The sequence below is a fragment of the Polypterus senegalus genome, chromosome 10, assembly GCF_016835505.1.
Source record: "Polypterus senegalus isolate Bchr_013 chromosome 10, ASM1683550v1, whole genome shotgun sequence".
Taxonomy (NCBI): Eukaryota; Metazoa; Chordata; class Cladistia; order Polypteriformes; family Polypteridae; genus Polypterus; species Polypterus senegalus.
The window spans coordinates 133280512-133381949 of record NC_053163.1 but is presented as its reverse complement, the minus strand read 5'-3'; the positions used below and the strand labels follow the sequence as shown (position 1 = coordinate 133381949).

At 39.8% G+C, this 101438-nt stretch overlaps 1 protein-coding gene across 2 annotated transcripts; it reads left to right on the top strand.

Moving 5' to 3' along the window:
* The first annotated feature begins 11930 nt into the window (after positions 1 to 11930).
* tjp3 (tight junction protein 3) lies at positions 11931 to 84124 on the top strand. 2 transcript variants are annotated; one of them, XM_039766712.1, is made up of 21 exons: positions 11931 to 12227; positions 40511 to 40567; positions 41219 to 41343; positions 42653 to 42755; positions 57362 to 57836; positions 57917 to 58020; positions 60034 to 60196; positions 66216 to 66315; positions 66416 to 66468; positions 73093 to 73180; positions 73304 to 73460; positions 73650 to 73758; positions 73837 to 74056; positions 74131 to 74327; positions 74746 to 74841; positions 74931 to 75007; positions 82162 to 82372; positions 82565 to 82665; positions 82810 to 83007; positions 83532 to 83590; positions 83707 to 84124. In XM_039766712.1, the coding sequence occupies exons 2-21, from the start codon at positions 40520 to 40522 to the stop codon at positions 83819 to 83821; spliced, it is 2799 nt and encodes a 932-aa protein (XP_039622646.1). In that variant the 5' UTR covers positions 11931 to 12227; positions 40511 to 40519; the 3' UTR covers positions 83822 to 84124. The 2 variants fall into 2 exon arrangements, with proteins under 2 accessions (XP_039622646.1, XP_039622645.1); XM_039766711.1 differs by lacking the exon at positions 11931 to 12227 and adding an exon at positions 36221 to 36419.
* Positions 84125 to 101438: the final 17314 nt, after the last annotated feature.

Genomic DNA, 101438 nt, shown 5'->3' with positions numbered 1-101438 from the left:
TAGTTTTTCTCACATCATTTGGTGGTCTGTCATTTGCACACTTTTTCCTGGTGCATCCCTATGAATCATTCCACAGTTGTCTTCCATCATACTTACATCCCAGCATCCCTGCTACCTAATTTCAATGTCCTTGATATCCTGAAGGAAACTTTCAACCTGATCTTCACTCATCGCTCCAAGACTTTCAGGAAAAAATTCTAAATGCAACCCAATTTTGGGTCTTGTATTGTAACCCAATTCCTTTAACTTAAATACTATATTTTTCACAATTTCTTTATGATTTGGATCTTTACTGTTACCTAAAAACTTAGAAATGAATGATAGCCAGTCCTCTCTCTCCAAATCTTTCATTGCACCACCAAATTCTGCATCAGAAGTCAATTTTCTAACATCAGGCCTGGCAAAAATGTCCTCTTTCAATTTAGCCTCAGACAAACCTGGAAACTTAAAACAGGCTCCATCCAGGGCTTTGATAATGTGTTTTATTAAACCAAGCTTAATATGAAGCAGTGGTAACAGCATTATTTGGATCCGCTAAGCTAGGTCTGATGATGCTTTTGAAATCAAACTGTAGCTTTTTTTCTAGGTGGCAATTCCTTCTGAGCCCAATGTCAGTTCTTGGCTTTGCTGTCCCACAGATAATGCCTGAAAATGTTGTGTGCCTAGGGCAGAGTGGTGGCTCTACACTGAAAATCAGGAGGTTGCTGGCTCGATTCCCGTAAACACCAGAAGTGACTCAACTCCGTTGGGCCCTTAACCTGCAATTGCTTCATCCTGGGTATGATGTTAATCTGCATCCAGTCATGCAAGCAGGTCCTCCATCCTACAGGGAAACCTTGGGAAACTTACACTGTCCTAATGTGGTGCTGAGATGTTACCCGTTGCACTCAGGTCCCAATCTAGGTGGTTCATTGTGTGGTGGGTGCAGCAACACATTATTAGAGCATGCTCCCAACCTGACAGCTGTCTCACTAAGATCCACAGAACAGGTTAACACATATGAACCAACAATGCTCATTGTGGTTAGTTTTATAAAGAAAATTTTAAAAAATCTCGTAGGTTGCTTTCAAATGCATAGACAAAGCCACAGGTACTGGTGCAACACATATTAACTTCAAATCCCTGAAGCTTGTCTACAAAGTAATCAGTGAGTCAGCACCTAAGTGTATTAAGGCACTTGTGAGGTCCTATACTCCTTCTCACCCACCCAGGTCTGACATTGAACAGCATCTGATAATACCGCCTCTGCATGGTATCAAATCTCTATCCAGACTCTTTTCCTGTGCAGTTATTAGTTTGTAGAATGAGCTGCCCACCTCCATCTGTACTGCTGACTCCCTCAATGCATTCCAGAAGCAACTGAAGACCCACCTGTTCTGTGAATATCTGTCTAATAGAAAAGAGAAAAAAACAAATTTGCTCTATGATATTTTATATTGTTAGTTAATTTGTTGTTAGAGTAAGTTTAATTGCTTTATTGATTGTAATCTGTGATTGTAAATGTATTAGTTATTACATCTTTTCACTTGTGGCAATCAACTTTTGTTACCTGTTCTACTACACTTGCACAAACTGGCCCTTGATTATGTTTACCTCTTTTGTAAGTCACTTTTGACAAAACCATCTGCCAAGAAAATAAATGTAAATGTTTATCAAAAATATCATATGATCTGCTTTGGAACGACAATTGTTTTTCTGCATAGCCCCCCATTTCCAGGGGCTCAAATGTGTATGGACATTTGACTGACAAGCTGTTCCATAGCCAGGTGTGAGCAGATCCCTCATTATTTCATTAACGTTTAAGCAGGAAAAAGATCTGGCTTTGATTACAATTGTGGAATTAGGATTTGGAATCTGTCACTGTGAACTCTCAATATGAGGTCCAAAGAGCTGTCCATGCAAGTAAAAACAGGCAATCATTAGACAGAGAAAACAACATAAACCCTTCAGAGAGGCAGCAGAAACATAAGGAGTGGTCAAATCAACCATCTGGTACATTCTTAAAGAGAAGGAACACACTGATGAACTTAGCAACACCAGAAGGTCTGGACAACCACAGAAGACAACTATGCTGAATGATTGCAGAATTCTGTCCTTGGTGAAGAAGAACCCCTTCACAACATTAAGCCAAACCAAGAGCACTCTCTGGGATGTAGATCTATCATTGCCAAAGTCAAGAGAAGACTTCATGAAAGTAAAGACAGAGGGTTTACCACAAGGTGCAAACCACTGGTAAACCTCAAGCATCAGAAGGACAGATTAATTTTTGCCAGAAAGCAGTTCTTAAAAGGCTGTCCAGTCCTGGAACAATTTTCTTTGGACAAAGGAAACTAAGATCAATACATACCAGAATGCTGGAAAGAGAAGAGTATGGAGAAGAGAAGAAATGGTTCATGTTCCGATGAATACAACATCATCTGTGAAACATGGTGAAGACAGTGTTATGGCATGATCATGCATGGCTGTGAATGGAAGTATGTCACTGGTGTTTATTGATGACCAGTAAATGCACACTGCATGATAATGTGCAGTGAATTCACTTGACTTGAGCATTCCTAGTTTTTATCCTCTTTCTCTGTCTCTGTTTAGCATTCATTTGCTCAGAGGTTGATGGGCTTGCTGCTTCCTGAGCAGCTCTTCTTTCCTCCACCCTAGTGGCCTGTTTCTTCTCTTCTTTTGTTGGCATCTTCTCATGTTAAAACTGATTAAGTCAGTGTTTGTGTTGCAATTAGTGCATTTTCCTTAATTTTTCACTTAAGCTGGCACTTAAGTCTTCAATCTGCCTCAAGAATGATTTAAGATATGAATAGGTAGGGGAAGTGGTGGCGAAGGTGGCAGGGATGAGAACGGTACTTGTACACTATGTGTTGCATGGCCACCATGCTGGCTGCTGCCAAAAGTTGATCCTACAATAAAATAAAATAAAAATAAAAACAGGAATAACCTTGGAGGTCAATCATTACCCCGAAAGCGGATATTAGACATCACGTAGTATATGTGTACCAAATTTCAGGTCAATCAGTGAAACGGTTTGCGAGCTACAGGTGATTTAAAATCCTGGACAGACAAACGGACAGCCATGGTAGCATATTATATAAGAAGATATGACTGCTGGCAGAAGTAGCTGGATGAATTCTGAAGTGTACAGAGCTATACTGCCTGCTCAGATTCATACAAATGCTGCAAAACTGATAGGATGCTGCTTCACAATACAGATGGAGAACGAGCCAAAACATACTGCAAAAGCAAAGCAAGTGCTTTTCAAGGCAAATAAGTGGAATGTTCTTCAAATTCCAAGTCAATCAACTGACCTCAACTGTCAAATGGACATGCATTTCACTTGCCAAAGGCACAACTGAAGGCAGAAAGTCCAACGAAGAAGCAGCAACTGAAGGCAGCTTCAGCAAAGGGCTGGCAAAATATCACTAGGGTAGATACCCAGCACTTGGAGATGACCAGGGGCTCCAGACTTCAGACAGTCATTGACTGTAAATGATTTTCATCCAAATATTGAAAATGATTGTTGTATTTATGATGATGTTAGTTTGTCCAAATACCTTTAATCCCCTCAAAATAAGAGGACCAGGTATAGAAATGTCTGTCTTTTCTAAAACTGCTGGTGGCGTACAGAGTCAAAATTATGAAAATTGTGTCACTCTCCAAATAATTATGTACCTAACTGTATGTGTCCATGAGGATGAACTCTTAGTTCACTGCCTGATGCTCTGAAAATCAAGCATGGCATGAGGAAATAGACCAATGAAAAACAAAAGCTTTGAGACAAAAATCATAAAAAAAAAGTTATTTTTATGGAAAAGAATTGTTTGAGAGAAGTATTGATTTTTTTCATATGAAAGAAAAAGAATTGCAGTGAACTATATTGACTCATTTATATAAAAGTGCTACATAAATAGTTCTTTTAATGCTGCAGTCAGAATATGTAAACCTAACAGATAAGCTGTTTTGTCTGTTGTGGATCCACTCCATATTATAGATACATATGACAAATGCTACTTAGTCACAAAATTTAAATAGTGAAGCTGAAATAGGTGAATAGATATCTATAATTACCTGCTGTGATTTGCATCAAAAGCAAATAAATTATTTTTAGACTACCCATGCAAAGTAAAAAAGAAAGTGCGGAAGGAGGGGTACACAGCCTCTTGTATTAGCCAAAGGAGGCCAACTATGATATTGTAAGTTAGCTCAACTATGATATTTTGTAAGTTAGCTCATGAAATAAAGCAATGTGATGCAAAAAATAATAATTTGTGCGAAAGTCCAAATCACAGGTTTAGTGTCCCTTGATACATGCAAAATAAGTGGAGGTTAAAAAAGAATAAACAAAGTATCCATTGCAGTAAATGAAGAGGAGCAAAGAAGTGAAACAAAGATCTATCAATCTGTCTACTCCTTTTGCTGAACCCACTCAGTCCAGTTCAGAATTGTGTGAAGCTATACCTTAACTTGGCAGCATCAGGCACAAAACAAGAAACAACATATAAGGCCAGTTTAGTGGCACCAAGTGGCACATGTCAGAGATATGGCTAGAAAAACTGAATTCCCAGAGGAAAATATACATGCACATTGGGGGAATGTGCAAACTCCACACAGACAATGACTTGGCTGGAAATAGATAAGCACTAACCACTGCACCACCATGCCATTCTGGAACAGAAATGAAAAAGATAATAAAGGGAAGTGCAAAACTGTTGAGGTAAAAAAAACAGATAAGGGAAAATAAATAAAGAAAGGAACAGAAGAGGAACATCAAATGTAATAAAACAAATAACAGCATGGAGAGTATTCAAATATTATGGAAATAGACTAAATAAGAAGCAAATGAAATAAAAGGAAGTGAAAAAGAAACAGAAAGAGGGTCAACAAAGTGAGGAAGTGGAATGTACAGATGGAAAAGAGGAGGAGGAAAATGAAGAAAGAACAATACAAGATGGCCAGGGTGATATAAAAGAGAATGAAAGTAAGGAGGAAAGATTGGAAAGTGAAGATAAGGAGGAAGTTTAAAGGAAAGAACATACTGTATGTAGTGGTGGCAATAAGCTGGCTTTTGGAAAAGATACAGAAACAAGCGAAAACTGAGCAATTTTAAAACATTATGGTAAAAAATTAAGGAAATGCCAATAAAAATGACCTAGATTCTTGGTCACAAGTCACCAGAACAACTTCTATGGCATAAATTCTATTAATGTGTGGTGCAGAACCAAACACACTTGCACCATTCTGCCATGAGAATGACCTCATTTATTGTTCTGATGATTTTGTTAAAAAAAAGTCTTTACCAGAATCTCCGGTAACTACCGAAATGGGTGGAGATCTGGTGAATGGATGGCCATTGTACACTATATGGCTAGGACAACAGGCCACCACACCATTATGAGCTAGTTGGACATTCTGTTTCAAAATCATAGGTATCAATATGGAGTGGTTTCTCATTTGTAGCTATAACAGGTTCCATCCTTTTGGTAAAGCTTTCCACAAGAGTTTGGTGTGTGTCTGAGGAAATTTGGCCCCATTCAGCCAAAAAAGCATTTGTGAGGTCAGGTACTAATGCTGGATGAAAAGATCTGGCTCACAGTCGGCATTCCAACTCATCTGAAAGGTTTTCCTTAGGGTTAAGGTTAGGGCTCTGTGTAAGCCATTCAGATACCTCCACAGCAAACTCATTAAACTATGTCTTTGAAGTCCTGGCTTTGTGCACAAGGACACAGTCATGCTGGAAAAGGAGAGGGCCTTCCACAATCTGTGGCTACAAAGCTCGACGTGCAATTGTTTAAAATGTCTGTATGCTCTTGCATTAACAGTAACCTTTACTTGAACCAAGAGGGCCTAGCCCAGATCTTAATAAACAGTCCCAGACCATTATCTTTCCTTCACCAAACATTACAGTAAAAACTATGCAGTTCAGGAGGTAGTGCTCTCCTAGCATTTGCTAAATCAAGACTAGTCCATCAGACTGATTCATCACTCCAGAGAACACATTTGCACTGCTCCAGAGTCCAATGGTGGCATGCTTTAACACCACTCTAGCCAATGCTTAGCATTGTGCCTGGTGATCTTAGGCTTATGTGCAGCTATTCGTAGATGGAAACTCATTTCATGAAACTCCCAACACAACAGTTCTTGTGCTAAAGTTGCTTCCAGAGGCAGTTTGAAATTTTTTTGTGAGTGATGCAAAAGCAGATAGGAGATTTTTACATGCTATGCACTTTGGCCACTTGGTGGCCCCGCATTTGTGAGTTTGCATGATCTACCACTTAATTGCTGAGCTGTTGTTGCTCTTTGACACTTCCACTTCACAATAATACCACTTACAGTTTAATGGGGCAGATACAGCAGATCAGAAATTTCCTGTTCTGACTTGTGGTAAAGATGGCATCCTATGAACATGCCACATTTTAAATCTCTGAGCTTTTAAATGGGACCCATTCCACTGTCAATGTTTCTCAATTAACATTGCATGGCTATGTGCTTCATTTTATATATCTGTTAACAATGAGTGCAGCTGAAACACCTAAACTTGATAATCTGGAGGTTATCTACTTTTTTGGTATATGATGTACATTACTATTTACATCATTATCGTACTCTTTACACTTTTAATGTCCTGTGGAGGAGGTTAATTCTATCTTGGTAGATTCCAAAATCATTAAAATTCCTTCACCATATGATGAATATGATCCCTCCTAATATCTTTGGATTTTTTTGCATTTTCTCAGAGGGAGAAGGTGGATCAAATGCATACCAGGAACATGCACACTATAACTGAGCCACCAGAGCCCTTAAATGTAAGGAATAAGCTTTGGACTCAGAGCCTTCTTTATTCATACTCTCAGGAGAACAATATGACCAGACAACTGCAGGTTTCAGACACAAAGGTATAATAAGAGATTTACTCAACACCCTTTACCACAACTGGGGAGATGCATCTACTTTAGCATAATTTATATCTCTCATTTACTCTGATGTTTTCTTTATTATATTATTACTAGCTGTGTTGCCTGGATGCGGCCAGGAGATTCTGTAAGAAAATAATGGCATTGTTTAATTGGGTGTATGAGTTATATTATATATCTAGTGCTTTTGTGAACACAATTGTATATATATATATTTTTTTTTTTTGCTTTATCTAGGGTTAATGCTATTGGCAAGCAGTGTGTTATAGTGGTTGAAGATATGGACCAAGAATTTCAAACTCTGAGGTTGTGGGATCAAATCCTACTACTGACACTGTGACCCTGAGCAAGTCACTTCACCTTCTTGTGCCCTAACTGGAAAAACAAAAGAAATGTAATCAATTGTATCTCAGATGTTGTAAGTCACCTTTGATAAAGGTGTCAGCCAAATAATAAGGAAAGCTCTGGGTCCAATGGCTAAGGAAGTACTGAGTGATTTGGAAATTGTAGAGGTAGAACTGTCAATTTAGATTAAATAGGCCGAAATCTAACAAATATCCAAGACCTGACAATATTTACCCTCGAGTTCTTAAGGAGTTTGCGAGTACAGATATAAACCCTTGATGCATATTTTAAGGAAGTCACTGAGCACTGGAGAAATTCCAAAGTACTGGAAAATGGCAAATATTATTCCATTATATAAAAAGAGTGACCAACTATAGGCCAGTAAGCTTAATGTTTATTACAGGTAAATAAACGGAAGGAATTATTAAGGAAAAGATTGAGCAGCACATTGCAAGAACAAGAGTTTTAGCAAACAACCAGCATAGGTTCAGAAGAGAGAGGTCAAGTTTTACTAACGTGATGGAATTCTATGAGGAGGCAACAAACTGGTATGATCAAAGTGGAGCTTATATTATTTACCTGGACTTCCAGAAATCATTTGATAAGGTGCAGCATGAGAGGCTGTGCATCAAACTAAAAGATGTGGGAATTCAGGATGATGTTTTTGGATGGATACAGAATTGCCTTATGCAGTATGCAGGAAGCAGAGGGTGAGGGTGTGAGGAACCTTATCAGAATTGTCTGATATTAAGAGTGGTATCCAGCAGGGGTCAGTAATGGGGCTGATGCTATTGTTAATACAGTACTGTATATGTAAATGATTTGGTCAGGAGTATAAGTAACAAGCTGGTTAAGTTTGCAGATGATACCAAGATAGGTGGATTAGCAGATAATTTCAAATATGTTGAATCGTTAGAGGGATTAGATAGCATACAGGCTTGGGCAGATTTGTGGCAGATGAAAGTTAATGTCAGTAAATGTAAAGTATTACAGGTAGGAAGTAAAAATGTTAGGTTTAAATACACAGTGGGAGGTCTGAAAATTGAGAGTACACCTTATGAGAAGGATTTAGGACTCATAGTGGACTCAACACTATCAACTTCCAGACAGTGTTTATAAGCCATTATGAAGGCGAACAAAATGTCAGGTTATATAGCGCCCTGATGCGTGCAGTACAAGTCCAAGGAGGTTCTTCTCAAGCTTTAAATCACACTGGTGAGGCCTCATCTGGAGTCCTGTGTGCAGTATTCGTCTCTAGGCTACAAAAAGGACATAGCATAGAAAAGGTACAGAAAATAGTGACAAAGCTGATTCCGGGGCTACAGGGGATGAGTTGTGAGGAAAGATTAAAAGAGCTGAGCATTTTCAGTTTAAACAAAAGAAGATTAAGAGGAAATATGACTGAAGTGTTTAAAATTATGAATGGAATTAGTCCAGTGGATCAAGACTGTTATTTTAAAATGACCTCATCAGGAACATGGGGGCATAGTTGGAAACATGTTTCACACAAATATCATGATGTTTTTCTTTGCACAGAAAACCACAGACACGTAGAATAAGCTGCCAAGTAGTGCAGTGGACAGAAGGACTTTAGGAACTTTCAAAACTTGACCTGTTCTTATTTTAGAATTAAGTGGATAGGACTGTCAAGCTCTGTGGTGGGTTGGCACCCTGCCCAGGATTGGTTCCTGCCTTGTGCCCTGTGTTGGCTGGGATAGGCTCCAGCAGACCCCCGTGACCCTATTCGGATTCAGCGGGTTAGAAAATGGATGGATGGATGGATGGACTGTCAAGCTTTGTCGGGCTGAATGGCCTGTTCTTGTCCAAATTGTCCTAATGATCTAATAATACTAGGTCACTGAAGCTGCATACTATTGAACATGCTATATATAATTGTCCATAAGGAAAACGTTCCTGCATTAGATCAATTCCTGCTTTTTTCTGGTTTTCCTATAATAACTTGACTTTTGTTTATTGTCCTTGCAAAGGACAATTTTACAAGAAATAGTATTCTTTTGAAGTGAAATGGGTAGTAGAAATAAAGTTAAATTTGTGTAGGCCTATATGTCATTTTCATTATTAAATGTTTACAATGTGTTTACGCTGTTCACTCAAGTAAAAGCATTTTTTTTCGTTTTTCATCAGTTATTTGTAGGCCCCCTTTATAGTCCGCGGATGTGAATGCATATGCAAAGCAGTGCTTGATGTGGATATACATTAGTGACGATAACGTATGTGTTAACACTGATAGGAGCGAAGCAGTGGCTTCGCAATCCAGTCTCTGTAGCTTCCCATTAAAAATTCAAGCACCAGGATCTAAGACCGAGGTTTAACATTTGGAGTTTGTAGCGCCGTGAACGAAGTGTAGAGGTGGGATGGATAACTGAGATAAGAGTCGGTACGTATATCCTTTAAGCTTCGCCAACCTTGCTCTGTCCATTTCATAACGTGATCACGTTTTTTTTTTTTTTTCCTGTCCAGGACACCGTCCCCACTATTGATTAATAGTGCTATTCATGTGGCCTGTCGAGCACTTCGTCTGAGAAGGGAGCTTCGTCTCCGTCCTTCATTTGCATTAAACCTGCTCGCAAAGGGCATGTAAGTTTAATGTAAGTATAATTAGCTAACTAAAACGATTACAATAGGCAAGCTTTCGAGGCAACTCAGGCCCCTTGTTCTGCTTGATTTCTCACCACATTCATAATGGCTAACAGGGTACAAACGCCCTAGTACTGCATATATGTATTAGTAAATATTGACATATAAATAAACTGTCGGCAAATTAAAAACACGAATTTCTTTTTACCTGTAATACCACTACATTTCAATCACATCTGTAATGCTATTTTTGAATATTTTTAGTGTTTGGGAAGGTTACCACTAAATATAGATACAGATCGAACTGCCGCTTCTTTGCGGTTACCTACTGACCTTAGATGTACCATCCTGCAGAATTTCTGCTTTTCAACTAAACAGAAAATAATGGTTGAGTCAGTCGACTTTGCATTTGATATAGGCCAACCTTGCTTATATTTAAAGCAAGACTTTTTCTGTCTTGCGCCGACAGCTGCTTTTCATGAACAGATCACCGCGAGACGGTCCCGACACTTAGCATTCTCTTGTTAGGAGTAACACATGAGAGGCCTCGGCGTATTAGTCATCGAGGGCCTTATGGAAGAATTCACCTCCTCACATTTTGCTTACATTCTCACATTTGATACTGAGCTGTCTGAGTGTTCATTCACAAGGCGACTATTCAGAAATTGCAACATCTGCAGCAAGTATCGATCGGCACTTTCCTAGTGTCAAGTGCTTTCCTAGAATATTGAATGAAGTTGTTACTTACAGATGTTTAACCGAAAAAGGAATCAATAGTTTTAATGTCAAGAAGTATATGGTTATCCTTTAGGTGGCGCGGTTGTCTTACTTTAAAACATTTAATTATTTTAGACACTGCATTTAATTTAGAATCTCTTATTCTACACTCTACGACCCTCACTTGGATTCAATATTATGTACATCCCGTTCTACATATACAACAGAAATCATCCACTATTTTATAGGTAACTGAAATTTATATTTACCTATAATCTTGTGTTCAGTACATGTCGTATAACAGCGCTATATATATGAATATTTATAGATTTTTTCATAAAAAAATTAAAGATAGCTATATAATATGCGCGTGCCAAGTGTCAAAAGAGTTCATCACTGAACTTTTCTCTTTCGAAATAAAGCACTTATTTAAAGGGATGGTGAACGAAAGAGTAACCGAAAGGCACCACACTCAATTGCTTTCGTTCCTTTTTATCTCTCCTTTTCCTGAACTCGTTCGGAACTTATTTCAGCACAAGGTTTCGAAGCCTGCCCCTGCATATAGCATCAGGTCAGAAAGTCGGAACGAAACCTAAACGACGGGACAATCATCTTCTGTCACAATCACCCGCGCACATAATACACTCAATGTGATCAATTCGGTGTCGACCACCAGATAGATAGACACAATTAATCAGAAATAAATTACAGGGTCACAACAGCAGACGTAAAATGCACAAATGATCGTAATCTTAAGTATACTAATAAGGTACAAACATATCAAGACTTATCTATAAATAAATTTTAACAAGTATAGATGTTTACTATGTGAAAAATATATTCTCATGTTTAAAAAATCTCTAAATTTGAAATAGATTTGCTTTTTAATTAAGACACTCGTCGTGTTGAAAGCAAAAATTACACCCTGTAGCGTGTAGACATAGAAAGTCGGCTAACAAGTCTTTGCGCGTTACTTGTAGACTGTCGATGGGTTGGGCGCCGCTCCTTAAGTTTTAGTCCGAAAATCGGGCGTGGTTTAATGCAAAACAACGATTCCACGTGACGATTTTTAAATCCATTGATTTACTTTTAAAAACTAAATTGTACTTTACTTGTGCTTTAAATTTGTATAATAAACTTTTCTTCCCTTCTAGGTGATCTTTAAAATTTGCAGTATCTATAACATATAATAGTCGCTTTAACGTTCTTAGTTTCTTTACCTAACCATAAATATAATATGCCTTTCATTCTGAACTAAAAGAAATACTTAACTGCACTAATCACGTCCTCCTGCTTTTTATTTCGAAGTAATCAAAGTACTGGTGCGCTGTCTGTCGAAACAAACTATGGATAGTAAAAATGTTACTTGCAGATTCTGAATTAGCCTACACGCATTTCAAACTCCTTTCGTTTTTAAACGTTGGGAGGCGCGGTGGCGCGCTCAGGTGCTCGGAAACGCGCATCTGTACCTAGAAGAGCGAACGCACTCTCACATTCACGCACGCGCCGCCTTATCGGAGATACCGGTTTTTTGGTTTTTGGTTTTTTTTTTTCCCGAGTTTCTTTACGTGCCTGTCGCGTGTTTTAGTATGTCTCCACCAGTGTGAAGGAAAGCTGACCGTAGAAGAAGAGCGCCTCTGAGCAGCTGTATAGGTAAGTGTCGAGCTCGTGTTTGGATTTTCTGTCTCCTCAATATGACGCTTTGCCCATCGGCGTGTTTTACTTTTCTACTCAGTTATCGGAGTTCGACCGGTCATGTGCAGTATCGTCGAACCAGATACTGTTTAAGTAGGGCGTGAAAATCCGGTAAGTCTAAGATTGGGGCGAATGGATGCCGGTTAACCCACCAGAAAGGATCGTCTAACAGCTTTGGGATAACGCAGTTTGTTTCACCATATTCGCTGAACTGAATTTATTTTTTTTATGTGAGCCTAAAGTTTCACTGGACACTTTGTGCTAACATATGCCGTATCTGGGTGCAATTTTGCTGCTTGATAACCAGTTTGTATGTTGAGCGTGCCTTGCAGTTTGTAGACAGACGGACACCTCGTACGTCGGTTTGAGTGCATTGAAACCAACGGGCAGCATGACAGCCTTCAGGTTTTGAATTCCTGGCGACCCAATGGGGCATGCTGGCGTGTCCAAGGGGACCAGCGACCACTGTTACTCCCTATGGAAGCATAACGAAAAGTAATCATTTTTGGCAGAGGTAGAAAAGCTTGTCCTGCGGGAAGCAGGTTTTTGTTCCAGCTAACTCACCCGTCAGATGTTTACACTATACAACTGGCCTTGTTAAGTTAACTCATAGTTAAAAGAAGTCTGTTATTGAGGTCACTTTTTTGTCAGTCGATGCCTTTTGTTTAGCAGACTCAAAAGAATAAATCGTATTCATTAGTTAAGCCTTTGTTCTATTTTAACTTCTAGGGATCTGTCTGAAGCTGAGACTATGATTCAGAATAGTCATGTGATCTCGAAAGGCCAATCCAAATCTGTGCTGTTATTTTGCAGAATACTCTACTGGGTTAATCTAAATATGCAAATAACTAGTAAAAAATTACATTTATTTCCTTATCTGGTACATTTATCCAAATCGACTTACAAAAGAGTAAACGTCAGTCTGGGGTACTGCTTGGGGACAACTGTTACAGGACAAGCTTACAAAATCAATCATCACAAGTGTAGGGCTCAGAACAAAATACAAAAATACAAAACCAAAGAATTAATATTAGTCATACAAATTCACCAGTCAAGAACCTTCAAACGCTTCTTAAACACTTTGAGGGAGTCAAAATCTCAAATGGGGGTGGGGAGCTTGTTCCACCAGCCAGGAGCTACACATGAAAACAGTCTGGATTGAGATTTTCTGCCACACAGAACTGGTATCTCCAGACACTATTCATCTGCAGTGGTCGAGAAGTACCATAGGGTCTCAGTGTCTCCATTTATATAGTTGCCAACCCATTGTCTGCTCTGTAGTCCAGCATCAAGGGTTTGAACTTAATATGCGCTTCTACAGTCGGCCAATGTAGTGATCTGAAAAGAAGATTGACTTGTGCCTGTGTTTACTGATTGAACACCAGATGTGCTGCTGCATTTTGAGTCCTCTGTATTAGCCTGGTGAAACATTCTGGTACTCCTGCCCTTGGAGAGTACAAGTAGACCAGGTGTAACAAGACCAAGCCAGGACCTGGGGTTGTGCTGCATACTCCATCAGATCCGGTGTGACAGAATTATAATAAGCCAAGGTGTCAAAAGCAGTTTCAGGTAGTCTGGCTGAATGCAATACAAACCAACAACCACTATGACACCACAAGATAGCAATTTGAAATACTTGCTCCCAAATATATTTGACTGGCTACAACCAATTGGAGGACGGAACACTATATGAAGGTACTTTCGAAAAGACCATCCATCCTTTCATTTTGTAACCCATTTATCCAGTTTAGGTTTGTGGGAAGCGAGTACATTTCTGGGTAGCAATGAGCCAAGAGCGGCGTTTGGGGGTGGCAAGTGAGGCAACCGCCCCAGGCCCCAAGCGGATTTGTCAAGTTATATTCTCCAGTATATGTGTATGTATGTATGTGTATATATTTTTATATGTTTATTTTTTTATGTTTATACAGTACAGGCCAAAAGTTTGGACATACCTCCTCATTCAATGCGTTTTCTTTATTTTCATGACCATTTACATTGGTAGATTCTCGCTGAAGGCATCAAAACTATGAATGAGCGCATGTGGAGTTATGTACTTAACAAAAAAAAGGTGAAATAACTGAAAACATGTTTTATATTCTAGTTTCTTCAAAATAGCCACCCTTTGCTCGGATTACTGCTTTGCACACTCTTGGCATTCTCTCGATGAGCTTCAACAGGTAGTCACCTGAAATGGTTTTATTGTTCATTCATAGTTCTGATGTCTTCAGTGAGAATCTACCAATGTAAATGGACATGAAAATAAAGAAAACACATTGAATGAGGAGGTGTGTCCAAACTTTTGCTGGGGGGTATGACCAAAATTCTATATCACGGTATTTTTCAAAATGATACCAGTTTCACGGTATTTTTTCCCATGCATGAGTGATTAAGTACATTTTCCACTGCAATTACTGGCTAAGAATAACCTATTCCACTGTCATGAGAATTGTACATTGTACAAAAAAAATTTAATGTGCACACAAGTATTAATACGGGTTTGCATGGCCCCATAACGTGATAGTTTTCAAGGGGGTGGCACTAATGAAGAGAAAGAATCACATTGCATGACAGTTGCAGTTAAAATATAGAACCTTTTTATTGAACTCATTTTGCAAACAACTTAAAATGTAATTTTCACAACATATTGTCAACCATCCAAAGAGGCATTTAGACTTAGTAAAATATCCAGAGGTGCTTGTCAAAAGTTTTATTGTGCTGAACATGTCTTAGAAAAGGAATAAATAGTAAATATTTTTTGTAAATCAACTACACTTTCTGTTAATGTTAACATTCTCTGTCCACTGACACATTAAAGTGACTTTTTAAACAACTTTACCATCATTAAACTGCATAATATTTAAACTAATAAAAAACAAAAGTGCAACTTCCAGTAATAATACTATTACTTCAAGACTTCAAGCCCAGGTGTATTACACAGTATTCACCAAATAAAAATAAAATAAAACAAGTGCAGCTTGACGATGACATCTTTACCAACTGAACCATCATTTAGGCAAATTGCATTAATGTGGACCTTGATTTAAGCTAAGCTATATACATAAATAATAAAACTACAACTTGCATTTATAATGGTATTTGTGGTATAGCCCTACGGAATCATATTAGGGCCACGATGATAAAAAAAAAAAAAAAGCTATATGTCGAGAATAAAGTCGACATGTTGACTTTATTCTCGACATTTCGACTTCTTGATGCTTATGAACAATCTTGATGCTTATGTCGAGATTAAAGATGACATTTCCACTTTATTCTCATAGTTTATTTTATAATTAAAGTAGAATGTCATAAACTAAACTTCATCCTAAAATCAATGTTTAATTCACTACATTTTCTCAAACCCCGTCATAAGTTAATGTAGCACATTAAATGCTTTGTGTTAAGTGTTCCCTGTCCCAGCTGTTAATCACTATGCACTTCTTAAACTGACTTCCTCTACACTAAGAGGAGACACAGGCAGCGATCAACGCACAGAATACATTCACTTCATGATATTCCTGCTCTCTGAAAATTTAGAATACTAAGATGTATACTTGATATCATTTTCATGATGATATGCATTAAAGCAGGTATTAAACATGCATGGTAGTGTGGCAGTAGTGCTGCTTCCTCTAGGTAAGGGGTCCCAAGGTGTACGTTCAGTGTAGAGAACTTTACGGCAGGTGTGACGAGGCTCCAAAAAACTGGATGTATGGAAGGGTATCGCACAGGTTTAACTTAAATATTGTGTAAATGTTGGGTTCGTGATCTGGTGGTCGGAGACATGAACACAGAATTCAATGGATGTTCTTCTGGACGGGCTTTCTTTATTGCATGTGTGCTGTCTCTGTCTGACGTACCAAACCCCCGGTTCCTATACTTCCTTTTTCTTTCTCCACATAACCAATCGGCACATGATAAACGTCTTTGTGAAATTAAATCTGGTTATAAACATAGACCACCGAGTGTTCAGAACTTTAAAAAAAATCTTCATTATACATGTTTATGCCATCCATTCAGGGTTGCACCCATCCCAGCAAGCATTGTGTGCGAGGCAGGAGCAAATCCTGAACGCCAGCACATCGCAGGGTGAATACAAGAAATAGATACATTAGCAGGGTCAATATAGCATAATAAAACCCCACATCCTACATGACTTTGAAAGGAAACTGAAGCACGCCAAGTAAACCCACCAGAAAAACATGCAAATTCAAGGCAGGGTACACCCGAGACCCCCTTGCTGCGAGGCAGCAATGCAACCTCCACGAGACCGTGCCCCCACATGATTAATACATGCTTTAATGTATTTCATCATGAAAATTATATCAAGTATTTATCTTAGCATTCTAAATGTTCAGGCAGCAGTAATATCATGAAATTAATGTATTCTGTGTGCTGCCTGCGCCTCCTCTTAGTGCAAGAGGAAGTCAGTTTAAGAAGCATGTAGTGATTCACATGGTTTGGGAAACACTTAACACAAAGCATTTAATGTGCTACCTAACTTATGACGGGGTTTGAGAAAATCAAGTAAATTAAATATTCATTTTAAGATGAAGTTTAGTTTACGATGTTCTACTTTAATGACAAATTGCGAGAATAAAGTCAACATGTTATCAAACTATTACACAGTACCCAGGTACATTACACAGTATTGGAAAAAAAAAAAATTATTCACAGATTTGAACATGATGGTCCACATCCGACCTTTTAAAACCAAAGTATCTCCAGGCAACTGACGTGACTCCTTTTTTTTCGGCAAAAGTTCTTTTGTGTCATCATGTTCAACTTTATCGTCTGCTACAGCTTCAGTTTCAGAATATTCTCTGTCCATTTTCACGGTGCAATACCTCCAGTACCGCATGTACTGTACTGCGTTGCATATGTGTTTAGCGGTGTAGCAGTGAAAAAGGGCCCCCGTGCAATACCTCCACTAACGCATGTACTCCATTGCATACATGTTTAGCGGTGTAGCAGCAAAAAAGGCCCCCCCTTAAACAGTTTCCCGCTGCACCACATTCCGAACGTTGTTTAGGCAATTTAAACCGGTGTTGCGATATAAGAAAAATCCATATCGTGAGAAAAATAAACGGTATCATCCGGTATACCACCCAGCACTGAAATATATATATATATATATATATATATATATATTTGAGATGCTTCTAAAATGGAACCCTTTTAAAATCCCTCTTCAAGGTCAAATTCCGTACATGTACGTCTTTGAAAACATTCCATAGTCCATCTTCATTGCCCGAAAAGGGTCGCCAGTATAATCCTTTCCTAAAATAGGTATAGCCTATTAGCCGCTGGGTTGGCTTCTGTTTTGACTTGGGAACAACTGATGGCTTGTCACTTATGATTCATTCGTGTCCGGAGAGTCTACCATCATTTCTTAGTCGTCTTTGGTTCAGTTTGCTTCAGTAGGCCTAGTTGAAACAGTGCAGGAAGTGTTTGGTAGTGGAACGCGCAGCAACATTTTATTACTGGTTTAGCCGTATCGCTGTTGAGGCCATGAGTGGAAGAGATTATGGCACACATTTTTAATAGATAATATTGTTCTACTTTGATAAAGTCTGTGCAAAAATTTAGCTGAATATGGTTATGAGAAAATGTGGTGTATGGTAACATTATTTTTATTAAATTCACAAGCAAGTTTGTACAGTCCACACATACTGGTAACAGCATTTGATGTGACTGGCCCTGTGTGGGGTTGGTGAGCCCTAGGACCCGCACACCCCTAAGGTCACCTCTGCAAAGAACAAAATATGGGAACCAACCATGGATGAGGCCACCAGTCATTCACAGTTCACTCATTAACAGTCGTTTGCATTGTTATTCCCTAACATTTACAATTTTGGGATGAAAGTGAAAAGCTGGCATCATCAACATTGGTTTTATATCTTGTTTCCAGGATAAACTCAGGTTGGCAGTTTTACCCCAGGTTCCTCTTCACCATTGATTTCAATCCTGTGTATTGGCATCTGTAAGCTCCATTTTCTTCATACTGTATGTTTTCTAACTTCATCACTCAATTTCTTTGGCGTACCTATAGGCTTCTTAACATTGACTGATTGATCAAGACTTTGCTTCACCCAGTCGTCATCTTTTTTGCATCACTTGCACATACCACCTAAGATGGCACATCTGCAAAAGACATTTATAGGTTTAAAAGACTCCCTGCTGCATCGAATGACGATCTGTCTTTCATTGTCGTGTCACATTTCCATCTTATCACACACATCTCCGTTCTCTCTAACTTCCTCAGATGTTCGGATTTTAATTCCCAGGTCTCCCTACACGCATAAGCATAATAAATTCTCCCTTTCATTTTTAGTGAAGTCATCTTGGTCTTTAGTAATTTTAGTACTTCTCTATAAACTTTTGCCAACTGCCCCTCAGTCTGGTGGTCTCTGCTAAATCTACCCTAGCAGTACAGCCTAGCATATTGTGAAGGCAGAGAAAAACTGGCATACCTGGAGGAAATCCCATTTAGACTCGGGGTTAACTTGGAAATTCAACAGAAGCTGAAATTTGAATCCTGAACTCCTGTAGTTGTGCCTCCATGTAGCTCCTCACCAAAGGTAATGCTTGTAATTTTTCAAAATTATGAATGACATATAGTATATCTAACCCTAACCCTAATTCTAGAGAATAGTTTTTTGGGGTGTGGTGGAGGTGTAAATTTAATACCCCTTTAATCACAATGTAGTGTCTACACTAATATTTATTTATTATATTTATATAAATATAAAAAACAGGCATTGTTTTCAAGGACTTCCTCCTGCTTAGTAAACAAATAAGCCCAGTCAGTTTAATCCTTTATGAAAGGGGTTACTGTGGTGACTGCTCCCAATGGTTTAAAGACAGGTAATGAACCAGGAAAACATGTGCAGAACATCCAGGACTGGCATATGATTGGTGCTCTGTGATTTAAAGTTCGCTGTCCCGCAAATGAAAGCTAAATTATACCCTCCAGCTATTCATTATGTAAAGTAATTTATTAAAAAAATGAGTAAAAGTGGAATGCACAAAGAAGAGTGGCAGAGTGCCTGGTTGCCCTTGGCTGGTCAGTACTGGACTTGAGAGATTTATCAGATGGTTTGCCAAAGAGCTGTAAAGACTTTGTCTAGTGAGCAAAAATTAAGGCACATTATTCTGTGACCTTCCAGGACTGGAAGCAGGCAGTTGTTGCAGGGGAATTGTCTTTGAAAGTGTAAGAAAATTATAGTCCCATTTTCTGCTGTCTGTATATGTATATGTGTGTGTGTATGTATGTATATATATATGTGTATATATATATATATATATATATATATATATATATATATATATATATATATATATATATATATATATATATATATATATATATATATATATATATATATATATATATATATATATATATATATATATATATATATATATATATATATATATATATATATATATATATATATATATATATATATATATATATATATATATATAGTGTGTGTACTGTATATACAGGGTGCCCCATATTTATGTATATGATTGAAAAAGAGTTATTGTCAGGAAACTACCAATGTTTTTATTATCAAGTAACATAATGGAACATGAACATTAAGAACCTTAAATGTTTTTTCATCCCCTGTTATCCATGGTGTGGTCCACCAATGTGCTATCCAGATCGATACACGCCTGAAGACGAAGAGCAACATTGTCACGGGCGGCTTGGCACATCTGTACTGGTATCCTCTGAAATTCTTCTGTGATAGCTGCACTAGCGACAGTTCATTCGCTGCCATTCTGTATTCGAACACAGCAGGGGCTGCCCGGTCCAGCACATCGTTACTCCTATTCTCAGGCTACACAGTGATGCCATTTACGATACTTTTCGCGCAGTAGTTTACAGTAAATGCTACAGCCTGTGAAACCTCATATACTGTACATAAATATGGGACTCCCTAAATGTGTATAAAATATCAGATTATCCATATTTTTGATTTATTTATATGGTACATATGTTTTTAGAGTCTGTTTCAGACACATCTGACTAGTATTCCCGTTGACTACTCATTCAGATACGAGTTCAGGCTTTAAATTCCTTAACTGGTTGATTTTGTATTAATGATTAGCTACATTGTTAAAGACCTTCAGAAATATTAATTTAGAAATACGTAAGCCACAAAATACAAGGATATTTGAGTAGTGTAAGTCAAACCACATATAAAAGTGTACAAAAGTATGCAGTAGTGTATTTGGACCACGGGCATCATAATAGTAGATAGCAGAGTGCAACTTGCACTCATGTAAATGACTTGGTACACCCCCTGAAATGCTTTTTTTCTTTTTTTAACATTTGTGGACCTAAGAAGATTTGATTTTTATTTAAGCAGTATCTAGATAAATTTAACATAATTATTTGACTGTGTAGCAGTTTATTCTGTGAAAAATGAACAGATACTTTCTCACCACAGACAGAAATGGAGCGTAGGTCTACCCTTGGCTCTAATAGCTGGTATTGCCCCTTTTTCCTTCAGTAGCAGAAACCACCTCAAATAATCATTTCTTCTACCGTCTAGCAGCCTCTGACTTTGACTGGGGGACAGTTTCTCCCACTCCTCCATGCAGAACATTTCCAGCTGTGTGATATTTGAGTGTTGTCTTGCACACATACCCCATTTCATATTCTCCCCCCACAACATCTTGATGGGATTTAGATCCAGACTTTGACTTGGTCATTCCAGAACCCTCCACGTCTTTCATTTCAGACATTCCTTGATGGATATACTGGTGTGTTTATCGTCATTGTCAGGTTGTAAGTCCACTTTTTGCATGTCTTCTGACATGCACGTTGACATCAACACTGGTGAGAGCTACTTGTTAGTCCTGTGATTAAATGCTGGGGTTCTTAGAAGCTTCTCTCAACATCTTACATTCTGTTCTGATTCTGGATGTGCTTGAGAGGCCAGCCTGGACAAGTTGTTTAAAATCTTATCCACTTGTTGATGATCTTCCACATAGTGGAGTGGTTGATTTCCAATTATTTGGAGATCTTTTTAAATCCCTTCCAAGACTCCTTGGCATCTATAACTTTCTTTCTGAAGTCCTTGGATAGCTATTAAGGCATGGTGATAGCATACAAATCAAACTAAATGTTGGAGGTTTTAATAAGACCAGTTCCTCCAAGATCCTTTTTAAAGTTATTCAAATTATTTTCACCAGCTTTGGTGCACCTGATTCTAATTTTAGGTGTTTGAGGTAAAGATAAATGTATGGGTGGACTTTGTTTTAAAACATGCAAACTTTGCATTTCTGTTTATGTAAATTATATGGCGGACTACAAAATATAAACATTGCAAAATATTTATCACCTTTACATAGAGTTATTGTTTAAATTAAGATAGTCTCTTGATATATCTACATATGATTTTAAAGAAAAAAACATTTCATGGGGAGTATTTACTTGGGGGTTAAGTTTCTTAAGCTGCTGGTCTGAACTTTAATGTTGCAGAATAACCTGCCAGAAATGTCTTCATTATGCCAAGATTTAGTGTGTCTCTCCATCCAGCTATTTCTATAGTGATACTGCTTAATTAGGTTTTAAGTTTTGTTTTTTTTTATACTTCGTATATAAATCTTTGAGTTTGGTCAGTTTTCTCACAATGGTGATCTTCCATAGAGAAGGGTAGTTGTGTGCTTATCCACTTTACCATCCCTCAATTTAGAAGAAGCCCTCCGTCACAATTCTGTCCCATTTAGTACTGTACAATATAGAATTGCTGCTTTTTCTGATGTGTAGCATTTGGGCAAAACATTTTCCACCAGTATTGATCTTCATTCCTCTTTTTGAGCACATATATAAATTCTTGTTCCACTGAATACTTTTTTTTTTTTTACTATCAAATATTGCGCTTCAGGGTAGTAACTGCTACTACTTTATGGATCCAGTGTCCTGGTTCTGAATACTGTACCCCCTTCTCATTGTCTGTGTGGAGTTGTTGCTTGTTTTCTGTCTTTGTCTTCATAAGGTTTTCTTCTGACACTAATCTGTGTCCAACACAGCCCCAAACCCCACACACCTTTAGAGAGGTGTATCCCAGCAACAGTATGCGGGCATTGTAATGGACTTGTCTTGTCCAGTGCTGATTCCTGTCTTATGCCCGGTGAAGCTATCGTAAACTTCAGATCCCAACCTGACAAATTGGATTAAGTGGGTTTGAGAATGTTTTGTTACATGACACTCCATGTTATGCCCAATCTTTTTGACTTTGGTGGGCAAAAAATAGTAAAACGTTATGCTAAGCTTTAACTGGGTGGCCTGACTGATTCAGCATTTTGGGGTCCTTGTCCACTTGTCTGTGTCACAGTTGTGTTAGGTTAATTGATGATTCAGAATTGGCCCGTGTGTGTGTGTTCATGTGGACCCTGCAAATGACTAGCAGTCCATCTAAATCTTCCCTAGACAGAACTCCATTTAATCACATCACTATATCAATTTACACACTAACCAATTAGACACTTTTTGTGATACACCTATGTGAAGAATGAGTTGTATGCATATTTTTCCTTTGAACGGCCTGAACTCGTTGGGTGATGTGCTCATCTAGGTACTGAAAGTACAGTACAGAAATGTGGCCCAGTGGTGACATCTGTGTCCTGTCATTATGTTTGAGCTTTACTCTGAATACTTTAAATTTATCTCGTACTACAGATGCTTGATTAAGTTGAGCTCAGATGATCAGGGAGATCATTTCTTTAATTACATTATTCTGATGAAAAAGCCCATTGGTACACTGTTGCATGGAAGGGATGCTCCTGACGAACAAAAATGGGTAACACTTTAGTTTAGGTACTGCAAAAATACATCCATTACTAATTTACTCTTGTGTAGCAAGACCTTGATAAAGGCTACTTTTGGTCTTCATATCCCTTTAAAACAACATCATTTATTTATATGGCATGTCTTCATATAAATGATGTAGCTTAAAGTGCTTTACAATATTACAAATGAAAAGTTTGTAAAAAAATATAAAAATAAGATTAGTCAATGGTAAGGTCTGATTGCCAGGAGAATGGAAAACCCACAAAAAAACTCTAGATGGCTGCAGAAAAAAAAAAAAAAATCTGCAGGGGTTCCGAGGCCACATGACCACCAAGCCCCCCACTGGACATTCTGCCTAACTTAAATTATCTAAATCAGTCCTGATGGTTTTCAGGTTTCATGTGGAAAAATCAGATGATGATGGTTCATCAATGTAGGGACATCACGGTGCTTTGATCAGGTGGTGGTTTGCACAGATCACCACCACAGAAAACCGGTAAAAGAACAGCAGAGAATAGTAAGAATTAGTATGGATTTTGGAGACATAATAATTAAATACATATACAAAATATCAGGTTTGCACCAAAATGAAGCTATAAGAAAGCCATGTTTAAAATAATGGGATTTTAGCAGTTTTTTTTTAAAGTTCTCCACCATATTAGCCTGGTGAATTTCTATCAGTGAGCTATTCCAAATATAGGTGCATAACAGCCGAAGGCCGACTCCCCACTTCTTTTAAGTTTAGCTCTTGGAATTATAAGCAGACACTCATTTGAAGATCTAAAATTACAATTTGGAGTATAAGAGAGAGAGGCATTCCGAAATATAGGATGGAGCAGATTATTTAAGGCTTTGTAAACCGTTAGCAGCATTTTAAAGTCAATTCTAAATGGCACACATGGCCAATGTACTGACACCAAAACTGGAGAGATGTGCTCGGATTTTCTTTTCCAAGTTAAGATTCTAGCAGCTGCATTCTGGACTAGTTGCAATGCATTGTCTCTCTTTGGGTAGTCCTGAGAGGAGTGTGTTCCAGTAATCTAGTCAACTAAAAACTAAAGAGTGAGATAATTTCTCAGCATCTTGCAAAGTTATAAGGGATCTAACTTTTTTGTTATATTTCTTAAGTGGGAAAAATTCTATTCTGGTAACCCTGATTAATATGTGATTTAATTTTCGGATCAGAGTCAATAATTACCCCTAAATTCTTTACCTCTGACTTGACCTTTAAGCGTAATGAAGTTTATTTCTAATATCCTCACGATATCCATTTTTGCCAATCACGAAGATTACTGTTCTCTCCTTCTTTAGTTTGAGAAAATTGCTACTTATCCATTCAGTAACACAAGTAAGACATTGGGTCAGTGAACCAAGAGAGTCAGGGTCATCAGGCACTATTGATAAATACAGTTGTGTGTCATCAGCATAGCTGTGGTAGCTCATGTTATGCCTTGAGATAATTTGACCTAATGGAAGAATGTAGACCGAAAAGAGCAGTAGACCCAGGAGAGATCCTTGTGGAAGACCATATAGAAAATCATATGTCTTCAAAGTATAATTACACAACTAACTAAGATTTTTCTACTTGTCAAGTAAGACTCGATCCAATTTAAGACACTGCCAGAGAGGCACACCCACTTACTAAGGCAATTAATAAGAGTATTGTGATCAATGGTATCAAATGTGGCAGTCAGATCTATTACGATGAGAACGGATAATCAGCCTTTATCTGCATTAACCAACAAGTCATTTACAACTTTTAACAAGTGCAGTTTCTGTATTGTGATTTGTTCTAAAACCTGACTGAAACTTGTCAAGAATAGACTGTTTATTCAAGTGATCATTTAGCTGCGTAATGACTGCCTTTTCTAGGATTTTACTTAAGGTAGGCAGGTTAGAAATGAGTCTAAAATTGTCAAGATTATTTTTCTTGAGCAGGGGTTTAACAACAGCAGTCTTAAGACCAGTCTGGTAAGACCCCCGTATCTAATGATGTATTTACTATATCAAGCACACTATCTATTAGTACGCCGGAAAATTCTTTGAAAAAACTAGTTGGTACTGGGTAAAGGATGCAGGTGGAGGGTTTCAATTGATAAATTATTCTGTATAGATTGGGTAATTCTATCCTGGTGAAAGAATTTAATTCACTCAATATAGAATACTGGGATTTAATAGGCTTCGTATTAGGGGATGTGCTATATTATTTATAATATCATTAATTTTGTGGTTAGAAAATATAGTAAAAGCCTCAAGTTTCACTAGAAGTTTTTCGGAGGCATTCCATAGAGTTACCCAGGTTTAGTAAATAATCAAAGGCAGAGAATAAAACTCTTGAATTACTGGCTTTGTTATTTATAATTTTAGAGAAGTAGCACTGCCTCTCAATATGGACTAGGTCGTTTCTTTATCTCTGTGCAGTGTGGCGTATTGATATGCCAGTAAGATTACTTGTTGAGAAGGATTCACAGGCCTTATTGTAAACCTGTAATTTCAAGAGAAATGTTAGTTAAGCCAATTCAAATCTCTCCAAGGTGAAGTGCTGTTAGTAGGTCACATTGCAGAAGAGAGTAAAGACTTGACTGTTGCTTTGTGGTATGAAGACCCAAAGAAGTGTATGTTAAGGTCTTGTTGCATAATAGTAAATGAGTAACAGATGTGGTTTAAATAAGGTTTACCCAAAAATGTTAAGATATTAGTCAAATGTTGGTCTAGTCACATTAGCAAGGCATCAAATGCCACCCCTTATTATTATGACTCCACAATCAGCTGGGTTTGTTGACACCCGCCAGGGTAGATCCATAGACTAATGGGTTCAATGTCTGCTTTCCCATCCGCATGAAATATCAGACTAGGCAGTGTTTATTCAGTCCACCTGTATGTAGTGGTTTGTTTTTTTTAAATAGCAGTGTAACAGTACTGCCTTCTTTTTTCTTTTTTTTATGATGACAACAATGAAGTAATTTGGGTCACTGGCTGACATGATTCCATGAGCTGTCCATTTTTAGATGTGTTTCAACATCACTGTTGTCCTTGGTGCTTTATTGAATTAGTTTTGCTCTGTTATTCTGCACTAGTCATGTTAGCCTCTATCTGTCCCTTTGATCAGCAGTCTGTTTCTGACCACAAGACCATCTTTGGCTAGATGTTTACATCGAGAAAGTGTTGCAGTGCTATAGTTACAATGCTGATTTGGGTGTGAAGTCCCCAGCAGCATTGTTGTTTCTGATACACCCCTACTGATATGTCTGGTACCCATTGCCATTAATGTTAAGCCTTGGCCGTTCTTCCTCCTAAGTTAACATTCTACTGGTGTCTACCTTTTCACTTTAAGTAGTGTCATCTACACATATTATGCTAATTTATGAAAAGAGCAAGTATAGCTCACAATTGTCCATTTAGTATTTATATAAGCCTCAATCCATTAACATTGGGGCCCATTTAATCTGGTTATAGGATTATAGTGGCCAAAGCCTATCATGGCCACTTTAGATGTAAGCTATGAAACAATTCTGAAGTAAACCCCAAGTCCCATCCATGTATACCCTCACCATTGCTCTCATCAGGCAAATCTGGAGTGTCCAATTAACCTAAAAAGAACTACCTCAGGATTTGGGAGGAAGACCAGAGCAGCCACAGACAAACAGAGAATGCAGAAACTCCAAAAGGGTCATGACTAATAGTCCTAATCTCTGTACCACACACAGTTATGTTATATATAATGGGAAGGCAGTTTGTTTATTCCTTATGCATCATTAAACAACTCCAGTACTGGGAGAGCTGCGCAAATCATCCAGCAAATTGATATGATCTGAATCACTGGTACTTGGATGGAGGTAAATAGTGACTTTTTTTTTTTTTTTTACTTAAAATTGGGGTATGATTTAAATTTCGGCTACCAACATGTGGCTTGAGAATACAAGCTTATAAACCTGCATTTCCTATCATGCTAATCTTCATATGCGGTATAGCCAAACATGAACTGAGCAGCGCTATATAAAAGTATAACGGCTACACTGGTCTGCCGTTTGCTGAATCTGTGAAGAATAAATTTGAAAAAATGACAGGCCTATATTATAAATAGGATTATTGGATAAAAATGTAAAAAGGCCACTCGTCTAGATTAATGAATATAAATTGAGCTCAAGAGTCAATATGGAAAAAAAAATGTCTATGTACCCCAATCTTTGTTCCATTTAAAACATAGATGGGGGGAATTCAGTCACTAATATGAACATGTTTAACTGCCTATAATTTGCAACACACAGTTATTGTAAAAGGTTTCTGTACACCTGTATAATAGACATTTATGTCATTGCAGTTTTGGGTGTCGGTGATTTGTACAACTGTTCTTTTTCTGTGATTGTATAACATATGTCATTTATTACAAAAATTTAGAAATTTACTGCACAAGTTTGAATTTGTTGATGGTTGTCTGAAACCATCGCAGAGTTCAAAATCTGCATACAGGATCATATATTATGAATTAAGTGTATTTTAACTTGGCTCCTCTTAACTGCCTGTTCGTGATCATAGTTCACTTCATTTGGTAGCTTCTTTCTCGTTTTGATGGCACTCATTGGATTGACCAACACATATGACAATGGCGAAGTCCAAGGGGCTCAGTGGAGATGCGAGAAAGAGGAATGTAGAATTACATAAGTCAAGAAAGTCTCTGAGCCTTTTTGAAACACCTTTTGGATTCCAAGGTCATCAGTTACAGAAATTGTTAGTGAGTGAAAGTTTTTTTTTAGCTGTAGTTGCTTTGCCAAGGTCTGGAAGAAGACTTAACGAATTATCCTAAGCTGAAAGGAAATTGGTTTGAATGGTCAAATTCAATACAAGAACCACCAAGAAGCATGGACTGGAAGCTGTTGGAACACCAGTGTCACTGCCCACAGTCAAGCGAGTTTTGCATTGCTAGAGTCTGAGGGGACTGCTGTTCAAGCCCCTGTTCCAAAAGAGACACCTTCAAGCTCAACTAAAGTTTATGGCTAATCACATGGACAAAGAAAGACTTCTTGAGGAAAGTGTTATAGTCGGAAAGAACAAGGTTTGAATTTTTAGTCCACAATGACCAGAGGTATGTTTGGAGGCAAAAAGATGAGGCATTGAACCCCAAGAATGATATGCCAGTCATTAAACATGGTAGTGGGGCACTTTTGCCGCCAGTGGAACTGATGCATTGCACAAAGTGGATGGGGAAATGTATAAGGATTACATTAGAATTTTTCAGCATGACGTCAAACCATCAGTTAGAAGCGTGAAATTTGCTCATATTTGAGTGTTGCAATAGTACAATATCCTAAACACACATTAACCTAGTTTTGGAATGGCTAAATCAAGCTACCTTTAGCATTTTAATGGCCTTCCCAAAGTCCTGACCTTGGCTTTATTGAAAATAGTGCTTAAAGATCAGATCCGGTGCCAAAAAACCAACACATTTGGTTCAAGTGTACAAATTCTTTCAGGAATTGTTGATGGCTACCAGAAGTGTCTGATCAAAGTTAAACGTGCTAAGGGACATTTAATGAAATACTAGGTGTGTTGTATGTGTGAATCTGTAATGATTTGAGAAAACCCACAATAAATTAAAACGTTTGCTAAGTTACTGATTATTACACACAAAATATGTTGTTCAATCACTCTGCCGCAGAAAAGGCACAGTTTAGAAATAATTGAAAATCTAGTACTGCCTGAACATACCTGTCCATTATAGGAGTGGATAGAAACTTTCAACACAACTGGAAATGTATTGATTGGTCACTAATGTGAGCAACAATATGCGGCTACTCGAGGCTGTATTACAAACTGAGGTATGTCTGTTCAGTGTTTAACCATTAATTGGTTTGGTTGGGATAGACTGGGTCAAGGGTCAATGCTGTTTTGTCCGACTACCAGGTCTAAATAGTCACATTCGTGACCAATCCTCTCTCAATTTAAAAAAAAATTGATGTGTGGCTGCATAGCCTAATCTTATAAACCGGGTTTTTCGTCACTAATATAATCAAAAAAGTACAGCTAACCAAACCCTCACTAAAAAGTTGAAGGGCCAGAGCATTTTTGAAGGCCTAGGTGAAGGTGTAAATGGCATCCCTCCATCCTCTTTGCTTTGAGTGGAATCATCACTGCTAGACCTGTGTATTGAAACCTGTAAATGGGAAAGAGGAGCCAGGACTGGGGACAGCAATGTATAGTTTTGGATACAAACATTGAATTTACAGTTTTAATTACGACTACTTATAGTAATGTCTTTTTAAAAGACTGTCTCAAAAGAATGCACTGTTGCAGGGTGCCATTTCAGAAAAAAAAGCAGGAACTGTGCTGTATTAGCATTCTTATTTGTTGTATTTTAATGTTTTTCTAAAGAAGCAAAAGCAGTAATCTTTCACATAATTGTAGTATCATTTAAACTACAATTATAGGCCCTATAGTTCTCAATTTAAACTCCACCCAGATCACCAATCCAGCTCTGTAATGTATACATGTAATTTAAATTAATAAAGTAAATTGAAAAGTCTAATATAACGACAAAATGAACCTTAAATATGATTATCTTTAAATAGGAATCTTGACCCACAATTCCTCTTTTCTCTATCCTTGTTTGTGCAAATGGTGCAATATATCCAATCAACACACGTCCTCAGGGTTTCTTTCCAGAGAGAGGTAACTATGGAGAATTTGGTTTAACATGCCAAAAGAAAATTTCATAGATGGTGGTGAAGAACCGAAAATATATTTATCAAGTTTTAACACAAGTTTTAATGTACTCTAAATCTATTTGGGAAACGACTATATTTAAATCTGCCATTAGAAATCTGTTCAATAGTTGTGATCCTGTTGCCATTTTGACCATTTAATTTTGCTCTGCCATGTCTGTGTCTCCTATGCTATAGTTTGAGGATTAATATTATCATTATTGTGATTAATTTTATTGTTGGATTGTGTAGGTCGTCAGATGTTAAGACCAAACATTGCTAGTATGCACAAATAACATAAAATAATATAATCCAATAGTCGAATTGAGTCCAAAAGTGTGTAATTTTGTATTGTTCTTAAAATGCTGCCCTTTAAATTGTGCTCCCTAGATGACCAACTACAATAGTTTACCTAAATGGTACAGCCTCCCCTGGTGGTCTCAAAAAAAAAAGAAAAGCAAATTAATGTCTACCTATTTAGTCTACTTCAGAAATGTTCTAATAGTTAGCTGTGCACCTTGGCTTAGATGATTTGTTAACTTTTCATCTTCTCTTTGTGTCTGTGTGAGGTCATTGCCCACCGGTACTTGCTTTTCATCCCTCATTCCAAAGTTCTCCATTTTAGGTTAACTGATGAGTTTAAATAGCACAGTGTGTTTGACCATGCCATGATGATCTTATCTTGGGCTTGTTCAAGCCTCCTGTTGATCCTTCATTGGAATTGGCCTGTTCAAAAAGGGTTAATGAAGTGAAATGTTGTACGGATTCCTAGATTTGTTAAACTAGTTAAAACAATAAAAAGGGGACTGCCAATGATTTCCTAGCTTTTACATACAGTGTTTTCCTTGCATCATGGCACGTTCCATTGTTAGTTTGGAAGTGTGTAGCCATGTGCATCACTGAATAAGTGACTATAGCATGATCATATCCAGTCCAGATTATGAGCATGTCTAGCTTGTGCACATCTGCCAGCTCAAATCTTTTGTGTCAAGCTATGGAGACTGAAATGAGGCTGGCAACTTTACAGGCAGTCTGTGCAAGCTGAGGTTGTGCCCACTCTTCCTAATTGCCACAAAGCAGAAGGTGAAATAGTCATGAAAATGACTCCCTTTGCAAAAGACAAACTAAGCATTGGTTGTGAGTGCAAATTGGCGTGCTGCCACTGAGGAATGTGCAGATGTAGGAGGTGAATACTCATTGGTTTGCGTTTTCCTGCTTTACTGGTTCTGCGGCTAAGACGAGTTTCTGCCTGTCTGGTTTGACTTCGAGGATGGTTTCAGAGTGAGACATGCAGCAGTACTCGGTGATGCTGGGGTGTTCCTAGTAGGCCCTGGCATACATTGTGTATAGAAAAGAATCACCCAACCCCCTTCAAAATATTCACATTTTGTTGCTTTGTAGCCTGAAGTGAAGACCCACACATAAACATTTTTCCAGCTCTATTTACTCAATGCAACAACAACAACAATATTTATTTATATAGCACATTTCCATACAAATAATGTAGCTGAAAGTGCTTTACAGGATGAAGAAAGAGAAAAAAGACAAAATATAAAAATAAAATTAGGCAATACTGATTAACACAGAATAAAAGGTAAGGTTCGATGGTCGGGGAGGACAGAAAAGAAAAAAAAACTCCAGACGGCTGGAGGGGAAAAAAAAAAAATCTGCAGGGGTTCCAAGGCCATGAGACCGCCCAGCCCTCTCTAGGCATTCTGCCTAACATAAATGACCTCAATCAGTCCTCATGGCTTCACATGGAAGAATTTGATGTTGATGGTTATGTGAACTTGTGGCCTTCAATCAATCAATGTAAGGACTACACGGTGCTTTGATTGGGTGGCCACCAGCTCGCCACCACAGAAAACCAGAAAAAGAACAGCAGAGAAAGTAGGGGTTAGTACGGATTTTGGAGCCACCATGAATGATAATTAAATGCATATACAGAATATCAGGGTTAGGCTAAAATGAAGTTATGAGAAAGCCATGTTAAAATAATGAGGTTTTTAGCAGTTTTTTTTAAAGTGATCCACCGTATTAGCCTGGTGAATTTCTATTGGTAAACTGTTCCAGATTTTAGGTGCATAACAGCAGAAGGCCGGCTCACCACTACTTTTAAGTTTAGCTCTTGGAATTATGAGAAGACACTCATTTGAAGATCTAGGGTTATGATTTGGTGTGTAAGGTAAAAGGCATTCTGAAATATATGATGTGGCGATATTATTTAAGGCTTTGTAAACCATAAGCTGTTTTTTTAAGTCAATTCTAAATGGCACAGGCAAGCAATGTAGTGACATCAAAACTAGAGAGATGTGCTCGGATTTTCTTTTGCTAGTTAAGATTCTATCAGCGACATTCTCAGGTCACCAAAACATCTTGATGGTGTTCTTAGAAAAAAACAGAAAATCAACAGTTTTGGAAATGTCTGCTGTGGCAGAATGAGAGCAGCAACAAGTCATAGAGATAAATAACCGGTTTAATTAACAGTAAGGATCAGCTTCTCATTAAGAAAGTGATTGGAGTGAAATTGGTTGGAGTTTAAACTCACAGTTTACCTTGTCATCTGTTGGCTCGTCTCACATCTCATTTCGGTTTGGCTGCCATTTAATGAAGAAAGGAATACATTCAGGGGACTTAATCCTTAAAAACATGGCTATTAAAATGAAGGGAAAATAAATTAATTAGCAGTGAAAACAGGTCAGTGATCAGGAAAAGGGTTAGAATGAGAACCTGCAGCCACTGTGGCCCTCTAGGCCCGGAGTTCGACACCCTTGATCTATCATCAGGCACTATTAATAAATACAGTTGTGTGTCATCAGCTTGACTGTGGTAGCTCATGTTATGCCTTGAGATAATCTGACCTATAAGTATAATTACCACAACTAACAAAGAGTTTTCTTCCTGCCAGGTTAGACTCGAACCAATTTATGACACTGCCAGAGGGGCCCACCCATTGACTAAGGTGATTTATAAGAATATTGTGATCAGTGGTATCAAATGTGGCACTCAGATCTAAGAGGATGAGAACAGATAAACAGCCTCTGTCTGCATTTACCCTCAAGTCATTTACTACTTTAACTATTGCAGTTTCTGTAGTGTGATGTTTTTTTTTTTCTGAAACCTGACTGAAACTTGTCATGAACAGAATGTTTATTCAAGTGATTATTTAGCTACATAATGACTGTCTTTTCTAGGATTTTACTTAAGAAAGGCAGGTTAGAAATAAGTCTAAAATTTTCAAAAGCAGAGGAGTCAAGATTATTTTTCTTGAGCAGGGGTTTAACAACAGCAGTCTTAACACAGTCTGGGAAGATCCCCCATATCTAATGATGAATTTACTATGTCAAGAATAGTATCAATTAGCATGCCGAATATTTCTTTGAAAAAACTTGTCGGTATTGGGTCAAGGACACAGTGGGAGGGTCTCAGTTGAGAAATTATTTTATATAAATCGGGTAAATCTATCCTGGTGAAAGAATTTAATTTGTTTAACATGGAGTACCGGGATTTAAGAGGATCAGTATTGAGAAGATGTACTATATTATTTCTAATATCATTAATTTTGTGATTAAAAATATAGCAAAAGCCTCACACGTTTCACTGGACGTTTTTTGGAGGCATTCCATTGAGTAACCTGGGTTTAGCAGACAATCAATTGTAGAGAATAAAACTCTGGGATTACTAGCATTGTTATTTATAATTTTAGAAAATTAGAAATTTTAGAAAGCTGTTATGCAGCTTATAAACACCCAAGTGAAAGATATAATAGCAACAGTTCAAAGGGGAAAAAAAAAAAAAAATTACTGAAATGGTTAAAGGATCACCAAAAAATGTGTCAGTACTTTGTGGAATCACCTGTTGCTTTGATTACATCCGCAAGTCTGTTTGGATACTTCTCTACCAACTTTGCACATCTAGACTGCAATATTTGCCCACTCAAATTTACAGAACTATTCAAGCTCCGTCAAAATGGGTGGTGACTGTTGGTGGACTGCAATCTTCAAGTCATACCACAGATTTTCAATAGGGTTTAAGTCTGGACTCTGACTAGGCCATGCAAGAACATTCAATTTTTCTCCTTCCGCCACTGTGTTGTTAACTTTGCTGTGTGCGTCTGGTCATAGTTATGTTAGAAGGTGAACCTTCTTCCCATTGACAATTTTCTGGTAGAGGGTAGCAGGTTTTCCTCATGTATTTGACAATGTTTTGTCCCATCCATTTTTCCTTCCATCTTGATGAGTCCCCCAGTTCCTGCTATAGGGAACGCCCCAAACACACAACAACAGGATCCTACAACCTCCATGCTTTACTGTCGGTATGGTGTTCTTTGAATGGTAAGCTGTATTGGGTTTTGCTCCAGATACACCATTTAGCGTTGAGGCCAGATGGTTTGATTTTGGTCTCTTCTGACCATAACACATTTTTCCAGTTGGCCTCAGAATCTTCAAGGTGCATTTTGGCAAAGCTCAATGGAGAAGTAATGTGGCGTCACTTGAGGAGTGGCTTTTTTCTTACAACCCTCTTGTATTTTCAACTTTTGAGGAACGCTGGTGATATTCTTCTCACTTGCACACAATGATCACACTCTGCCAAAAATTCCTGAAACTGCTTCAAAGTTGCCATAGGTCTCTTGGTAACCTCTCTGACCAGTTTCCTCCTTGTTCTTCCATCCAGTTTGGAGGGACAGTCTGATCTTGGAAGTGTCTTAGTAGTATGAAACACTTACCACTTCTTAATTATAGACAGTACTGTGCACCTGAGTGATAAAGCCTTTGAAATATTTTTGCATCCATCTCCTAATATTGCCTTGCCGCCTGTAGTTGATTGTTTTATTTCAGTTGCACTTCCAAGCACAAGAATACTCCAGGAGTTGCTGAACAAATTGGAATAATTACAATTGATCACAGGTGAAAGCCAATTAGCTTGGTGTGCAGTGGAGAAGGTGATTAGATTACAAGTATTTTAGGGGCGGGGAGTGTGATAATTCTTTGTGATACTATTTTATTTAATAATTTAATGCTATTATATCATATTTTATATCAGCTGTTATAAGTTGCATTGAGTAAATGCAGCTGAAGAAATATTTTTTTCTGTGTGTGTTCATTTCAGGCTGCAAGGCAACAAAATGTGAATATTTTGAAGGGTTTGTTTCTTTTCTATACACTGTAGCAGTGAGCTACTTAGCCTAACTCATCTAAACTGGTGTCAGAAATGATACAAAAGCCTAAAATTAAAATATTTTAAAAATACTTGAATATACACGCCCAAGTACATCAGTCTAATGCATCCCATTAATCAAAATGAAAGGTTTCATCCAGTACATTAGTTTCATCATACTGCTATGAATAAAGAAACATTCTTGAATCAGAAATCAAAAATAAAGCATCAAATCAGAACATTGACAGGGCAGGCACAAAATCAAAACACATGGAGAAAATGTCAGAAACTGATCATTAAAGCCCAGATTGCAATAGCAACAAAAACATACCAATGCTGATGTTTTCCTTGGAACAGCTTTCAGTGTCTTTTATTCTAAAGAGAGTCATAGGATATCAAGGCAATCCAGTACTTGCATACAGTGCAAGACACTCCCTTGGAGGTTATGAAATATGTTTATTTATATTTATTGTATGTAAATAAATTGTCATTGACATTCTATAACGGCAATCCTTTGGGCATGCCAGCCTTAATTATACTACATGAAGGGGCTACCCCAGCCTTTAAGTAGGATGTGAGATACTGAGGTAGACCTGGAATCCTATGATGCTGGTAGGCTGTGCCCAGTTAGAATGCTCAGTAATGGCAGCATGTAGTAATCTGTTACACCAGCTTGACTGTGAGACTTGCAGGGAAAAAGGCAAAGGTGGGTAAAATGGGGTTACCAGCTGCCATTCTCAGAGACTAATGTGTCTGCAGCAGAGACTTTGTATGTAAGGAAGGCTGCACTGCTGTCATTTTGTTTTGCCCGTATTTAATTTTTCCGGAAGTGGAAGACAGTTGAAGGAAAGCATGTCACTAGACGCTGATGAGGTGTTAGAAGGGAGTAAGATACAGAATAAGGAAGGTGTAGGTGTGTTTTAAACGTGTCAATGCTGACTAGGCCTTTTCGCGCCAAACACATTTGTCTGTAGGTGAGAGTTCAGGGAAGCTGACTTCCTATGCAATTTCTTTTTTTTTTTTTTTGTTGCCTCGCCTTGTACTCTCCTCCCCACTCTCAAAATCTCCCAGACCCACCCTCTTTTCTGCTAGCCCCAGGTAACAAGTCAAACAGACCCCTGTTTGTATGCTGGTTGCCGCCTCTACCTGCCTGCTGTCCTAGCCCCACCTTCTTAAGGTCGTACGCACACAGCCCTGGTGCGTCAGCACCTCTTTAAGAAGGAAGTGGATGGCAGCCTGCAGGTGTGGCTGATCGGTGTGGTGGTGTGGTTTTTTTTTTGTTTTTTTTTTTTAATTCGATCTCTCCTCGGACTTTGTTGTTTATACCTTTAGTAGTGCTGCAGTCATGTTGTCAAAACAAAGAAGAATTTCGGGCTGAACAGCAGGCCTACAAAGTTCACCTGAAGTGAAGCTGCTGGCTTCTGTCTCTCTCTCTTGTGCTTCTGTCAATGAACTTGCTGTCAGATGGCTGTGAGATTCGACAAGCAGGCAAGTCAAATGTCATGGGGATTACAGGGCTGGGACTTTCCACTTTAGAATGGCTAAGTAGGACATTTCGGTCTTGTAACTGAATAATCAAGTTAGAGGCTGATAGCCATTAGATATGGACTGGCTTTGGGGGGGTGGGGGTGGGTAAGTTGTCTCCTGTTACCTATGGTCCAACTACCTCATTTACATTGAGGGTAAATGGGCAGTTTGAGGAGGACAGGGCATTTCAGTGGAGAGGGCTTAATTCCATGTGATGTGGTCATGTTTCATATTGTAACCGATGCTGTGCCCACCCTTTGCATCTTCCAAAACTTGTGCCCCTTCTGGGATAGAATGCTGTCCCTTATGCTGACCACATCACTACAGGGTGAAGACATCTGGACTTCTATAGCCTAAATGGTGACCATTACTGTTATCAGTGGTGGCATTATTGCACCATAACATACATACCTGCTCAACACATTTACAGTTTGATGGCCACTTCAGCAGGAGGAAGCAGTTGGATATAAATGGCAGCACTCATGGGGAGTTTAACCGTCAGATGTTTGTCATGTTCAACGTTTGTGTGTATCAATGTACAGTGCCCAGGGATGACAAGCTGGCAAAGGGCTGATGAAATTGGTGTAGACAGAATTGGATTTTATTTTGGCCTACTGATTTTAGATTATCGGTTTAATTATGTTGAGAAACTAATGTTAACAGGTTGACAAATATATTTGTGTATTTATTGTACATATAACATGGTGTTTTATTCATATGTACAATCTATTTTTGTATACTGTGTGTATGTATAATACATACGTATATATCGTGTGTATGTATGTATGTGTATATATATATATATATATATATATATGTGTGTGTGTATGTATATATGTATATATATATATATATATATATATATATATATATATATATATATATATATATACATACTCGCCTAAAGGATTATTAGAAACACCTGTTCAGTTTCTCATTAATGCAATTATCTAATCAACCAATCACATGGCAGTTGCTTCAATGCATTTAGGGGTGTGGTCCTGGTCAAGACAATCTCCTGAACTCCAAACTGAATCTCAGAATGGGAAATAAAGGTGATTTAAGCAATTTTGAGCGTGGCATGGTTGTTGGTGCCAGACGGGCCAGTCTGAGTATTTCACAATCTGCTCAGTTACTGGGATTTTCACGCACAACCATTTCTAGGGTTTACAAAGAATGGTGTGAAAAGGGAAAAACATCCAGTATGCAGCAGTCCTGTGGGCGAAAATGCCTTGTTGATGCTAGAGGTCAGAGGAGAATGGGCCGACTGATTCAAGCTGATAGAAGAGCAACTTTGACTGAAATAACCACTCGTTAAAAAAAAAGGTATGCAGCAAAGCATTTGTGAAGCCACAACACGCACAACCTTGAGACGAATGGGCTACAACAGCAGAAGACCCCACCGGGTACCACACATCTCCACTACAAATGGGAAAAAGAGGCTACAATTTGCACTAGCTCACCAAAATTGGACAGTTAAAGACTGGAAAAATGTTGCCGGGTCTGACGAGTCTCGATTTCTGTTGAGACATTCAAATGGTAGAGTCAGAATTTGGTGTAAACAGAATGAGAACATGGATCCATCATGCCTTGTTACCACTGTGCAGGCTGGTGGTGGTGGTGGTGGTGGTGGTGGTGTAATGGTGTGGGGGATATTTTCTTGGCACACTTTAGGCCCCTTAGTGCCAATTGGGCATCATTTAAATGCCACGGGCTACCTGAGCATTGTTTCTGACCATGTCCATCCCTTCATGACCACCATGTACCCATCCTCTGATGGCTTCTTCCAGCAGGGTAATGCACCATGTCACAAAGCTCGAATCATTTCAAATTGGTTTCTTGAACATGACAATGAGTTCACTGTACTAAAAATGTCCACAGTCACCAGATCTCAACCCAATAGAGCATCTTTGGGATGTGGTGGAACGGGAGCTTCGTGCCCTTGATGTGTATCCCACAAATCTCCATCAACTGCAAGATGCTATCCTATCAATATGGGCCAACATTTCTAAAGAATGCTTTCAGCACCTTGTTGAATCAATGCCACGTAGAATTAAGGCAGTTCTGAAGGCGAAAGGGGGTCAAACACCATATTAGTATGGTGTTCCTAATAATCCTTTAGGTGAGTATATGCGCATATATAATAATATATAATGTATGTGTGTGTATATTTATGTACAGGGTGGTCCAGATCTAATTATGCAGATCCAGTTCATCTGGATGACTTTGATTTATGTGGGACGATTCCAGTTTGGCGCAAAGACGATACATCATGTCGTCAATTCGCACACTTCTCGATGGCCTGGGATTTTTTGGGTGATTTTCTATGTAATAAACTTAAGTTATAGCATTATGAAAATTGCATAATTAGATCTGGACCACCCTATATGTATAATTAATATACAATGTACAATTTTTACATACACACACACACAAATATAAATTTTATTTATATATATATATATATATATATATATATATATATATATATATATATATATATATATATATATATATATATATAAAATTTATATGTGTGTGTGTGTGTGTGTGTATGTAAAAATTGTAAATGTATAAAATCCTCAGGGCTTGTTAATGAAGTAAGCTATATAAAAAAGAATTCTGCAAAAAGCCAGATTTACCTTGTTGACAAAGTACTATGTCAGTCACTCATTTTTCAGTGTTTGTCTAAATGTAAATTGAGCGGAGGGCCATTTTCTTTGATATCTTAGTTTAATATGTTGAGGGGCAGATACAAATGATTTGACAGGCGGCTTGAGGAAACATGACTGTACTTTTGATATACTGGGCAGCATAAGATAAGCAGTCTGATGCAAACAGCAGTATGTGAAAGGATAGGCAGATTTGATGCATTTGGGGCATTTTGATATGATGGGCAGTTTTATTGTTGAGGGTCAATTTTTATGCAGTGGGCATGTTTGAAATAAGTGGTTTTGATGAAGCAGTCTGATATGATGAGAGTTTTGTGGTGGCTGTTTGATATGATGACTGGATTTTGACCAAGGCACAATATGGGCTGCTTTAGTGATGAGCATCAATTTCATATGATGGTCAAGTCTGTCATATGAACAGTGTGATAAGAACATTTACTGGAAGAAGTTTGGTTGTTTCGGCGAGTGGGCTGTTTGATGTTGGTAAAGTAGCAGTGTGATATGATGGACAGATGTGTACTGTAGAGAGTTTGCTATGACACGCCGCTTTTTGGTGAGAAGAAATTCGATGCGATGGTCAGTTTCAATGGAGCAGCTGCTGGAAATGATGGGCAGGTGGGTGATATGAAGGCAGCTGTTTTGGACAGGGGAGTTTTGATATGGTAGGCAGTTTTGGCAAAGAATTGGTTTTGATGAGGAGGAATTTCGATACAATGGTGTAGTTTTTGGTGGGCTGCATTATGATAGGTGGATACTGTGGCATAGTGGTTAATGTACTTGACTTTAATTCCCAAGCTTGCCAGATCAGTTCCTATACTTGTGATTCCATGTAGGTCACTTAACCTACCAGTGGTCCAGCAATATTCTTTATCTTGTAAAATACCTTACAGTTTAAATGTAGGGATACTTTTATTTGCTTAACTTCTGGAGAAGAGGTTATAAATATTATTTGATGAATGTTAGTTTTTTTTTTTTTTGGTTTTTTTTATGGAGAACCATTGAAGGCAAAGCGGGTTGTGATTTTGCGATATAATATGCATGACCTAGTGTCAGTACTTGACAGTTCAGCATATGATGTTTAGGAGGTCAATCAATGTATGCTGCCTCACAAACATAGGCAAGGATCACATCGTTGACAAATGCTGGCATATCTGCAGTAGCCGACTCAAGCTCTCCTTCACGTTGCACAATCTTTGCATGTCTATTCCCTTCAAGGGAGTCACATAGATGCCCTAACAAATGGTAGCACAGATCCCCTCTACCATTGGTAAAAAGAGTGATGGGACTTCAGTATCCTATGTGTGTTAATGCAAGTCCTGTCTACTCTAGGATTGAGCTCCTTTCACCAGTTGAATTATATAAATCTTTGTTTCCCTTCAGATTTCAAACATGGAAGAAATGACAATATGGGAGCAGTATACCATAACCCTGAACAAGGTTTGTATGGTACTCCAACTCCTTTTCAGTGTGACTGATCCTATACATTTATTTTTTTTTCTTTTTATGTTCCTCCATATTTCTTTTCTTCCTTCTCGCTGGCACCTTCTTGCTGCTGTTGCTCCACTTAGCTCATCCTGTTTCATTTTGTTGGTTTTCTACTTCCCCTAAACTCTCTGATACATTTCTACCTTTTGGTTTCATCATCCAGCTCGTTTATTACCCTTTAGGTAGTAATCTTGTCCATTCTTTTACATTTTCTCCCCTATTACTAAGGATCTGAAGCCACCTCCTTGTCGTCCTCCTTTCTTTTTACAATTTCTCTTTCCAGATCCTCTTTCATTTCGGTTATGCACACCTTTTATTCAGCCTGCCATTGACTGTTTCTTGCCACTTTTGCCTCATCTGTCTAATCCTTTTTGAAGTCTTTTCCTGCTCTTCTAGGTTATCCCTTTTTTCCCAGTGTCCATAGTCCTTCCAGTATCATTCCAAAACTACTACTGGACACTACCCTCTGTTGTGTGAATTTAAGTTCTTCCCTCCCTTTCTCTATGGTGCCAAAGCCTTTGCCTAAATGTTACTTAATTTTAATTTATTTTGCCAATATTAAACTGATTAATTAAATAGTAAACCCAAGGTACATCTTCCTAGGACTCCAAGCTAGGATTTGGGATTGCCATCTCTGGAGGCCGCGATAAGCTTGGAGCATTGGCTGGAGATGCAGCAGTGGTCGTCTCTGATGTGGTCCGAGGAGGTCCAGCTGCCGGAAGGCTGCAGTGAGTTCCCATTTTGTTTTGAAAAAATAAAAAAAAATTCTTACCTTCTGTTGGTCTATGCCCTGAGTCTGTAAACACTGACCCCTGCAAAGTTTCTGTTCTGTTGTCCTATGCCAAGCTCCTTAAATTTTTGTCTTATTACCCTGAGGTGGGTTCTCTCAAGTTCTTCCTTTGGTTTGGTTCCTTTAGTGCTCATTTTCTTTTTGTTCCGCACCCAATTCATGCAGATTTTATTTTTCTGTTGGTCCCGTGCTTTCCTAGTGCTTTTTTTCTTTTTCTATTTGATTTCATTTGGCTCCACCAGTAATTTTTCTCATCATGCCTTGTGCTGAGCTCCTTTATTGGTTCATTTGTCGTTTCTTCTTTCCGTGTCCACAATTTTTTTACTTTCTTGTATATAAAGTATAGGGAAAGTATTATAATCGTTCAGAAATTTGATGTTGAGATTTTGATGAATCTCGACGTTTTAGCCCTCCCTGACTTTCTCGTATAGGGAGAGTATTGGAATCCTCTAAAAATTCAATTTTGAGATTTTGATGAATCCTGACGTTTTAGACCTCCCCGGGTCTGAAAATGCCATTTTTGGAATTATGTCTGTGTGTGTGTGTATTATGTAAATACAATAACTTGAGTACGCTTTTGTACTTGGGTCAACCAAATTTTGCATACAAGTATTAGGTACAAAACATAAATTTCTATCAACTTTTCCACTAACTGGAAGTGGTACTTTACCTTTTATTTATCTGCATCTTTTTCAAAGGTTTCAGTAGATGTTCCCAGTGTGCCCCACGTCCTGTGTCATGTGGGTGTGTGGTTTTTTTTTTGGATGAGTCCTCCAGCTCTCTTACTGGTTCAGCTCCTATAGTGCTTGTTCTCTATTTGCCTCATGTCCGTCTCACCTATTCTGATTTTCTTCTGACCCTGTGGTAAACTCCTCCATCAGCATGTTCTCAGTCACTTCTAGCTCAAGTTCTCAGCTCCTCTAGTGTTCCTTTACCATTTGCTCTGAGCCGTAATCATTCTAGCATGTCCCCACCCCGTCCCTTTAATTGCCTTGTGCTGACCTTGTCTAACTCTTTCTAGTGCATTTCCTCTGATTCTTTCCTTTTTTTTTTTCCTTTCATCATTCCTCTAAGTATTTGTCTTGTATTAACTACTCACCCATCTATATCTTCAGCAGATGTTGGGTGATACCTGGAGCTAGCAGTACATAACTTGAGCCAACTGATTTAGGGTGTGAATTACAAAGCAGTAGGTGCTCAGAGATCAATAAAACCAATTCATTTCTATAATCCATCTTGCCCTGCAGGACTCGAGACCGGATTGTCATGGTAAATGGGGTCTCCATGGAAAATGCAACGTCCACTTATGCCATCCAGCATCTGAGGAGCTGTGGGAAAACTGCCAACATTGTAAGTACCATCTGCTCACATTTCTCTCATTTTTGCATCTCCTGTCATGTTGCCACACTGGCAGCTGGCACTGCTGACTTTTGAGGAGAGATCAAGTGGACAATGGAGGTTTCTTGGCTCAACAGAGTACAATAATCTATTACGTAAGTCTGTTTAGAATGATCTAGGAAGCCTGGAAAAAAACTGGGAAGTGGCAAGGATCTTCCAGCATTGGTGGGACGGGCTGATATTCCTTCATTTAAGTGCATGAGAAAATCAGGAGTCCTGTAGAGATGCCTGTATTCCCATTACATCTGTTTAAATGGACTGAGTCATAAGGTGTCAAGGACAATACAACAAGGAACTGAGTGAGTCAGACTGGCTTTTTATGTTTTAGTGCAAGTGCTCGTCGCTATCAGCCAGTTGGATCTAATCTGCAAGGCTCTGCTTTGTGGACTGAGCTTGCTGGCTATCACTGTTTCAGCCTTTTGGCATGTTACTATTGGTTATTAATGTGTTTCCTGACTCTGCAGGATAGCAAATTAATGAGTAAACTGGGAGGAGTGGGCAAAAGGCAACGCAAAAGAAAATAAAAATAAACCATAGTGACCATAATCCAGACAAGAAGCAAAATTGAAGTCAAAAAACAGGCAATGAGTTGAAAACCAGACAAAGCTAGAAGATGAAATACACAATGAATCAAAAGGAAGCAAGGATTTATTCGCAGATTGGATAAGGTTCATGGCCAAGGCTGACCTTTTATGCCCATTGCTGGTTAAGGCCACAATTCTTGAGACTCCACTCCCAGAAATGAGGGTCATGACTCTGACAACAGTACACAATATGGCTTCTCTTAAAGGCAAAGCATCAATTTTTAGGACATGTCCATCCGGTTTGTCAGGGAAACGAGTATGAAACCGAGTCAGAAGGCGAGGGGCACGAAGGGCATTAAACTTGACCCATGATCGATCCTCTGGACCGTACCCCTTCCAATGCACCAAACATTCAACTGTTGACATTCATCTTCTAGAATCCACCAGATATTGTACCTCATACTCTTCAGTGCCAGCTACAGAAACTGGTTCTGGGGGTGAATGCAGGAAATAGGGGTAGCTACAAGCTGGTCATACCCTGGAAACATGATGTCTGATGACGTGTGGGCCAGTAAACCTAGGCACAAATTTATGAGACACTACTTTAAGCCGAATATCTCCTCACACTCTTTGACCTACTTTCCATATCAGTGACTTTGAGTTTTGTTTTGTTTTTTTTTTTTGTTGATTTGTCCGCAAAGAGTTTCATAGTTAATCTTGCTTTCTTTAAATTTTGCAAACGATGCCCCATTTGCAATGAAGGTTTTTAACATAATTCCTAACAAATGGAACAACACACAGGAGACTGAATCCATACTGCCACTCAAACTGAGACATCTTTAAAGATGACTGGAACAGAACAGGACATTCTTGGAAAATTCTTCCATAGGCAACATATCAGCCCAATCGTCCTATTTAGAGTTTACTGTACAATGTAAATACTTCTCCAGATCCTGATTAATTCTTTCAATTTGCCCATTGGTTTCTGGATGACATCCAGATGTTAAGCTGTCTTACACCCAAACATTTCACAAAATGCTTTCCTAAACTTGGCAATAAATTGCGGACCAAAGTCCACTAAAACAGAAGATAGGAGCTCATGAAGGTACACTACTCATTGTCAAAAGAAATCTGCAAGTAATTTGACTGATGGAATCCCCTTTAGAGGAGCAAAGTGAGCACATCTACTATAACTAGAACTACCCCGGAGACTCCGCCCCTAGAAACGAGGGTCATGACCCTTGCAACAGGTACACAATATGGCTTCTCTTAAAGGCAAAGTATCAATTTCCAGCCTAAATCATGACACCGTGTCCATTACGTGCATCTTCTTAAAGGTTGCTGTGGGTGACAGATGTGTTCATTTTCTGCATACTTTTTTGCCAGTGGTCCTGAATGTTAGGAGTATGGTTTTGGATAGAGTTTAGTCCACAATCGAGAGCGTTTTTGGCTGTTCTGTGGTAACCTCTTCTGCAGTTTTATATTTGGTCAGAGTAGCAACCAGTTTGTGCAGTGTCGCTTTTGCTCTCTTTTTACAACATTCTGGCTCATTCTCTAAAATCATGTCCTGTCTGTGGAGGTTTCACATAAGGGACATAATGTCAACTTTTTTTTTTTTTCTTTCTTACTATAGTTATGGTATAGTTAACTAATTATAATTCGCTTTCACACAAGCACTGGCTCTGTCAGGCAACACGTTATTGGCTGCAAGGAAAAGTAGTGGGTTCATGTTACGTTGAAAATGTGAAACTCTGCTGGAAATTCATTATACAGGCGTCTAATTTGACATTTGTCACGTATTCTAACATCCTCTGGCAAGGAGATACGCAATTTCAGTGAAGTTTGGCATCCCTTCTGACAAAAAATTGTGTAACCTCCATTTGTTTAATGCTGATTCTAATTTTGACTGATCCAAATTCTAGATCTTTCTAATTCTAGTTCACTAGTCAGACTGGGACTTGGGTATCTATGGAGCTTTCAATTAGAGATGTCTAAAATTATTTTTGACTAAACAGTTACAGGTATCTTTTAAATGTGTTGGAAGTCTGTAGTACTAGGGTGTTGTACCATGTTAGCCATTATGGATGTAGTAAGAAGTCAAACAAAATGACACCTTTTATTGGCAAACTAAAAAGATTACAATATGCTTTCAAGGCAACTCAATCTTTTTAGTTAGCCAATAAAAGGTGTACTTTTGCTTGACTTCTCATTAAATGTATTGAAGTAAAGCTATGTTAAAAGTAGCTAACTTCTTAAAATATAAATGTAATTAAACTATCCACACAAGTAAAACAGTGTGTTTACATGTGCTTTAATAGCCCATTTATTCATAGAAACTTATTTTCCAAAATGCCATTTAAATCGTTATTCTGATTAGAGAAGTCAGCTTATTGGTTGCTGAGAAGCCAGGTTAACAGGCATAGATTTCTCCCTGACCTGGTTACAGTTGAGGATTTTGTTGTTGTTGCATGTCTGTCGCATACTGTTCATTCACCTGCACGTGTTAACTTTGCACATGCTTTCAGCAGCCACAGGTGGAAGCTTCCACACAGATCAATTTCCTGAGGCTAATGCTCAGGCAGTCACATTATACCTTTCTCTTGATTGAAGTAATTTGTCTCAATATTTCACAAATTGCTAAATTTATGTGGATGAGCCGAATGTACAGTGCCAAGCTCAGCAGCACAATCTCAGGAGCAATGTTGCGGGTAACATGTTAAAAGTAACATGCGTTAAGTAGTTTGAGTACTTTTTAAAGTAACAATTAGCCTAATACAACAATTATTGAATGACGTACATTTGAAGTACTTTTTAATTATCCTCCCAGCAGTGCTGCAAGGAACACATGTACTGGTGTGCCATTCCTTTGTAGGGATGAATCACAGAGCCAAGCAGAAAGGAGTGTGCTATGTGCTGTCCAGTAATAGAAAAATATTAATCAAGCACCAGTTGAGTTTTTATTCAGCCATTTCCTATAGATACAGTGGTGTGAAAAACTATTTGCCCCCTTCCTGATTTCTTATTCTTTTGCATGTTTGTCACACAAAATGTTTCTGATCATCAAACACATTTAACCATTAGTCAAATATAACACAAGTAAACACAAAATGCAGTTTTTAAATGATGGTTTTTATTATTTAGGGAGAAAAAAAAATCCAAACGTACATGGCCCTGTGTGCCCTCTTGTTCAAAAATAACCTAACTGTGGTGTATCACACCTGAGTTCAATTTCCGTAGCCACCCCCAGACCTGATTACTGCCACACCTGTTTCAATCAAGAAATCACTTAAATAGGAGCTGCCTGACACAGAGAAGTAGACCAAAAGCACCTCAAAAGCTAGACAGCATGCCAAGATCCAAAGAAATTCAGGAACAAATGAGAACAGAAGTAATTGAGATCTATCAGCCTGGTAAAGGTTATAAAGCCATTTCTAAAGCTTTGGGACTCCAGTGAACCACAGTGAGAGTCATTATCCACAAATGGCAAAACATGGAACAGTGGTGAACCTTCCCAGGAGTGGCCGGCCGACCAAAATTACCCCAAGAGCGCAGAGACGACTCCTCCGAGAGGTCACAAAAGACCCCAGGACAACGTCTAAAGAACTGCAGGCCTCACTTGCCTCAATTAAGGTCAGTGTTCACGACTCCACCATAAGAAAGAGACTGGGCAAAACGGCCTGCATGGCAGATTTCCAAGACGCAAACCACTGTTAAGCAAAAAGAACATTAGGGCTCATCTCAATTTTGCTAAGAAACCTCTCAATGATTGCCAAGACTTTTGGGAAAATACCTTGTGGACTGATGAGACAAAAGTTGAACTTTTTGGAAGGCAAATGTCCCGTTACATCTGGCGTAAAAGGAACACAGCATTTCAGAAAAGAACATCATACCAACAGTAAAATATGGTGGTGGTAGTGTGATGGTCTGGGGTTGTTTTGCTGCTTCAGGACCTGGAAGGCTTGCTGTGATAGATGGAACCATGAATTCTACTGTCTACCAAAAAATCCTGAAGGAGAATGTCCGGCCATCTGTTCGTCAACTCAAGCTGAAGCGATCTTGGGTGCTGCAACAGGACAATGACCCAAAACACACCAGCAAATCCACCTCTGAATGGCTGAAGAAAAACAAAATGAAGACTTTGGAGTGGCCTAGTCAAAGTCCTGACCTGAATCCAATTGAGATGCTATGGCATGACCTTAAAAGGCGGTTCATGCTAGAAAACCCTCAAATAAAGCTGAATTACAACAATTCTGCAAAGATGAGTGGGCCAAAATTCCTCCAGAGCGCTGTAAAAGACTCATTGCAAGTTATCGCAAACACTTGATTGCAGTTATTGCTGCTAAGGGTGGCCCAACCAGTTATTAGGTTCAGGGGGCAATTACTTTTTCACACAGGGCCATGTAGGTTTGGATTTTTTTTCTCCCTAAATAATAAAAACCATCATTTAAAAACTGCATTTTGTGTTTACTTGTTTTATATTTGACTAATGGTTAAATGTGTTTGATGATCAGAAACATTTTGTGTGACAAACATGCAAAAGAATAAGAAATCAGGAAGGGGGCAAATAGTTTTTCACACCACTGTATGTTTAAACAGTGTGATCAGGTGACACAGCGGCCAGTGAATCATCAGTTGCTCAGTTAGAGGATGTGAAAAGGGGAACAATGTTATTTACTTCACTTCACATGAAGGACTAATTGTAATTCTAAAACACAAGGAAACTGTCACAGGCTTCATGCTTGTTTTTGGATGCATGGTGGCCAATGATTACATTTAATGACATTAAGAGTGTTTTGCCAATGGAGAACTCCAGAAGCTTGTAGATTTAGTCAGAGGTGTGAAACAAACCAGGTTTCTATCTTAACCAGGTTATTCACCTTTTTCTGGATGTTAATGCACTCAATAAGGAAAAAATCCCATGGCTTGCAGAAAGCTGGTTTATAGGCTCATAATTTTCATGTGCATGAAGTCCAGTGATGTTCTTTTGTGCATGAGCTAATCAACATGCAATACATCACCATGATTAGCAAGTATAAACTCTGTACCTCAAAACTCCTGCCTTCCTTACCTGAAATATCTCAGTGTTGTAAACTGTATTATATCTACCATAACTCTGAATGTTCTTCTCCAATTAGTCATAATTACATTGTGATCCATACTTTAGATATCTAAGAAGTTAGAAAATGTATGCACGGCTTAACATTCAGATGCATTCAAGGGCTGTGCCGGCACTGTCACCTGTAATGGTCAGAGTTCAGTAGTTCAGTCCATTTTAAGTTTGAGGGGGGCAAAGGCGATCCTACCAGGACTTGGCAAAAGCTGAAAAAAGACCTGTAAAGGATTCTAATCTATCATGAAGACCATTGTCACTCACACTCACACACTTCATCTTTACACAAAGTGACAATTTGCATATGTAATTCAATATAACCTAAATAATCTTTTGTAGAAAGCAACAGAAATGAAAGGCAAACTTTATTACAGGGATTGGCCATTATGGATATTAGATGAATGTGGCACTCCAATGGTAAATTTATAGGATGACTAGATTTTCAAAGTGCCAAACTGAGACAATGGTGTTGCATGTACCATATGCCCATGGATAAAGGGCCCACCCTCATTTGTTTAATGCCAGCTTTATCCCATTGTCCGAGAGGGATCAGGGGCTGGGGGGGAAAAGCAATTTCATAAATAAACACACACAAATCCTCACAGTGCTTGAAATGGAAACAAATATGTGCCAGTAGTCTCTGTTTTTATGTGCTTCTTGATCCTCCTTATGATGCTGTTCAAATTTAATGCAAGGTCTTAATCAAGTAGGGGTCCTCTTAGAGTTTTGAGTGGATGTTCCCTCTTCTAAATTTATTATGACATTGTTTCAGTGAAGCAGTGTTTGTGGCACTGTAAAACTTTATTAGATGGGAAGCCTGTTAAAACTGGTACATTTTGTTTTTTTTTTTCTTCAGCTATTTATTGGACTGCATAGCCTAAAATGGGGACTGTCCCTGTCACCACAACATTTCTTCACCCTAGTAAATTATATTGTCAACGAAATGGTGAATCATTATAATCTGCAGATAATGAAACTGTGAGGTTCATCTAGTGTCATGGTAATGCTGAGTGAATGTTTATTTACTCTTTGCATAATGGCTTACACACCGCAGGGTACCAAATTTATATCTAGATAACCTTTTGTTTGATAATTGTATAGGAAGATCATCTAACTTACCTGTTAAGACTTACAGCATCAAGTGGCATGAGATTTTGATACACGGTCCCCCACCTGGGAAGACTTCGTAAAGCAGAAACAGTTTGCTGATGCAGAGGTTTTCATGCGTGTGCAGCTGGACTGTTAAACCCCCAACCCCCCGCCCAAAAGTGTTTGGTGGAGCAGCTTGTGACAGTGACTTTCTATTTATTTACACAGTCTGCTGGTGTTTCATTAACTTGTATTGAGGATTGATTTGCTCTCAGCAGCAGATACCGGAGATGAAAAAGAGGAACACATACAAAGTATACAAATTGGTGCAACCACTGTCGCGGTAAAATGGAACCAGTAAAGTAATTTGCACAGAATATTCCTCTGTTTTAAGATCGACAGAGTTCACAGATTTGCCATTTTTAAATTTCAACACCTTGTAGAGCATGGTCTGTTCGAGTTATCTCATCGAAAAATGTAGTGTCCCCACAAATTTCTTTGAAGAATAAGTTTGCTATATTTCATCAAAATCTGAGTTGTTTCAAGTAGACATACAGATGGACATATGTAACTATCATAGTAGGTGCTTCTCACATTATATTTAAATGCACCTAATGATTTTGTGAATAGCCAGAATCTGAATTTGAAATACCAACTGTATATTTTGACTAATAAAAATGGGAATCTCCAATATCTAGTCAGAATGCCAAATAGATTGTAGATCTCTGTTATGTACAACTGACACTTTTTTCATTGGCCAAGTACTGAGCTTTTAATTTGAGACATATACAGTTTAATAATTATATTTTGACAACTCAAAGTTTATGGTGAACCATTTCAATATTTGCCTTATGCTAATTTTCATTTTACAATATGATACAATTTATTTTTTGTATAGCCCAAAATCGCACAAGACATTCTGCAATGGGCTTTAACAGGCGCTGCCTCTTGACAGCCCCCCAGCCTTGACTCTCTAAGAAGACAAGAAAAAACTCCCAAAAAACCCTTGTAGGGAAAAAATGGAAGAAACCTTGGGAAAGGCAGTTCAAAGAGAGGCCCCTTTTCCAGGTAGGTTGGGCGTGCAGTGGGTGTCAAAAAGAAGGGGGTCAATACAATACAGTACGATATATAGAACAGAACAAATCCTCAATACAGTATAAAAATTTTAGAGGTACAGAGTAGAATTTAGCAGTAGATACCACATAATATGATTTGGATTTGTTTAGAGTCCTGGAGACCTCATCCATCAAGCTGCCTCCCCCTTTTGGCCATTCCACAGGTGAAATAGTGCTAATCCGATGAAAGGACCCCTCTTTCCCACATTTCCTGCAGTCCTCCATTAGGGTTGACTTTATCTTAGGCAGGCAAAACAACTTGGCAGGTGGGCCGTGGCACCAAGTGCCACATTTGAGCACCAAGAAGAGAAACAGAATAGGTGAGGGTTAGTTTCCCATTATAACTATCATGTTACTTATGTTTTAGTGCTAATGACTACCAACAGAGATGCAGTCTGTACAGTTAATCAGCAGCTCTAGTCAGGATATGCTAAACTGAAGTAGTAAGTCTTCAGCTGGGATTTAAAAGCTGAGACCGAAGGGAGATTATTTTTTTTATTGCTATCTATTATTGTAGAATAGTATTCTGAGCAAGCTTTAAAGAGAGCTTTTTTTAATTATTTTTTTAACACTCTCTGTCCATGCAATTTGAAAGACATTTAGCTTTGTTGTTCTCCATCTACGCTCCAGTTTTCGACACTCTAATTTAAGAGCTTGAGTGTTTTCATTAAACCAGGGAGAGTTTCTATGTGCTTTGATCACTTTTGTTTTAAGGGGAGCCACTGTGTCCAGAGCATCTCTCAAGGTCACATTATAATGTGATGTTAGCTGATCTAAATTGTTTTCCACGTTTACATTTGATGTTAACTGATCTAAATGGTTTTCCACAATTACACTCGACTTACTCAAGGTATCTATACATTTTGAAGCAGAATTACAATCTAGATGTCGCACTGTCTTTGTTTTAATCTGTGAGTGCATTGGCAAGGGCAGGACTAAATCAAATGTAATTAAGAAGTGATCGGAAATAACTTCATTTAATGGAGTAATATTTAAATTTTGAATTTCAACTTTGTAAGTTATAATTAAATCTAATGTGTGGTTATGATTATGAGTTGGACCTTTGACAATCTGACAAAATCCTACTGAATTTAACAAATAAGTAAAACATTTGCTAAAAGTGTCAGTTTGCACATCAATGTGTACATTAAAATCCCCCATTACGTGATCATAATCAGGTAAAAGGTTGCTAAATTCAGTCATGAACAATGAATTTGGCCCTGGTGGTTTGTAGACTAGCACTATAATTGTGTTGGAATCTGTTTTAATATTTAAAATGAATGCCTCAAAGGATGTAAAGTTGCCTAAATTTTTAGGAGTGATTTGCATTTTGTTACAATGAATTATTCCAAGGCCTCCTCCTCGACCAGAATCTCTAGACTTATGAAGGAACAGTATCCATCTGGTGACGCCTCAGCTAGGGAACAGTGTCACATTTACTAAGCCAGGTTTCAGTGAGAAGGCACAGATCAGATTTTGTACTTAATATAATCATTTACCAAAACAGCTTTAGTGCCAAGAGAGCGAATGTTCAATAAACAGCATTTAAAACTGCATGGTTCTTTCTGAACTGCTGATATATTTTTTGTTTTAATTTGAAGTAAATTTCTATTACAGATGCCCCTGGTGGAGGTTTCTGGTTTTATCCCTTGGTCTAATTATACACCTTATTTTTTGTTTATCAATTAATTTAAGGTTTGTATGAAGACTAAATTTACTGGATGCCCCAACAGGGATTATGGGTAACAGCTTCAGGAAAATAACAGGTGGGATAAACAACAGCCTGTGATTTAAGATCACATGACTGCAGCCTGGATGTTGCTCTAATCAGTCAACCAGGCAGTTTTACTGCCATATTTTGGGATAATATGTAAGATCCCCTCCAGTTAGGATGAAGACCATCTCTTCTGAAAAATCCAGGCCTTTCCCAAAAATCATCCCAATTGTTCACAAATGCTATGCTTTTATTTGCACACCAGGTTTCTAGCCAGCAGTGAAGGGAATGCAATCTGCTATAAATCACATCCCCTCTATATAATCTTGGTAAGGGGCCAGATACAACTAAATTGCGACATTTTCTTTTAGCTTGGGTGCATAGAGAGATGACATTCCTCTTTAATACCTCAGATTTCTGTAAATAAATATCATTAGTGCCGACATGCAGCAATAAGGTAGATACTTCATCGTGCACACGGTCCAATGCGCCTATGTCAGAAATCTTGGCCCCTGCGAGGCATTTAACATTAATTGTTGGTTTAACATTGTTTGGAATTCTAACATTATGGAATCGGCAATTATGAGCACTTTCTTATTCTCACAGGTGCGCTTCGGAGTGCTGAGAATCTGTTCTAAGCCTGAATTGGTGACCTGGGTGCCGGGGGCTCAATTTTGGCTTCTTAGACCCCCGTTTTACTGATACCCACTCGCCCTGTGGCTGAATTGGTGCTGCTGACTTCGGCCGCACACTGACTACAGTGGGACCTGGAGAGACTGAAGATGAATCAGAAGTAGCCGAATTTTCTAAACAAACCGAGTCGATCCATTTTTCGGTTTGCCTAATTGCTATCGGGTTCTTAACGCGGTCCTCCAATTCGTGTATTTTCCCAACCAACTCTATATTAAACACTTTTGGCAGGTGAAGCTGTCTACACTGTTGGCCAGAAAACCTGAACTGTACATGCTGCAGGGCACGCAACATATAAACGTGCCCTCAACGGGCAGAGAGCAGATAGAGCTTACATTTAGTGTTAATATCATCTTCTCCGCTTTTGTAGTAACTGCGGCGCTTTCCGTGTTCAGCTGAATCACTAAGAGACCGCCGGCTTTAAGGTTCCACCACCCTCTGAGCGATCGACTTTGATTTCTCACTGCCGGTTATTTCTCCAGGTCAGCTACCGACTTTACTTCAGTTGAACTTACTCGGGTGTTTGTGAAGGGCTACATGCCTGTGAGAGACGCTGCTGCTCTGTGCTTCCGCTTGCTGCTACTCTGAAGAGGTGTGGCCTGAAAGAAAGTGAGGTCAGTGAGTCTCTAGAAAGATCCAATACCAATTTTAGTCACTATATTTACAGCCAGACTTTCTCAACTCAAAATTCTAATTGGAGATATATATATATAATTAAAGTGGAAAGTGTTGGATTTTCCTGTTGACTTTTCTGAAGCTTTCAGTCAAAGTTACCCGACATTATGCTTTGGGTTGTCCAAATTAGAACTGCATATATCTTTGATGTGTTTGAATAATTTTGTATCATAAGTGTAATTTTAGGCACCTAAAATTCTATTGTAACAGTTTTAACTAATACAAAACAGTCCATCAGCAGGCATATTCACTTAAACACCCACACTTAAACTCAAAAAGGTCCAGTACAAATTAACTCTTTGGGGATGTGGGAGGAAACCCTCCCCCCCCATACCCCCCGCCCCCAACACACACACACACACACTCACTCACACATACATACATACAAAATGCAGATTCCATGCAGATGCCTACCGGGCACAGGATTTGAACTGACTCTTAACTCTTAAATACATTTACATTTTTGAACTCCGTGTGCTATATGATTAAAAATATAATCTGAAAATTCAAATGCAACATAGACATCATTTTGCAATTTGAAAAGATATACGTAAAGACAGGATAGTTTTAAGTTGAAATTCTAAATGCCTTCAGTCAGCACTGCACTCTCAAAATGATTCTGCAGGCAGACTGAGAGATTCATTTGGAAACGAGACATCTGAAAAATAGCACCATAAAATGTTACATTGCATCAGTTTAATGGCATCCATGGAGTCCTTTGGGGTCTCATCAAGATGGGGATGGAAAACACTTCTTAACAGCAAAACGGAAACAATTTAATATACACATGATACTAGAATTTTTGTATTCAACACCAATACTAGTGAAAATGACACTTGATACCTTCTGATCCCACGACAAAAACAGAAATATCATTCAATGGCTTTTTATTAAAATATCTCCATTTATTGATGTGAACAATTTTGTGCCTTTTTCTGCAATGTACAATAATATATATATATAAATACTAACATTGATAGTTGGGTAACTACTTGATGGATACAGCAAGTTTGTTAAAGCTGTAGTCAATTAAGTAAACTAGTATTGGCATCCATAAATATCAATTGAATTTGAATGTGTGTCGGAGGTGGGAAGCCCCAGAGTGTAACAGTTCAGAATTTGAACATTACTTGGCCTGTCGTTACCTGTACTTGTTAAAATTCTGACTGTTAGCATTACATGTTCAAATGTACCATTCACATATGAGATGTGTACTTTCACTTATGGTTATACTAATGAATAGTAGTTTGCTTTTAAAGACCAAACAAATGACATGCATTCAGTATTTGCAGATTCACATTTAACAATGAAGTATGCTCTCCCAACTGCGTGTTGTCGTGATTTATGTGTCTTTGTGCTTCAGCTTCAGAATGGCACGATTTTGTCCCATAGACAGCTCTGTGGTCTTCATGTTGGTCTATGCTTCTTAACTACAGATGCAGTCTTCACAAGTGAAAGCCAAAGTTTAAACTGAGAGAAGATATCCAGGGCGACTTCAGGATTAAACAGGCAATCTTATATGACACACCTGGGTAACAAGAAACACCTGTCACTTGTCATGTTTCAATACTTTTGCTCACTTGAAAAGCTGTGCTCTGTTCTGTGTTGTTTAACATATCCAGATATAAATACCAGGGAATAAAAGCTGAAACTCTCTGATCTCTCTTCTCATATTCATCTTTTGATTTCGCACACAAATGTCCTCGGTGCACAGCAAAAACAAATTCCTTGGCCTTGCTGTTCCTAAACTTTTGGAGGGGACTGTATATTATGATATTTTGACTGAGCAGGAAAATAGTTCTAAATAATCAAAAAAGGTGTTAAATGATTAAATGGCTTGGCATATGTGTGTACCTGTTAGGCTCGAAGGAGAAGACAGAAATAGTTCAAAGTGCAAACAAGCATCCATAGAAGAGTAAAGTGTTACAAGCAAACCTTTAGGAACCAATAGAGAACTAAAATCTGAGGATGAAATGAGTGACTCACATTTTTGCGCCATCTGCTGTTGTGTGTGTTTTTTTTTTTTTCCTCTCTTGTTCTCTTTTCTTCGCTCTTCACAACATTGAAACATTTATATCTGCTGGGTGTAATTGCAGATGAAAAATCTGTCTGAATCAAGGCTGGCTATATTGCTGTCACCATAGCAGGGGCTTCCTTAAACACAAAGCTGTATGCATAGTTTGTTAAATTGGGAGCATCCATAGTGCTGGAACAGTTAAGAGCTTACAAATAAACCTGCATTCACAGCAAGAAAGGAGAAAACACTACTGCCTACAACAGCTGAGGTGTTAAAAGCAGCAGTGAAAAATGAATGTTGAGAGCCATGTATATCCACCTCTGTTACATATACTTTTGTTGCTGTGCACTTTTGTCCTGCTGGATTTTGCTTTGCCACTTAAGGCCATTTTGCATTACATGACCTTTTTTCAGTCACAAACTTCATTTAAATTCAGTAATGTTAGAAAGTCGGTGGCAGTGAAGGCAACGCTCCTACAGTGACTACCAATCTGTAGTCTTACATCCCCAGTGACTCGGTCCCACCAGTCTGCAACTCGCCCCAACCTGTTTGATTTTGTCTTAACCCATAGGGGTGGGCTTTGTGTGCATGAAATAACAACCATTGAGCACTCACCCATCAGTACAGTACATTAAATGCAACTACAAGGAATAAGGAGCAGCAGTGTTTTGGACCTCACAAATAGAAGAGAGACTTGTCTGTTTTATGTACCATGACAGAAGGAAAGGGAATCTAGGGGAGCCAAGATTGCAGCTGAACCCGTTGTACTTGTAAAGCCTTCACACAAGCACCACCTCTGTCAGGCAGCACATTGTCTGTCAAAGGCTGCAGGTTTGTGAAACTGTGCTGGAAAGTCATTACACATTGGTCTAATTTGACATACCCTTCAATTTCTATTCTCATAATCTGACATCCTTCCACCAGCAACAAGATCGGCAACTGTAGTCGTCAAATATGACATCCCTTCAGACTAGAAGTCATGTAATGTCACATCACCCTTATGCAACCCTTCTTGCAAAAATTCCTTGAAGTGCATATGTTAATAACTGTACTGGGGATTTTAACAGAGCTTTCATCAATATTTGTAGCAATGGAAAAAATTATAGTAGGCCACTGCAGTACGAATACTGCTAAAATTATTAGCCTGACAGAAAACCTGGCAGCCTATCGTAGCTTATAGGGCTACTGTCCATTTTAAGCCCTGCTTTAGCTTTATTTTTTTATTTTTTTTTTAAAAAGTGTCCTTGTTGACTGTTGGAGGCTGTATGGTCAAATCTCAGTCCATTTCCTAACAATGCTTTGGCTAGTTCTCTTGCTAGACCTACAATGTCTCCAACTTCCACATTATTGTTGAGGATCATAATAGTCTGTTTTCTGTTACGCTGCCTTTAGGAAATGTGGGGTCCACCTCTTGGCTTAGAGACACTTGCTGATTATGATGGTGTTCACTTACTTCAGCATTGTCTTTTATTACAGCTCCATCCACAGTTATGTCTACTTTAGCCCTGGTATTGCTTTTGTTTTGCTGATTTTCTGTCAGATTTTCATTCATCTCTGCGAAGCCCTAGTTGACCATTGGCCAGTGCATATCATATATAACATTTTTTTTCTCCTGCCCTACCAGACTGTGAAAAGACCACGAACAGTCCAGATCCCTTTGTCAACTTCCAGCCAAAATTCTGTACACACAACCTCCCGAGCCTCGGCGAGATCAGAGAATGATTCCTGGCACCACAGATCCCCCATGGATGATGATGACAGTCCACCCACACATAGACACTACAGGGAGCAGCAGCAGCAGCAGAATTACAGATCCAACAACTACCCCTCGGAGACGGGTTCTGGCAGCGAGGGAAGTTATGTTTACCCCAGAAGGGATGGTAACTCCTTTAACGGGCCACAACATCGAAGTCGTACTCCCAGCAGTGACAGCAGGAGGAGCCGAGAGACGGATTCTGTGGATGGGCGAAGGTTCAGCTCCAACCAGAATCAAAATGATGCAGCGCTTGCCCTCATGTCTGAGTACAAGAGACTACCCAGCCACGGAGAACCATATAAACCAGCGCGTGTCGTCCTGGTGAAAAAACAACTGTCTGATGGTAAGAGTCTAGTGATGTCCTAGGAGTTCTGGCCATATGTCCTCCATCCTAATGTCACCACCTTTGGTCTCTTCTATTAGAATATGGCCTGAAGTTGGGTAGCCAGATCTTCATCAAACACATGACCCCTACTGGCCTGGCCAGTCAGGAGGGTTCTCTTCAGGAAGGGGACCTGGTACTCAAGGTGGGTACTGTGACTTTGGTCATTTTGCTGGCAGGTTAAGGAAAGTAGGACCTTTATTGAGTTCTTGGGGACGTCCATAAATGCTACTAAAGAATTGAGGAGGTTTATGGAAACCTTAAGGCCAGACTAATCAGAACAATGGGTGGAGGTGCATTTGAAGTTTTTAAAAGTCACTGTTTAGGGTCCATCCTGGTGAACTCTTGTAGTTTTCATAGCTCTGGCTTGTGATGCCTTATCAGGTGCCTTGTGTTGCCAGGCTAACATTGCTTGATTGCATTACCTGTCTGCCAGGCTTGTCTTGCTTCAATGGCTCTGTCTCTCCTGATCATATCAAAGGATGCCGGCTGAACTGGACTCTTGAGGTTCTACCATGAATGTCCACCTTGCCAGACCCCTGAAGCTTTAGTGGGATACATTTGTGGTCAGACTATCTTGGTTACACTGACATACTGGTCCTGCTGGGCTATTAATGCTTTATTGATATGTTCATTTCCCCCAAGTTCTGTGACTTTGTACTTTATTTGTCCCCCGGAGCAAATTTTAAGCTCAACAAATATTTTATTGTAGCAAATGACAAATCCCCTGTCAAATGCACATCAGAATAACTAAAAACAAAACAAAAAAAAAACACTTTGGGCTAAAGATGAAAAGAGCAGTCACAGTTAGGCATTATAAAGTCATATTGTTGGTATGAAGGAGCCCACACAGCGTTTCTTGACACACTTTTGCTGTATAATTTGTTACTTGAAAGTTCTCGGTGCTGTCTTTTGTTATAGTGAACATTGTTCCTAATTCCTATCACTTTTGTCTTTATTCTCTCCCTGCTTCTTTTAATTAGCTTGTTCATTCAGTGAGCCTTTCTTGAAATGATGTCATTGGCCCAGCACAGTATAGAAAATTGCACTGTCCATCACTGAGGTGTAGAACATGTAAAGGATGTGACTTCCCACATTAAAGGAGCAGAGACTCCTAAGAAAAAGTCTGCTCTGCCCTTTCTTATATAGTTCCTCAGTGTTGTGTGACCAGTCCAGCCTGTCATTAATATGCACCACCTCCTCATCCACTCCCTGTATAGTCACTGGGTGTAGAGGCTCTTTGGTGTGGTGAAAGACAATAACCAGCCTAGGTTTTGCTGATGATAAGTTGTAGACAATTCTCTGTACACCAGGAAACACATTTCTCCACCTGACTCCTATACTCTCTCTCTCCCAACCACACCTTATCAACACACCATTAATGTAGAATCTCCTGAGAATTTCTGCAAGTGACATGACCTTCTGTTATACTTATATATGTGGTGTATAGGGTGAAGATTAAAATAGACAGGCCTGTTCCTTGTGGTGCTCCAGTGGTGTTCTCATCTGTGTTAGAAGCTTTCCTTTGAATCTCATAAACTGTGGCCTTCCTGACAGTCCATTATCAGGACTCCATAGGCACATCCACCAGCATATCTCTGAGTTTATACCATTAATGGGATAACAGGATGATGTTGAAGGCACTGGAGAAATAAAAAAAAAAAACAACATAATCCTCACAGTGCTGCCAGCTTTGTCCACGTAGATTTAAGTCTTGTGTAGCAGACAGATAATAGACACACTGCAGCTTCTCTATCAGACAAAGAATGGAGCAGAAAATACTAAGTGATCTTTCACAAAACTTGAAGCATGCCAGCCTATCTTGGTTTCAGTGGCATAGGTTTCCAGTCAGATTTTATTAGGGTGCTTCTGTCCCCGGGGTCATGTCATGGCTACAGCAGGGATGTTTTTCATTAGGCTGTCATGATTTTAAAGGGTGCCAGCCTTTCATAGCTGTACCTCCGTTGAATAAAGGGAGCACTTCCCTTACACGCTTGCCAGCCAATTTTTTTTTTTTTTTTTTGGAAATCAACACTTCCCAGTGGCACAGTTTTTACCCAGCCTTTAGAATTAGCTAAAATTTTACTGATCCATCAATGGTATGCTTTGTTGTTGTGTTGAAAAATGCCTCTCATGACTTAACCTTTAATGTCTGTAGATAAATGGAATTGCGACAGAAAACATGTCCCTGGCAGACACCAAGCGTCTGGTAGAGCGGTCTGAAGGCAAACTTACCATGACAGTGGTGCGTGATGGCGAACAGTTCCTTGTGAATATTCCTGAAGTAGAGGACAGCGAAGGGGAGAGCTCAGACCTTGAAGGTAGGATTTTCATTTATGGTGCACAGAAACTGGCGCCTGTTTTGGCTGTTTATTCTGTGATGAGAAAGGGAAGGATATAGATATATATAATGTCTATAAAAAGAATTCACACGTTGATTTTTTATATTTGTAAATAATTTAGACCACTTTGCAGAGATTTGCTTTCACTTTGATGTTAAAGAGCTTTTTTTTGTTGATCAGTGTCAAAAAGGCCAACTTAAACCCACTGTCATCTAATGTTGTGTAACAATAAAATGTGAAAATTTCCAGAGGGTAAATACTTTTATAGGCACTGTATATAAAACAAATTACACCCAGTTATTACATTTTATGTATATCTATCTAGTACTGGGTTGGACCCCTTTTTTTTTTTTTTTTTTTGAGACCTGGGAACTTTGCAAGCCATTAGAGTAAAATGAAGTCGCCGTCTAGTTTGAAATGATAGGCGCCTTCTTGTATGCAGCCCAAAATCACACAAGGAATGCTTCAGTGCATGCTTCAAACGCACACACACACACTTCGACTCCCTAAGAAGACCAGAAGAAGGAAAATGGAAAAAATCAGAGAGAGAGAGAGACCCCGTTCCTGGTAGGTTGGGCATGCAATGGGTTTCAGAAAATGGAGTAAATGCAATACATAAAACAGAACACAAGTAATAGTCTTCACAGAGCTATGTTACAGTCAGGATTACGTTACAGGATATGTTAATTTATCAACCAAACCGGCACACTACCATGTATCCTCTAAAGATCCATTGAGTGACTCAGTTCAACATGCCAGCTTACTATATGTGGGTTTTTGTGTACCTACAGGAAATTTGCAGGTGGATCATGATGACGTTTCACTGTTTGCTTCCTCATATTGTTTTTTGTGGCATTTACTGTTCAGAATGGGGCTTAATGATAGAGAGGTCCACATGATGGCTGTGTTGCTCTCAGTATGCAAGCTGGCAGATCTTGTTTTAATTACACTCACAAGCCACAAGGTTCAGTTTAGGGGCCTCTACTACTGTAATATTTATCTTCTTCCTTTATGTCAAATAGTTGAATTTTGACTCGACTATCGAATAGAGCGCCCCAAACACCATCCGAACACACCAACACAGTCCCTGGTTCAAATAAATGAGTGTTTATTACAGTATATAAATACCTCCAGAAAAAGCATCAAGCACAATTTACTTCTCCAAACACCTCTTCTCTTTCCACCACACTACCCTCCTCCAGTTGAGTGTTGCTCGTACTCCTCCCAGCTCCGACTCACCAGGACCCAGGAGTACTTCCAGTGCCAGGTCTGTTGCCCATTGCAAGCACTTCTGGGTCACACAAAAGTCCCACATAATAAGGAGTACATCTCCCTACAGCACCCTCTTGCGGTACCCACGGACCTCAGCAGGGCTGTGTTGCCGGACTACAACTCCCAGCATTCCCTGCTGGTTCCCAAATGAGTGCCGAAATGGATGACCCACTGCCATCTACCAACTGGGGGAATAAATACCCCATGAAGACCGTCCTTCCCTGTCCCTTTTTTTTAAATATATCCTGATCAGGGAAGGTGCTATGCACATGTCTAGATGGGATGCCTGTTCATTTGTCTGGGGCTTCCCCAAGTAAGGAACCATCTTCTTCTCTAGCTGAGATGTCTTTCCATCCATGCAGTACGTTCAGAACTGCTGCTCTCTCTGACCTCCTCCATCTGTGTGTTCCTGCCCACCATCTCAGATCATCTGAAATCGGTCCTCAGCTTAGCCTTCCCAGATCTAGGGACTAGGACAATGGATGACAGAGCCCTTCATGCTCCAGCTCCAGTCCTCTTTGTCATAAACTCCGAAATGTCAGACCAATTCTTAAAAACATACTTAGAAATTGTCTGTTTATTAAATCTTTTTTATATAATCTCTGGTGTTATACTTTTCTGGTATCTTTTTATGTATTTCACTATTTTTATACTTTGTACCACATCCTTGGGCTCTGTAAGCCACATAATAAATAACATTTATTTTTATTATTATGATTTCACAAATCCTGTGTTGCAGATGGTTCATTTAAGCTGATTAAAGAGCACATCATTTTATTCCTCCTTTACCTTTCAATAAATTTCTTGCAGTGGTCGTTTTTCTCTCTTTCTCTCTCTCTCTCTGAAATATGAGTGCACATCTGTATTGTTGGTGAGGTTACAGGAGTGTGATTTATAATTCTAAATGCAAATGTATCTTTAATGTTTAATTAAATGTGATTGACATTTTTCCCCAAAATAATTTTAAGGAAGGAGATTAGTTGATGAGTTGAAGATGGAGCTGCTCACCTCACCTCACCTCACCTCACCTCTGCACACTTGTAAAACGGGTGCCTTTATGATGCCTTATAAGATATGAAAGTGGCAGTCTGAAGAAACTAATTATCAACTAAATGAATGGAATGGGAGTCCTAGATGAGATGTGCATAGAACTTAATGTAACATGTCCACATTTCAGACATCCATTTAAAAATGTCACTTATTACATTTTAGGGTCAGGGGGAACATAGCAGGACATGAGGACATCACTTAGCACCCTAATTTACAGAGTTCACTTAACCATACAGCTTTAATGTAAGATGTGGAAGGATACATGATACTTTAGAGAGGTCTGGGAATGAGTGACTAGATGTGGAAACTGTGCAGTTTGGGTGATGAGCCATCAGAGGTCCAGTCCTAAATTTGGAAACAAGAAAACAAAAAGTAGGCTTTAAGGAAGGCCTCCCATTCAGGGGATGCTGCTAGAATAGGTGATATGTGTTTCCTAGGGTTCATCTTTTCATAGATATGGCACCAGTAATTTATGCTGCTTATTTGTGCGTGCTTGTGGTTCAAGGCTGGGCTATCAATCCACTGCATTAACAATTTAGAATATCACACCCATTTCAAACATGAAATTCTGAGAGAAGGATGTTATATGTTACTTCTTCTGTAAAGGAGAGTGATATATAGCCATGACCATTATAAAAGATAAAGTACAGAGGGAGATGTAAGCCAGAGCTGTTACACAGGATGGTGTATTGGAGCTGATATGCAGGAGTAACCTGTAAAACCTGTAACTCTCCAGGAATGACGTTTATCTAATGGAGGCAGCAGGTGAATTCATCTTTTTTAGATTTAGCACAGTTACTCATGAGGATCATTAGACAGACTTTCTTGTCAGGTTCTAAATTAAAAAAGTGTCCTGCCTTTGAGAAGGAACCATTGTTACTTGTAGGCCAAGTGTAACTTTTGACAATCAGTGGAGTGTGTGTGTGTCCTTGTATTATTGAAAGTAGGGACTGGCCACCGTTCTGTGATGCAAAAATGTTTGAATTAATCAGTAATATACATTTAAAATTTTGTTTTTTGAAGTGTCTGCGGTGGGCTGCTGCCCTTCCCGGAGTTTGTTCCTGCCTTGCGCCCTGTGTTGCCTGGGATTGGCTCCAGCAGACCCCCGTGACCCTGTGTTAGGATATAGTGGGTTGGAGAATGACGGACTTGACTGACTTTGAAGTGTATAGATTAGTATATACTGTATGTGTATGGTTTAACATATGAATATTAAAAAAAGCATTTTCATTGTGGCCCTGATTCTTTCAGTTTGAAAGAATGGACCCAAAAAGTACTGGGTGATGTGCTGCTCTGTAAAATGTAACTGGCTGCATTCACCAAAATTAACTTGCAGACTGAGGTGATCCACCAAAGATGCAAACGTAATGGTTGATTAAAAGATTATTTGTTTAAACAAGCATGTAATACAAAAGTCTGAGCTAAAAACGATGGTCACATAGAAGAACAAACGTAGCAGTAGTATAATAACGTGCACAAAGTACGGTGACATTGTTACTTCCAACCAACATGCAATACGTTGCCACTACTCAGCACCATGGCAAACAAGAACGTATAAAAATAGATATCGTCATTTTACAGGAATACAGGAAGTAAATCTAAAAAAGTAATCAAGCATGTCAGAAAAGAGAATCCAAACAATTGAGAATAGTCAAGTAAAGAAGCCAAAGGTCATAAATAGTTAAGAGTGAAACAGTTTGGAATGAAACTCCGTGTTTTGCTTCACAAGATAATTGGTGGTACAAATTGCAGTTTGCTTCCAGCAAAATGAATGCCATTGGCACAAGAAGTAAAGGTGTTTATTTCCTGTCTGGAAGTGTGTTCATGTATGTATTAGACTCATTTCCCATCACATGTAGATATTTTCTTGATCTAGTTGAGATGTGTTGCTTGAGCTTATTATGCTTCTTTTTTTTTTATTCTCCTTTTATTCTCCTTTCTCCTTTTTATTCTCCTTTCGGAGACTCAAATTTTACTGTGTAAGATTTAGATTAGATTAAGTGTAAGATTTAGAGAAATGGTAGTAATTTGTACCAAGTGAACAATTCATAGAACAGTAATAATTTCTCAATAGTAATAATATTGAAATGTTAGAAGGTATAGCATACACCACATACAACTTGATCGCTGAGAGACAAATGATGGTCGAGCTGCTCATACCTCTTCCAAAGTGTCCCCCTAATGCCATCTCAGAAGACTTATTACTCCTGCTCAAGCATGGATCCCATCACAAATGGGTCAGTTGCTTGATTATAATATGGGAGAAATTGAATAAGCACTTTTTTTATTCATCATAAAATAACCATTCAGAAAAGTGGGAACTTTAGTTAGAGTTATTGAGCAGCAAGTGTAAAAATGCATTTACTCTCTTAAACATTTACAAATTGTCAATAATTATTGTGGTAAACAAAAACCACTAATATTGGTGTTTTATTTCGTAGTTGTTTGTAATTATTTTGAGGTGAAAATCACATCATATCATGTTGTATTCCTGAGATAATTAAGTTAAAAGATGCAAAGGTCCAGCGACAGTGGCAACTTTTAGTGAGTTTGTCTCAGTTATTGTTTGTTAGATATTTGTTTATATGTAGAAAATCTAAAATTTTATTGGCTTATATTCTAAGTTGGACTATACCAGAAATACTCCAGCAGCAAAGTTAACAAAGCCTTGTGTAAGCTGTTGATCCCTGTCCTTCAACCTCAAGGGCATCCCAGCCGGATAAGAGTGAGGGCCATCTATCACCATGTATATACTGTGCATATAGATTGGTAAATTAAATAAATGTTAATACATGGCTATAAAATGCAGAATCAGCAGTGGGCAAATAGTGTCATTGGTAGGGCTACCCACCATGAGTCGGTGGTGTAGGTTTTTTTGATTGATTTTATTATTGTCTGTGTCTCACCTTCTATTAATATATTTTTTTTTTTGTGTGTTTTATGTATGATTTTTGAGCTCTCATTTTCTAATTCTAAAATTGAATGCATTTTCATTTGCATGACATTCATAAAATGAAATCTGTATAGTTTGAGAAATAATGGATTGACTAAACTCTGGGCTTTCATTCATTGGTGTGATTTTTAATGCAGAACAAGAGAAGAAAGTTTGATATAATGGACCCTAATGGTGACATGTGCTGCACAACAGCTAACAATGTGCAAAAACCTCCATGGGGAAAAAAGAGAAAATACTTTAGTTACTCAGATGTGTGGACTTTGCGACCTATTATCCAGTTGTATGCTGAAAACGTGCACAATGCATGTATTTTTACTAACATATTAAATTATTTCTGGAAAAAGCAGCACACATCATAAACGGAAAAATGCATTCTCATAATACTCTGCTTTTAAACTGAAGGTGGGATTCTTGACCAAAGAATGAGGTGAATAGGCAGGTTTTCAAAAATGCAAGTATTTTGCACATTTTGAGCATGCTGAATAATGAACATGGATGCTTTTCACATCATTTGTAGTTGTACAGCATGAGTTGCCCCATTGGATATTATGTCAAACTTTTTTTTTCCCCCCCTTGTTCTGCTTGAGAACTTGAGATTAAAAGCTTTGCTCAGCCATCACTACAAGTAACTTGGAATAAGGAATATGTACTTGTATAATTTTGAGTCGAGTGTTACTGTAAGGCCTATATAAATCCAAGTGCCTTCTGCTCCAATTGTAGACATTTCAGACATTGAACACGAGGAGACTCCATCTCCACCTAAAAGGTTGGGCAGCTTGGACAGCAGAATACCAGACAGACCTGAAGAAGACCACAGAAGGTAAAAGTAGATAATCTGTGAGACTAAGGAAGTCCTTCTCCTCTCTGCTGTGTCTATGTTAACATTTTTTGTTTTAATTTTATTGGTTATTTATGAACAGCATCCCACCTGTACCAGAAGGAGAAGCTGACAAGGCAGTCCCCATGGTGTATGGTAAGAAAGAAATTGGAGTGTGTTCTGTGTAAATGCTAGGGGTCACTGTTGCCCCATTTAACCCCAACAGACAGTGGCTCTGGACACTGAGTAAAAGTCCCAAGAAGTATTTTAATATTCTTCCTTCTTAGAGACCGTGCCTTAACCACCACATCCACACATACATACAAGTAAATCATACAATAAACACAAATCATACATTTCACTCCATACCTCCCAGCAAGCTTTGTCCACCTCCACCCGACTCTGGTTTGCTTGCTGGGTTCACAGCAGTCCTTTAAATAGTCCTTGACCCGTATAGAGAATTTGAATTTTCTTCAGCCCAGAAGTACTTCAGGGCTTCGGTCCTTGTGACTTGGGAGTATACCCGAGCTATGGAAAAGATAAGAGTTCCACAGTCCTTCTGCAGCGTCTCCTTGCAGCACCCATGATACCCAGCAGGGCTGTGAACTCCAAATCTCAGGGTGCCCTGCGGGAATCCGGGGCACCGCTATGCTGCAGGGAAATCGCCATCTAGCGTCCTGTGGGAGGCAGTGTTCCAAAGTAGCTGCCCTCCCCCATCCTTCTACTCTTTGGGCATCCTGGCCAGGTTGAGCTGTCAGCTGTCTATCACATCTGGTAGTTAAGACTTCCTGTACATGACACTAATTCTGGCACTTCTAAGAATGTTATCAGTGAGCCTGTTGATGACTTCACTCACGTGAAGGTGAAATGGAACCTCTGATGGCCAGTTAAAATTTAAACATAAACTAATCCCACTCCAATGAAAGGAGTCAGACGCCAAGGTGTTTATAGCCCTCGGGTGCTGGAGCCTGACCTAATTGCTGACCCATTACTTACATGGTGGTAATGACATTACAGTCGTGGCCAGAGGTTCTGAGAATGACATAAATATTAATTTTCACAGTTTGCTGCCTCAGTTTTCATGATGGCAGTTTGCATATACTCCAGAATGTTATGAAGAGCAATCGGATGAATTGCAATTAATTGCAGTCCTCCTTTGCCAAGAAAATTAACTTAATCCAAAAAAAAAACCATTTCCACTGCTGTTGTGAAGAAGGCATCTTGCCTAAGAAAGTCCATTAAGCGCCAGGGCTGTCTCCTAAAGTTGATTCAACTGCGGAATTGGGGCACCACCAGTGCTGAGCTTGCTCAAGAATGGCAGCAGGCAAGTGTGAGTGCATCTGCACGCACAATGAGGCGAAGACTTTTGGAGGATGGCCTTGTGCCAGGAAGGGCAGTAAAGAAGCCACTTCTCTCCTAGAAAAACATCAGGGACAGACTGATATTCTGCAAAAGGTACAGGGATTGGACCTCTGAGGACTGCTGGGGTAAAGTCATTTACTCTGATGAATCCCCTTTCCAATTGTTTGGGGCCTCCTCAAAGACGATTGTCCAGAGAAGAAAAGGTGAACGTTACCATCCGTCCTGTGTCATGCCAACAGTAAAGCATCCTGAGACCATTCATGTGTGGAGTTGCTTCTCAGCCAAGGGAGTGGGTTCACTCACAATTTTTCCTAAGAGCACAGCCATGAATAAAGAATGGTACCAAAACATCCTCTGAGATCATCTTCTCCCAACTATGCAAGAACATATTGGTAACTAGCAATGCCTTTTCCAGCATGACAGAGCACCGTGCCATAATGCAAAAATGATAACTAAGTGGCTCGGGGAACAAAACATTTAAATTTTGGGTCCATGGCCAGGAAACTCCTCAGACCTTAATCCCATTGAGAACTTGTGGTCAATCCTTAAGAGGCAGGTGGACAAACAAAAACCCACAAATTCTGACAAACTCCAAGCATTGATTTTGCAAGAATGGGCTGCCATCAGTCAGGATTTGGCCCAGAAGTTGATTGACAGCATGCCAGGGCGAATTGCATAAGTCTTGAAAAAGAAGGGCCAACATTGCAAATATTGACTCTTTGCATAATTGTCAATAAAAGCATTTGAAACTTATTAAATGCTTGTAATTATACTTCAGTATACCATAGAAACATCTGACAAAAAGATCTAAAAACACTGAAGCCGTAGACTTTGTGAAAACCAATACTTGTGTCACTCTCAAAACTTTTGGCCATGACAGTACATTAGACATTAAACAATATAGAACATTCAATGTAACCTCAAATTAAACCAGAAAAAACAAAGCAGGCAGGGAAGACACAAAAGAACTTAACGTTAGGAATTCCTGGCCCTTTAAGCAGGAGTTGGTGCTGTGGCAGGAAAGGATATCTGGAGCTGCCAGAGGAATCTCTGGAGAGAAGCCACCAGGACTTCCATACCTTGACCCCAGAAGGAACCCCTGTCTGGCAGTTTAAACGCCACATCCTGCCAGGGGAGCCATCAAGTTTTGGAGGAAAGGATGGCAGTAGGGTGTCTGTTTCTCTCTGTTTCATTGCCTGCCCTGTACACAATACAATCACACCCGAATCACCTTTTTGTATATTTTAACTGTTGGCACTACCTTGGCTACAAATGGTAAAAGCACATAGCACGCTTTTTCAAAAATACTTCAATGATCTCCCAATCTGTGTTTTATCAATGTGTCTTTGATCAGGCACATCTTCAAAAATGACACAGAAACAGTGTCTCTTATAGACAGTTGTGTGAAATTGCTCTTTAAAAACTCTTTCAGTCGTGTTTATCATGCCAGCCATTATGTTACAGTGGGGTGCCTGGTTCGCACAGTAGTTACAGGCAGCTGGAGACACTTCAGGACCGAGTCAGGGTCCTGTCAATAAAAAGAAAAATCTGCAAAGGTGTGCATCATTCCAGTACTATTGTATGCATTTATAGAAAGTACTCCGAAATAAAAAGTGGTGGTCTTTACTCATACATTAGAAGTCGGCATGTACATTAGGAGGAGGTGTGCAGTATGACTGGGACATTCCTATAGGTTTTAATGGACAGACTGCCTGGATGCCTGCTTTTTAAGAGTCACTTTAATGGCCCACCTTGCTGTTGTATATGAAACCGGGCATTGACTTCTAACCTCTCTAGCCCCTCTTTGCCAGACTGTTACTTTCATGCCCACATTCTCTCCATGCATAGTACCTACCATTCCTTGACTGACATGGTGTATCCATTCCTGCCTGTTTGGATGTCATTGTTCAGCCCAGTCTATGGTTTGGTTCCTGTAGGATACACAATCACCCTGCACCATCCATTAATGAATGAACTGTACCCAGTGTTTGAGTCATGGTGGACTAAAGTGAGTGGCTTCTAGTTTAGTCATTTTCATCATATTATCTTTGAAAAACTGCATTATTTTCAAAATGCTTTATGAAGGTGCTTGCTAAAAATGTCACTATAACAATAGGAACAGACTGCTTGATCCTAATTAGTTAGGCTTCCAGAAGGGCCCTTCCACTGAGATTGCTTTACTTACCATTGTCAACACATCATGACTGGCTAGAGCTACCAACATGTTATCTGTACTTATTCTTCTAGATCGCTCATCTGTCTTCAACATGGTCACCAGATCCTCCATGGCATCACTAGAAATGCCCTCTGGTGGTATGAGTCCTACCTCTTGGGCAGATCCTACAGTGTGGCCTGCTGAGGGGAGATTTCATTGGTGCACCAGGCAAGCCCTAGGGTACCTCAAGGATCAGTGCTGGTCCTTTTCTCAGTATACACCACCGCATTAGGCTCTATTGTCCTATTCCATGGTTTCTCCAATCTGAGTGATGCAGCTCTACCTGTCATTTGATTAAGAGGAGCGTGTTTTTGTTCATTATGATATACAGCCTGTTGAAAGAACTCAAAAGAAGTTAGATTTAAAGACTCAAAAAAGTCTCTGTTATCCAATCAACTGAAAATGTTATACAGGATCAGCTAGAATCTCTGCATGTCTCATTGATATTCACCCTGAATGAAAGAGCACCATCTCCAGCTCAGTTTGGCAAGGGGGACCTTCCTGTTACCCCAGCTCTTCTGCTTATTCTAAATATTCAAGCCAAACTACCAATCTCTGTTCAGCTCCGCTCGTTATCGCTAACACCCACCAAGTCGGTACATAATTTTGGTGTGGTGATTGATGACCTGCTGTCCTTCACTGACCATGTCACATTGGTCTCCTGGTGTTGCTGATTCAATCTGTACATACAAGACGTGCAAGATCAGACTGTATCTGACAAAGAATGCAGCACAACTCCTGGTCCAGGCTTTGGTCTTGTCCTATTTGGACTATTGCAACTCTATGAGGAGTACTGGCATGTGTCACCAAGCTGCTGCAAATTAATCAAAAGATAGCGGCACCTCTGTTGTTCAAAGTGGGTTCATGTCAGATCACTATATTGGCTCCTTGTAACAGGATGATCGATGCTTAAATACAGAGTAGTCAACAGGTCATCATCTAGATCACAGGTGTCGAACTCCAGGCCTGGAGGGCCGCAGTGGCTGCAGGTTTTCATTCTAACCCTTTTCCCAATCAGTGACCAGCTTTTACTGCTAGTTAACTTCTTTTCCCTTCGTGTTAATCTCCCTGTTTTTAAGGAATAAGTCCTCTGAATTGATTCTTTTCTTCATTAAGTGGCAGCCAAACAGAAATGAGATGTAAAACGAGCCAATGGATGACCAGTTAAACTGGGGCTTCAAACTCCTGCCAATTTCACTCCAACCAGTTCCTTAATGAGAAGCCAATTCTTGCTGTTAATTAAATCAATTACTTAATTCCACGGCTCGCTGCTGCTCTCATTCTGCCACAGCAGACATTTCCAAAACTGTTGATTTTCTTTTTTTTTTTTCTTTCTAAGAACACCGTCAAGATGTTTTGGTGACCTCAGAGATCAACCTTACTGAGGCCCTCACCTTTCTTTATGTTCAGAAAACCTGGTTAGCTGGTGATGTGGCAGCTTGTTTTGTGTCTCATCATTGTTTGACTCCTCATTAAAGAAAAATAAAGAACTAAGTGGTCTGAGTCAAGTTAATTAAAACAAAGGCAGAAGAAGTTAATTAGCAGCAAAAACTGGTCACTAATGAAGATGATGGTTAAAATGAAAACTTGCAGCCATTCTGGCCCTCCAGGCCTGGAGTTAGACACCCCTGATCTAGATGTATGGAGACATTTGTGAGGTGCTGTGCTCTTTATCGCCTACTCGGTGTATCCAACAGGGGTTGGTAGCTCCCTTGTTGGAATAAGTTCTTTTGTAATTGCAGCATGTTACATAACCCGAAACTATATAGATATAATATAAAAAGGCGATCCCGCTCCCTTAGTGATATGGCAGTAAGAAATCACATAGGAGAAATAACTTAGCTTTCTTTTAATGACAGTTTACGTGGCATAACGGACGAGGAAGCCATGACAAGACCTTCGGGCAGTGGGGGCCCAATGTGTAGAGTCTGCCATTTTCGTTGCTGCGTTGGAAACATTTTCTGGATTGGATGACTGTATCCCTCATCCGTCTGTCGGCATCAAAGGTGTGCCGGGCAATGTTCCAAGGCTTTATACTCTTTCCCCATGTGCAGGCCCCCACTTAGGTAAATCATGCCAAACAAGGAAAAGAAGATCCAATGTCCTGCTGACTCTGACACACAGGAATACTACAGTGCCCATTTTGCAGCTTTCCTTAACTTGTCTTATCTTAAAATGTTTGCCTAGCAGTTCTAAATGCTGGGTCCCTGTACTAAATCTGACTTTGTGTTAGCTGTACATGTGAGAAGAAAAGAAAAGAAGATTTAAAATGTTTGCACAGAGCACAGTGACATATTAAACTTATATTCTGATTACACTTGGGTCTGCTGATGAACTGCATGGCATGAAATCTCGATCCAAACTCTCTCTGTGTGGCTCATAGCTGGTGGAACGAGCTGCCCACCTCCATTTGGAATGCTGACTCCCTCACTGTGTTTTAAGTGTTTTGAATACCTTAGTTTTTGGTGAATTTCTGTCTAACTGATATTAGCAATTTTTAGATTCTAAAAATCATAATTCGCTTGTGTTTTTTCTGAGCTCACCATTTGTAATGATCAATTTTGTACCCTTGTCCTGTAACACTTGTTTACCCAGATTGATGTTTAATCAAAAATGTTGAACCGTTGTGTAAATCGCTTGGATAAACGTGTATGCTAAACAAATTTATCTAAGTGTAAATTGGGCTAGATCATCTTTGAAATTGTTTTCAAGAATATTCTATAAAATGTAAGCCATTTTTTGATAAGGTGTGTGGTATAATGAATTAATCATCCAGCTTTGCAACACCCTTTGCTCAGAGAGGTACTGTGTCAAATAAATGTTGTGGCATGGTCAGACACAAGCCAGTAACAAACCTCAGAGACAATGCTAGTCTAGTGCATGGCCCATCTCTCACACACACACACACAGACAGATAGTGTCTAGCCCAGGATGCGGGATTTGTGAGGCAGCAGTGCACCCCACCATGCCAATGTGCTTCCTGCACTCTGATATATGTTGCTGTTTGACTGAATGATTTGGGAGTTTTATGCCTTATGGTGACAACATGAGGAAAGTTGCATTATCTCATGTGACAGAGAGAGGCTGCTTAATACCTACTGGGCATCTGTTTCTTTCACAACTAGCATGCAATTCAAGGCCATTCGCATGTTGGTCACTGTGTGAAGTTCACTGGAGTTTTCCTCTTTTGCCCCATTCTCCAGCCTCAAGGGAAGAAGAGCCCATCTACTGCCTGCCTCCTGATTCCATTCCAAATCTGCAGTCAAAATCTCAGGAGGATCTCAACAGTGGGTATGTAGGCATCCCTTGGGGACCACTATTGCACTTTGACAGGAATGGCATTTGATTAAATTGTGTTCACTATGCCAATCTATCCCACCATCTAAATTTGTGCTTCATCCACCTTCTCCATAGTTATAGCTCGGACCTCAAGCAGATTACCTTTTTAAAAGAAGAGAGTGTGGGACTGCGGTTGGTAGGGGGCAACGATGTGGGCATTTTTGTAGGAGGCGTCCAAGATGGCAGCATGGCTAGTAAACAGGGCATCCAGGAGGGTGACCAAATTCTGAAGGTAGGTGGAATACTAACCCATGGTCAGATGTGCTGGTATCATGCCTAGCTTAATTTCTTTAAAAAAATGTTAGGAGGCTGGCATGTATGGCACAACCACAGCTTTTTTTATATAAACTGCTGGGCCATAGGGGTATTTTACATAGTGACCAGTTTTGCCAGAGGCTGGGTTAATTCTCTCTTGCTGCAGGTAAATGAAGAGGATTTCACCCACCTCACACGAGAAGAAGCCGTCCTCTATTTGCTCAACATTCCAAGGGGAGAGCGAGTGAAGATCTGTGCCCAGAGCAAACCTGACAGTAAGTGTTGACAGACTAGTGTGGGCACATCTGGGTGATGTATGCCCACAACTGCTGACCACCCTACTACTCTCCCAGTTTACAGAAAGATGGTAACCTCTGCTGTTGGCGATCACTTCTTCATCCGCACACACTTTGAGCATGACACAGAGATTCCCAGCGAGCTGAGCTTTGTACGTGGTGATGTCTTCAGAGTGCTGGACACCATGCACCGTGGCAAACTGGGCTCCTGGCTGGTTGTACGCCTGGGGAGTGACCTTCAGGATATGGAGAAGGGCATAATCCCAAGCAAGAGTCGGTATGTTTAATGTGCTGGGTAGGCAGTTTCACGGTGATGCCTCTTTTCTGAACCTGTGTGGCTTTCATCTGCAGAGCGGAGCAGATAGCCACAGTCGACAAGATGCAGAAGGTGGGTAATCCTGGTGCATCTTCAGGACTGCGGGCTGAATTTTGGAAACTACGAGGTCTGAGAGGAGCGAAGAAGAACCTCCGCAAGAGCCGAGATGATCTCACCCAGCTGACCATTCAGAACAAATATCCACCATATGAGAAGGTTCAGCTTCGAGAAGGTGGGTGCTCTTACACTGTTGTGAATGGTCTTCTGGTTTTCCTCTGGTGCCTATCTTGATCTGCTTTTATTGCTCATGAACATTTTTCAGTGTTCTGGTTCAGTATGGTGTGACAGAATTCACTCTGTAAAGCACTATAAAGAATACTTTAAATGAGCACAAAAAAGCCTTTAAATAGATCTTGGGATATGTTTAATGGCTTTTCTGTAAATGCACTGGCTTCTCCATGTGCTTTTTTCGGGTAGAACTTCACACTAAGAGTTCCTTTTGTTTTTTTGTTTTTTTTTTGTTTGTTTGTTTTTATTTATAATGATATTTTGACTGTAAGTTGCTATCTAAAACACAAGTTTTATTGCAACACTGCCACAATGTCATGTACAGCCTTGATAATTTAACCCTAAACCTTCTAATTCTCCAGCTTCTTTCAAGCGCCCCATTGTGGTGCTCGGTCCACTGAGTGATGTTGCCTTGCAAATGCTGTCTACTGACCTGCCTCACCAGTTCCAAATGGCACGTAAGTACTTCCACTACTCCAAATGGGGAAATGCTCTCCAAACTGAGTTATACCTGAGCACTCACAGTTTGTCCATCCTTCTCCAACAGAGACAGTGCCCCGGGATGCAGAAGGGAAGTCCTCTTCGGTGATCAGGCTGGAGACGGTGAAGGAGATACTAGCAGAAGTATGTATGGTGACAGGAAATTATATAACTCAAAGACTGAGATGAAGGGGGAAGGTGACTGGGAGGGAATGGAAAGCAGTGCCCACCTTGGAGTGTAAAGGACAAGCTGGGAAAAGCAGAAAACCTAGAAATTGTGAACTCTATGTACATAGCACAGAGGTCAAGGCATCTAGTTGGAGCACCTTTGGGTGGTGTCAGTGCTGTACCAGGGCCAAAAGGCTGCCAAGAACTCTGTATTCTTGACAGGAATAACCCAGAGATCTTTTTGTGCAAGCAGGCTGTTTTCCAAATTTTCCTGTATTTTTATTATATTTGTAGTTATGTTTGGTTGTAACATGCAATTCATTGTAGTCCTACTTAATTGACATTGGTGGTTTTGGGGACTTGAGCCTGTTCCACCAGCACTGGTCACTGGCAAAACCCAGCCCTGTATGGAGTTCCAGGTGGCTGCAAATTATTTATATAGTATTTTTTTTAACCTGGTTTATTTATTAGGATAATATGGTGGTGCAGAGCGGCACGGTGGTGCAGTAGTAGTGCTGCTTCCTCGTAGTTAGGAGACCTGGGTTTGCTTCCCGGGTCCTCCCTGCGTGGAGTCTGCATGTTCTCCCCGTGTCTGCGTGGGTTTCCTCCCACAGTCCAAAGACGTTCAGGTTAGGTGGATTGGCGATTGTAAATTGGCCCTAGTGTGTGTTTGTGTGTGTCCTGCGGTGGGTTGGCACCCTGCCCAGGATTGGTTCGTGCCCTGTGTTGGCTGGGATTGGCTCCAGCAGACCCCGTGACCCAGTGTTCGGATTCAGCGGGTTTGAAAATGGATGGATGGATGGATGGTGGTGCAGAGGTTTTTATTGGTGCCTTTATAGTTCCTCCTTTCAATCCTAAGTCAATTCTCTATCTGTATTAGGTTTATGTTTTCCTTGTATTTCTGCGAGTTATCTTCTATCTATCTATAGGTCTTTATATATAAAATATGAAATGATCAGAGAAGCTGACATATTGATGGTGAATGGCCAAATCAATTATGAACAAATGTACAGTAACAATTTGTACTAAAAACCTTCAGTGATGGGCAAATACACTAAGCATACGCTAAAAAGGCACTGAACTGGCCTCAAATCAATTTTGTGGAATATGGAGGAAGGAAGAGCTTCTCGCATCCCAAAGGTCTTGCTGTGGGGTTAAGAATGAGACTGAGTGTGCCATGCTGTGACAGTACAGGTTGGCGTCATACTCCCTGCTACATGTGGGAGCCTCTTGAACCAACAACCGTCAGTAATGTAACCAGGACGAGCCAGGCAGATAAGGACACTCACACACCCATAGCAAGGGGTAGATGAAAAAATGTACAAGTGCTTTTATTAAAATCAGTCAAAAACAGTGTCCAAAAGTGCAGTGCAAATCTTAAATAAATAAGTAATCCAATTAATAAATGAACAGTATCCTAGTGGAGATTAAAAACGGTTCAATAAATAGTTTCTTAAAACCAGAGGTTAAAAATAAGAGACTGTTCACTGTTTCTTAAAACTTCTGTTTCCCAATGCTGCCTTCTAAAAGCAAACGTCTCTTTAGATTTTCCCATACGGGATCTGGCATCTAAGGAGACATCCAATTGACAGGTGCAGTCCACCATTCTATCCAAGCTCAGGTCCTCATTGCTGTGGCACCGTGCCAAGCCACATACATCTCCTGCCACCTGTCCTTTGTTGTCTGCTGGAGACACCACATGACTGGCCACTTCTACTCCCTGGTGATCGCTTGTAGGAAAGCGCCCTCTCTTTGGCAGCAGGCTTCTTGACCTGAGGCTCCACTACGCCCACCTGCCTCCATTCTGTCCCACATGGGTTCTCGCTCTGTCTCTCTTACGATTTTTCTTTTCCATTTTGTTTAACCTCCATCCATCCTTTCTCCTCTTGCTCGCTCACTCACTGGCTGTGTCTTACTTTTTGTTTCTCAATCGCGCAAAGCAGAAAGGTAATGAAGCAATTGAGACAGACCGCATCTTCACATGCAGGTGAATCTCGCCGCAAATACTTCAACAACCTCCTGCAGCCTCATGAGCATGCAGAACCACAGAGATCGAGCCGGCCAATTCATTCATTTATTTATTAAAAGGGCTTCTTATTGTTAAGCCATGGACCTGCTATACCACACCTGCAGTAGACTGGCATGCCGTCCAAGGCTGATTCTCGACTTGCCCTCGATACTGCTGGGATAGGCTTCAGATGTCCATGCCCATGTAATGAAAAAGGGCATTCAGAAGAAAGATTAATCTTCTTCTTATCCAGCATATTCATGTATCCTGTTGTGTATTTTAATATATAGTTGTATTTAGATTTTACAAATAAATACAGGGGATTCAAAAAGTATTCAAACCCCATCACTTTCTGTACACTGTGTTGTAGATTTAATTCTGAATGGATACATTTTGCCATTTTTGCCCATCCATTCAAAGTTAATAACCCCATAATGTCAAAGCGAAAACATGATTTCAGAAAGTTTTTCAGATTTATTAAAAATCAAAACCTGAAATCTCTCCTTCATGCAAGTATTCAGACCCTTTAATAATTTGGAGAAGCCCCTTTGGCAGCAATTCCACCGTTTTGAGTCTTTTTGGGTTAGTCTGTACAAGCTTTGCACACCTGGGATTGGGCAGTTTCAGTGGCGGCTCGTAGCTAAAATTAGTGGGGATGCTGCTCCAGAAAATTTTTAGCCTTTGTTTTAAAATTGTGTAAAAGGAAACAAACATGTATAAAAAGAAAATTTATTCAGAAACTTGATAAAATCCTAAAAGAACAAAATCAAACATTTTTTACTTACTATAACCTAAATTGTTACAGTTCAAGCTTGATTTATTCATTTAAAAATGAAATCCATTCTTGTTTTAATTTGCGCGAAAAGATCAATAATTTTCTCCTTGATCTCTAGATGACAACTGAGGAAATTTGTCTCTATTGAAAGTACTGCAAGTGCATTTAGTCTTTCTGAATGCATAGTGCTTCTAAGAAAAGTTTTTATTCTTTTCAATGTTGAAAAGCAGCATCCTGCCTCAGAAAAAAAATGAATCAAATAGAATAGCTGGTAGCAGGATAATAATCTAATTCTACATTTTATCACATTCAAGAATATGGTACACGGTTTTTAAGCACAATACACGCAGAGTAAAAAAATAAAAAAGTACCTTCCACCAGCATGCCAGGGTCGGCACTGCGGGAGGGACAGTGCTCTCTCTCCCTCGCAGCCTCGCGTGCAGCTTTCTATGTGCGCATTCGCACAACAGCCAAACACCACGCCGCTGGAACTGTGAAGCGCACAGTTCCGTACAAAGATTTTTGTATCTTTTTCATAAACTGCGGGATGGATACTGACTTTAAGCTTAAGGATTATATATTGTACAAGTATAAAGAAAGAATTAAAGAAAAAGGACTCATTATATTACATGTTATCGATAATATCAAGTGGAAATAGGGTGTGATGCAGTTCCACAGTGCCTATATACGAGCTGCCACTGGGCAGTTTAGCTCCTTGTTACTGGCTGATGCTCTCAAGCTCCACTAGATTGGACAGAAAGTGCCTGTAAACTGCCATCTCTCCGTGGATGTTCTGTTGTAATGCTTCCTAAACTCAGTCCTGGGGACCTCCTGTGGCTGCAAGTTTTTGTTCCAACTAGATTCCCAATCTGTGATAATGACTGATAATTTATCGTATTTCATTTGCTGGTCATTTTTTTTCTTTACTTTTATTATGCATTCAGTAAATCACAGAAGTACGACTTTTATAAGACATTTAGAAATCTTTGTTTTAACTATAAATGCTTAACTGTTTTGTTGTTTTTCTGTTATTTTACCATTTTTATGCATATTGTGATCCCATCATTATATCCTAATTACGACAATTAAAAACAAGCAGAGCAGACCCAACCGCGGCCAAACTTGGTGAGTGGTTCAAGGCAGCGACTACTTTAGCATCAGATCCACTAATCAGTAAATGATGGGTTAAACAACTAGGACACCCGAAAAAGCAGAATGAAATTCAGGATGAAAATAATGTATCAAAAAAACCAAAACGCATTATCCCCATATAACTTCTTAGTACATTTTTACATTTCAATAAAAAAAAAGACTAAACTTTAGTTTTGTGATTTCTACTTTGACCCCAAAACGCAATAGCAGAAATAGCAGCTCAATTAATTAGGCTAGGAATCCAATTCAAAACAGAAGTTGGTTGGAAGAAAAACTTGCAGCCATGGGTGGTCCCCAGGACTGTGTTTAAGAACCACTGATCTATAAGGTTTAAGGGATCTATAGGGCATTGGTTGGGTCACTCAATGGCAGTCAAAGGCTTGTCTCTGAGCCACGCCACATGTTGTCTTGGCAGTATGCTTTGGGTCATTTCTATGCTAAAATGTGAAGCATCACCAGATTTTGAAGTCGCCTTCACTCTGGAGCAGGTTTTCTTCAAGGACCTCTCTGTTTTTGACTGCATTCACCCTTCCCTCAATTCTGCCCAGTCTCATGGTTGTCCCTGCTGCTGAGAAGCTCCTCCATAGCATGCTGTCGTCGTTGGTATTAGTCAGTTGAGGAGCACACTGCCTGGTCTTCGCCAGATGTATTGTTTGGAATTCTGCAGAAAGACTTCAGTTTTTATCTTATCAGACCAGAGAATTTTTTTCCCCTCATATTCTCGGGGTTCTTTGAATTGCCAAATGCCGTTTACTCAAGAGGGTCTCCTGTCTAGCCTCTCTGACATAAACCTGTAGAAGTTCTGTTGAGATGGACGTCCTTGTGCTAGGTTGTCCCATCTCTGCAAAGGACTGCTGAAGCTCTGTTAGAGTAACAGTTGGGTTCTTGGTCACCTTCCTCTCACAAAAGCCTTTCTTTCCCAGTTACTCAGTTTGACTGTACAGCCATCTCTAGGAAGAGTCCTGGAGGTTCCATTTGATTGCGGAAGTCTATACAGAGTTCCTTGGATGTTGTGGCTTGTTTTTTGTCCTGGTGAATTGTGGGACCTCATAAACACAGATGTGTGCACCCTTCTAAATGATGTTTAGTTTGCCAGAGAGTGTATTCACTTTGTCATTATGGCTTTGAGAGGATTGATGGACAAGCATGGCAGATGTATCCGCTTAATATTAAATCTTCAACACAAAGTGTGCAGAAAGTGAAAGGGTCTGAATACTTTCTGAAGCCCACTATAAGCATTTGTCTCCCTATATTTTATTAGACGGGCTCATTTTCCTTGTTCATATTGTATACATTGCAGACATCCAATTTCAGCAGCTGCTTATCTAATTCAGAGTTGCTTGGTTGGCAGCATTAAAAACAAAGAAGGGAACAAGCCTGGGTGGGATGTCAGTCCACTGCAGGGCATACTCTAACATTTGGCCAGATTGGAATGGCACACATCTTTGGCATTGGATGAAAAACACAAAAACACTACTGGGGGGAAAGTGATCGAACTGGAATTTGAACCCTGGAGCTGTGAGGCCAGTGTAAATTCTTGTTTATAAAATAACAAAAAAGACTCTGGGTGGGCTTATAAAGTGATTTGTAAATTTAGTTGCAGCCTTATTTTTGGATGCATTTTAGAACCTTTCAGATTCTCAAGACGGTGAGATTATTTCTATGACTTTCATATCTTACAAAACTACCAAGTGAATCACTTGCTCGGGGTCACACAGTGATGTAGTGGTGAGGATTAACCCTTAACTACTCGCGCTGGTGTATTTTTAACACCAATCTAAGTTTGGTTTAACATCCTTTTACTTGAACCTGCCGGCAGCATCTGCCATCTATACTCTGCTTGATTCACTACAAATGTATAGTTGCAATGGTTTCCCTCCAGTGTGCCCCCAGCTAGTTTTATGAGTGGATGCACAGTCTCAAGTTCCATATGGTGCATTTGGTACACCGCACGGGTACTTGCGTATGTATGACAATGATGAGATGTTCTTCTTGCAATGACTTTGTCTGCAAAGAACATTCAACCACTGAAGTTGATCCATGTTGATCCAAGCACTGAAATGTGATCCATGTGCAAATCCTGCAGTGGATGAAAGTGTGACTGGTGATGAATGAGCACTGGAGAAGTGGATCAGGTTTATTTATCAGATAGTCCTAAACTGTGTTACACTATTCAGTAATATGGTATTAAATTACATTAAAACATGTACAATTTAAAATTATTGCAATATTTTATTTTACAGCCTCACAGTATGCATATAAATAGCCATTTTAACAATGGTGCATAAAGTACACCGTGCCAAGTGCTTATGACATCACATATGCGGTGCAAGTTAGTTATGGGTTAAACTGTCACCCTTGGGTACTAATTAAGCACTGTGGCCACTAGGGGGCCACACGTCTGCCTTATACTGTTTCAGGCTGTTAACGGCATTAATAGACAGTAACAGGATGGGGTCTTTTTATTATGGACTTTTGTCCATAAAAGATGTCATTCTATGTTGACATGACAAATGTGCCATTAAGTTGCACTTTGTTTTCAATGGGTCTTTTGCATTTATTTGTCATCCCCAGAATTAAGTGTCAGATGTTTTTGGTAAATTTTGAAATCCAGACCCCTTTTTCATTTGACCAAATGTAGTGTACATGTCAGGATTCTTTATTCTGTTTAAATGAGTCATTCTTACTTTTCTATTGAATGGAATGGAAATGAGTTGCTGGTTTGTCACTTGTCAAGGGCAGAGTCCTCAACATTTGCTAAAATGAAGTTTCTTGAGCCATTTGGCAGTTAGGGCACTGTTTATGTCCAGCCTGCCCTGATATAAATTGTAGCAGTGTTTATTGATCTGTTAATTTTACTAATCTCGTGCTGCAGTAGGTCAGAGTAGTCCAGCTCTTGAACATATCGGCTCTCTAGCCTACAGGATGGGCAGATGGAGATAACCACATTAGAATTCTGATTAATTCTGGTTGGGACGCATGAAGACAGTGAGGAAGGCAAGAGAGTTTTTTTTTGTGTTAGCTCCACTTAGCATGTCTACCTGAGCCAATTCCTTTTGTGAGTGGCGTTATCCATTACTAGCCCCGTTTTTTGAAGTATGCACATGTGGACATGCTGGTAGCAAGTGGTTGTGCTCTACACTGTTTTAGAGGTGCTCAGCATTGCTTTTTCTTTTTTTTTTTTTTTTTTTTAAGAACAAACACCCCCTACTGGACATCACGCCATCAGCAATCGAGCGCCTCAACTACATTCAGCTGCACCCCATGGTGTTCTTCCTGGAGCCTCAGAGCAAACAAGATGTGAAGACCATGAGGCAGCGGCTGTGTCCAGATTCCAAAAAGAGCTCCCGCCGGCTGTATGCACAAGCTGTCAAGATGAGAAAGTACTGTTCCCACCTCTTTTCTGGTAAGTTTGGGCAGTGTCGATTGACTCAATCGGCCAGTGGGCAGTCAAAACGTCTGCTTTACGGTTTCTTACTTTTAGGACAGAAGGTCACTTCTGAGGGACCCTCTGCAATCTCCCCAGACTAGCTGATGCTCGACTGACCAAAGACTTTTTCTCCTACTTGTCCTACTTTCCTCCATTGTTTCTGTTTAGCACGGATCGCCCTGCAGCCCAACTCTATCGCCTGGTATGAGATTTTGAAGGACAAAGTCAAGGACCTACAGTCTCGGCCTGTCTGGTTTTCAGATGGCAAGGTAAGCAGAGTCTTCAACTTCTTCACAACCCCCTAGAACCAAAATGTTTCACATGAAGAAATAATTTCTCCCATCTCCTCACCACTGCCCCTAAATCCCATACATCACCATTGTCCCATCTGATTAGTGTTCATGTATTACCAGATGGAGAGTGAAGCAGAACAGGACCTGGACACGCTCGGCCGTGATCGCTCCTCTGACTATCTCAGCTGTGACAGCCGTGCCACCAGTGACTATGAAGACATGGATGGAGAGGGAGGTGGCTACACAGACAATGAACTGGATGATGCTTTTGAAGGAACAGCCCTGGCCCGCTCTTCTGAGCCCTTTGAGAGTCCACAGGTGAATAAAAGTAGAGGACATCTAGCTGGACCACCTATTAGGAATGTTTAAGGACCTCTGTCTGATCCTGTTCAGCCCAGCGATAGATTTACTAAGGTGGTCTGCTGTGTGACCCAGCTTGGCCTGGCACCTCTAGTGCATGGTGTGTCCAGGCATTGTTTATCTAAAGCCAAATCACTTAACATCCTGCTCCCTTGTGGTCAAGAATGGTAAGTGACGCACAGATTGAAACTCCATTGTTGTTCATTTCACTTGGTAACCCCACATGGATCTGTGTGGTGGAATGGCACCATTTCTCAACTTTGACATTAACATATCTTAACCCCAGGAGCGTGTGGTCCCAGGACATTTACTCTTATGAGGTCCCTACTGAGTGGCTCTAAGAATTGTTATTAATTATTTTCTGCTCATTTTAATGTTGTGCAAAATAGTGTGTATGTGTGGATTTTGAAAAACCTAAATGGAATTCCCTTAAAGTTCCCAGAGATTCAATTCAAAAAATTTTTTTTTTTCCCCCCTGTCAGCCAATGGAATTCCAGCCTGCATTTCCTCAAGGACAGGAGAGCTCAGGCCAATACAGAAGGTATAATCATCAGCAATAAAAATGTCACTGCTTTGGGTTGTAGTTGCACATTATGGTGCTACATAGAGTGCGTTAGAATGTCTTTCTTCTAAATGTCTGAGCTCTTTCTCTTTCAGGTTCGATGACCATCGAGAGTCAGACTGGAGGCAGCCACACTTCAGACAGAGTGGTAGTTCAGAAGAGAAGGAAGACGACAGGGACTATGACTGGGGACCGGCCACTGATCTCTAGCCAACTCTATTTTTTTTTTTCCTTTTATTTTTGTATTTTTCTTCCGTGGTGCATTTGTCGCTACCAGATAAAGAGGACCACGTTAATGGAGGAAGTACACTTTTTTTTTTTTTTTCTGTCCTATGGAAACTGTACCGAGGTCACTTATGGCGCAGCGGCCTGTCAGACCTGAAGCCGTTCTTTCTCCCTTCTGTTTGCGTGTATGCGTGTCACCTCCCTGGAAGTTTTTATTCTTCAACTGGGTGCCTTTCTCCAGTTTGAAACTGTATTTACCGTGGGGGAAAAATCTCCATGCACCCATAACCTTAATGGGGGAAAAACTCACCTCAATCTTTTTATAAGTGTGTTTACTCTACTTTTAATTCTACTTCCTACGATTCCTAGTTAAAGTGCCTTCCACCAATACAACAACAGCAAAGGTGAACCCCTAGAAGTGTGTGCACCTCCTCAAAAAGGGATTTAGGGATTTTATTCCCCTGGCTTTCCAAGTGCTAGTAAGAGGAGATCTGACCCTTACGGTGGGTGCCAATATTGACCAAAGGAGAAATGCACCAAATAATGAAGTACAGCATGTGGGAAGATGGGTAGGAATTTGTTAGGTTATTTTTGTGTGTGTACTGTACATGTGAATAATGTACATATGTATTTATATAAAAAGTATTGCATAGTTTGTGTGTGTTTTAGATACCGTATACACTCTATATGACTTATTGTGTGTGTGTGTGTGTGTGTATATATATATATATATATATATATATATATATATATATATATATATATATATATATATATATATACACACACACACTGTATATGCCTGAAAATATGCAAGTAGTTTACAATATATTCACCCTGTATATGTAATACGCTATATGGGGAGAGGGTCTACATGTACCAACAATATATATAAAAGCACATACAGCAAATAAACTGTGCCTGTGTGTGTATAATGTCCCCTCTCTATAATATAATAACATTACACCCACTGGTATATACAGTGTACATATTGCATAGAATCTATATACAAATATTACACTCCTCTGTATATAAACACTAGCATTCTGAGTGTATGTGTAATACATAATGTATTTTATACAGATAAATACATACAGTTACATCCAATATAAATGTATTATGTGTATAATGTTTACATGTATCGTGCACTTTTGTATGCTGTAGATTTGTATGTTTAAATCCAGTACATAAATCTGAGCATATAGTGTGAGTGTATATATACATGCACTGCATGTGATATTCAAAATACTAATAACACACATAACAATAATACAGTGTCACTACAACTCCCTGCATATGTATCCCAGTCTGAGTAAAAACTGCAAAATATACACCTTTGCACAATACATTGTTAAATTTTAACTAGCAACTTCTACCAAATCACTAAATTGCTGTACAGTATGCATGTGTGTTTAGTCAGCTAAGCAGTTTTTGTCAAATAACTAACAAAATGTGCCTACAAACAAAAATGTTTTATGAGTTTGAAGTTGACCGTACCCTTATATGCAAACTGATTGATAATGGAAGTGATATATATATATATATGAGCAACAAAGGCGCTATATAGGCGCCTGACCCAACACAGAGGCATGTATAAAAACACAAATACTTTATTTTTCTTCGGCTGTGGGACACGTCTTCCCCGTGCCACACAGCCCAAACACAGTCCCCAAAACACCAGCACAAAACAGTTCTCTTCCTTCCTTTACCACCACTCCTCCTCCTCAAGCTTAGTCTCCTTCCTCCCAACTCTGGCTCTTCGAGTGGTGGTGGCTGGGCCCTTTTATAGCCCACCTAGAAGCATTCCAGGTAATAAAACCACCTGGTCCTAATTGCACTTCCAGGTGGGGCTGAAGACTCGTCCAGCCGGGCTGTGGGAAGCAGACAGCCCCCAGCGGCCACCCGGGCCCCAACCAAGCTGTGGAGGATTCCATCTCCCATGGAGAATCGCCGTCGGCCAGGGAGGCTGCCACCAAGTGACCCGGGGGAAGTATTGGACTGCCCATGGTGGCTCCCCCGGAACATAAGCAGCAGGGGTGGCATGGGACCCGGCTGTCCTTCACTATATATATATATATTATATATATTATATATTATATAATATTATATATTATATATATATATAAAAATGTATGCATATAATGCATATGATATTCTGAATACAAAAAATAAACAATGGCTTACAACCTTACTAAGAAATCCCTGCTTATGTATACCAGTCTGTTTACTAATTATATAACATGCACACTTGCACATTATTAAACTTAGAAACTAGCAACGTCTACAGAACGACTCGATCACCATCCTGTATGTAGCCAGTAATGCAATTTCTTTGTCAAATTACTAACGAGCTTATAAATGTAAAGTTGAGTTTTAGCAAATCTGTTTGAATTTCACTGTACTGACCAATAATTGGAGTGTCTGGGAAAACTAATTTGTAAAGTTTTCTGAAATGTTGAATGACATCCATTGATGACGTGCACTTAATGAGAAGCATTATGCCTAAGAACCCTGATGTGTGGTAATCAGCCCCATCATGGCAAACGCTCAGCCGGAGGATGATGGCCGTCGAGGGCACAGACACGCTGTGTTATTTTCTTGTACCATATTAAGCTGTCCAAAGGATCATTCTAGGTTAGTTGTTCTGTTTAATTTCCTTTCTTTCTCAACGTATCCTCAAATGAGAAGTGGCCCATTTTTATTCCTACATGCAGATGGACACTTTTTTGTTGGACATTGATCCTTATGGGTTGTTTTTTTTTTTTTTTTTTTTTTGGGTGTATAACCTTGTTTCATAAATTGAACTTTTTTAAACCTCTGAGCACCACGTAATAAATGGCAGCACGTTTTTTTAAATTGATTCTCTCAGGTTTTTTTCTTGTCACAAATGTTATTTAATTACTTTTTGCACTACATTGAAGGAAAAAGCAGTTTCTGTGAAGCTGAAGCCGGTGGTATCAAAGTGCAGGTAGGAGAGGGGGTGCCATGCCATCACAGCAATTGGCAGATGCCATCAAGATACAGCATGTTACAGTGCACCTGACTTCTCGAGCTATGTAATAAATAACTGCTGTTGGTCGTATCAAATCCTGCAGTTAATCTGTAATGGCTTGCAGTCAAAACTGTCCGGTAAGGACTATGGTGTTTAGAACAAAAGCTAACTACAACTTTTGGTTATATCTTAATAACTCCTTAATTGGAGGATAAGCCAGGCTGCCATAATGAACCTTTATGTCCTAATCAAACATTATGGACAGTCTTTTTCCATGCACTAAGCCCTTAGTCCATCCATGACTCTTAAACGCATACTTCTTGTTACTTTGGTTTGCATGGCTGTCCTTCACGGTACAAGTACAAGTGAACACCAAGTTTGACCCGCGGAGAAGTGGTGCATATGCTTTTTTTTTTTAATTTTTTTTTTTTTGTTGCAAAACATTATCTTAAATCGGTCAAAACGAAGCAGAGGTGTTGATAGAGTTGCTAGCTGGCACACCTGAACGGTCATATAAAAAAGTTTGGGAACCCCGCTTAATTCTTTGCATTTTTGTTTATTATTGGCTGAGTTTTCAAAGTAGTGACTTCCTTTTAATATATGACATGCCTTATGGAAACAGTAGTATTTCAGCAGTGACATTAAGTTTATTGGATTAACAGGAAATATGCAATATGCATCATAACAAAATTAGACAGGTGCATAAATTTGGGCACCCCAACAGAGATATTACATCAATACTTAGGGGACAGTGATGGCCATTCCAGAACATTGTACTTCTCCCTCTGCATGAATGCCTTTGTAGATTTCGAACTGTGTTTTGGGTCATTGTCTTGTTGGAATATCCACCCCTGCATAACTTTAACTTTGTGACTGATGCTTGAACATTATCCTGAAGAGTTTGTAGATATTGGGTTGAATTCATCTGACCCGTGATTTTAACAAGGGCCCCAGTCCCTGAACTAGCCCCACAGCATGATGGAACCTCCGCCATATTTAACAGTAGGTAGTCAGTGTTTTTCTTGGAATGCGGTGTTGTTCTTCCGCCATGCAAAGCGCTTTATGTTATGACCAGATAACTCAGTTTTTGTCTCATCAGTCTAAAGCACTTTGTTCCAAAATTAACCTGACTTGTCTAAATGAGCAGTGCATACAACAAGTGACGCGAGTGCAGGGAGGGCTTCTTTCTCATCATCCTGCCATACAGATGTTCTTTGTGCAAATTGCGCTGAATTGTAGAACGATGTACAGATACACCATCAGCAGCGAGATGTTCTTGCAGGTCTTTGGAGGTGATCTGTGGGTTGTCTGTATCCATTCTCACAATCCTGCCTCTGCATATGCCGCTCCTGTATTTTTCTTGGCCTGCCAGACCTGCTGGGCTTAACAGCAACTGTGCCTGTGGCCTTCCATTTCCTGATTCCATTCCTAACAGTTGAAACTGACAGTTTAAACCTCTGAGATAGCTTTTTGTAGCCTTCCCCTAAACCAGGAGACTGAACAATCTTTGTTTTCAGATCTTTTGAGAGTTGCTTTGAGGATCCCATGCTGTTACTCTTCACTGGAGAGTCAAAGGGAAGGAAGCACAACTTGCAATTGACCACCTTAAATACATTTTACCACTCGTGATTGGACACACCTGTCTATGAAGTTCAAGGCTTAACGAGCTCTTTCAACCAATTTGGTGTTGCAAGTAATCAGCACTGAGCAGTGACAGGCATTCAAATCAGCAAAATTACAAGGGGACCCAAATTTTTGCACAGCCAGTTTTTCACATTTGATTTAATTTCATACAGCTAAATACTACTTCACTAAAAAAATCTTTGTTCGGAAAACACCTCAGTACTCCGATGTTCCTAGGAAATGAAAGGCATACCACTGTTATCTTTTTTCTTGAAAGTAAATTATTATGCAGGCTGAGAGGGGTTCCCAAACTTTTCATATAACTTTCAGAAGATCCACCTGGCCACTGTCCGACCCTAGAGGACTGCAAGAAAAGACCCTCAATGGGGCAGTTTGTAATCACCAGTCAACCTATCCAGTACATCTATTTGGACATGAGAAGGTCACCCATGCAGACATGGGGACATTGGGCTTACACCACACAAACAGCCGCCAGGCATGGTATTTAAAGCCCAAATGCTGCATCTGTGGGTTAGCAGTGACCCTCAGGGACATCCAATTCCATTAAAATAAGTCATTAAAGTACTTTCATAAGGGTTTGGATGAGTATTTCTTCCAGGCAAAGTCCAAAAAAACAAGTAGTACTGAATGGCACCCCTGGTACTGCAGCTTGGGTGCCACGCTGTTGTGTTTATTGTGGTTCATATAGAGGAAAAAAACAATACTGCTGTTTGGATTTGGATTCGGGAAGGCCCCCTCATGCTTAGGGCTGCCACCCGTCCTCATTTTTAACACGTCATGGACTGTCCAGGAAGAATTTATCAAATTTTTAAAATGTCCGGAATTTTGGCTCCTAAAATTTGAAAATCTCCACATCCTTATCATTGGTAAACAATTGAAAAGCCATACACCAATCAGCATTTGCAGAAGTCATGCGCACACTTTATTTTCCCAGAATATTCACTTCCATTCCAGTAGTAAACAGTGCAGATATTGACGAAAACAATCAACGTCTGGCCACCTTGGCTTTTTCACTTCATCATTTGAACTCAGCTTTATCTTCTTGGCAAGTACAGGTGCCGGTCATAAAATTAGAATATCATGACAAAGTTGATTTATTTCAGTAATTCCATTCAAAAAGTGAAACTTGTATATTAGATTCATTCATTACACACAGACTGATGTATTTCTAATGTTTATTTCTTTTAATTTTGATGATTATAACTGACAACTAATGAAAGTCCCAAATTCAGTATCTCGGAAAATTAGAATATTGTGAAAAGGTTCAATATTGAAGACACCTGGTGCCACACTCTAATCAGCTAATTAACTCCAAACACCTGCAAAAGCCTTTAAATGGTCTCTGTCTACAGTAGTTCTGTAGGCTACACAATCCTGGGGAAGACTGCTGACTTGACAGTTGTCCAAAAGACGACCATTGACACCTTGCACAAGGAGGGCAAGACACAAAAGGTCATTGCTAAAGAGGCTGGCTGTTCACAGAGCTCTGTGTCCAAGCACATTAATAGAGAGGTGAAGGGAAGGACAAGATGTGGTAGAAAAAAGTGTACAAGCAATAGGGATAACCGCACCCTGGAGAGGATTGTGAAACAAAACTGTGGGGGAGATTCACAAAGAGTGGACTGCAGCTAAAGTCAGTGCTTCAAGAACCTCCACACACAGATGTATGCAAGACATGGGTTTCAGCTGTCGCACTCCTTGTGTCAAGCCACTGGCCTGGGCTGAAGACAAAACTGCTGCTGAGTGGTCCAAAGTTATGTTCTCTGATGAAAGTAAATTTTCCATTTCCTTCGGAAATCAAGGTCCCAGAGTCTGGAGGAAGAGAGGAGATGCACAGAATCCACATTGCTTGAGATCCAGTGTAAAGTTTCTACAGTCAGTGATGGTTTGGGGTGCCATGTCATCTGCTGCTGTTGGTCCATTGTGTTTTCTGAGTTAAATAAATCAACTTTGTCATGATATTCTAATTTTATGACCGGCACCTGTAGACCGTTCATTATAAATGTTGCTCCTTATCTTAATTATTTGTAATCCTAATTCACAGTCAATGCAGCCATATAACAGGAAGTTTTAGATAGATAGATAGATAGATAGATAGATAGATACTTTATTAATCCCAAGGGGAAATTCACATAATCCAATTTTAGAGCACTTCATGCCTCCTGCTGCTGACAAACTTTATGGAGATGCAGATTTCATTTTCCAACAGGACCTGGCACCTGCCCAAAGTGCCAAAGCTACCAATATCTGGTTTAAGGATCATGGCATCCCTGTTCTTGATTGGCCAGCAAACTTGCCTGACCTTAACCCCATAGACAATCTATGGGGTATTGTGAAGAGGAAGATGCAATACGCCAGACCCAACAATTCAGAAGAGCTAAAGGCCACCATCAGAGCAACATGGGCTCTCATAACACCTGAGCACTGCCACAGACTGATCGACTCCATGCCACGCCGCATTACTGCAGTAATCCAGGCCAAAGGAGCCCCAACTAAATATTGAGTGCTGTACATGTTCATACCTTTCAGTTGGCCAACATTTCTAAAAATCCTTTTTTTGCATTGGTCTTAATTGATATTCTAATTTTCCGACATACTGAATTTGGGACTTTCATTAGTTGTCAGTTATCCATCCATCCATTTTCTAACCCGCTGAATCCGAATACAGGGTCACGGGGGTCTGCTGGAGCCAATCCCAGCCAACACAGGGCACAAGGCAGGAACCAATCCTGGGCAGGGTGCCACCTCACTGCAGGACACACACAAACACACCCACACACCAAGCACACACTAGGGCCAATTTAGAATCGCCAATCCACCTAACCTGCATGTCTTTGGATTGTGGGAGGAAACCGGAGCACTAGTTGTCAGTTATAATAATCAAAATTTAAAAACATAAACATTTGAAATACATCAGTCTGTGTGTAAAGAATGAATCTAATATACAAGTTTCACTTTTTGAATGGAATTACTGAAATAAATCAACTTTGTCATGATATTCTAATTTTATGACCGGCACCTGTAGACCGTTCATTATAAATGTTGCTCCTTATCTTAATTATTTGTAATCCTAATTCACAGTAGCTGAGTGAATTTATTCAAAATCACAATTACAATTTCACATTTTCTATCTGTGATTTTATTTTCAATTTGTCTTTCAGCTGCTTGGTTCAACAAGAAATGTCATACATCCAGGTACAGTCTGTCATATTTAAGTGCAAGGAAGTACTGCTTTGTAATATTTTAATGGAAAATGTTATTATCACCTATTGTTCCAAAATGGATTTATAATTGTAAATTAATGAGTCAACTATTAAAGCTTCAGTTCAATAAAAAAATCACACATGTATTCTGCCATATACAGTAATCCCTCGCTATATCGCGCTTCAGCTTTCGCGGCTTCACTCTATCGCGGATTTTAAATGTAAGCACATCTAAATATATATCATGGATTTTTCGCTGGTTCGCCGCTTTCTGCGGACAATGGGTCTTTTAATTTAGGTTACATGCTTCCTCAGTTTGATTGCCCAGTTGATTTCATACAAGGGACGCTATTGGCGGATGGCTTAGAAGCTACCCAATCAGAGCATGTATTACATATTAACTAAAACTCCTCAATGATATAAGATATGCTTCCCGCGCGGTGCTTGTTTGCTTCTCTCTATCTTTCTCACTCTCTCTGCCTGACGGAGGGGGTGTGAGCAGAGGGGCTGTTTGCACAGAGGACACGGGCGCTCCTCTACAAAATGCCGCTTTATTGCGGTGCTTCTGTATACTTAAAAACATGTATTGATTTTTTGATTGTTTGCTTTTCTTAGCGAGCGCTCTCTCTGACATTATCTGCTCCTGACGGCCTCTTTTGAAGATAAGATATGTTTGCATTCTTTTAATTGTGAGAAAGAACTGTCATCTCTGTCTTGTCATGGAGCACAGTTTAAACGTTTGGCTAAAGGGTGTTATTTCATGTCTAGAGGGCTCTAATAATGTTAACAGGGTGGGAGAGTTTATAAGGGCTTAAAATATATAAAAATAACCATACAAACATATGGTTTCTACTTCGCGGATTTTCACCTATCGCGGAAGGGGGTCTGGAACACAACCCCCGCGATCGAGGAGGGATTACTGTAAATGCAACATTTTTTAGTTATCAGTTGATCAAGTAACAAGTCACTTCAAGTAATTAATATTTCATAATTCTTTCATTTACATAAATTCACAAATACCCATTATAAAGAAAAGAGAGTGCGAGTTCACAGAATACATGAATAGCAAGTTTTCGAAAGGGCAAAGCTATCAATTGAGGGGCTGATGCTCCCTAGATTCAATTTCAGTAGCATGCTATGTAAAGATTTCTATTCATATTTATCCAAATACTGAGATATACTGAGAAAAATATAAAAGAATGTAGATAAATGCAAATAAACTAAACTGAAAAGAGTAAAATGATTTTTACCACGTATATCATTTTTACAGGTTTATGACAGTTAAGCTACCCAAATAAGAATGGAAGTAATGAAGTCTGTTAATTTAAGAGGCTTGACATATTCAAAATATTTAATGGGTTATTAGTCTGCTAGTGACTGTGATTGTGGCCATCATACCATAATTATAGTGCTAAACTGTTACTAAAGGTTTATATCATTTTATAAAGCCATAAGACGGTATAAAGGTGTATTGTGACATCACAGGGAAAGATGTCCTCAAAAGTCCTAATTTTTCGACCCAATGTCCTCATTTCCAGAGAGAGTGAGAGTCGGCACCCCTCGTTATACTCTGGAAATTTATTACGTGTCTAACGAGTCTAGCTAATTTATAGATAACGGCGTCATCGTGGAATTATCAACATGGAGACAACCAGACCCAAACGTCTGAGCCTGTATGCTGCTGTCTTAGTGCGCTCGTCGGTTTGGGGAGAACACGACTGGCCTACTCACTCATCGGCTCGTGTGCACCAAGCACCTCTGCACTATGCGAATTGCATTGTGGGTTCCAAATTGCATGTTTCCATTACCTTGAGTGAAATTCCACGTGTAATGTCAATAAGTCGAACTGTCTTCACTAATGCTGGAGCTCGAACAGTCAGATACTTTTTTTAATTATTAACCAGGCGAATTTTATGCATGATATAGATTTCTTCATTAACCGAGGACGCGTATCTGTGTGGAAGCACCTGCCGCGCTTACCTCATTCTAAAGACGGTTTGTGGTGAACTGCCTGCATTATTAGCAGCCACCGCTAGGGACACCATTACACAAGACATGTGCAAGCACCGTTTATACTGGCGTTGCATTCCGGAGTTTATAGAGTTTTCATTGACCTGCGATCAAACTTTACAATCCATAGATAGCCCGGAAGTTGGCCATACGGAATTGCTTACCAAGCTCATGAGTTGCATTAAATGCGTTGCAAGCTGTTGTAGTTAAAGCCGCGCATTATCACAGCCGACAGGATGACCGAAGGGTTCACCGTAAGGACGCCCAGTACCTTGTAACTTCCCGTCACAAACTGTTAAATTCAGAATACCGCAGTGACTGTGGCACTAATGTTGCAGGGTGCCGTTACTGACATTTTATACTGCAATATTAAGATTGATAGATATAACTTTATTCGTCCCTAGTGTTATGTATCTGCACCTACGGGGAAATTTTAACTTTCTACAGAAGCTCTTTAAATTAATAAATACCTGAGGTGTCACCCATTGCACGGCTGCACTCGGATCTCAATCGGGGTGGTTTGCCACGTGATGGGTGCGACAATCAGCGCATGTTCACAACCTCCTAAATAACAGCGTTATTATATATATACTGTATATACGCAGAAGAGTCATTCGTATAATAATAGATAAAGGCCTCTGTTAGTATAAGTATCACTTGATTAATCATGCCTTTGTGTACAATAAGTAGGCTCTCTATTAGTCTCTCCTGCTTCTAGCTTTTATTCTATAAAGGGGGTTGGGTCAGATGATTGCTATCAAGCAGGATATGGGGCAACAGTTTTGTGACCGTTTTAGTCGGATATAGGTTTAAACTAAAGAAAACTGTATTTTTGGCAATTTGACAAGTTTAACACCTTTGTTATATTCTTTAATTTAGCACTGTTTTGTGATAAAGTTCTCTAAATGATATGGAAGAAGTTACTAGTAGTTTAACGTGTCAGAAATCTTTGGTCCTGCTTATAGTGGCACTTAACATGGAGTCGCCGCTATTACGTATAATATATGTATGTGTGTATATAGTCAGTCCCAATGAGGCATTATTATGCAGGTGTATTGCTGTTGATATAAAGGACCCCCAATCACTTTCCTTGACACACATTGGCTGAATAATGTATTGGGTAAAAAGTCCTGAGCTTTAGTGTCATGGAGAGGATGAGCAGCATTGTTCATAAATTTCATTCTCTCCTTTGCTGCTACCTCTTGGGGGTGGGGGTAGGGGGTTTCCAGAGTGTGTCCCACAACTGAGCCCTCCCTTTTAATTAGATTGGTGATTTGGTGAATCTGTCTTGAAATGCTGTTACCCGCACACCACAGCGTAAACAACTGCACTGACCGTCACAGAGTTGTAGAAGATGTGAAGGATGTTCCCCTTCTACAGTAAAGGAGCTCTGTCTCCTAAGTAAAAGAGTCTACTCTGCCCTTTCTTATATGGTTCCTCTGTTATGAGACCAGTCCAGCCTGTCATTGATGTGAACCCCCTTCACTCCTTGAATAGTGACCAGACATAGTGGCTCTTTGGTGTGATGAAAAGTCAATAAGCAGTTACAGTTTGCTGATGTTAAGCTACAGACATTTTTCTCTTTGCATGAAGAAACAAAATTCTCCACCTGACTCCTCTCCTCTGTCAAACCCCCCCTTATCAATGCACCCCACAAGTACAGAAACATCTTAGAATTTGTGCAGGTAACATGGTCTGCTGTTATATTTATAGTCTGAGATGTACAAAGTGAAGAGAACAGGAGGCACGCCTGTTCCTTGTGGTGCTCCAGTGTGCCTCACATAGTCCTAGAGTCCCACAAACTGCCGTCTGCCCGCTTTGCCCAGGTCAGAATAAGCCTTGTGGAACAGATGGATAATTGTGTCCTCCACTTCAATCTTTGTTCAATAGGCAAACTGCAGTGGGCCCAGGTTGTCTGTCCCAAGGGGACTCCTCTAGGACCTGACACTCGTAGGTCTTCATGATGTGAGACGCAAGTGCCACTGGTCTGTAGTCATTAGGCAAAGAGGTGCCCACCTTCATTGCAACAGGAACAATGCAGAATGCTTTCCACAGCAGTGGCACTTTCTGAGCAGGTGACAAAGGACACACCACAAAGTTGGTCAGCACGGGCCTTAAGAACTCGAGGACTGGTTCCATCTAATCCCACAGATTTTCCTGTGGTGAGCTTACCTAGTTCTCTTTACTTAGTTTTCCATTATGGACAGCCCATACTAATGGTCAGAGGTGGACTCGCTATTTTGTTATTTTATATTGATGTGTTCAATTATGGGGCCGGTTACGTCAAACACTGTTACCGGTATGTGTGGACTGTATAAACATGCGTGTGAATTTAATAAAAATTATGTTAACATCCATCCATCCATTATCCAACCCGCTATATCCTAACTACAGGGTCAGGGGAGCCAACACAGGGCGCAAGGCAGGAAACCAGCCCACCACAGGGTGCACACACACCCAGCACAATTTAGAATCGCCAATCCACCTAACCTGCATGTCTTTGAACTGTGAAACTCACGCAGACACGGGGAGAAGATGCAAACTCTGCACAGGGAGGACCCGGGTCTCCTAACTGCGAGGCAGCAGCACTACCCACTGCGCCACCGTGCCACCTCTAATGTTAGCATACACCAGATTTTCTCATTACAGTATTCAGCTAAATTTTTGCAAGATAACACATGGACGTTATCAAAATATCTACTCCTGTTCTATAGATATAAAATCTTAAGCCTAAAAGTGCAACAGTGACGTTTTTATGTCACTTTTTTGTCACGCTTTAAATCAGGCTTATTTTAAAACCTACATATATATGTTAGGTACCATTCTTTTCAGAATTTATCGAACTTTAATGTGATGTTAGATTTTCAGATTCTTATTCCGTTTTTAAATTATAACCTAAAAAATATCAAGTGCTCACGTCTCACGAGATGGGACTTTGTGCCAAAAGATTTATTCACACCTGGGGCCAGAAATAAAAGACAAAGAGTAGGACAGCTGCTGTACAGGATTTTAAATGTTTGAGGCACCGCACGAGATGCAGATCACACGGCACGGCTGCAGCAGCAAGGCAGCAGCTGATCGAGCAAAGAGGAGGTAAAAAAACCTATTTGTTTCCCATTGTATCACCGTTTAAGAGGGGGTTTCAGAGGAGCGACCGCGTCTCCTTGGGGTGCGTTCAGCGGCAGGGACGCAAAGTGGCTGCTGAGCAAAACAAGCGGGGGGAACTCCCTAGCAACGATATAATCTATTAAAAAAGTGCAATTCATAATTCATGACAATACCACGACAGTGCGAAATGTGATGTGGAGTCTTGTGGAAATTAGCAGGGCCTCTTCTAGAAAACGTCCCCAAATTGCAAGTATACTCTGAGTCTCGATATGCAGGATGTCAGTCATAACTCACGTTGATGTCATGCCAGCCGGTTATCATTAGCGATACATGTTTTTGGGCATTCATTTTCAGACATGTTTATGGTCTACAAATAAAATGTGAGTTTCAGTGTTTCAGCAGGAAGTGTGAAATTAACGTAGAGGTATCACCATGAAATCTCTTACCGGTTTCCAGGTTCAGAGACGAAAATCCACTTTTCTTGCCTTCAAATTGGAAAAGTCGCTGATGACATCTTCATAGTCTAATCTAGATGCATTGTCTTTTTTATAGATACAGTAGGAGAAGCCAACCCAGCGACTAATGGGATATACCTATTTTAGGAAGGTGTAATAAATGGCGACCCTTTTCAGGCGATGAAGGTGGACTATGGAATGTTCTCAATGTTCTCACATGTACGGAATTTGACCTTGAAGAGGGATTTTAAAAGGGTTCCTCTTAGAAGCACCTCAAATATATATATATATATATATACTGGAGAATATAACTTGACAAATCCGCTTGGTAGGGACATGCAGCCCTCAAAAGCGGGGCCCCCTTAGGTGCAGTCGCCCCACTTGCCACCCCCAAACGCCACTCTTGGCTGCCAGCATAATGTTGCACCCTCACAGCCCTGAAATGGATGGATGGATGGGTGTTTATCCTGATTTGTGTTATTTTTGTACCACTATGGAAGGAGAAAACATCTTTTAGTATGTTCAATCTGTGGACACAACAAGCTGGATCTATTCTGTCCAGATGTTAATGCCTTTAAATGTAAGCTTGTAGTAAAACAGGGCAGGTCTGATCACATCTTACTATCACCTACAAGCCTTTTATTGGCAGTTGCTTTCCATTCCAGAGCCTTGGCCGACTTAATGATTTTGCCCAATAGTTCTCTGTCTCTTGCTACTTTTCTCCATTCTTTCACTTGGAGTCTCTTTAGTTCAGCCTGCACTTCCTTCATCCATCACTTTCTTGATCATCCAACTCTTCTGCTGCCTTTTGGGTTACTATTTATTAATTTTTAAGGGATTTATCACCATCTTAGCAGAATGGTCTTGCTAAGGAGATTCGGGTCTTTTGATGTATAACAAGCTGCTGGAAATGTCCTACCAGTCCATAGTAGCCAGTGTGGTGTTTTACATTGCAGTGTCCTGGGGAAGCAACCTCAGCTCAAGGGAAGTGCAATACCTGAACAAGCCTATCGGGAACGTCTGCTCCATCACAGGGAGAATCCTGGCCACACTGCAAGCTGCTGTGGAAAATTGGATACCAACATGAAAAATCTCTTCCATCCCCTGCAGGAGGTGCTGTCTTGGAGCACTTTTAGCTGCAGGTTCATTCCACCACTGTGTGCTAAGAAGTGCCTCATTGGGGGGTCTTTTCTGCCCACTGCTATTAGGTAATTCAATGCTTCCACCCCATGTACTTGATAGGTTTATTTTTATTGATTGATTGATTTGCTGTATTATTTGTCCTGTGAGTCTGTACAATATCATTGTATTTAAACTGCTGCCGCTGTACTGTACGCAGCTGAGTTTACCCATGGAATTAATACATTTATCTAACCTCATCTAATCTAATCTAACCTTTTCATGTGTCCCAGCCATTGTAGTCTTCTGATTTTCGCTTCCTTCACTGGGTCTATGTTCTTACATAGCTCCATGACTTCAGAATTAGGCCTAATTCTCCATGTGTCATCTTCATTCATAGGCCCAAATATCTTCCTCAATATCTTTCTATCCCAGGTTCACAGCAGGTTTTCGTCACTCTTTGTTAAAGTCCAACATTCAGCCCCAAACAGAAATAGTGGTCTCTATGTGACTCTAAAAATCTGCATACTTATTTTTCTGATCAACAGACTTTACTTCACTAATCTTTGTAAAACATAATAACATGTTTAGAAATACAAGACGAGAGCTGTAAGTCAAGGGAAACTAGGGAAAAGGACAACCTGGGATGCCATAATCAGCATGGCCATAACCTGGACTGACGTATGGAAGACCCCTCAAGCCAGACTGAGCTTCCTAATCAGGTCCACCTGTGTAATCGTGTGTCTGCCCAGTTACTATGTCTCTGTCACTCCAATAGATAACACATCACAAGCATTTGCTGTAATAAAATGCATTGCACATGTTATATGTCATTTGGTATGGGATTTGTTATAGCAGTGTTAATGTTTGTGAAGCACCATCTTTTGGAATGACAAATGCAATGTATATGTCTCTGTTATATGCTATTTGGAATGGTATCTGTAAAATTATTATTAGTATTAATGTTTATGATGTGCTATCTGTTGGAATGACAAATGCACTGCTTTTTGTTACTACAAATGTGTATGTGTTGCTTGTCTGTTGAAATGACAGGGATGTTGCAACTGGACAGACAGAGTCTCATAGCCACTTATCCTTTCATTTGGATGAATTTGTTGTATTTATTGTGTTTAATTACATAATCGGGAATATCTATCTATCTATCTATCTATCTATCTATCTATCTATCTATCTATCTATCTATCTATCAAGAATGACCTATTTAAAAATTATAACGATATAATAATACCAATATACGCTGATTTATCAGCGGAGACATGTTTTTGTGCTAACCTAAATTAACGTCTTATCGGCATTAAATCGGCATGAGTGAGAACGAGAGTTTACTTTATTTACTATAGCCGCCTTTTTCCTGTGTAAGTTTAGTGTAGCTACAGCATCCAATCAGCGAGGGCTGCGGTCATCACGTGATAGATGGGGACGAGTGTTATTTTTTCAGCTTTGACTAACAAAAAAAAAAAAACTTTGAACGGAAAGATTGCACACGCACAGCTCGCCTTAGTGTGGCAAGACTCCGTAGACAGCCTGTCATTGTTCGTTGCAGTTCGTCTAGTAATGTGAGTCAGTAAGAAAGCGACACGAAAAAGCTGCAGCGCAGCTTAACGGTGTAAGGGACAGCCGGGAAGTGGACTGAGTGGACATACACTCCAACTAGAAGACGGACGGAGCAGCTACTTCAGGAATTACCACGCATTGTAAGAATAAGGTGGAGGAATACGAGGAGGAAGAGGACAGCGACGACGAGGAGGAGGAGGGGGAGGTGGTGGTGGCGGAGGTGGAGGGGGGAACTTACATAGAAAGACAATCATGTTTTCTAAGAAGAAACGCGAATTGATTAAAACCCAATCAATTTCCAAGAAAATCCGAGCAGGGAGCCCAGGACCACAGAGCTGCACGGTAAGTTGAGCAGCATGTCCTGTGTGTGCGCGTATGTGTGTGCCAGTGTATGTGTGTGCGCGCTACCATGGAGTGTAAAGCACGGTGAGATGTGGGCACTGGTTTGTGAGGATAAAAGGGCGCGAGCGACTGATGCAAAGCCACCTGCCCCAAGGTGTACCTGCGTGCTCGTTGTTACGGGGCTGTGCTTTAGAAGTTTCTTCGCGGTCAATACAGTTTGTGCAGGCGGGATGATCATTTCGGCACACTAGTCAAAGTGATCGATAGCTGTCAACAGCAAACTTTAGCGCACAGGAACTGTGTCCGCTACGGATGTAGTAACCACCAGCACCATCATCACCACCACCACCGCCGTCGCCACCACCCCGCCCCGCCTTGCATCGCCTCGCTTCTTTGGTCCTGCCCTTGAACGTCTTGATACTCTGCCACTAGCAGGTCTGCGAGTTTTATAAAATCGGCGATGAAACGGCCGTGAACGTGTTTAGCACACCTCGGCCTGACCTCGTGAGACCATGCTTAAAAGGGGAGTGTCGAGCAAAACCAGCTATAGCCCTTATTCCACCGACCAGAGGACCAAGAAAAACGCGTCGAAAGGTAGAAGTCAGCTGGACGTCCTGCAGATCCGACCAAACGTGTGGCTCAAGCAGGTAGGAGCGCGGCTGCTAGTGTCGCTTTTAAAGCTCCTCGCCCGCGGAGTACGGCTTTCTGGACTGAGCCACTTGTGGCGTGGGGGCCTCGGCTGAACGTACTGATGACTTGGCTTTGATACGAGTAGGGCTGCGCTTCCGGTGCCTTGTCACCGTCTCAGAACGAGGGAAGTGCTGGCAACGCATGTGTTATCTTTTCTTTATCTCAGCTTAGTTATGGATTTAATACTGGCATGGCTACCGAGATGGGCAGGGCGGCATTGAAACACCCCTGGAATTCTAAAATCTGATAGGCATTGGCTAAATTACACAGGTATCGATTGTTTATTTATTGGTGACTTGACTGTACGCATTACGAAAGTCACTATGTAAAGCCATTTAAACCCTGTCATTTTGACATGGTGCCCTGTAAACGCGCTATAAAATAAAGAAATTGTCATTTTTAGCTTATAGGGATCTTTACTGATTGATGCACACCATGAAAGGCATCATATGTAGTCAAACTAG

Coding starts and splice junctions, on each gene's coding strand:
- tjp3 (XM_039766711.1), top strand. CDS start 36,396: ATGGCTGTGAGATTCGACAAGCAG. Junction 40,568..41,218: donor ATACCATAACCCTGAACAAG/GTTTGTATGGTA, acceptor ACATCTTCCTAG/GACTCCAAGCTAGGATTTGG. Junction 41,344..42,652: donor CCAGCTGCCGGAAGGCTGCA/GTGAGTTCCCAT, acceptor CTTGCCCTGCAG/GACTCGAGACCGGATTGTCA.